The sequence below is a fragment of the Cyprinodon tularosa genome, unplaced genomic scaffold, assembly GCF_016077235.1.
Source record: "Cyprinodon tularosa strain WSP-4 unplaced genomic scaffold, ASM1607723v1 ctg1003, whole genome shotgun sequence".
In the NCBI taxonomy this organism is placed as follows: domain Eukaryota; kingdom Metazoa; phylum Chordata; class Actinopteri; order Cyprinodontiformes; family Cyprinodontidae; genus Cyprinodon; species Cyprinodon tularosa.
The window spans coordinates 66,626-191,259 of record NW_024037787.1 but is presented as its reverse complement, the minus strand read 5'-3'; the positions used below and the strand labels follow the sequence as shown (position 1 = coordinate 191,259).

The following is a 124,634-nucleotide window of genomic DNA, read 5'->3' as shown; positions in this document are numbered from 1 at the left end:
AGGTCTATTAGAACTGTGTCCGTTAGAACTGTGTCTGTTAGAACTGCGTCTGTTAGAACTGCACCCAATAGATGCGATATTTAGGACAGTAGAATAATGAAACATCGTCCCAGGCGACTTTAGCGACTGATTGGTTTAAAGTTTTCTATCTGAATGTCAGAAACTTGCAGTAAGTCACTAACCTGTGGAATGAACTAGAGGAGCATGTAGGGATCTAGTCCGATACTGATACTTATATATCGGCCGATATCCGATACCGATCCGATTCAACTATTGAACGGATCAATCATAGATCTTGCCATTTGTCTGACGGCTTTAGCCTCGACATAAACATTGTTAAAAACTTAACATATTAACACAGATATAAATCTACATTATATTATTTATCAACAGATAAGCAACAAAAGGTTTCAGCTACTTTTCTATCCGCTCACCAACAGTAGAGGTGAGTAGAAGCAAGTAATATTTGAATATACTTTATTAAAAAAAGTACTTTTAGGAGTAGTTTCCCAGTAAAATTATTGCTACTGTTAAGTAATATCATGAAGTATCAATATGATGACTGGAATAAAATGGTTGAATTGTTTACCGACTGAGTAACTTTACTAAATAAAGAACATTTGAAGCTAAAATGCAGATGGCTAAAGTTTTAGTTAATGAGTAAACATTTGATTTTTTATGATACTTTTATCTACTGATGCATCTATAACTGGGAGGTCAAGGTAATAACCAGTAAAACCAGTACAGTGGATCCGCTTATAGTGCTTACATTGGTCCAGAGCCAGTTTGAACACTATAAGCGCTTTATTTACTAAAACCTAATTAACCGTTTTTTCACTCTCATGCAGAATATCATCTAAATGCAATTTGTTTGGTTTTTTAATGAGAAAAATGAAACGGAAAGCTTCCGCATTCAGGGCCGTAACCAGGATCTTTGAAATACCGAGGTCAATAGGTCAAACATTCCCATAAATCTTACTGACAAAAAAAACATCCTAATATGGCGACTTTTTAAAATATATTTTGGAAACATGAATAAGGAGAGTTAAATCACAACCTGATCAAGGAGGTAAATATGAACATGTTTATTATAAATATTCCAAAACTCACTAAATTACAGTATTTGAGTGAGTGAGTGATATTATTATTATCATTATACTATATTATTATTATTGTTATTAATATTGAATTATTATTACTAGTACTGTTATTGTCACCATGCATGTGCATGACCCACTAAACGAATCAAATGACTTCCAACAATATCTCACACTAGAGTGACCAGGTTTGGGTTTCTGAAAAGGAGGACACTTTTTGCCGGGCTGGACCGGGTACTGGAACCAGGTCGGGGGTCCGGGTACCCCGGCGGACGGGGGCAGAGAGCCAGCCGGCGGGGGGAAGCACGGGGCCGCCGGTGTCTAGGCTACCGTTCACACTCGGGTGGGGGCTCATGGACCTGAAAACATCTATTTATTGAATGCTTTGCTATTGTTGAGAACACGGCAGAACCACAGTACTCTGATATTTATAGATCTAGATGTTAGAGAGATGCCCTTTAGTGCAAATTATATATATAGGGCCCAAAAACATCAATGCATGAAAAAAATAATGAGTCGATTCCAATGCCAAACTAGAAGTAGAATTTCAGTTCCATCCAGAAAAAATGGATATGCTGCATTTTAAATATAGAATAGCAGATTTTTTCTTGTAAACTTTCTGTTAAACTTGGAGATATATTTTATTGCATATCCCAGTAAATGTTTCCCTTTTAAATCTGCAGCTCTCCCTGCTTCTCTCTGTTTAAACAGATTAATGAACCTCTTTACTAATAAAATGATGCCAGAAACAACATTTCTAGATGTGTAGCTCTGCAGTCTGATTCTGTCTGTCCAATAAGAAAACATTTTAACCTGGAACTGGGAGTCATGGTCCTCTGAGAAGGAAAACTTTTTTAACTAGTAAAGAACAAACTGTTTTCTCAGCTTCCTGCATTATAACACTAAGTTGTTTAAACTTACAATCTGTTGTCATTTTTAGCTGAAAAAGCTCCGTATGTCTAACCAACAGATTTTTCTCTGGTCATTTTAACCAAACCGTCTCCTAACTTTAGATAAGCATCTATGGAAGCAGCTGCTGGTTAATATTCACTGAGTGCTGCTGTGTTTCTCTCCTCCTCCACGTAGCGACTCTCTATGCAGTGAAATGCGACCAATCAGATGTCTCAGAGCAACCGATCTGATGATGTCACACAGAGAGGCGGGACACAGGAGCAGCGGGAGAGAAGAAAAAATCACGGACTGAAAACGCTCTGAGTGCAGATAGCTGCAGCTGACCTCTGTTACCCCCGCTGCCCCCGTCCTCCGGGGTTCCAGCCCCTGCAGCTCACGGCTGGGTTCTGCTGCGCTGTAGTCGACCAAACCCTTCATGATTTTAAAATTCCCCCGGTCATTTTTTTAGGTATGAAAAGTGTCCGGGAAACAGAGGACGTCTGGTCAGCCTATTTTCATCACATAGTTTGACATTTCTCTGAATTAGGTTTTCCGTATTTACTGAATTTATTCCAGTACCACGCAGGTCAAATGACAGTATCCTGCACTGTGTGCAGACGTAGCTATGGTAGCCTATGTTACTTATTATGTGCGGCTGTGCTGTGCCGCCGGTGCATTTTTTTAACAAGTCTGAAAATAAAGTTTGAAACAAACGGTTTCATAGAACAACAACATAGAAAATAACTGCATAGACTAGAGAAAATGAAAGCTAGCTACGTCTGTTCGTGTTGCGGATCTGCTGCGTCGCATTAAGAAATCACTTCACATATTTATCCCAGGTTCCCTGGATCAGAGCGTCCCTCACTGAGTTCACTTCTTTTTCAAACGATATAAAAGGTCAAAGTTTTTTAAACCAACATGCAGGAGGCCAGTCTTTATAATGCAGACTGCATTCCTCATCTCAGCTCTGGAAGAGACGACAGTCTCCTCCTCTTCATCCTCCCCCTCCTCGCTGCAGCACTGGTACCCGCTCCAAAGCGCTCTTTTACTTCCCAGATGTATACGGAATTTTAAAATTATTTTTGCACATAAATAAAATGTCAAAAAATGAACAATATAAGCAGATTTCTTGATTACTATAAACAGATTATTTAAACAGCATGTGAATAGAAATGATTCTGTCCCAAACCTTTAGATCTAAATAAGCGGTTGATTATTTTGTCCAGGACCACTATAAGCGGATTTCACTGTATATATATATATATATACATATATATATATACGTATATATATACGTATATATATATACGTATATATATACGTATATATATACGTATATATATACGTATATATATATACGTATATATATACGTATATATATATACGTATATATATACGTATATATATATACATATATATATATATATACGTATATATATATATATATATATATACGTATATATATATATATACGTATATATATATATACGTATATATATATATATATATATACGTATATATAATACGTATATATATATATATACTATATATATATATATATATATATATATATATATATATATATATGTAGATATATACGTATATATATATATATATACATATATATATATATATATATATATGTAGATATATATGTATATATATATATATATATATATATATATATATATATATATATATATATATATATATATATATACGTATATATCTACATATATATATATATATATATATATATATATATATATATGTATATATATATATATATATATATATATATATATATATATATATATATATATATATATATATATGTAGATATATACGTATATATATATATATATATATATATATATATATATACATATATATCTACATATATATATATATATATATATATATATATATATATATATATGTATATATCTACATATATATATATATATATATATATATACATATACATGTCTGGATGGCTAACCAACCAGACATCGTGTTGATCGACAAACAGCAGAAGAAGGCAGTAGTGATAGATGTGGCAATCCCAAGCGACAGCAACATCAAGAAGAAAGAACACGAGAAGCTTGAGAAATACCAAGGACTGAAGGAGGAGCCAGAAAAGATGTGGAAAGTAAGAGCAGCAGTGGTGCCAGTGGTAATTGGAGCACTGGGGGCTGTGACCCCCAAACTGGGAGAGTGGCTACAGCAGATTCCAGGTGAAACATCAGAGGTCTCTGTCCAGAAGAGCGCAGTCCTAGGAACAGCTAAGATACTGCGCAGAACCCTCAAACTCCCAGGCCTCTGGTAGAGGACCCGAGCTTGAGGATGACACATACCACCCCACCAGGGGGGAGAAAACAGGTTTTATATATATATATATATATATTTACACTGTGTGCAATTATTAGGCAACTTGTATTTTTGAGGATTATTTTTATTATTGGGCCACAATTTTGTTCTCAATCAACTCAAAAAACTCCTTAATATCAAAGTTTCATATTTTTGGAAGTTGATGTGTTTCTTTTTAGATTTGGTCATTTTATGAGGATGTCTGTGTGCAGGTAAATATTACTTTGCTGAATTATTAGGCAACATAATAAAAAACAAATATATACCCATCTCACTGGTTTATTTTCACCAGCTAAACCAATATAAGAACTTAAACTTCAGAAATAAACATTTGCGACATTCAAAAACAAAAAACCAAATCAGTGACCAATCTATCCTCCTTTCTCCACCATGACGCTCTAAATCCTTCCATCCATAGATCCTGTCAGAGTCTTGATCTGTGTGCGATCCTCATGGCGTGCAGCAGCCTCCACAGCCTACCTGTTTTCCCTCCCTGTAGATCTCACCTTTCATGAAGGACCACAGGTTCTCCATGGGGTTCAGATCAGGTGAACAAGGAGGCCATGTCATTATTTTCTCCTTTTAGCCTTTTCCTGGCCGCCACGCTGTGGTGGATTCTGATGCGTGTGACGGAGCATCGTCCTGCAGGAATATCAGGTGTTTCTGGAATGATGGCGACTTCTTCTTGTTCCACTGATTGAAGAAGGTGTCTTCCAGAAAATGGCAGTAGGTAACCCATGATAGGAGCCCATAGCATTACCCCACCTCCACCTTGCTGGCGTCTGAGTGGATGAGGAACTTGCTGCCCTTTCCTGATCCAGCCTGGTGTCCATCCATCCATCTGGACCATCTAGACTCTCTCTCATTCCATCAGACCCAAACACCTTGGAGGAATCAGTCTGCAGAGATTTCTTGGCCCAATCTTCACGTTTTGTCTCGTGCGTCTTGTTCAAAGGTGGCCATTTTTCAGCGTTCCTTACCTTGGCCAGGTCCCTGAGGATTGAGCACCTTGTGCTTCTCGGCGCTCCAGACACGTAGCAGCTCTGAAATATGGAACAACTGGTGGCTAATGGCTTCCTGGCAGCTTCACGCTTCATCCTTCTACATTCATGGGGAGTTATTTAGCGTCTTCTTCTTTCAACACTCTTCTTGCGCCCCTGTTGGCTATTTGCCAGGAACCGCTTGATTGTGCGATGATCGCGCTTCAAAAGTTTGGATATTTCCAAACTTTCCCTTCTCATTACAGAGATGAACACCAACTGATTTACTTCATTAGTAGTTGGCTTTCAGGCCTATACAGCTTGGAGGACAACATGTATGAAAAGGATGATGTGGTGGAAATACTCACTGCCTAATAATTCTGCACACAGTGTGTATATATATATATACACATGTATATATAGCTATGCTGTAAAATATTGTAAAACACTGTAGAAATGTCCACAGCTGTATATTGGTTATCTGTTCTTCAGGTGTACAGTATTTTATGTTCATTTTTTATATTTATACTTCATATTTTATGTGGATGCTATTTTTACTCATGTTTTAGGTGTTTTTTTTATTATAGTGTTTTATTTATTTACAGCTCTTTGGTCAGCTGTGGTTGTTTTTAAGCGCTTAAATAAAATTTGATTTTTTTTTATTCTCCCTCTTATTCTATTATTTTATGCACTTTTTAAGCTCCATTTCTGTGTGACCACTTTAGCTGTAATCTTAGCTGCTGTAATGCCATTATTTCCCCAGTGTGGGACAACAAAAAGAGTTTCTAATCTATGTAGTGTATATCTGCAGTTTCTTCATTAATGTCTCCAAAGTTCTGATGCCTTCAGGAAGTTCTCCCTCCATCTGTGATGTCATCAGTCTGTGGATCTAAACTAAAACAGGCTGCAGTGCTGAGGCAGCCGCCTTCTGTTCAGCAGGCTAGTGGAGCAGGTCGACCTCCCCAAGATGGCGCCCGTAGTTCCTGCGGCGCTACAGTCAATGCGGGGTCTACTATTATATATAATAAGGCCAGATTTAAAAACTGGAATTAAGAACATGAGGGAGCACGCCGCTGAAGCGGCCTTCAGGCTCTGACTGCTGCATTTATTGGACCAGAGATCAAGATGGCGTCTTTTGGAGGAAAGGCTTTGCTGATGATCCGAATCAGTCGTTCAGCACCGTCAACCTGAGAAACACGGATCTCCAAGCGACTGGAAGAGACCCGACGTTTCTCTGCAGGTCACAATGACCTGTGGTGGAACGTTCCAGATTCCTCCTCCTCTAACGGCTGATGGACGCGACCATCCGCAGCTTCCTGATGCGACTCCAGCCTCTGCAGGAGATACAGCTTCAAAGCAACATGGATCCAATAAGGACCCAGAAGGTAGAGAAGCTGCAGGAGGAGGAGTCCCTCCTCCAGGAAGTGAACCGCATCCATCCGGAGCCAATAGGATCAAAGATCCGTTCCACCCAGACTCTGGTGTTCATTTTCCCAGCAGTTAATGACTGAAATCACCATGACAACAGGAGAGTTAAAAAGCAACAAAGAGCAGCTAGCCTAACCGCTGTTCAGTAACCTTAAAAGTGTGACATCACTTCCATTTAACATCTTATAACTGGACCCTTTCTCCACCTCTTTCCCAGTCGTCCCCCTCTGACCGTTTCAGATTCCCAGTCTGGTTCTGGTCCAGCTCAGGAGGAACGCTGACCGACTGGTTCAGGCCCCCCAGGCTTACAGCCTTAGATCAGCCTGACCAAAGTTAGTCCTGCAGGTTTCAGGTTTCCTTCCTTCAGCTCATCAACAGGCTGTAGCTGACCTACCATCATCAGATGCTGGAGCAGAGAAACCTCTGAAACCTGCAGGACGGCCTTCAGCAGGCTGAGGAACCGGGGCCGGCCGCCGCATCAGAACCGGCGTCTCCACCGACCAGGAAACAGAACCCCTGAAGATCTCATTGAATGAATCAGAACCACACAGGACGGCTGCCATAGAAGGCCTGTTTTTATTGGATCAACACAGACGGGGGCGGGGCTTAGCGGTAGCGGCGCAGCTGCAGGGTGTTGCGCCTCTTCCAGGCGGCGCGGCGGGAGCCTCCGATGGTCAGGTGGAACTTGTGACCCTTGCCCAGGCCGCGGCTCTTCTTGCCGGCGGACGTCAGGCCGCGCATCTCTCTGTGCTTGTGCACGGCCTTGGTGATCCACTGGGTGTCCGGGTTCCGTCTGACGGCCTTGTGGGACGGGTCGATCAGAATCACCTCGAAGAACTTGTAGGTGGAGTCCTCGCCCACCCAGTAAGAGTTGAGGACGCGCAGGGCTCCGCAGTGACGGCCGGCGCGCTCCTGTGGGACAGAGACACGTTAGAGGACATGTCCTTCAGAACCCATGGAGACCATGGACCAGAACACAGCTTCAGCTCCATCAGAACCTCTGGACCCACAGCTCCATCAGAACCTCTGGACCCACAGCTCCATCAGAACCTCTGGACCCACAGCTCCATCAGAACCTCTGGACCCACAGCTCCATCAGAACCTCTGGACCCACAGCTCCATCAGAACCTCTGGACCCACAGCTCCGTCAGAACCTCTGGACCCACAGCTCCGTCAGAACCTCTGGACCCACAGCTCCGTCAGAACCTCTGGACCCACAGCTCCGTCAGAACCTCTGGACCCACAGCTCCATCAGAACCTCTGGACCCACAGCTCCATCAGAACCTCTGGACCCACAGCTTCAGCTCCATCAGAACCTCTGGACCCACAGCTCCATCAGAACCTCTGGACCCACAGCTCCATCAGAACCTCTGGACCCACAGCTCCATCAGAACCTCTGGACCCACAGCTCCATCAGAACCTCTGGACCCACAGCTCCATCAGAACCTCTGGACCCACAGCTCCGTCAGAACCTCTGGACCCACAGCTCCATCAGAACCTCTGGACCCACAGCTCCATCAGAACCTCTGGACCCACAGCTTCAGTTCCATCAGAACCTCTGGACCCACAGCTCCATCAGAACCTCTGGACCCACAGCTCCATCAGAACCTCTGGACCCACAGCTCCATCAGAACCTCTGGACCCACAGCTCCATCAGAACCTCTGGACCCACAGCTCCATCAGAACCTCTGGACCCACAGCTCCATCAGAACCTCTGGACCCACAGCTCCATCAGAACCTCTGGACCCACAGCTCCATCAGAACCTCTGGACCCACAGCTCCATCAGAACCTCTGGACCCACAGCTCCATCAGAACCTCTGGACCCACAGCTTCAGCTCCATCAGAACCTCTGGACCCACAGCTTCATCAGAACCTCTGGACCCACAGCTTCATCAGAACCTCTGGACCCACAGCTTCATCAGAACCTCTGGACCCACAGCTCCATCAGAACCTCTGGACCCACAGCTCCATCAGAACCTCTGGACCCACAGCTCCATCAGAACCTCTGGACTCACAGCTTCAGCTCCATCAGAACCTCTGGACCCACAGCTCCATCAGAACCTCTGGACCCACAGCTCCATCAGAACCTCTGGACCCACAGCTCCATCAGAACCTCTGGACTCACAGCTTCAGCTCCATCAGAACCTCTGGACCCACAGCTTCAGCTCCATCAGAACCTCTGGACCCACAGCTTCAGCTCCATCAGAACCTCTGGACCCACAGCTTCAGCTCCATCAGAACCTCTGGACCCACAGCTTCAGCTCCATCAGAACCTCTGGACCCACAGCTCCATCAGAACCTAGAGACCCACATGTGGGCCGAACCTCCACTGAGCTCTCAGCTCCCCTGGAGCCAAACTGTCCAGAGTGACCCGGTTCAGGAATGATGGAGAACATCTGAGAAAAGGGCCAATCTGAGCAGCACAGTTCTACAGAAGTGCTCTACAGCTGTCTGACCCCACCAGGGAGCGGCAGAGGGGGAGGACAGCTGCAGCAGCACTGCTCCATCTCAGTTGGACCATGATGAAGGTGGATGAACCTCCCAGTAACCCAAACTGGTTAGTTAGAAGAGGCAGACCAGGATCCAAACCTGAACTTCCTGATTCATGCTAAGCTAACCAGTGTCAGGGTTATGATGACGTCCAATCAGACTGAAGTGACTCCAGTTCAGCCAATAGGAGCATGGCTTAGCTCCAAGCCCCTCCCCCTGGAGGGAGGCATCTTCAAACCAACCCTCTGATTTAGCGACCGCTCTACGTCACATGACCTCACCGACCTTCAGTCTCATCCACATCAGTCTGAGCCCGTCTGAGAGCAGCTACGTTAATAAACCAGAGAAGAAGAAAAGCATTCCTGCTGCCTCACTTCAGGAAGGTTTTACTAAAAGCTTTCCTAAAAAGTTAAATCAATCCTCTGGACTTTGTCTCCAAGTTTGAAGACGTTTCTCTTCCATCCAGGAAGCTTCTTCAATCCAAAATGTCAGAAATAGCGTTTAGTTCCAGGTTTTATCCAGCAGCCCAACAAAACCTGGTTTTAGTTTAGAAAACATGCAAATAGAAACGGATGAACGGGTCAACTATCGCTGCATTACAGGTTTATGAAAGCTGAGCAACCCCCCCCCCGATTAAGGTTGTTTTCTCTCCTAACATAGATGCTTCCTTCACGCTCCTCTTAAATAGGGGTGTAAATCACATCCATCATGGCGATTCGATTCAGTATCGATTTCCTGACCCAGCGATTCGATTATTTTCGATACTCAAGAATACACCACAATTCGATTCGATTCGATTAATCGGTTAGTTATTTTTTTATTATTATTATTTTTTTTTTTTTTACACCTTACAGGCTAAACAAAGTTTCAAGTTTGAAATAAATCAATGAAAGCTGTAATATCATTATGCATTTTCTTTAGAAACAACAGCAAATAAGAGAAGTAGAAAAGTTGCATCAAAAAATACTGCAGAATATCAGTGTAATGAGTTCAATGCAATACCTCGGCTCCAGAGAAACTGTCCAACATATTTTTTTAGAATGTAATAAATATATTCAGGAAAGAGAGATGTTGCTTAGAGAGTTAGACAGGAATAAAAATAAACTAGATATAAGGGAATTGTTTCAAAGCTCATCTGGGGATGTAGTTTTTGGGGGTATTTTTAATTTTCTAAGAAGAACGGGTATTTTAGGGAGAATATAATAGTTTGTCTGGTCCATACTCCATTCTGGAAGGTGGCGGTAATGCACCTATAAGTTGTTTGCCAACCGCCATTAAAAAAAAGAAGAAGAAGAAGAAGGCTTCAGAGTGTTGACGTCACCGCCCCCTTGAGAGACGCTCCGCTGCTCCTCTCCCAGATTGTAGCTGACCGCAGACAGCGCCGCAGACAGGAGGCCGGCTAGTTTTGTTTTTATGACCGAAATTGCGGAAAACAACTCGTGAAGTTTGACCCGCTAGAAGAGAGAGGTGCGCGAGAACACTGGAACCCTTTTTCCACCTGGATCTCCGCTCTTTTTGGCCCTGATGTCCCTCCGTCGTCGGACTAAACTCGCCCCCACTTCCTCACCGCCTCGGCCGTATCTAGACCCACAGCGTGTAGCGCAGACCACGCTTCAATATTGAGCATAATTTAAAAATGTCTGCATCAAGCTCACTGCAACACACTGCTGTAAGAGTATAACCAGGAAGCGAGGTAGGAGGGCAAAATAGGTTTAGCGCCACCGCAGCACAGGAGGAGAATTACGCCCAGGAGCAAATGGATAAAAATAGACCGGAGGAAAAAAAAAAAACATGAATCAATTATCTTGTGGACGTATCGATGCATCGATACAAAACCATTATTATTTACACCCCTACTCTTAAACCAGCTTCCTGTATGGGAAGTGAAACGTCTTCAAGTTCAGAAACAAAGTTCAGAGGATTGTTTTTAACTTTTTTGGGATGACTGAGAATCTTCGCCGTTTAGCTTCCAGTTATTTTCACACCATGAAGACTTTTCTTCCTCTCAGAGTGAACAGATTTCTAACAGAAGGAACCAACCGTGTAGCTTCTAGGTAGAAGCGTCTATAATTACCTTCTCTGCTCATTCTACCTCCAGCAATTAACCCAATCAGGTAAAAGGACCAAAAATAAAACCGTTTGTTGATCAAGTGGAAATACTTCACAGAATTCTGACCTTAATCAAAGCTAGTTATTAGTTACTGAGAGTTTAGATTAGGACTGGAACAATTGGTTAAATACATTACTGAAATAATGAACTAATCTAGTAATCAATCCCTAACTGAGCATAGAGGCTGTTAAAGCTGCCTTTAGCTGACAGAGGGACCCGCTTAGAGCAGGAATTATACCGAGATCATAAATGTTATCATTTAAGAACTAAAAGGTTTTAATCAATCTGCTCCATCCTCCTCAGGTGGAAAAGTTTGTTTCAACCGTCTTCTTTAAGGGACCTTTAACTATTCGATTATTCATTGAAAAGTAATCGACAGATAAATCTATTTGCCAGATAATCCGTTAGTTGCAGCCCTAATCTGACCCGTTGTGTCCAACAGGACAGACGTGCTGATCTAGAAGCTCCAGCTCTCTAGAAGATAAACCGTTAGACTGGGTGTGAGCAGAGGTCTGCATAAACAACCCAGGTTGGACAGCTTCACCTAGATCTACTGATGACCAAGCTGCTGCTCCACAGTTAAAGAATCTAGAAGATCCAGATCTATCAACCACCACTGAACTAGCAGGCCCTCAGTGCTGTGACACGGCAGAGTGAGTGCAGGCTGTGGGCCGCCTCTGACTTTAAAAGCATGAGATGATGTGGATCCAGAGGAGCCTGGATCTGCAGACGTTCTCCTACCTCAGCGGTGGACTGCAGACTGCGGGCGAATTTCAGCTGGTTCACGCCGTGATGCACCGGCTTGCCGTAGGTGGCTCCCTTGGGGACGGGGCGTTTGCGGCCTCCGCGGCGCACTCTGACTCTGTAAATGACGTACCCTGCAGACGGAGCACGGTGACAGATTACAGACCTGCTGAGGTGGGGGGGGGCAGAGCGGAGCTCCAGAACAGAACTCACCCTGCTTGGCCTTGTAACCCAGCCGGCGAGCCTTGTCTGGCCTGGTGGGTCTCGGGGCGCGGTGGAGGTTGGACAGCTGTCGGTACTGCCAGCAGCGGACCCGGAGCAGGAAGCGCATCACATCAGACTGCTTCTTGCGCCACAGCTCCTGCATATACCTGTAGGCTCCCATGTTTATTTACCTGCAGAAGAAGAAGTCCCAGTCAGCCTCTGCAGCCTGAACATGGCTGCTGGAGCCAGCCCTGCCGCCGACCCGGAGCCAGCCCTGCCGCCGACCCGGAGCCAGCCCTGCTCTGGAACCAACCCTACTGACCGGACCAGGACCCGGAGAGGCAGAGATGATCTGCTGGATCAGAGAGGAACTCCTCCTCTGAGAGGATCCACGTTTCCCAGCATGCTACAAAACACAGCGGCTAGGCTAACCGCTAAGCTCAACTCGCCTGCCTCCAGCAGCCAACATTACACTTATTAAAGTTATATTACCATAATAAAACAGCGACTCAAACTACAACCCATGAAACATCAGATAAAACTAAAAAATTGTGGATTACTTTAATTTCTGTAGCTTAGCGACAGCAATGCTAACAGCTAGCGGCTAAGAGGCATCAACCTAACAACCACCTAATGCTTATTTTTACAGTATTTATCAAAAATAGAGCAGATGTCTGGATGATGAAGAACCTCTGAACTGATCCTCTAAACTAAAACCAACAGATGAAGCTGAATAAAGGAGGATTTTAATGGATTGAGGTTCCTTCATCAGGACAGAAAAGTCTCGCTTACTTGATGGCGCACCAGCCGGAAAGAAAGAGAGAATTTACCCAGCATGCTTTATGAGCTGCTGTAGTCCACTTCCTCTCGGTGCTCATGGGAAATGTAGTTTTTAATGATTAGATTTATTCTCGTTATCATCTTTAATTTTATATGTTTATTTGCCATCTCTGCTTATTATTACAATAGACATAATATAATAGCAGACCCCGCATTGACTGTAGCGGCGCAGGAATTACGGGCGCCATCTTGGGGAGGTCGACCTGCTCCACTAGCCTGCTGAACAGAAGGCGGCTGCCTCAGCACTGCAGCCTGTTTTAGTTTAGATCAACAGACTGATGACATCACAGGTGGAGGGAGAACTTCCCGAAGGCATCAGAACTTTGGAGACATTACTGAATAAACTGCAGATATACACTACATAGATTAGAAACTCTTTGTTGTCCCACACTGGGGAAATAATGGCATTACAGCAGCTAAGATTACAGCTAAAGTGGTCACACAGAAATGGAGCTTAAAAAGTGCATAAAATAATAGAATAAGTGATCCAGTAGAACTTTTTATTGCCTTCCTGGAATGGGTGACAATAGTTGAAGAAACTTTTGGCACTCAAGATGATATCGATGCTGTATTAGTTGGTACTCGCTGATAACGATACCACCATTTTAGTGCTGGATCAGGGCTCCAGCTGATACTGGTATCAGTATTGGTGCAACACTTATATTTCAATCAATTCAATTCAGTTTATTTCTATAGCACCAATTTACAACACAAGTCATCTCAGGTCACTTTACAGTTTCTCCAGACCATCCACTCAAATTGGTTCAAAGTTTTCTATCTAAGGAAAACCAGCTGATTGCATCGACTCATTGACTCTTCAGCAATCCCTCACACTAAGCATGCTTGTAGCGACAGTGGAGAGGAAAAACTCCCCTTGAACAGGAAGAAACCTCCAGCAGAACCAGGCTCAGTGTGAGTGGCCATCTGCTGAGGCCCACTGGGGTTCAAGGAGACAGAAGCAGACATAGAAAAAGAAGCATAGATACAAAAGGCAACTGTCAACCAGCTCCACAGGCGGCCCCGTCCAGGAAACACACAGCCAGGCAGACGAGCTCCGAGCCAGCTCCCCGTCCAGGAAACACACAGCCAGGCAGACGAGCTCCGAGCCAGCTCCCATGTCAGAGGATGAAGAGAGCACATCCAGTTAGTCACAGTCAGAGAAACAGGACTACACTGGAAAACAGGCCAAGCTCCAACATCTAGAAACAAAGGTGTTGATGGCAGCAGCACAGCTGATATTTCTCTCCAGGATGGAGTCACAGCCAAACAGGAACAGACCAGATGAAGCTACTATGAGAAAAAGCAGAGAGAGCAGAACGTTAGAGATTGAACTAACAGATTCTGCAGAGTGGGAGAATAGAGATAGAATGAAGCAGAATGATGAAAAAGGGGTCCCTATGTCCTCCAGCAGTCTAAGCCTATAGCAGCAGAACTATAGAGATAGATCAGGATAACCTGAGCCACTCTAACTAGAAGCTTTATCAAAAAGGAAAGTTTTAAGTCTAGCCTTAAAAGTAGACAGGGTGTCTGCCTCACGGACTAAAACTGGTAGTTGGTTCCACAGGAGAGGAGCCTGATAACTAAAAGATCTGCCTCCCATTCTACTTTTAGAAATTCTAGGAACCACTAGTAAACCTGCAGATTGAGAGCGAAGTGCTCTGTTAGGAACATAAGGAACAATCAGATCTCTGATATCAGATGGAGCTTGGCCATTTAAGGCTTTATATGTGAGAAGGAGGATTTTAAATTCTATTCTGGATTTAACAGGAAGCCAATGAAGAGAAGCAAGGATAGGAGAGATATGATCTCTCTTTTTCATTTTCATCAGAACTCTGGCTGCAGCATTTTGGATCAGCTGAAGGCTTTTAACTACAGTTTGTGGACTTCCTGATAGTAAAGAATTACAATAGTCCAGCCTTGAAGTAACAAATGCATGGACTAGTTTCTCAGCATCACCCCTGGACAGGATATTTCTAATTTTAGCAATATTCCTCAGATGAAAGAAGGAAATTCTAGAAACCTCTTTGATCTGGGATTTAAATGACAGGTCCTGATCAAAAATAACACCAAGATTTTTTACTTTATTATCTGAAATCAGTTTAATCCCATCCAAATGAAGCGACTGACTAATCAGCTTTTTTTTCAGAGACTCTGGTCCAAAGACTATAACTTCTGTTTTGTCTGCATTCAGAAGCAGAAAGTTAAGAGTCATCCAGGTTTTTCTGTCTTCAGACATGCCTGTAATCTATGTAATGGGTTGGCTTCATCTGGATTATAGACAGATATAGCTGGGTATCATCAGCATAACAGTGGAAATTAATCCCATGCTGTCTAATAACTCTACCGATTGGGAGCATGTATAAAGTAAAGAGAATTGGTCCTAGCACTGATCCCTGTGGTACTCCACAGGTAACCTTGGAGCATGAGGAAGATCTATCATTAACATGAACAAACTGAATTCAATCAGATAGATCAGATTTAAACCAGTCTAGAGCTGTTCCTTTTTAATTCCAACAAAATATTCAAGTCTTTCTAAAAGAATATTATGGTCAACTGTATCAAATGCAGCACTAAGATCCAACAGGACGAGCACAGATACAAGTCCATTATCTGAGGCCATGAGAATATCATTAGTGACTTTCACCAGAGCTGTTTCAGTGCTATGATGAGCTCTAAAGCCAGACTGAAACTCTTCAAAAAGTTCATTATGGTGGAAGTGATCGCAAACTTGTTTGGCAACTACTTTCTCAAGAATTTTAGATCAGAAAGGAAGATTGGATATAGGTCTATAATTGACCAAGTCATCTGGGTCAAGAGACGGTTTCTTAAGCAGAGGTTTAATTACAGCAACCTTAAAAGCTTTAGGTACATATCCCTGTAACAGAGATAGATTAATCACATCTAAAATGGAGGAGGAGATCAAAGGGAATACCTCCTTAACCCTAACCCTAACCCTGGTTGGAACTGGATCTAACATACAAGTTGAAGGCTTAGATGAAGACAATAATTTTGCTAACTCAGAAAGTTCAACTAGATCAAAGCAGTCTAAACCCGGTTCAGATTCCATGACTACCTCAGGTACAATCGCGGATAGAGGAGTGCTTATGATCTTATTTTTAATAAGATCAATCTTATTTATAAAGAATCCCATAAAATCATTGCTGCTAAGAGCAGGTGGAATGGACGGTTCAACAGAGCTATGGCTCTGGGTGAGTTTGGCAACTGTATTAAAAAGAAATCTAGGATTATTCTTATTCTCTCTCTCTCTCTCTCTCTCTCTCTCTCTCTATATATATATATATATAGAGAGAGAGAGAGAGAGAGAGATGTATGTATATTTGTGTACAGCTGTATCAATAGGTTTCTGTATATAGTAATGAAATAATAAATATATCTGGCAATGCATCCATCCTCTCAGAATATTAAATTACTCATAACCTCACTAAGAACATTGATATAAACCGAACCATTTGTTTGTTTCAGCAAAATAACAAAACTGTGAAAATTTGTTCAATATTCAGGGAGTTAAAGTTGATTAAAATTGATTCTGTTTCTGTTCAACTCATCACACTGAGCGGGGCTGTCGACCTCCCCAAGATGGCGGCACCAAATCACGTCAGCGGCCATGGGTGGAAGCGATCGATGCGGATCTCCTTTGATGTTCTTTAATCAAACTGAATGAAAGCCTCGCGATAAACCAGCGGGAAAATAAAAAGTGATCCTGAATGCGCATGCGCGGTGAGCAGCCAATCAGCTGCAGGAAGCGAACAGCTGCTGCCTTCACTGACGGAGAGTTTCCGGGTTTGCTCCGGTTCCTTCTTTGATTTGAACCCGGCGGTCTGTGACGTTGATCAGGTCGCTCACCTGACGCACCTGCTGCCAGAGGACAGGTAAGGCGGCGGCCATGATCCCGCTGTGAGGCAGCAGGTGGACATGGGGAAGGGCTGTAAGGTGGTGGTGTGCGGCCAGGCGGCGGTGGGGAAGACAGCCATCCTGGAGCAGCTGCTCTATGGGAACCACTGTGTAGGTGAGCAGCCAGGGGGCATCAGGGGGGCTCCATGCTGAGGGGGGGGAGGGGGCATCAGGGGGGCTCCATGCTGAGGGGGGGGGAGGGGGCATCAGGGGGGCTCCATGCTGAGGGGGGGAGGGGTCATCAGGGGGGCTCCATGCTGGGGGGGGGCTCCATGCTGAGGAGGGGGGCTCCATGCTGGGGGGGCTGACTGATTGTGTCCCACTGTTGGTGTCCAGGCTCAGAGTCCAGTGAGACCCAGGAGGACGTGTACGTGGCCTCGGTGGAAACGGACCGAGGCGTGAAGGAGCAGCTGAGGCTTTATGACACCAAAGGACTGCAGGACAGCCAGGACCTGCCCAAGCACTACTACTCTGTGGCAGACGGCTTCGTTCTGGTCTACAGCGTGGACAGCCTGGAGTCCTTCCAGAGGGTGGACGTCCTGAAGAAGGAGATCGACAGGTCCAGGGACAAGAAGGAGGTGATGCAGGCCCCTGCTCCTCAGTAGTGGTGACCTCCAGAACCTTCCTCATTGGGTCAGATGACTGCGGCCCAGCAGACGGCTCAGGGAGGAGGTTCTGGTTGGAGGAAGTTAGGCTCTAAAACATGATTACTGTGGAATAGAGCTGAAACAATTCATCGATTACTGAAACAATCGTCAACTAATTTAGTGATCAATAAATCATTAACTGGAGTATAGAGACTGTTTATTTCAGTAAAAAATCTTCTTTGGTCATCCGATTATTAATCGACAGATTAATCGATTTGCAAATTAATCTACTCTGGAAATAAGCTTCTGTCCTGAATGAGGCTTGATTAGTTTCTAATGACAGAAGAAGGTTCTGATTATGTCACATTTCAGACCGATCTGTGATGTCAGCACGGCCTGTGATGTCAGAGCGGTCTGTGATGTCAGCGCGGTCTGTGATGTCAGCGCGACCTGTGAGGTCAGCGCGGTCTGTGATGTCAGCGCGGTCTGTGATGTCAGAGCGGTCTGTGATGTCAGCACGGTCTGTGATGTCAGCGCGGTCTGTGATGTCAACGCGGCCATAATGTCAGAGCGGTCTGTGATGTCAGAGCGGCAATAATGTCAGAGCGGTCTGTGATGTCAGCGCGGTCTGTGATGTCAGAGCGGTCTGTGATGTCAGAGCGGTCTGTGATGTCAGCACGGCCTGTGAGGTCAGCGCGGTCTGTGATGTCAGCGCGGTCTGTGATGTCAGAGCGGTCTGTGATGTCAGCGCGGTCTGTGATGTCAGAGCGGTCTGTGATGTCAACGCGGCCATAATGTCAGAGCGGTCTGTGATGTCAGAGCGGTCTGTGATGTCAGAGCGGTCTGTGATGTCAGCGCGGTCTGTGAGGTCAGAGCGGTCCGTGATGTCAGAGCGGTCTGTGATGTCAGCGCGGTCTGTGAGGTCAGAGCGGTCTGTGAGGTCAGAGCGGTCTGTGAGGTCAGCACGGCCATAATGTCAGAGCGGTCTGTGATGTCAGAGCGGTCTGTGAGGTCAGAGCGGTCTGTGATGTCAACGCGGCCATAATGTCAGAGCGGTCTGTGATGTCAGAGCGGCCATAATGTCAGAGCGGTCTGTGATGTCAGAGCGGTCTGTGATGTCAGAGCGGTCTGTGATGTCAGCACGGCCTGTGAGGTCAGCGCGGTCTGTGATGTCAGCGCGGTCTGTGATGTCAGAGCGGTCTGTGATGTCAGCACGGTCTGTGATGTCAGCGCGGTCTGTGATGTCAGAGCGGTCTGTGATGTCAACGCGGCCATAATGTCAGAGCGGTCTGTGATGTCAGAGCGGTCTGTGATGTCAGAGCGGTCTGTGATGTCAGCGCGGTCTGTGAGGTCAGAGCGGTCCGTGATGTCAGCGCGGTCTGTGATGTCAGCGCGGTCTGTGAGGTCAGAGCGGTCTGTGAGGTCAGAGCGGTCTGTGAGGTCAGCACGGCCATAATGTCAGAGCGGTCTGTGATGTCAGAGCGGTCTGTGATGTCAGAGCGGTCTGTGAGGTCAGAGCGGTCTGTGAGGTCAGCACGGCCATAATGTCAGAGCGGTCTGTGATGTCAGAGCGGTCTGTGAGGTCAGCACGGCCATAATGTCAGAGCGGTCTGTGAGGTCAGCACGGCCATAATGTCAGAGCGGTCTGTGATGTCAGAGCGGTCTCTGATGTCAGAGCGGTCTGTGATGTCAGAGCGGTCTGTGAGGTCAGAGCGGTCTGTGATGTCAGAGCGGTCTGTGAGGTCAGCACGGCCATAATGTCAGAGCGGTCTGTGATGTCAGAGCGGTCTGTGAGGTCAGAGCGGTCTGTGAGGTCAGCACGGCCATAATGTCAGAGCGGTCTGTGATGTCAGAGCGGTCTGTGAGGTCAGAGCGGTCTGTGATGTCAACGCGGCCATAATGTCAGAGCGGTCTGTGATGTCAGCGCGGTCCGTGATGTCAGCACGGTCTGTGATGTCAGCACGGTCCGTGATGTCAGCGCGGCCCGTGAGGTCAGCGCGGTCTGTGAGGTCAGAGCGGTCTGTGAGGTCAGAGCGGTCTGTGATGTCAGCGCGGTCTGTGATGTCAGCGCGGTCCGTGATGTCAGAGCGGTCCGTGATGTCAGCGCGGTCTGTGATGTCAGCGCGGTCCGTGATGTCAGAGCGGTCCGTGATGTCAGCGCGGTCCGTGATGTCAGCGCGGTCCGTGATGTCAGAGCGGTCCGTGATGTCAGCGTGGTCGGTGATGTCAGCGCGGTCTGTGATGTCAGCGCGGTCCGTGATGTCAGCGCGGTCCGTGATGTCAGCGCGGTCTGTGATGTCAGCGCGGTCTGTGATGTCAGAGCGGTCTGTGATGTCAGAGCGGTCCATGATGTCAGCGCGGTCCGTGATGTCAGAGGGAACATGGCCTCCTGTCATCTGTCCCCTCGGGGTCTCGTCCTGCAGCAGTAATGGCCGTCACTCTGACTGTTCGCTCACTGCGTTCTGTCTGCAGGTGACCATCATCGTCCTGGGCAACAAAAGTGACCTGAGCGAGCTGCGGCAAGTGGAGCAGGAGGCGGCGCAGCAGTGGGCGCGTTCTGAGAAGGTGAAGCTGTGGGAGGTGAGCGTCACGGACCGCGGTTTGCTGCTGGAACCCTTCATCCAGCTGACCAGCCGCCTCACCCAGCCGCAGAGCAAGTCCGCCTTCCCTCTGCCGGGACGCAAGAGCAAAGGCACCGCCTCCAATGACATCTGAGCCAGAACCGATCGGACCGGAACGCCTGAGGCTGCTCCTCTGCTGCAACAAGAACCAGTGCAATCTAGAACCCTCCATTAGGTAGAACCCAAAATTAGTGGGTAGAACCCGACATTAGCTGGTAGAACCCGACATTAGCTGGTAGAACCCGTCATTAGCTGGTAGAACCCGACATTAGCTGGTAGAACCCGACATTAGCTGGTAGAACCCGACATTAGCTGGTAGAACCCGACATTAGAGGGTAGAACCCGTCATTAGCTGGTAGAACCCGACCTTAGCGGGTAGAACCCGACATTAGCTGGTAGAACCCGACATTAGCTGGTAGAACCCGACATTAGCGGGTAGAACCCGACATTAGCGGGTAGAACCCGACATTAGCGGGTAGAACCCGACATTAGCTGGTAGAACCCGACATTAGCTGGTAGAACCCGACATTAGAGGGTAGAACCCGTCATTAGCTGGTAGAACCCGACCTTAGCGGGTAGAACCCGACATTAGCTGATAGAACCCGACATTAGCTGGTAGAACCCGACATTAGCTGATAGAACCAGACATTAGAGGGTAGAACTCGACATTAGAGGGTAGAACCCAACGTTAGCTACTAGAACCCGTCATTAGCTGGTAGAACCCGACATTAGAGGGTAGAACCCGTCATTAGCTGGTAGAACCCGACCTTAGCGGGTAGAACCCGACATTAGCTGGTAGAACCCGACATTAGCTGGTAGAACCCGTCATTAGCTGGTAGAACCCGACATTAGCTGGTAGAACCCGACATTAGCTGGTAGAACCCGACATTAGCTGGTAGAACCCGACATTAGCTGGTAGAACCCGACATTAGAGGGTAGAACCCGTCATTAGCTGGTAGAACCCGACCTTAGCGGGTAGAACCCGACATTAGCTGGTAGAACCCGACATTAGCGGGTAGAACCCGACATTAGCGGGTAGAACCCGACATTAGCGGGTAGAACCCGACATTAGCGGGTAGAACCCGACATTAGCTGGTAGAACCCGACATTAGCTGGTAGAACCCGACATTAGAGGGTAGAACCCGTCATTAGCTGGTAGAACCCGACCTTAGCGGGTAGAACCCGACATTAGCTGATAGAACCCGACATTAGCTGGTAGAACCCGACATTAGCTGATAGAACCAGACATTAGAGGGTAGAACTCGACATTAGAGGGTAGAACCCAACGTTAGCTACTAGAACCCGTCATTAGCTGGTAGAACCCGACATTAGAGGGTAGAACCCGTCATTAGCTGGTAGAACCCGACCTTAGCGGGTAGAACCCGACATTAGCTGGTAGAACCCGACATTAGAGGGTAGAACCCGTCATTAGCTGGTAGAACCCGACCTTAGCGGGTAGAACCCGACATTAGCTGGTAGAACCCGACATTAGCTGATAGAACCCGACATTAGCTGGTAGAACCCGACATTAGCTGATAGAACCAGACATTAGAGGGTAGAACTCGACATTAGAGGGTAGAACCCAACGTTAGCTACTAGAACCCGACATTAGCTGGTAGAACCCGACATTAGCTGCAACATTAGAGGGTAGAACCCGACGTTAGCTGCTAGAACCCGACATTAGCTGCTAGAACCCGACATTAGCTGGTAGAACCCAATATTAGGTTATATTGGGTAATATCAGACCTTAGCTGGAAGTGAAGGAGGTTCCTCTGGAACCAGAGTGATGCTGAAGGAGCTGCTTGGTTTGCAACCCAGAGGAGAACCTCAAACCGGGACAAAGAACCGGACAAACTGGAAAAAGTTTCTTTATTTGATGGAACGTTCTGTGGTACATAAACAGAAGAACCTTTCAGCTGTCGGCCCGCTCCAAACCCAGAACCTTCTCTCTAAGCTGCCAATGCCATAGATGATCTATTAGTTTTAGTAATGGGGTCCGTTAGTCTGTCAGCTCACGGGGGGGGCCTCTGAGAAGCTCCCTGTGGTCCTGATGGATGGGTTCTGGGAACCTCCGGGTTCTACGGGTCAGAATGATCAGAGTTTAGTTCTGTTTGTCACTTTAATGATCCACATTCCTGGAGGTGTGAGGACGACGTTCCAGGCTCTGTTAACCTTCACTCTGCTGCTGTCGGTACCGATAATAATAAAGACGAGATCCGACCCAATCCGACTCGGTGTCGTTTAATTCTTCAGAGAACAACCAGAGCAACTCATCGGCACAGAACATAAATCACAAGCATGTCCATCCATCTCTAGAGACATCTACAGGAGTGAAACGGCTCCATCTGGTGGAGAGGAAGCCGACAGCGCCGGGTGGAGAATCTGGACCTGGAGGGGTCCCCTGTAGAACCATGAGGTAACGGAAAGCCACAGCTCCTTTAGAACCAACAGAAGCTGGAGATTAGCCTTTATCTGGAAGGCAGAACCCCTTAGCCCCGCCTCCTGACACAAACCCTGCCCCCCGGGCGTTAGGTGGCGTAGCGTTTGGTCCGCTGCCTGGCTATCATGTCATAGAGCTGCATGGAGCCCATAGAGCTGCATGGGGCCCATAGAGCTGCATGGAGCCCATAGAGCTGCGTGGGGCCCATAGAGCTGCATGAAGCCCATAGAGCTGCATGGAGCCCATAGAGCTGCGTGGGGCCCAAAGAGCTGCATGGAGCCCATAGAGCTGCATGGAGCCCATAGAGCTGCATGGGGCCCATAGAGCTGCATGGAGCCCATAGAGCTGCGTGGGGCCCATAGAGCTGCATGGAGCCCATAGAGCTGCGTGGGGCCCAAAGAGCTGCGTGGGGCCCATAGAGCTGCATGGGGCACGTAGAGCTGCGTGGGGCCCAAAGAGCTGCGTGGGGCCCATAGAGCTGCATGGGGCACGTAGAGCTGCGTGGGGCCCAAAGAGCTGCGTGGGGCCCATAGAGCTGCATGGGGCACGTAGAGCTGCATGGGGCCCATAGAGCTGCATGGAGCCCATAGAGCTGCATGGAGCCCATAGAGCTGCGTGGGGCCCATAGAGCTGCGTGGGGCCCATAGAGCTGCATGGAGCCCATAGAGCTGCATGGAGCCCATAGAGCTGCGTGGGGCCCATAGAGCTGCGTGGGGCCCATAGAGCTGCATGAAGCCCATAGAGCCGCGCGGGGCCCATAGAGCTGCATGGGGCCCATAGAGCTGCATGGGGCCCATAGAGCTGCATGGAGCCCATAGAGCTGCATGGAGCCCATAGAGCTGCATGGAGCCAATAGAGCTGCGTGGGGCCCATAGAGCTGCGTGGGGCCCATAGAGCTGCATGGAGCCCATAGAGCTGCATGGAGCCCATAGAGCTGCGTGGGGCCCATAGAGCTGCGTGGGGCCCATAGAGCTGCATGAAGCCCATAGAGCTGCGCGGGGCCCATAGAGCTGCATGGAGCCCATAGAGCTGCATGGGGCCCATAGAGCTGCGTGGGGCCCATAGAGCTGCGTGGGGCCCATAGAGCTGCATGGGGCCCATAGAGCTGCATGGAGCCCATAGAGCTGCATGGGGCCCATAGAGCTGCATGGGGCCCATAGAGCTGCATGGAGCCCATAGAGCTGCGTGGGGCCCATAGAGCTGCATGAAGCCCATAGAGCCGCGCTGGGCCCATAGAGCTGCATGGGGCCCATAGAGCTGCATGGGGCCCATAGAGCTGCATGGAGCCCATAGAGCTGCATGGAGCCCATAGAGCTGCATGGAGCCAATAGAGCTGCGTGGGGCCCATAGAGCTGCGTGGGGCCCATAGAGCTGCATGGAGCCCATAGAGCTGCATGGAGCCCATAGAGCTGCGTGGGGCCCATAGAGCTGCGTGGGGCCCATAGAGCTGCATGAAGCCCATAGAGCTGCGCGGGGCCCATAGAGCTGCATGGAGCCCATAGAGCTGCATGGGGCCCATAGAGCTGCATGGGGCCCATAGAGCTGCGTGGAGCCCATAGAGCTGCATGGAGCCCATAGAGCAGCATGGAGCCCATAGAGCTGCATGGAGCCCATAGAGCTGCATGGGGCCCATAGAGCAGCATCGGAGCGCGTGTCGTTTCCAGAAAGTCATGTGACCGATCCAGGAGCTGTTTCTAACTGACTAATTCACTAAACTGGGTTTAAAATCATATCTGTCAACATGATGCATCTGCTAAAAATGTTTCATCTTTTGCTGTTTATCATTAAATTGATGCAGAATTTTGGAGCCTAAAAGGAATAGAAACGTTTCACCTGTTTTTATTTTCATCTTCTCCTTGTTTCATCCTTTTCCTCTCAGTTATCACTCATCTTATCTGAATTAAAGTTCATTTCACATTGACTCTTAGTTTATTTACTGTTTTTACTGCACTTATTGTTTTAGAAATCTGATTTAAAATCCTAGTCCACAAGCATCCTCATTCACATTTTACCCTAAATGTTCATGTTACGATTTATGTTTAGATTATTTATTGGCTGCATCGAAAAATATTGAAGATATTTTCTATTTGAACAGATATGAAATAATACAATATAACCTCTAATAACTTAATATCATTGTGCTGGGGGGGGGGATTTACCATTAGGCAAAACTAGGCAACTGCCTAGGGCCCCATGTTCCTGGGGGCCCCATAAAACTCTGTTTTCATGTATGGTTAATACAACTATTCCTTATTTGTGCACATTAATTATGTTTTTAATAAAAATGCCATCAGAACACTGATAAGTGTGTCTCAGCAGAGAACTCTGCTCTCCAGAGCGAGTAGATTGGTAACCCCGCCTCCTGCTCTCCTCTATCTTGTCTGCTGTCATGATTCATGCAGCTATTATTTCATCCAAATGAAAAATGGAGAACAGAGAAGCAGATCATGGCTTGTCTACAGTGAAAAGAAGGACTGAGTTATTTACTTTGGCCTTTTTGGAAACACAGGAAGGAGCAATCAGCTAAGTGAGCTTAGTGCTTGGAAAAAATCTTTCATTCCTTTAGAGACAGCATGAAAAGTCAGCTGAGTACAAAACATAGAGAGGAAAACAAGAAGAAAAGGGACAAGAAGAGAGGGACACAACCTAGAACAGATAATGGATGTCTATTCTATTAACATTTCTACATCTGGAGAATGGGGCTGTTTGATGTCTTCTCCATTCAGAGGGGCCCCCTGCCTGTCTTAGCCTAGGGCCCCATGTTTACTAAATCCGCCCCTGGTAGCAGGTGATCAAATCAATTCAAATATTCTGTCCAATCAGCTGCCTGTAGTGTCTCTAAACGTCCAGCAGGTGTCAGTAATCCATGAGACAGTAATGAATGCAGCATCAATAAGGTTTGACTTGAAGATGCCTCATCATCATCATCATCATCAGGGTAAAGGTGCTGCTGATCCTCTGAGCCGCCCATAAAAACCCAACTCATGCTGAACGTTGAGCTGGCTGTTTCAGGTCACTGGATCTACTGAGTTCTGGTCTCATCTGGGTTGCAGTCGGTGAGCAGGGAGCAGATGGACAGCAGGACTTTGGAGATGGTGAGGGCGGGGCTCCAGGTGTCCTTCAGGATGTCCAGGCAGATGACCCCCTGGCTGTTGATGTTGCCATGGTAGATCCTGGTTCTGAACGTCACCTGAGGACAGAGAGGACGGCCTGCAAAAACAGTCAGGATCAATGCCTCCCCAGGAGCCCCTCTTCTGGAGCCCCTCTCCTCTGGAGCCCCTCTCCTCAGGAGCCCCTCCTCTGGAGCCCCTCTCCTCAGGAGCCCCTCCTCAGGAGCCCCTCTTCTGGAGCCCCTCTCCTCTGGAGCCCCTCTCCTCTGGAGCCCCTCTCCTCAGGAGCCCCTCCTCTGGAGCCCCTCTCCTCAGGAGCCCCTCCCCAGGAGCCCCTCTTCTGGAGCCCCTCTCCTCTGGAGCCCCTCCCCAGGAGCCCCTCCTCTGGAGCCCCTCTCCTCAGGAGCCCCTCCTCTGGAGCCCCTCTCCTCTGGAGCCCCTCTCCTCAGGAGGGCAGCTGCTTCTACAGCAAGTGCTCTTCAAAGGAAATGCTGCCCTCTGGTGGACGACACGAGGAAGACAGACAGCGCTGACTAGTTTACCTTAGGTGGTTTGAAGGGGTAGACTGATTGAAGGCAACGTCTAAGAAGAACACCCCGCCCTCATACACTGAGCCTGGGGGGCCCAAGATGGTGGACCTCCATTCATAGATGATGGCTCTGTTCGAAATCCTGGGCTGCATCCTCCAAGGACGCGGTCTACCTAGACTGGATCCTTCCAAGTTCATGAAAATAAGGAGACAGGAAGAGTTTAGGCTGTGAATTCGAACAGGTCTACCCTTCGGCAGGTTTTACCGCTGTAAGCTCTGTTGCTTAGCAACCGTGAACGTTGACACACAAAGCAGGAAAAGAATGAAAACCGAAGTTTTCAAAACTGTTTATTTCTTTTTTATTGTAAAGTGAACAAAGACTGATGAGAATCGAGAGTGGAATAAAGATTCCAACCACCGGGAGCAGGAACATAAACAATAAAACACTTTACAGTATTTTATTGTTTATATTTTAACTCTTCCCTATTATGTTATGTTATCACACTGAGCCTGGTTCTGCTGGAGGTTTCTTCCTGTTAAAAGGGAGTTTTTCCTCTCCACTGTCGCTACAAGCATGCTTAGTGTGGGGGATTGTATTTGAGTCAATGAGTCAATGCAATCAACTGGTTTTCCTTAGATAGAAAACTTTGTATCGATTTGACTGTATGATCTGGTTGAACTGTAAAGTGCCTTGAGATGACATGTGTTGTGAATTTGGCGCTATATAAATAAACTGAATTGAATTGAAATTATTCTTATACATTTTTCTAAGGTCCACATTTGTGTGACCATTTTCAATAATCTTTCTGTTGCTGTAAATTTGCCCATTGTGGGACAATAAAGGGATTTTCTATTCTATTCTATAAAAGGGTAGAAAGATATAAGTAAATCTAAACAATGTATGTATAAAAAATATATCTGTAAAATCTCTAATATTCAACAACAAACAATACTTAGTTAAGCATATTGTGCAAAATAGCAATAAAAAGATAAAAATCCTATCAGATTTATAGTTCCCACTCTGCAGATCTATTAGAATCTGTCCTTAAATTACAGCCAAACCCATTTACACAGTAACATTATTAGCATCAATTAGAATGTTAGCCGTTTATTAGCATCAATTAGAATGTTAGCCGTTTATTAGCATCAATTAGAATGGTTAGCCGTTTCTTAGCATCAATTAGAATGTTAGCCGTCTATTAGCATCAATTAGAATGGTTAGCCGTTTATTAGCATCAATTAGAATGTTAGCCGTCTATTAGCATCAATTAGAATGGTTAGCCGTTTATTAGTGCTGTCAAAATTATCGCGTTATTAACGCGTTAACGCGAGGCCATTTTAACGGCGATAATTTTTTTAACGTGAGATTAACGCTATGTGGTTTTATGGTACAATTTTTCCAAGTACATCCCGCTGCAGCCTGCGGAAGGCGGGGCTATTTTCCCCCAGTCTATGCATTTCTCATAGGCTTCTAGAGCGGAGCTCCTCAAGGGAAAAAGACGCTCATACACTGGGTGACGCTAGTGCCTTTTCTTTAAGCCCCACCACCAACAAACAAGTTGAGTGTAGTAGCAACCTGAAATACGCTGAGAAAACTGATTACTGAGGTGAAATGGAATCTCGTAGCAGCACTCTTGCCGTCTGTGTACGCAACAGGTCGGTATCGCGTGTGTGTGTGTGTGTGTGTGTGTTCTCATTTTTGTTAAGAGGCTGAAAAGTAACTTTCTAGAGAGCATAGACTACCTTCATCTAGTGATGTCGGTCTATTGATTTTGATGTATTGATTGAAAATTGTTCATTATTACCTTGGTTAATTAACATCTAATGTTAACTCTACTAAATTTTATAGCAGTAGGGTAAAATGCTTGTCTTTGTTCAAAAGACTGTATTAACTGTAAAGACTGTCTTTTACATCAGCCTGTTTTCAGGGCCTTTTTTTTGCCTACATATTTGTTATTTTTTGCTACATGCCTCCCCATCTTCTTGCCATATGTTTCTATGGCATAAATCAGTATCTGTGACCTGTTTTCATTTTAAAAAAAGAACATTGGCACAAACCTAGCCTGTATGTATTTTTTTGTATGTCATCGAGAGTATTTAAATGATTTTCAATCAGGAAAAAAATGTGCGATTAAAATGCGATTAATCGCGAGTTAACTCAGGCATTGATGCGATTAATCGCGATTAAAAAATTTAATCGATTGACAGCACTACCGTTTATTAGCATCAATTAGAATGGTTAGCCGTTTATTAGCATCAATTAGAATGTTAGCCGTCTATTAGCATAAATTAGAATGGTTAGCCGTCTATTAGCATCAATTAGAATGGTTAGCCGTCTATTAGCATCAATTAGAATGGTTAGCCGTCTATTAGCATCAATTAGAATGGTTAGCCGTTTCTTAGCATCAATTAGAATGGTTAGCCGTTTATTAGCATCAATTAGAATGGTTAGCCGTTTATTAGCATCAATTAGAATGTTAGCCGTCTATTAGCATCAATTAGAATGGTTAGCCGTTTATTAGCATCAATTAGAATGTTAGCCGTCTATTAGCATCAATTAGAATGGTTAGCCGTTTATTAGCATCAATTAGAATGTTAGCCGTTTCTTAGCATCAATTAGAATGTTAGCCGTTTATTAGCATCAATTAGAATGGTTAGCCGTTTCTTGGCATCAATTAGAATGTTAGCCGTTTATTAGCATCAATTAGAATGGTTAGCCGTTTCTTGGCATCAATTAGAATGTTAGCCGTTTATTAGCATCAATTAGAATGTTAGCCGTTTATTAGCATCAATTAGAATGGTTAGCCGTTTCTTGGCATCAATTAGAATGTTAGCCGTTTATTAGCATCAATTAGAATGTTAGCCGTTTATTAGCATCAATTAGAATGGTCAGCCGTTTATTAGCATCAATTAGAATGTTAGCCGTCTATTAGCATCAATTAGAATGGTTAGCCGTCTATTAGCATCAATTAGAATGGTTAGCCGTCTATTAGCATCAATTAGAATGGTTAGCCGTCTATTAGCACCAATTAGAATGGTTAGCCGTTTCTTAGCATCAATTGGAATGGTTAGCCGTTTATTAGCATCAATTAGAATGTTAGCCGTTTATTAGCATCAATTAGAATGTTAGCCGTTTATTAGCATCAATTAGAATGGTTAGCCGTTTATTAGCATCAATTAGAATGTTAGCCGTCTATTAGCATCAATTAGAATGGTTAGCCGTCTATTAGCATCAATTAGAATGGTTAGCCGTTTATTAGCATCAATTAGAATGTTAGCCGTTTCTTAGCATCAATTAGAATGTTAGCCGTTTATTAGCATCAATTAGAATGGTTAGCCGTTTCTTGGCATCAATTAGAATGTTAGCCGTTTATTAGCATCAATTAGAATGGTTAGCCGTTTCTTGGCATCAATTAGAATGTTAGCCGTTTATTAGCATCAATTAGAATGTTAGCCGTTTATTAGCATCAATTAGAATGGTTAGCCGTTTCTTGGCATCAATTAGAATGTTAGCCGTTTATTAGCATCAATTAGAATGTTAGCCGTTTATTAGCATCAATTAGAATGGTCAGCCGTTTATTAGCATCAATTAGAATGTTAGCCGTCTATTAGCATCAATTAGAATGGTTAGCCGTCTATTAGCATCAATTAGAATGGTTAGCCGTCTATTAGCATCAATTAGAATGGTTAGCCGTCTATTAGCACCAATTAGAATGGTTAGCCGTTTCTTAGCATCAATTGGAATGGTTAGCCGTTTATTAGCATCAATTAGAATGTTAGCCGTTTATTAGCATCAATTAGAATGTTAGCCGTTTATTAGCATCAATTAGAATGGTTAGCCGTTTATTAGCATCAATTAGAATGTTAGCCGTCTATTAGCATCAATTAGAATGGTTAGCCGTCTATTAGCATCAATTAGAATGGTTAGCCGTCTATTAGCACCAATTAGAATGGTTAGCCGTTTATTAGCATCAATTAGATAATAAAGTAAAAAATCTTGGTGTTATTTTTGATCAGGACCTGTCATTTAAATCCCAGATCAAAGAGGTTTCTAGAATTTCCTTCTTTCATCTGAGGAACATTGCAAAAATTAGAAATATCCTGTCCAGGGGTGATGCTGAGAAACTAGTCCATGCATTTGTTACTTCAAGGCTGGACTATTGTAATTCTTTACTATCAGGAAGTCCACAAACTGTAGTTAAAAGCCTTCAGCTGATCCAAAATGCTGCAGCCAGAGTTCTAATGAAAATGAAAAAGAGAGATCATATCTCTCCTATCCTGGCTTCTCTTCATTGGCTTCCTGTTAAATCAAGAATAGAATTTAAAATCCTCCTTCTCACATATAAAGCCTTAAATGGCCAAGCTCCATCTTATATCAGAGATCTGATTGTTCCTTATGTTCCTAACAGAGCACTTCGCTCTCAATCTGCAGGTTTACTAGTGGTTCCTAGAATTTCTAAAAGTAGAATGGGAGGCAGATCTTTTAGTTCTCAGGCTCCTCTCCTGTGGAACCAACTACCAGTTTTAGTCCGTGAGGCAGACACCCTGTCTACTTTTAAGGCTAGGCTTAAAACTTTCCTTTTTGATAAAGCTTATAGTTAGGGTGGCTCAGGTTATCCTGAGCTATCTCTATAGTTATGCTGCTATAGGCTTAGACTGCTGGAGGACATAGGGACCCCCATTTCATCATTCTGCTTCATTCTCTCTCTGTTCTCCTATTCTGCAGAATCTGTTAGTTCAATCTCTAACCTTCTGCTCTCTCTGCTTTTCCTCAGAGTAGCTTTGCCTCGTCTGTTCCTGTTTGGCTGTGACGTCATCCTGGAAAGAAACATCAGCTGTGCTGCTTCTATCAACACCCTTGTTAATAGATGTTGGAGATCGGCCTGTTTTCCAGTGTGGTCCTGTTTCTCTGACCGTGACTGAGTGGATGTGCTCTCTTCGTCCTCTGGCATGGGAGCTGCCTTGGAGCTCGTCTGCCTGGCTGTGTGTTTCCTGGACGGGGCCGCCTTTTACAGCTGCTTTTTGTATCTCTGCTTCTGTCTCCTTGAACCCCAGTCGGCCTCGGCAGATGGCCGCTCACACTGAGCCTGGTTCTGCTGGAGGTTTCTTCCTGTTAAAAGGGAGTTTTTCCTCTCCACTGTCGCTACAAGCATGCTTAGTGTGGGGGATTGTATTTGAGTCAATGAGTCAATGCAATCAACTGGTTTTCCTTAGATAGAAAACTTTGTATCAATTTGACTGTATGATCTGGTTGAACTGTAAAGTGCCTTGAGATGACATGTGTTGTGAATTTGGCGCTATATAAATAAACTGAATTAGAATGTTAGCCGTTTCTTGGCATCAATTAGAATGGTTAGCCGTTTATTAGCATCAATTAGAATGGTTAGCCGTTTCTTAGCATCAATTAGAATGTTAGCCGTTTATTAGCATCAATTAGAATGGTTAGCCGTTTCTTGGCATCAATTAGAATGTTAGCCGTTTATTAGCATCAATTAGAATGTTAGCCGTTTATTAGCATCAATTAGAATGGTTAGCCGTTTCTTGGCATCAATTAGAATGTTAGCCGTTTATTAGCATCAATTAGAATGTTAGCCGTTTATTAGCATCAATTAGAATGGTCAGCCGTTTATTAGCATCAATTAGAATGTTAGCCGTCTATTAGCATCAATTAGAATGGTTAGCCGTCTATTAGCATCAATTAGAATGGTTAGCCGTCTATTAGCATCAATTAGAATGGTTAGCCGTCTATTAGCACCAATTAGAATGGTTAGCCGTTTCTTAGCATCAATTGGAATGGTTAGCCGTTTATTAGCATCAATTAGAATGTTAGCCGTTTATTAGCATCAATTAGAATGTTAGCCGTTTATTAGCATCAATTAGAATGGTTAGCCGTTTATTAGCATCAATTAGAATGTTAGCCGTCTATTAGCATCAATTAGAATGGTTAGCCGTCTATTAGCATCAATTAGAATGGTTAGCCGTCTATTAGCACCAATTAGAATGGTTAGCCGTTTATTAGCATCAATTAGATAATAAAGTAAAAAATCTTGGTGTTATTTTTGATCAGGACCTGTCATTTAAATCCCATATCAAAGAGGTTTCTAGAATTTCCTTCTTTCATCTGAGGAACATTGCAAAAATTAGAAATATCCTGTCCAGGGGTGATGCTGAGAAACTAGTCCATGCATTTGTTACTTCAAGGCTGGACTATTGTAATTCTTTACTATCAGGAAGTCCACAAACTGTAGTTAAAAGCCTTCAGCTGATCCAAAATGCTGCAGCCAGAGTTCTAATGAAAATTAAAAAGAGAGATCATATCTCTCCTATCCTGGCTTCTCTTCATTGGCTTCCTGTTAAATCAAGAATAGAATTTAAAATCCTCCTTCTCACATATAAAGCCTTAAATGGCCAAGCTCCATCTTATATCAGAGATCTGATTGTTCCTTATGTTCCTAACAGAGCACTTCGCTCTCAATCTGCAGGTTTACTAGTGGTTCCTAGAATTTCTAAAAGTAGAATGGGAGGCAGATCTTTTAGTTCTCAGGCTCCTCTCCTGTGGAACCAACTACCAGTTTTAGTCCGTGAGGCAGACACCCTGTCTACTTTTAAGGCTAGGCTTAAAACTTTCCTTTTTGATAAAGCTTATAGTTAGGGTGGCTCAGGTTATCCTGAGCTATCTCTATAGTTATGCTGCTATAGGCTTAGACTTTTGGAGGACATAGGGACCCCCATTTCATCATTCTGCTTCATTCTCTCTCTGTTCTCCTATTCTGCAGAATCTGTTAGTTCAATCTCTAACCTTCTGCTCTCTCTGCTTTTCCTCAGAGTAGCTTTGCCTCGTCTGTTCCTGTTTGGCTGTGACGTCATCCTGGAAAGAAACATCAGCTGTGCTGCTTCTATCAACACCCTTGTTAATAGATGTTGGAGATCGGCCTGTTTTCCAGTGTGGTCCTGTTTCTCTGACCGTGACTGAGTGGATGTGCTCTCTTCGTCCTCTGGCATGGGAGCTGCCTTGGAGCTCGTCTGCCTGGCTGTGTGTTTCCTGGACGGGGCCGCCTTTTACAGCTGCTTTTTGTATCTCTGCTTCTGTCTCCTTGAACCCCAGTCGGCCTCGGCAGATGGCCGCTCACACTGAGCCTGGTTCTGCTGGAGGTTTCTTCCTGTTAAAAGGGAGTTTTTCCTCTCCACTGTCGCTACAAGCATGCTTAGTGTGGGGGATTGTATTTGAGTCAATGAGTCAATGCAATCAACTGGTTTTCCTTAGATAGAAAACTTTGTATCAATTTGACTGTATGATCTGGTTGAACTGTAAAGTGCCTTGAGATGACATGTGTTGTGAATTTGGCGCTATATAAATAAACTGAATTAGAATGTTAGCCGTTTCTTGGCATCAATTAGAATGGTTAGCCGTTTATTAGCATCAATTAGAATGGTTAGCCGTTTCTTAGCATCAATTATAATGGTTAGCCGTTTCTTAGCATCAATTAGAATGTTAGCCGTTTCTTGGCATCAATTAGAATGTTAGCCGTCTATTAGCATAAATTATAATGGTTAGCCGTTTCTTAGCATCAATTAGAATGGTTAGCCATTAATTAGCATCAATTAGAATGTTAGCCGTTTCTTGGCATCAATTAGAATGGTTAGCCGTTTATTAGCATCAATTAGAATGTTAGCCATTTATTAGCATCAATTAGAATGTTAGCCGTTTCTTAGCATCGATTAGAATGTTAGCCGTTTCTTAGCATCAATTAGAATGGTTAGCCGTTTCTTGGCATCAATTAGAATGGTTAGCCGTTTATTAGCATCAATTAGAATGTTAGCCATTTATTAGCATCAATTAGAATGTTAGCCGTTTCTTAGCATCGATTAGAATGTTAGCCGTCTATTAGCATCAATTAGAATGGTTAGCCGTCTATTAGCATCAATTAGAATGGTTAGCCGTCTATTAGCATCAATTAGAATGGTTAGCCGTCTATTAGCACCAATTAGAATGGTTAGCCGTTTCTTAGCATCAATTAGAATGGTTAGCCGTTTATTAGCATCAATTAGAATGTTAGCCGTTTATTAGCATCAATTAGAATGTTAGCCGTTTATTAGCATCAATTAGAATGGTTAGCCGTTTATTAGCATCAATTAGAATGTTAGCCGTCTATTAGCATCAATTAGAATGGTTAGCCGTCTATTAGCATCAATTAGAATGGTTAGCCGTCTATTAGCACCAATTAGAATGGTTAGCCGTTTATTAGCATCAATTAGAATGTTAGCCGTTTCTTGGCATCAATTAGAATGGTTAGCCGTTTATTAGCATCAATTAGAATGGTTAGCCGTTTCTTAGCATCAATTATAATGGTTAGCCGTTTCTTAGCATCAATTAGAATGTTAGCCGTTTCTTGGCATCAATTAGAATGTTAGCCGTCTATTAGCATAAATTATAATGGTTAGCCGTTTCTTAGCATCAATTAGAATGGTTAGCCATTAATTAGCATCAATTAGAATGTTAGCCGTTTCTTGGCATCAATTAGAATGGTTAGCCGTTTATTAGCATCAATTAGAATGTTAGCCATTTATTAGCATCAATTAGAATGTTAGCCGTTTCTTAGCATCGATTAGAATGTTAGCCGTTTCTTAGCATCAATTAGAATGGTTAGCCGTTTCTTGGCATCAATTAGAATGGTTAGCCGTTTATTAGCATCAATTAGAATGTTAGCCATTTATTAGCATCAATTAGAATGTTAGCCGTTTCTTAGCATCGATTAGAATGTTAGCCGTCTATTAGCATAAATTATAATGGTTAGCCGTTTCTTAGCATCAATTAGAATGGTTAGCCATTAATTAGCATCAATTAGAATGTTAGCCGTTTCTTGGCATCAATTAGAATGGTTAGCCGTTTATTAGCATCAATTAGAATGTTAGCCATTTATTAGCATCAATTAGAATGTTAGCCGTTTCTTAGCATCGATTAGAATGTTAGCCGTTTCTTAGCATCAATTAGATGCCACAGTTTCTAACGGGCTTTATGGTGTTTTGAAGTGTTTGGTTTGTCCTTTTCTCTTTGTTTCATCACATATAAAGCCTTAAATGGCCAAGCTCCATCTGATATCAGAGATCTGATTGTTCCTTATGTTCCTAACAGAGCACTTCGCTCTCAATCTGCAGGTTTACTAGTGGTTCCTAGAATTTCTAAAAGTAGAATGGGAGGCAGATCTCTAACGTTCTGCTCTCTCTGCTTTTTCTCATAGTAGCTTCATCTGGTCTGTTCCTGTTTGGCTGTGACTCCATCCTGGAGAGAAATATCAGCTGTGCTGCTGCCATCAACACCTTTGTTTCTAGATGTTGGAGCTTGGCCTGTTTTCCAGTGTAGTCCTGTTTCTCTGACTGTGACTAACTGGATGTGCTCTCTTCATCCTCTGACATGGGAGCTGGCTCGGAGCTCGTCTGCCTGGCTGTGTGTTTCCTGGACGGGGCCGCCTGTGGAGCTGGTTGACAGTTGCCTTTTGTATCTATGCTTCTTTTTCTATGTCTGCTTCTGTCTCCTTGAACCCCAGTGGGCCTCAGCAGATGGCCACTCACACTGAGCCTGGTTCTGCTGGAGGTTTCTTCCTGTTCAAAGGGAGTTTTTCCTCTCCACTGTCGCTACAAGCATGCTTAGTGTGAGGGATTGCTGAAGAGTCAATGAGTCGATGCAATCAGCTGGTTTTCCTTAGATAGAAAACTTTGAATCAATCTGACTGGATGATCTGGTGAACTGGAAAGTGACCTGAGATGACATGATGGGAATTGGAGCTATAGAAATAAACTGAATAGAAAAATTTAATAGAATTGAATCATCTATAAATCAGACATGGTGACGTTTAAAATAGAGATTCCACCTGAAAAATGTTCCTCACTGCCTTCCTGTCACACAAAGACTGGATTTCCAATTTAATGTTTTAGGGTCTGAACTTGCTTTAATTCACAGATGTCATTTCAGGGACCTTCTGGGCTTAAAGAGAAATAAAAGTTTGGAAGATAAAGTTGTTAAGGTTAACTGTTGGGAGTTTCCATGGCAACAGCCGTTAACCGTTGAAACTCCGCCCCCAGTCATCCAGATGTGAACTGAGAAATGACAGCCTTTGACCAGCAGGGGGCGGTACACCTTTGGACGTGGTCCTCCCTGGTACCGGTACCAGGATGGGTTCTAATCGGGTCAGAGAGGAGAGCGACAGAAGATCTGTGAACTTTTTATTCTTTACTTCCAACTTCATGTTCAAAAAGTTACATTTCATCTGAACAGTTAAAATGTGCTACAGACCGGCGCTCTAAACCCCTAGAAGCTGCTTCAGACACGGAACATCTCAATGAGCGTAAAAAAACAAACCTGTATATGAATATTAATAAAAGTGTAAAACACCTACACGTTAAAAATCATTGAATGCCACCATTAATGAAAAAATAAAACAGGGAAAATGTACAAAAGTCTGAGGGAACAGAGGAGGCGGAGCCTTCCAGGCGGGCGGGGCGGGGCGGGCTCAATCAAACATGTCTTCATCGTCTTCCTCGTTTTCAGACTCGTTGTAGTACTTCACCTCCCTCCTGGCGCGGCCCGGCCGCTCGCGGGACGCCGCCCTCTTGGTTGTTGGTTGAAGTCTGCCGTCTTCGTCGTCTTCTTCATCCTCGTCGTCGGACGGAGGCCTCTGAGGTTTCTGCACAGGAAAACATTTCATCTTTTCCAGCTGTCAAACATTCAGAGCTACGGAGGACCAAACCTGCCATCATCAACAATACAGACAGAGATAAATGAAGGACCTTTGCTTGAAAAAAGTATTTAATAATGAATTTGTGTGCCATTAAACAAAATAATAAAAATAAGATATTTCTTCATCAGCTAAAACATTTTTCATCTAAAAATATAGATTTTAATTCCACTTTTTTTATTTTTTTTATTCTTGCATTTATGCCAACTGCTTTTTAACTAACTTATTTTCTGTTATACATTTCTTGAAGTCTTTATTGTGTGTTTTTATGGAAGCGGGTTTTTAACATTAGCATTTAACATTTTTTAACATTAGCCGCTGCAGTCAGACGACCAAGTTAGAAATAAAAACGGTTAGAGGCAGAAATAAATCATTGCTTCAGAAATAGAAGAATGTCAAAATAAAATGAAAAATAAATATTTATGGTGGATTAAAAATATGTTTTAAAAATAATGTGGCGTAAATCGGTGAAATAAAAATAAAAACATCTTTCAAAAATGATGGTGTGAATAATATTTTTAGATGAATAATTGATCAATTGATGAAGAAATATTTTTATTATTTTGTCTAAGTTAATGGCACACTAATTCATTATTAGTTACTCTTCTAAGCAATTTTATATTAAGTCCTTTTATTTGTGTATGTATTTGTAATTATGGCAGGATTGGTCCTCCATACAGAGCAACATCATGAACTCTGCATTTAACCCTTCTTTTGGGGAGCAGCGGGCCGCCACGGTGCGCAGAGGGCCGCCACGGTGCGGCTCCCGGGGAGCAGTGTGGGGATAAAGGCTGGTTTATCCTCAGAAACCAAGTCGTCTGCGTGTGTCGCAGTTAACGCAGATATGCCCCGCCCCCTTCCACAGACAATCTGCTGCACCTCTCCAAGACTGTAGGTGACCGCAGACAGGAGGCCTCTGATTGGTCAATTCTACATCCCCTCTGCTCTATGCAGCTGGTTTTGTTTGTCTGACCGCCATTTTGGAAAACGACTGGTGAAGAAGGAGCAGCTAGCAGAGCGAGGTGAGAACGCTGGGACACTTTTTCCACCTGGATCTCCGCTCTTTTTGGCCCTCATGTTCCTCCGTTGTCGTACAAACTTGCCCCCCCTCCCTCACCGCCTCAGCCGTATCTAGACCCACAGCTAGTTCCTGTGGCAGGCTGTGGGAGTTGAACTCATAACCTCTGGAGTCCCAGCTCTAACCGCTACGCTGCTCCTCTCCCTGACGCTGCGTTTCAGATGCAGCGTTTCCATCCTGGGCCGCATCATCAAGTAGGAGGAGCTTCAGCGGCGTGAAGCTGACACCCCACCCACCACCAGGGGAAACTCAGCAGATAACGTGAAAGGTTAGAGCTTCATTACAGCAGGTGTGTAAATTTAAATGGTCATTTGTAAAAATGAAATAAATAAAATAAAGACCACAGACGTTAAAGATTATTCTTTAGGTCATCCAAAGGTCAACTGTCCACCATTATGCTCCCACTTTTTCAGAGCTGCTTCATTTGAGCAGGTAAAACTATTATTTATGTTAATTTGGTTTTTAAGATCAATGATTTTTTAATCACGGCCGATGACATCAGCATCCCAGCAGACGTCAGCGCTGCGCTGGTTTCCTGATAGAAAGTTATTGCATCAGACATCTAACATGTTGACCTTATTTAGTGGAATGATTGTTTGATATTTAGTTTATCTCCAGCCTCCCAGATACTCTGCTTTGGACCTACCGTTACCCCTGGCAACCACATAGCATTCACTGTCAAGGTCTGGCTGGCTGTTGGCTTTTCACAATAAAAGCACAGGTAAACAGTAACATCATGGACTGATTCCAAATTGCTCCTTATAAAAACTTTTAAGTCTCCGTGGAGAGGCCACTTAGATTCATCCAGACGCCGCTCTGATTCAGCATGACTTCCTTGTAAATCTCCCCGCTCAGGAAGCCCCGACGCTGGGCAGCGGGCAGCGACAGACCGGGCTCTGGGCTGGAGGTGAGGGAGGATGATGGACGCTCATTCTAGGACTGAACTGAAAAGGCTTATTTTAAATCCAGCTAAAGACGTCTGCAGAGCGTTCCTTCTTTCTGCCTTTTTAAAGTCGTAGGGAAGCGGCTGTGCCTACCGTTTCTCCCGAATTCTCCCAGTGGTGCCCGACTTTACGCGACTGAATAAAGTGAATGTGATTGGTCGTTTATCAAGGGGGCGGGATCATTGTGGCGGAAGGTTCGCAAGCACGATTGGTTGTAGCCGGTTTGTGGGAAGCATCTTGCTAACCAGTTAGCAACTTAGTGCTAGCAGGTTCCCAATGGGAAATTCCATTGGGACCAAGTAGCACTAAATTGGTGACTTAGAAACGACGCTGTCAAGGAACGCTATGGACAGAGGAAACATGCAAGAGGAGGAGAGTTTAGTGTCGGAGGTCGTGGATGAGTCTCCTCCGTCATCCATTTTTTATTTAGAGGAGGAAAGCGGGGACGAAGATGTTGTGGAAGAGGACGCCAGGGCGGCAGAAGCTTGGTTTGGTGTAGAAGGCTTCCAGCCGTACATGTTTGAGCCCTTGCCTCGCAACGCTGCCAGTTCTGTTAGCTCTACGCCTGCTGAAGACACAGACGTCCATCCCCGTGAACACTGGGACGCAACTCAATGGGAAAGGAAAGGATTCTGGTTTCAACCGCTGCGTATATTAGCTGCGACATATGAATCAAGATGCTATGACTGAAAATATTTGATTGACAGATGGCCGTTGATATATGATTGGCCGAATTTAGGTGTTCAGGCTGATGTAGAACTAACTGGCCTGCAGAAGATAACGGGAAAAATAAAACAAGATTTTAAGACAGGATTTTTTTTTTAAATAGAAATGTTCTATCTTTGATAAAGAGAACATTTATATACATGTTTAAGCCAGAATGATTTGACATTTGAATATGATTTCCCTGTTACTTTAACATTCTTTCCTTAAGTTATTTAAGTGAAAAAGCTTTAAAAAAGCTTCTCCTCCACCCTGTCCCTGATTGGCTGCCGTGTGGTGATGCCGTAGAGAAGTTCAGCTGGTTTCATCTTCCTCCTCTCTCCATGCGGTGCTGCTGGTTGACTCCTCAGCTCTACCTAGCAGCAGGTGAGGGAGGGGCAACCACTTCCCTACATGGTTTGGACTTCTATGTTTGGACCTCTATATCTGAACGCACCTTAAAATGCATGAGAAGCAGAACGTGACCAAACTAAAGGCTTCCTGCTGGAGGTCACCCAGAGGTCACCCATACAGCTGACCTTCAGACATTCCTTAAAAATGTTCCTATAGTGGCGTCTAAAACCTCTCAGACGGTGGCGGCTCAGGGCGCAGCCCGCCGATGCTGTGTGGGTCTCTCCTGAACTGGACCGTCCTCATTGGTTCTAATCTAGCTCTTTGTCAGCCTCTGATTGGCTCCACCAGTCTAAACACAGCCAAACATGGCCGCTACCAGAACGCCAGTAGAAGCAACATGAACAGGTGGAGAACGACCTGCGGACACCAGCTCTGAGGCACGGAGGAGGCGGCATCATGTGAGCAGAGGATGGTGCTCTGGTACCTCTGAGGCGGCGCTCTGCAGTCAGAGGGGCGGGGCTTAGCTCATAAAGCGGGCTCACTCACCTTAACAGCAGGTTTGGGAGCTTTTTTCATGGGGCTGTACTCGTCTTCAGACCCGGAGTCCTTCCTCTTCTTTCCTCGGACTTTACCTGTAACCATAGCAACAGGTGACACAGACCGGCTGCCGACCAACGGGGAGCGTTTCCTTAGCTGCAGGCAGGAAGTCGTACCTTTGAGAGCAGCTGCTGGCTTCTTGGCGCCGGTGTCCGAGTCCGAGTCCCAGATGGATTTATCTGGTCTCTTTGCTTTGGGTGCTGCTGGTTTCCTGGGTTTGGGCGCCGCTTCTGGACCTTTCTTAGCTGCAGCTGAACACAGAGAACGGAAGGTCAGCGTGGTTCTGCGGCGCCACGGCGCCCCATGCTGGCCCGGCCCTACGGTACCTTTCTTTGCTGGTGAGATTTTGTCGAACGCCGAGCTGCTGGAGTAGGTGGAGAACTTTGGGGCGGCGTCGCCTTCGCTGTCCGACCCGGAGCCGTCTACAAAGCAAGCAGAGGATCAACGCATCAGAACCTCAGGCGGACTTCAGAGTTCGGATCTGATTGGTCTGAACGGAACCAGAGTGGTTCTGATGCTCACCGCTATCGTTGCTCTTTTCAGAGAAGGCCGACTTGGACGAGAAGATACTGGGTGTCTCCTTCTTCTTGGCTGCAGGTGCAGACCTGCGCAGCAGACAGAGAGCATGATCAGAACCGGATCAGAACCGGATCAGAACCAGATCAGAACCGGATCAGAACCAGATCAGAACCAGATCAGAACCGGATCAGAACCGGATCAGAACCAGATCAGAACCGGATCAGAACCAGATCAGAACCAGATCAGAACCGGATCAGAACCGGATCAGGACCGGATCAGAACCAGATCAGAACCAGATCAGGACCGGATCAGGACCGGATCAGAACCGGATCAGGACCGGATCAGGACCGGATCAGAACCAGATCAGAACCGGATCAGAACCGGATCAGGACCGGATCAGGACCGGATCAGGACCGGATCAGAACCGGATCAGGACCGGATCAGGACCGGATCAGAACCAGATCAGAACCGGATCAGAACCAGATCAGAACCAGATCAGAACCGGATCAGAACCGGATCAGGACCGGATCAGAACCAGATCAGAACCAGATCAGGACCGGATCAGGACCGGATCAGGACCGGATCAGGACCGGATCAGAACCGGATCAGAACCAGATCAGAACCAGATCAGAACCGGATCAGAACCGGATCAGGACCGGATCAGAACCAGATCAGAACCAGATCAGGACCGGATCAGGACCGGATCAGGACCGGATCAGGACCGGATCAGAACCGGATCAGAACCGGATCAGGACCGGATCAGGACCGGATCAGGACCGGATCAGAACCGGATCAGGACCGGATCAGGACCGGATCAGAACCAGATCAGAACCGGATCAGAACCAGATCAGAACCAGATCAGAACCGGATCAGAACCGGATCAGGACCGGATCAGAACCAGATCAGAACCAGATCAGGACCGGATCAGGACCGGATCAGGACCGGATCAGGACCGGATCAGAACCGGATCAGGACCGGATCAGAACCGGATCAGAACCGGATCAGGACCGGATCAGGACCGGATCAGGACCGGATCAGAACCGGATCAGAACCGGATCAGAACCGGATCCAGCAGCCAGGCCTCCTGCTCCTTACGTGGGTTTCTTGGGGGGCGGAGTGTAGGAGTCCTGGTCGTTTTCCTCGTCCTCGTCTTCGTTCTGGTCGCTGTCGCGCTCCTTTTTGTCGGAGAACCCGAAGTCGTCTCGGACCGTCCTCAGCGGGGATGCCGCCGCGTCATCGTCTCCGTTCTCCTCTTCATCCGCCTCCGCCTCCTCCTCCTCAGAGAAGTCGAAGGTGTATTTAGGTTTGGACGCTGGAAGATGGAGGAGGAGTGGGTCAGAACTGGCAGGCGGCCATGTTGGACCTGCTGCTCTACTGGTGCAGAACCGTCTTAGAACACGGCGCTGAGCCTTTACCTGACGCCCTCTGAGACTTGGTCTCTCTGGGAATGACGGGCTCGTTTTCCTCCAGTTCGCTGTCTGACTTGGACTCGTCGTCAGACCAGGGGTTCCTCTTCTTCACCTTCTTGGCTGCAGCTGCTTTGGGCGCCGGAGTCTTCCTGACCCTAGGAGCTCCTGCAGCAGAGGAAGAAGAGGATCAGCTGGACGGAGGAAGCGGCGTTTAAACACCGGAGGTCCCGGTACTCACCCGGTTCTTTCTTCTCTTTCTTGACCCGCGGAGCTTTGGGTTTGGTCACAGAGTTTTCTGCAGGTCCTCCTTCGCCGTCGTCGTCAAACTCCAGCTTTACGGCGAGATCCGAGTCGCCCTGAGAGCGGAAGCAACGTCCTGAGGTCAGACGTTCCCGGAGCGGACCTCCTCTAATGGCCTCACTTACCTTCTTCTTCTTGGTCAGCTTCTTGGCGGCGTCGGACTTGATGGGCTGAGTGGGCGGTTCCACCCTGCGGCCGAAGGGTGAAGGCATCGTCTCCTCCAGGTTCATCTTCTTCACCTTCGGTTTGCCCACCTTCCCCTTCACCAGTTTGATGGCCCGGCCTGCGCTCTGCTCCTCCTTCTCCTGCGCCTCCACGTTCTGCTCCACAGAAAACACACAGATGCTCAGGAAGCAGCCATGATGAGGGAGAACCCGGCAGAACCAAGCTCCGCCCCCCTTCCAGCTGATGCTCCATTACACGACCACAACAAACAGGTTCCTTCCTCTGGTTCACCATCATCATCATCATCATCACCACCATCATCACCATCATCATCACCACCATCATCATCACCATCATCATCACCACCATCATCATCATCACCACCATCATCACCATCACCATCATCATCACCACCATCATCATCACCATCATCATCACCACCATCACCATCATCATCACCACCATCATCATCACCATCATCACCACCATCATCATCATCACCACCATCACCACCATCACCACCATCATCATCACCACCATCATCATCATCATCATCACCACCATCATCACCATCATCATCACCACCATCACCACCATCATCATCATCACCATCATCATCATCATCATCACCACCATCATCATCACACACCACCCCACCATCATCATCACCAACCAATCCCCACACATCACCATCACCATCATCATCCACATCACCACCATCACCATCTCATCACCACCAACATCACCATCACATCATCACCATCAACACATCATCACACCACCATCACATCATCATCACCCCCATCACCACCATCACACCACCACACCACCACACATCATCAAAATCAACCACCATCAACCCACCATCACCACATCCACCCCCATCATCATCACCCCTCCATCACCCCCATCACCCTCATCATCACCACCATCACATATCACCTCATCACCACCATCACCAACCATCACCCATCCACATCACCACCCACATCACCACACATCAACCACCACACATCACCCCCATCATCATCATCACCATCATCACACCATCAACCACCACCATCACACCACACATCATCACCCCATCACCACCATCACTCATACACCACCATCATCATCATCACCACAATCATCACCATCATCACCACCACACCACCCTCAATCACCCCCACCATCATCAATCACCACCATCACCACCCATCACCTCATCATCACCACCATCACTCATCATCACCATCATCATCACCATCATCACCACCATCACCCCCACCTCATCACCCCACTCATCATCCACCACACCACCTCACCATCTCATCATCACCATCACAATCATCACCACCATCACCACCTACCCTCATCACCACCATCACCATCATCACCCCCCATCACACCCTCACCATCATCACCACCATCACCACCATCATCATCACATCACCACCATACCCCCATCACCACCATCACCCCCATCTCATCACCACCCCACCACCCACCATCATAACCATCATCAACATCCATCACCACCATCACCCCCACCTCATCATCACCACCATCACCCATCCCACATCCCACCATCATCACTCACCATCAACCCCATCATCACCCCATCCCACCATACCATCATCACCACCATCACCATCATCACCACCATCACCATCATCACCACCATCACCATCATCATCACCATCACCATCATCATCATCATCACCACCATCATCATCACCATCATCATCATCACCATCATCACCACCATCACCATCATCACCATCATCACCATCATCACCATCATCATCACCACCATCATCATCATCACCATCATCACCACCATCATCATCACCACCATCACCATTATCACCACCATCATCATCATCACCATCATCACCACCATCATCATCATCACCACCATCATCATCACCATCATCACCACCATCACCATCATCATCATCACCACCATCATCATCATCATCACCACCACCATCACCATCATCATCATCACCACCATCACCACCACCATCATCATCATCACCATCATCACCATCATCATCACCACCACCATCATCATCACCATCATCACCACCATCACCATCATCATCACCACCACCATCATCATCATCACCACCATCACCATCATCACCATCATCATCACCACCATCATCATCATCACCATCATCACCACCATCACCATCATCATCACCACCACCATCATCACCATCATCACCACCATCACCATCACCATCATCATCACCACAATCATCACCATCACCATCATCACCACCATCACCATCATCATCACCACCATCATCATCACCACCATCACCATCATCATCACCATCATCATCACCACCATCACCACCATCATCATCATCATCACCACCATCACCATCATCACCACCATCACCATCATCATCACCACCATCATCATCATCACCATCATCACCACCATCACCATCATCATCACCACCACCATCATCACCATCATCACCACCATCACCATCATCATCACCATCATCACCACCACCATCATCACCACCATCACCACCACCATCATCATCATCACCATCATCACCACCATCACCATCATCATCACCACCATCATCATCATCACCACCATCACCATCATCATCACCACCATCACCATCATCATCACCACCATCACCATCATCACCATCATCATCACCACCATCATCACCACCATCATCATCACCATCATCACCACCATCATCATCACCACCATCATCATCACCACCATCACCATCATCATCACCACCATCATCATCATCACCATCATCACCACCATCATCACCATCATCATCACCACCATCACCATCATCATCACCACCACCATCATCATCATCACCACCATCACCATCATCATCACCACCATCATCATCATCATCACCACCATCACCATCATCATCACCACCATCATCATCATCACCATCATCATCACCACCATCATCATCACCATCATCACCACCATCATCATCACCACCATCATCATCACCATCATCATCATCACCACCATCACCATCATCATCACCACCATCATCACCACCATCATCATCACCATCATCATCATCACCACCATCACCACCATCACCATCATCATCACCATCATCACCATCATCATCATCATCACCACCATCGCCATCATCATCATCATCATCATCAGCTGGGTTCTGTAGAACTCACGTCCAGCTCCTCGATGAAGACCGCCAGGTCCTCCTTCCACAGATCCTCGGGGGATTTCCTCTGCAGGTCGTTCAGTTCTGCTCTCTGCACAGACAGACCCACTGGGTTATGATCAGGCACCAGAACCGACACCAGCAGCCCGTCCCGGCCGGACCGGTACCTTCTGGTCCCTCTGCTTCAGCAGCTCTTCCACCTTCTCCTTGGTCAGGCACCACAGAGGCATGTTGAGGATGTAGTTGAAGTTTGGACCCGACGTCGATCCCGAGTCCACGGAACCGTCGCTCTCGTTACCATCGGGGGCGTCTTCTTCCTGAGCCTGTCGGAAAGTCCCACATTCATCAGAAGCTGCTTCCCCAGCCGCCCCGGCGCCGGTTCTGTAGCCAGCGCTGCTGTACCTTTTCCTGGGCTTTGGACCACGCAGCCACAGGATCCGATTCGTAGCCCTTCTGCACCAGCATGCGGATCAGCTCCCGTTTGGACTTGTTTTCTGCAGAGAAAGACTCGGTTAGAGGAGAACGGGACCGGCTCAAAGCGGCGTTTGGGTCGGCGCTCACCGATGGAGATCTTCCCTTCGATCTTCTCCAGAACGAAGCGGGCCTGGTTGGACAGCTTGGCAGCCTCGGCACCCAGGCTCCCCTGGAGCCAGTCCTTCCTCAGCTTGTAGTAGTGCAGCCGCAGCTCGAAGAACTCCTTCAGGATGTCCTGGACCGAGTCGTACCTCTTCAGGCAGCCCATGTGGTCAAACAGAACCTGGAGGGAACAAGCGGAACCGTTGGACACGGCCTACCATCTGGGCTAAAGAAGGTGAGGCTGCGGTCCGTTACCATGGAGTTACAGGTGAGGCTGGACTGCAGCTTGAAGACTTTGTGGAGGCCCACGGCCTCGGCCTGCGCAAGCTTCTCCTCAGACATGCGCACCACAAACTTCACCGTGGAGTCCGTGTGGTACTCCTTGTACTCGGAGATCAGCGCTGGAGTCTTGTCGGTTCCCTGGACCATCGGTTCCAGAACAGACTCCTTATAGGCCTGCAGAACGGACAGAACTGTGAGGAACATGGCGGCCGTGTCCTGAGCTCCATGACAACAAACCCTGACATCATTTAGCTCCTCCCCCATACGAGGCCAGTACCTGAGTCCAGGTCCGGACGGGAAGCTCCGTGATCTCGATGGTGTTTTTGTCTATGACCGACACCTCTCCACTGACCAGGTACTGGTTGTGACCCAGTTCATGGATCACACCTTTGAAGTTCTTGTAACTGGGGAGCTGGAAGAAAGATGCAGATAAAGAACCAGAACCAACCCAGCTGGATTCAAGAAGATACATCAGACGGGTCGCAGCGAAGCGGCGTCGCAGCGAAGCGGCGTCGCAGCGAGGCGGCGTCGCAGCAAGATGGTGTTGCAGTGCTTTGCTTTAAACAGGTTCCTTGTTCACACTAGACATGTAAAACATGGTTCTTCTCCTAATTAAGGTGGAGTTTATAGTTTCAGGCTGAAAGTTAATCAGCATGAACTCCTGATCCAGCAGAAGGAAGGCTGAAGTCGGTCTGCGCCTTGGGGATCAAGGCAAAAACCAAAATAAAATCTAAATCCTGAAATTCTAATTCCTGTCGTTCAGGCAGAAGTTCTTTAAATATTAGATTTTAAATCACGAATCTAAACATGGATTATATGACCTGATTTTTAACAGGAAGCAGACGTTCTCGGCTCCAGAAACCGTTACTGATGGCGTTCTTCGCAACTTCTGCTGTGAACTTCTGTTTTACGTAAAAGCACGCCGCTTACGTCACGCATGTGGCGGTTTAGGAGCAGTGACCCGTAGAGGGACGTACCATGGGGAGTGGGTCCTGGTGGTTCAGCATCCTGTTGATGTTGTTGACGATCTCTCTGGGGTCGTAGTTTGGGATCTTGCATGCCCAGCCTGTCCCGATGCCCTCGGCGCCGTTCACCAGAACCATGGGGATGATGGGAATGTACCACTCTGGCTCCACTTTCTGGTTGTCGTCGTACAGGAACTTGAGCAGGTTGAAGTCCATGGCGGGGAAGAGCAGCTTGGCCAGCGGGCTGGATGGAGGAGAGGATCAGAATTGGTTCTGTTCAGCCCCAAACAGCCGCTGGTTCCGACCCGCCGGTGTTACCTGAGCATAGTGAAGATGTAACGGGGACTGGCGGCGTCTTTGCCTCCGTTGATGCGGGTTCCGAACTGACCCAGCGGCTGCAGGATGTTCACATTGTTGCTGCCCACAAAGTTCTGGGCCAAGTTCACAATGGTCATCATCAGAGCTTGCTGCGAGAGACGGGAAGCAGAACCACGTTAGAACACACACAGAACCGCTTCGGTCCTCAACCCTGAACTGGACAAGTTCTGTTCCTACAGTACCTCTCCGTGGTGGTAGGCGGACATCTCCGCCACAGAACCAGCCAGCTGGGCCACCTTCACTTCCCTCTTGTCGTTCCTCTTCAAGCAGGTGAACAGAACTTTCCTCTGACCCGGTTTCAAGCCTGAAAGACAGACAGATGCGGGTAAACCCCCCGGCCAGTGCGGACCACGCTTCCGGAGGCAGAACGTCTACGAACCGTCCACCAGGGAAGGGATGGACCTCTCGTTGTCGGAGTTGGAGAACAGGATCAGCTCCTTGTTGATGAAGTCATTGTAGGACAGATGTTTGGCCTGAGTCCCGTAGAGGTATTGCTGCAGGGAAACCAGACGGCGGTTAGAACCCGAGCTACAAAACAACATTTTCAGCCAAACGGTTCAGATGCAGCAGAACCTCAGGCAGGCCGTGCATCCTCCTCTGACGCCTGTCCTCCATGAAATTGGTCAGCCACTCCTTCCTGTCGTCCGTCTTCTTCTTGCTGAAGGCCTGGACAGAGAGAAGACGGCGGCTCAGAACCACACGGGCAGCGCCGGCCCTGACAGAACCTGCTCAGAACCCTACCAGAGTGATGGCGGCGTCGTCCTCGGCACCGTTGTATCTGAATGTGATCCGATGCTTCTCCATGTCGGCGAAGTACTCCTTGGCCTCTTTGCTGGTACTGGTACCCAAACCTGGAGCAGGGGGCGGAGTTTGGATCAGGATCAGGCGGATGGGATGGCGTTCTGCCCAGTAAGGAGGGGAACCAACCTTTGTAGTACTTGATGTGCCAGGTCTTAAAGTTCTCCGTGTGCTTCTTCCACTCTTCAAACTCTGGGAGGCTGTAGAAGGCCAGCTCCTGCTTGTTCTTGGTCGCCTGTGGAGAGAATTCGATTATTATGCCTGCCGATGACCGGAATGGACCGGACCGGACCGGACCAGTGTTACCTTGACGATAGGAGTGATGAACTGCTCCAGGAAGGTGTGCTTCAGCAAGGACGGCCAGTTATGGTGGAAGAAGTTGATGAGCAGCCCTTTGATGTGGGAGCCATCTTGGTCCTGAAAGAGACGAGAGGTTTTAGCTCCGGGATCCGGGTCGGTTCCGGCGTGGCCAGCGGCGCCGGGAGTGGCTCACCTGATCCGTCATGATCATGATCCTGCCGTATCGCAGCGTCCTCAGAGACTCCGGGTCGTCGTAGCTCTTCTTGTACTGCAGTCCCACGATTTTGATGATGTTGTTTATCTCGGCATTCTCCATGATCTGTCAGGAGGAGAACACGTCAGATCCACACCGCGCGGTTCTGATCCAGTTAAAACCTCAGAGAAGGTCTGCAGTGGAACCTTGGAAGATCCAGAGGTTTTATCGAAATCGACAATTGACAGAGTTCTGGTTCTGACCCAACGCGAGCGGTGTGTCAGCTCACCTGTTTGTGGGTGGCCTCCCGCACATTCAAGATCTTCCCTCTGAGCGGGAAGACACCGTAGCGGTCTCGCCCGATGACGCCCAGGCCGGACACGGCCAGAGACTTGGCCGAGTCTCCCTCGGTGAGGATCAGCGTGCAGTCAGACGAGTGTTTGCCTCCTGAAACAGACCCACAGAGACACGTCATTAGGACCGGGAGGGGGTTCCATTTAACCGGAGTGGAACCTGCAACTGGGCCCACCTGCATCGTTGGCGTCATCCAGCTTGGGGATGCCTTTGATCTTGCTATATTTGACGGAGGAACACTTCTTGTTCAGCTGCGTCTGGGCCTTGAACTTCACCCAGTTCAGGATGCTCTCCACGATCCCACAGTTGGTGGCCTGTGGGGGACAGAGGACTCGTTTCCGGGTCCAAACACCCGACCGAAGGCGTGTAGAAGGAAAACCTTACCGCTCGGATGAACTTCTCAGACAGGACACACTTGGAGCCGAAGTTCTTGGTCTGCAGCGTCATGTTCTCCTTGGTCTGAGAGTCGAAGGTGGGGTTCTCGATCAGGGCGTTCACAAAGACCCAGATGTGGTTCTTCACCTGCGGCCCAGAAGAGAAACAAGGTTAAACCGTTGGAAAGGCGGGCCCCCGATTCAGGTGGGACGGCCGCCGACTCTACCTGGAAGGGTTTGACCGACACTCCAGCCTTGTTCTTCTTCTTCACCACCTCGATGAGCTTGGCCACGATCTGCTCCACCACGTAGTCGATGTGTCTGCCGCCCTGTGATGCAGAGCCCACGGTCAGTCCCTGCGTCTGGCCCCGCCCCCGCCCCCCCGGCCCGAGCGGCTGCGTACCTTGGTGGTGGCGATGCTGTTGACGAAGCTGATCTGCTGGAAGCCCTTCTCGCTCATGGTGAGGCAGACCTCCCAGCGCTCGTTCACCATCTCATTGATGACCTTCAGGGGGACGCCCGTCTCGTCCAGCTTGTCCTTCACGTACAGATCTACGTAGCTCCGGAAGCCGTTGACCTGTAAGAGAGGAGGTCAAGAAGTAATGGGATTACTTTAGCAGCCAAAGACTTCACTTTCCTGGAGACCAGGCGTACATTGTACTCCCTTAGCTAAAAATATTGCCTTGTTTTGGGATCTATGGCTTTTGTACGCCCTAATAATGCCCGGAATATTGTTGAATATCTAATGTTCCTTGGGGGGAGTCTAGTCTGATTTTTCTCAGGGGGAAACAACATTTTGCCATCATCCTGAGCCGGGGTACAACACACAGCACAACCATACCATACCATACCATACCAACTTTATTTATAAAGCACTTTAAAACAACCACAGTTGATACAAAGTGCTGTACAGTTTAAGAACACAACATAATAAAAATAATTTAAAAACAGTTTAAAAACAAAAAACATACAATTTAAAACTAGATCCCACTGGTGTTGAAAGCCAAGTAAAATAGATGGGTTTTAAGACGAGCTTAAAAAATGGGCAAAGAAGGGGCCTCTCTGACCTGCAAAGGTAAGTCATTCCATAATTTGGGGCCCATAACAGAGAAAGCCTTGTCCCCTCTGAGCTTCCTTTTTGTTCTCGGTTCCTCCAAGAGCAGCTGATTTGCTGACCTGAGAGACCGATGGGGTACGTAGGGATGAAGAAGCTCAGAGAGGTAAGCTGGGGCAAGATTATGCAATGATTTAAAAACAAACATAAGAATTTTAAAATGAATCCTAAAATATACAGGCAGCCAGTGAAGTGAGGCCAGGGCAGGGGTCACATGTTCTCTCTTTCGAGTACCTGTCAAAAGTCGTGCAGCAGCATTTTGTACTAGCTGCAGACGTGAGAGCAGCGACTGACTGACACCCAGATAAAGTGCATTACAGTAGTCCAATCGAGTTGAAACAAAAGCGTGGATCAGTGTTTGAAAATGCTGCCTGGAAAGAAAAGATTTCACTGACGCCAATCGCCTTAAATGATAAAAGCTGGACTTAACCACGGCTCTAATTTGGCTGTCCAATTTAAAATCACTGTCCACCTTAAAACCAAGATCAGTAATAACAGGTTTAAAATATACCTGCAAAGGTCCCAGGTCAACAGAGGAGGACTCACAAGAGCCACTGGGTCCAAACACCATCACGTCTGTTTTGTTTTCATTAAAGTTTAGAAAGTTCAAGGCCAACCAAGCTTTAATATCTCCTAGACATGCCAGGAGATGTTTGATTGAATGTACATCCTGCTGCTGTATGGGCAAATAAATCTGACAATCATCAGCGTAACAATGAAAAGAAATCCCATGTTTCCTAAGGATAGAACCCAGAGGCAGTATATAAAGAGAGAAAAGCAGTGGGCCAAGAATTGAGCCCTGTGGGACACCATAAGACATTGAAGCAACAGATGATTTAGAGCCACTAATATTCACTGAAAAAGTCCTCTCCTCCAGGTAAGACCTGAACCATTTAAGAACAGTGCCATCAATACCAGCAACGTGGTGTAATCGCGATATTAAAATATTGTGGTCTACTGTATCAAAGGCAGCAGTTAGGTCAAGTAACATCAGAACAACATGGTGACCAGAATCACATGCAAGAAGAACGTCATTAAAAACTCTTATTAAAGCAGATTCTGTACTATGAAGAGTTTTAAAGCCTGACTGAAAAACCTCCAGAATGCCATTGTCATCTGAAAACTGTGTCAGCTGACAGTACACAATTTTCTCTAAAACCTTAGAAAGGAAAGGCAGCTTCGAAATAGGCCGATAATTAGCCAGAACAGTCGGATCAAGGCCAGGTTTTTTAAGCAGTGGCTGCACTACTGCATGTTTAAAACTAGCAGGGACCACACCTGAGGACAGACTGCTATTTATAATTGCAAGAACAGGCTGCCCTATGCTAGGTAAAATATCTTTAAAAAGTCGTGGAGGCACAGCATCCTGGGGGGAACCTGATGGCTTAATGTGGCGAACCACATCCTCTAACAGTAAGACAGTCACAGGCTCAAACTGATTGAAAGCAGCCGAGCAAGGGACTGAAATTGAAGGGTCAGAGTCAGGAGCTGTGATAAGAGCCCTGGTACTACCAACCTTTTCAATAAAGAAACGCATAAAATCATCACACACATCAGGAGAAGCTTCCAAACAGGCCTTCTGAGAAATATTAAGCACAAAGTCAATGGTGTTAAATAAAACACGTGGGTTATGACTGTTTGAAGCAATGATATTTGCCAAATATTCCCTTTTTGCCTCTTTAACTGTGCTCTGGTAGAGACGCCAACTGTCTTTTAAAATCTGAAGACAACAACAGTATTTACCTGTGAAAGATTTTTATTCCACAGGCATTACTGGTTTTATTTAGTTTGTCCATTTAGACCAGATCCTGAAGGATGAATCTGTTCGACCGAATGGAAAGAGAACTTCTCTGTGTCTAAATGTCCCGAACGATATTAAGTCAGTCCTCAACTGCAGGAGCTTCAGGCTTTAACTATTTTCCACTGATTGTCTTTTTGCAGCAGTTTTTTGTCCGACATAGTCCAGTTATCAAATGTTCTCCAAGTATAAGGATTAACAATTACATGGGATTCTTTCAGTAAAGATGTTATTTAGGGCGATCAGTACTAAATCCGTAGCAAATGTTGAACAGATGCAAAGATTTTTCAGGGTTCTTCATCGAAAAGATGGATAAATGGATGTTTGTGGATAACTGTGAGCTAATTTTGGCCTTTGGACGTTTCCAGCTGCTAGAACTGGCCTTCAGAACAACACAGCTGCTTGTTCAACACATCAGGTCACATTTACGGAATGATAGAGTCAGATAGATAGAAATGTGACAATCAGGTTTCAGGTTAGTTTCAGTATTTCTAGACTGTTTTTCAGTTTGTCATTGATGTTCAACTTGCTGTTTATGTAAAAATAAAGTTTCAACTTCAGCAGAAAGTTTAAGATTGTTTGAATTTCCACCTCTAGTCAAACATCCTTCCCATAATCAGGACTAAAGGAGTGTAGGGAGTTTTTCCTCTCCACTGTCGCTACCAGCATGCTTAGTGTGAGGGATTGCTGAAGAGTCAATGAGTCGATGCAATCAGCTGGTTTTCCTTAGATAGAAAACTTGGAATCAATCTGACTGGATGATCTGGATCTATAAAGTGACCTGAGATGACATGATGTGAATTGGAGCTATAGAAATAAACTGAATAGAATGGAATTGTTGGAACAAAGAGAAAATGTTTGTAGCAGTCCACCTTAAAATGCAGGAAACAGGGTTTCAGAGAAGTAGTGCTAGCTAGCAGCCTGCTGGAGACTCACCGGTAACTTCTTGCCGTTCAGAGAGACCTTGACGCCCCTGCAGGAGCCCGCCACGTCGTACGCCCTGCGGGTCAGCAGCGCCACGATGTCTCTGTCCAGCTTGTCCATCTTGAACTTGGCCAGGTCCGGCTGGAAGGTCACGCAGGTGAAGTCGTCCCCGTCGAAGAACTTGATCTTGGGCTCAGAAGTCTTGGTCATGTTGTTCTGCCATGTCTGAGGGTCAAACACACAGCATGTTAGAGCCGTTCCCGCTGCAGCCGCTTCACACCCAGGTGCAGTCATTCCTCGTTCCCATGGTGACACCAGCTATGCTGCCGCGGCCCGTCGCTACCAGAACCTTACCTGGAAGAGCAGAGTGCTGGGAGGGCCTGCTCAAAGAAGACTAAAATGAGATGATGGGAGGAATTAAAGGCGACCATGGAGACAGAACACCCCATAATGATACTAGCAACAATAGCTGCCCCCGCTCTGAGCTCACCTGCTTGAAGCTGTGTCTGTACTCTTTGCAGGCCGTTTCCACGGTGAACTTGGTGCTAAAGATGTTGCAGAGCTTAGCGCCGTAGCCGTTCCTCCCACCTGGACACAGATCAGCATTACAGAACTTCCAGAACAATCCGTCAGAGGAAGCTAAAGCTAGGAGCCCTACCCCCCCACTGCTCTTACCCGTCACCTTCTTCTCATCATCATCGTAGTTGCTGGAGGTGAGCAGGTGGCCGAAGATGAGAGCAGGGACGTACATCTTCTCCTCCTTGTGCTCCACCACAGGGATCCCTTTGCCGTTATTCCAGATGGTGATGGTGTTGGACTCCCTGGAAAAACACAGCGGTCCGTCAGCGAGCAGCGCCAGCAGCATGGGACGGAAACGCTAACTGGTCCCATCCTGTCTGCGGCGTGGGACGGAAACGCTAACTGATCCCATCCTGTCTGCGGCGTGGGACGGAAACGCTAACTGATCCCATCCTGTCTGCGGCGTGGGACGGAAACGCTAACTGATCCCATCCTGTCTGCGGCGTGGGACGGAAACGCTAACTGATCCCATCCTGTCTGCGGCGTGGGACGGAAACGCTAACTGATCCCATCCTGTCTGCGGCGTGGGACGGAAACGCTAACTGGTCCCATCCTGTCTGCGGCGTGGGACGGAAACGCTAACTGGTCCCATCCTGTCTGCGGCGTGGGACGGAAACGCTAACTGATCCCATCCTGTCTGCGGCGTGGGACGGAAACGCTAACTGGTCCCATCCTGTCTGCGGCGTGGGACGGAAACGCTAACTGATCCCATCCTGTCTGCGGCGTGGGACGGAAACGCTAACTGATCCCATCCTGTCTGCGGCGTGGGACGGAAACGCTAACTGGTCCCATCCTGTCTGCGGCGTGGGACGGAAACGCTAACTGGTCCCATCCTGTCTGCGGCGTGGGACGGAAACGCTAACTGATCCCATCCTGTCTGCGGCGTGGGACGGAAACGCTAACTGATCCCATCCTGTCTGCGGCGTGGGACGGAAACGCTAACTGATCCCATCCTGTCTGCGGCGTGGGACGGAAACGCTAACTGATCCCATCCTGTCTGCAGCGTGGGACGGAAACGCTAACTGATCCCATCCTGTCTGCGGCGTGGGACGGAAACGCTAACTGATCCCATCCTGTCTGCAGCGTGGGACGGAAACGCTAACTGATCCCATCCTGTCTGCAGCGTGGGACGGAAACGCTAACTGGTCCCATCCTGTCTGCGGCGTGGGACGGAAACGCTAACTGATCCCATCCTGTCTGCGGCGTGGGACGGAAACGCTAACTGGTCCCATCCTGTCTGCGGCGTGGGACGGAAACGCTAACTGATCCCATCCTGTCTGCGGCGTGGGACGGAAACGCTAACTGATCCCATCCTGTCTGCGGCGTGGGACGGAAACGCTAACTGATCCCATCCTGTCTGCGGCGTGGGACGGAAACGCTAACTGGTCCCATCCTGTCTGCGGCGTGGGACGGAAACGCTAACTGATCCCATCCTGTCTGCGGCGTGGGACGGAAACGCTAACTGATCCCATCCTGTCTGCGGCGTGGGACGGAAACGCTAACTGATCCCATCCTGTCTGCGGCGTGGGACGGAAACGCTAACTGGTCCCATCCTGTCTGCGGCGTGGGACGGAAACGCTAACTGGTCCCATCCTGTCTGCGGCGTGGGACGGAAACGCTAACTGATCCCATCCTGTCTGCGGCGTGGGACGGAAACGCTAACTGATCCCATCCTGTCTGCGGCGTGGGACGGAAACGCTAACTGGTCCCATCCTGTCTGCGGCGTGGGACGGAAACGCTAACTGATCCCATCCTGTCTGCGGCGTGGGACGGAAACGCTAACTGATCCCATCCTGTCTGCGGCGTGGGACGGAAACGCTAACTGATCCCATCCTGTCTGCGGCGTGGGACGGAAACGCTAACTGGTCCCATCCTGTCTGCGGCGTGGGACGGAAACGCTAACTGATCCCATCCTGTCTGCGGCGTGGGACGGAAACGCTAACTGATCCCATCCTGTCTGCGGCGTGGGACGGAAACGCTAACTGGTCCCATCCTGTCTGCGGCGTGGGACGGAAACGCTAACTGATCCCATCCTGTCTGCGGCGTGGGACGGAAACGCTAACTGATCCCATCCTGTCTGCGGCGTGGGACGGAAACGCTAACTGATCCCATCCTGTCTGCAGCGTGGGACGGAAACGCTAACTGATCCCATCCTGTCTGCAGCGTGGGACGGAAACGCTAACTGATCCCATCCTGTCTGCAGCGTGGGACGGAAACGCTAACTGATCCCATCCTGTCTGCGGCGTGGGACGGAAACGCTAACTGATCCCATCCTGTCTGCGGCGTGGGACGGAAACGCTAACTGATCCCATCCTGTCTGCAGCGTGGGACGGAAACGCTAACTGATCCCATCCTGTCTGCGGCGTGGGACGGAAACGCTAACTGATCCCATCCTGTCTGCGGCGTGGGACGGAAACGCTAACTGATCCCATCCTGTCTGCAGCGTGGGACGGAAACGCTAACTGGTCCCATCCTGTCTGTGCATAGAGAGGCTCTGACTAGGCAGGGTGAGCAGATTATTTTCCACTTCTGTCTCTGAAATTAAAACTATTTCTTACATTTGATGGACAGACTATAAAAAGTTATAAATAAATAATTTTAACTAGTCTGTGCAGCATCTAGAACCAGAACAGATAGAGAATGTTCATCTATTAAAAACATAATGAGATCTACGAGTAAAAAAAAGAAAAAAGCAGCAATAAACTCTGTGGGACGGTTTCCATGGTGACAGAGAGGCGATTCTCAGAGAGATCTGGGAAGTTTCTCCAAGTTTTTCTTTCTTTTTTCCTAAAGAGGTGAGAGAGATCCGCTTCGCTGACCTGCTCTGTCTGCTCCTCCTGATTCTGGTTTCTGTGAGGCTCAAAGAGGATCACTGCTTTATCCGTTTCCTCTCCTCCTGAACTCCTATCATGGGGAAAGTTTTCTATTTAATGTTTCATTTATCATTTTTTAAAAGCGGATGAGTTTTACTTTGTAACTGCGTCTCTCTTGCTGTCAGACCCATGAAATTGCTGCTGAAATAGACCTGGACTCTATCCACTGATCTCTATTCATTAACTGGATTGCCGGAAAAAGTGAAGCCACCATCCACCATATTGGTACTCCCCACTCCCACGGAGATGTGCATTTAAAATGCCTCCCTGTGCAGCATTTGGCTGCTAAAACCAGCAGTTTTCTGTCTGCAGGAAGACGTTCAGCTGGTAATTTCCCAGTCAGTAAATCCATCTATAGCCGATGGATCCTATAGTTTAGTCTGCAGACTAACATTAGTCTGGCTCTCTCAGACTGACTGGAAGACATTGACTGAGTTAGACACTGACATTGGGTCTAACGTTAGAAAATAGAGCAAATAGAAAGTCATTCACTGGGAAATGTTAATGTAGGAATTATTTATTAAGTGGATGATGCTGTAGTTTTTGTAGCGTTTGTTTATTTCTCATTTGAAAATGTGCTGAAATATATTGCAGGTTATATTGATGGAAAAAAACAACTCAAACATTTTTAAAGGCTAATTTACAGACACAGCTTTAAGTATACAGCATCATTCATTCATAATCTGCAAATAGGAAAATACTAAAACATTAACAGACATTTACTGGTAATTCAGTCTTTATGTAAAATCATCACTTTTGGCTCATCTGTTTTATTCTGCTCCATTAACACATTCATTTTATTGTGATAGATTGTATAATATGTTATATTATATTTATTTATATAGACTTCATAATGACTCTGCAATGTGATGGGCCTATTTGTTTTATTCTAAGTTAAAGTTAATCTGCTGATGCTATGAAACAGTCTGTGTCAAAGTGATCAATTTATCTTTATTTTAAAAGTCTTAATTCTCCCTGAAAATCAGAACATCATGGTTGTTTGATGCTGCAGGACACCGATTGTTTACATCGAGACCAGTCTAAGTAGGGAGTACCAATATGGCTGCCGGTGGCTTCACTACCAATGGACTATCAGCAACCAGGGAACAGAGATCAGAGGCTCTCTCTCAGCTGGAGCTATGCTGCCCCCTGCAGGAAATCCTCCCCTCTGACTTTCAATGAGCTCCAAACGCCACGACCTCGTCTGACATCACATATGTTCTGCATCAGGTTCGCTGTGTTCTGCGCTCCAGCTCTGATCAACCGAACAGAACCCTCAGCCACCTGTTTGGACCACAGGCAGCCAGACAGGATGGAGGCCCGAGTTCAGATCCTATCAGTACTCACGGGTCGATGGTGACCTTGATGGAAGTCATGTTCTTGTCCCGTTGCTTGTTGTCTGCGGCATTGACTGTGAGAGAAACAACATGGAGTCAGAGGATGCAGTGGAACCCGGACCGGGCCAGGAACAGAACCGGGACAGAACAGGGATGCTGGGAGGGTCTGTGATGATGACAGGGATCGCTGCCTGCTGTTAGCCTGGAGGTGGGATCAATCAGAACCATGTGACCCGGCCCCCAGCTGCTCGCTCTGCACCACAGAGAACCTTTATCTGAGGGTTTCCTTTTTGGGTCGGGACCAAACGGAGCCGTTGGTGCTGAGGGGGGGGCCCTCCCTCTGCAGCAGCTGCTCACAGCCTCCTATGAGCGCCAAGAGACTTAGCTTAGAGGCTAAATGACCCGGCGAGGAAGGCTGAATCTATGTGAGATGGATCTATAGCCAAAGAAATGTTTAAATACAGTTTGTCCGAGTGGAGTTGCCGTATGATGATGTCATAAGTAGGGGCGTGGCCCCGGGCAGATCTGGTACCTACAGCGGCTCCCTCCTCCCATGATGCCGACAGTCATCCCCGCATTCAGGACCAGCTGATGTTTCCACTGAACATCAGCGGCCCTGGAGCCCCCCTCCCAGAGAGGCGGCCCATTAAACCCATCACATCCAGCCCATAGCATCACGGGTCCAATCCGTGCTGTGAGGTCAGCCGCTTTCATCTGGATCCTGCTCTCAGAACAAACCCTGCCAGCATCTGCCGTCCCATCACTGAGCAAAGCCTCCAGGAGCTTCAACTCACCCAGGATTTCATCAAAGATTTTGTAGAGGCCGGGAACGTAGGTGATTTCCCGCTGGTTCATTCCCACGTCTTCATCAAACACCCACATTTGCTGAGAAAAAAACGTCAGAGATCATTCACCCCAACATCCCAACATTCAGGAGGTGCTGAAAGACGCCGTGTGGGGGTTACCTGGGTGACAGGCTCCAGGGAGCCCACGTACGTGTCCGGACGCAGCAGGATGTGCTCCAGAGGGGTCTTCTTCTGGTAGACCCGCTCCACCGACAGCTTGGAGGCCGCCTTGTCCTTCTTCCCTCCCTCCATCTTCCCCCCGTCCCCTCTGCCATTAGCAGCGTCCTGTTGGACCAAAATAAAACATTTTTACACATGATGCAAAGTTAAATGTGACGCTGTTACAATTAGTTAGAAAACTAAGAAAATTAAATCTAAGGAAGTTATCATCCAGAATGGTAGAAAAATGTTCATTTAATAGAGTAGAGCAGTAAAGCTTCCGGCCTTAACAGTTTTTCCTACATTAATTTTACTTTTATACTTTAAATAGTTTTAAAAATTGAACTTTTATACTTTTACTGGAGTAAAAGGTGAAGTTGATCCTCTAACTTCTACAGAAGTGTTTTAAACAGCAGGATTTCTACTGCAGTAATAAACCTGAATACTCTGACTGATAAACAGCATTTTGATCAGAATGTGATCAAAACCAAACCTGGATGCAAACAGTCAGAAAGAATCAGTCCTGCAGTGAATCAGACGGTCAGCTGGCTGCTTAAGAGATAACCGAGACGATTGGCTGTTTGCATTTTGGTCATTTTCTATTCTAGATGCTGGTCACAGCGGGTCAGTACTGAGACCAGGTGGATTAACAGTAAAGACCCAGAGTGGCCCTGCTGCATGCCTGGTTCTCTCTGGGTACTCCATCCTACCCCTCACTGTTCACTGCTCTGCCAGGGACCTGCTGCCCTCCTGTTGCTCTCAGACCTCAGCTGGATCATGGTTCCAGCAGTGACTGGGTCACTGGGTCACTGGGTCAGAGGAAGCAGGGCTGCCAGTCCATCACAGTCCTGGACTTTACACCCATTTCCACTCACCTCTGAAACCGACCCGTGCCGAGTTCGCTTCCCTACGACCGTTAACACGCCATGCTAGCACGGTTCCTCGCCTCCTACAGGCGATCTACGGTACTACTGCCCTCTAGAGGTAAACAAGCAAACCAACATGGCGGCACCCGTAACATTCAGGAAGTCTGCAGAGAGTCAGGCAAAGAAGGCAGCCATTGGTGAGTTTACTTGACAGAGTCGGCGTTTGGGAAGTGGATACGACAAACGATCATCTAATCAACGATCGTCTAATCAACGATAGTCTAATCAGGACTTCCAGACGCAGGAAACAACAACAGACGATGAGGTTCATCTCACTGCTGAGCAGAATCATCACTGGAAAGCATGCGGCACATTGGGATCTAGAATTTTAAGGAAAGTCTAAAGTTTCCTGATTCCAGAGGCTGACTGTGAGGAGATGACGCGGTCTGCTGATGCGCTCTTTGTTATCAGAAAACCGAGCCAGAACTGAACCGTGCCGAGCCCTACTGGTGAACTAGCACCATGTTAGCACGTTTTGGTTCAGTTGTGCGTTCCATTTACACTCAACTGTTACCGTGGTTACCGTGCTGGGACTGATCTCTCCATCGTTTCTACAGGGAAGGGAAATGAATGGGCTATTGAAGCCGACAGAACCAGAACGGAACCAAACCTTGTTCTGCTAGCATGCAGCACGCCTCAAATCTACTCATTTCTTATCTAAATTCTATTCAGTTTATTTCTATAGCTTCAATTCCCATCATGTCATCTCAGGTCACTTTATAGATCCAGATGAACCAGATCATTTAGTCAGATTGATTCAAAGTTTTCTATCTAAGGAAAACCAGCTGATTGCATCGACTCATTGACTCTTCAGCAATCCCTCACACTAAGCATGCTTGTAGCGACAGTGGAGAGGAAAAACTCCCTTTGAACAGGAAGAAACCTCCAGCAGAACCAGGCTCAGTGTGAGCGGCCATCTGCTGAGGCCCACTGGGGTTCAAGGAGACAGAAGCAGACATAGAAAAAGAAGCATAGATAATGTTAAATAAATGGTGAAATATCCTGAAGCAGCAGGATGCAGAAAAACCAGGGAAGAAAATCTAAACACAGACACAGAGAGGAGAGCAGGAAGTGTTCATTATTCATTCATTCACCAATCGATTCATTTATTCATTGGTCTAAGAATAAATCAATTCATTATTAAAAACAGAAACATGTTGGATATGAATGTTTTTTAAGACTTAACAGGTGAAGAACCTTCTACAGGTTCCAGTTCAGTCTCTGGCTGCCTGCTGCGTTCAGCCTGCAGCAGCAGCTCAGCAATGTCTCACACCTGATTCATAGCAGATTATCAGGATCATCGTCCTCAGAGAAAAACCCAAAACACGCCGATCAGTGACCATCCGGAAATAAGTCAACATTTATTCAATGAAGTGTATTTATCCTTAATCTGAGCCGGTGAATAGGATGGTCTGCCAATGGAATGAGGATTTTTATTCTTACAGTAAGATAATTAGATAATATGCTCTTGAAAGACGACGATGCAATTCTTTTTCATGTTTTAAATGTTAATTTTCTCATTCCATTGGCAAAGCGTTCTTAATTCAAGTATAAATTCACTTATTTTAATAAAAAATGACTTATTTAGTTTTAGATATTTCTCAGTGTGGAGGAGCAGGGCTGAAAAACAAACTGATTCATGCGATGAAAACTTTATGATGCTTGGATTTTATTATTTATCCATCAGGTGGAGCATAAACTGACTGGAAAAGGTTTGTTTTTGGTCCAATTTGGATTGTTTTTTAATCTCTAAGTTTCAGATGATGATTAATTGATCACATTCAGACATTATTTCAATAATGGATCATCTCATTCAATGTTTCTGCTCTGTTGTAATTAAAACAGAATAACTTAATCTGGTCTGTAGCTGAGCGGATTATTTTAGATTATGATAATTTCATCAGATTAGAAAGAGAACAAAGCTTTAAAGTCTGTTTAAAGGTGATTCTGGGTGAAACCATCAGGAGGAGCTGAACCCCAGAGACATGTCGGTCCATCTGGACCCCTCGGCCCGGGTCCCTGTCCTCCCTGCCAGGCCGTGGCGGTTGTGCTGAGACCCGTCCCCGGCCCGTGGGGTCCAGCTCAGGGCTTTAATCAGACCCAGGAGCCTTTAAAGCGGGGGACTCACCGTCCAGGACAGCCCTCCGTTGGACATCTTCCTTTGTGATGCTTTATTGATGCTGCGGCTCTAAATGTCTTCAGCTCCGGTGGATTTAAAAGTCCTTCAACCTTAAGCGCGTCTTACATGCTAACCGGAACCAGAAAGGCTTTCTCATCCATCTTCTTCTTCTTCTCCAAGAGAACCGCCTGAGAGGCGAGCGGCGCGGCTATTGTTAAAATCGAGCCGGAGGCTCGGAGGGCCTAAACTTTAACAAAGATGCTAACCGAGATCCAGCCTCAGCTATAAATAAATACGAAACTAAACACGCAAATAACTGCTTAATTTCACGGACAAGCAGTAAAATGTTAAGTTAAATGAAACCCCCCTGAAAATAATTCATTAAATATTGTCTTAATTTAATAATAAAAGCGCATTTAAGCTAACAGCAGCGCCTGATGTCCGGCTCCGCCATCTACAACACAGACGGCAAAGCAGCCAATCAGAGGCCAGCTTTTGGAAGGTTCTGACCAATAGGAGCCGCCGGCTCTGAGGGAGCGCTGCTCTCTTCTTAACGCAAGATGGCGGCAGAAAACCCCGCTTCAGCTCCTCAACATTTACCAAACTTCTAACTTTAGGGAAGTAAAACTGTGGGAGGAGAGTTTATCGTTAGATTAAATCGCTTCTGGCAGCTTTAGATTCCTCCTCCTTTAACAGCGGCGGTTAGTATGAACTCAGAGCCCAACACAGGCAGATAAGAGCATTTTATTACTAAAAGGAAACAGGCTGGGACAGTTTGTCTTTGTGCCACAAGCTGTAAATATAGATTTATTTTATTGGAAGGAAATATCTGAAAACCATATGGCTTATGGTTGAAGTTCTACCTCTGAAGATTTAATGCCCCAAGAAAATCCAAGTAAGAGCAAAACACATAATGTCCCCATCCATCCGTCTATCTTTCTGTCCATCCATCCGTCCATCCATTCGTCCGTCCATCCATCCATCCGTCATCAGGGCAATCACCTGTAAATATTGCACCACTCTGCCTCATTAAATCCAAACAGATCAGGACAGGAAAGTGGAAAACAGTCACATTAAAGTAAAAGATGTGGTTAAGCGTCTTGAAGGTGGATGATGACTTCAAACGACGGCTCCTGTTCCTTTAAGGCCTGCCTAAACAGCTGAGAGTGCTGCCATGAGCAGCTCCCCTCTCCCCCGCTGAGCTCCGCCGCCACAATCAGCTCTGAGGATCCAGACAGGCTGGGGAACGACTGCAGCTTCCCATCTGAGGGGTCAGACAGGAGAGGAGGGTCAGACAGGGTCAGGTACCGCTGTACCGTCATTCAGGCGGGGATCATTTACCGGCAGAGAACTCCGTGGTTACGGGCCCCGAGCGCAGACTCCAGCAGACTCTCCCGGAGTGGAAGGTCTGGCTGCTGGCCATGATGGAGACAGAGTCGACCTTCAACCCAGCAGGAGCAAAGTTGAACTTCCAGCTGATCCTTCCCACAGAAGAGCCCTCTGTCCGGGCGATGTACACCTGAGGAGAGAAGCTCCATCAGCTGGGCGACCACCTCCGCCAGGTTTAACCCGCTGCTCTGTCAGACCAGCATACCTACAGTCAATTAGTCAATACGCATGCGTAAGACCTCAGGTTGGAGTTTATCCCTTAGACTTTACCTCAACAGGCGTGTGCCTTTAATCGTGTACAAAAACTAAATAAAATAATGTAATGTTAGATCGCCATACGCTTCAAAAAACATCAGAAATCAAGTTATTCAATTGCTTTTTTTTTTACATGACTAAAGGGATACAGTCTGTTTTCATTCAAAACTAAAGAGATAAACTAGGGATGCAGGATATTGGGATTTTGGCCGATATGCCGATATTTTAAAACTCATGTAGCCGATAACCGATATCGATACCGATGTTAAAGCTGGACAAAAATAAATAGTCATTGAAAATAGCAGTTTTGTTATCCATTTCTGACACTTTGAAAAATAATATACTCAAATATATTTTCATATGCTGATATCAAATAGATTTTTAAAAACGCGGTATTGATCTATTTTACTTTCAAAATCTGGTGAAATTTCATCGTTCTGTTACAAACTCTCGTGATATTTTGCAAATTCTTGTGAGATTTTGTTAGTAAAATAGATCGATACCGTGACAATATATCAACATATAAAAATATGGCAGCATTTGGTGAATTTTCGGGGGATTTCGTAGCATAACGATGACATATAGCAATATTTCATTAGTCAAAGAGATTGATATGGTGTTTTTAAATGGCAATATATCAGCATATGAAGATATTGGGATATTTTAATGGATCAATATTTTTTCCCTCGTCTTTAGAAGTTTTTAAGTCTGTAAAAAAGAAGTTTTTGAGTATAATTTTTTTAATTTTTTTTAGTAGAAACTCAGAAGCTGATCAAATATCGGGTTAAATATCGGGGGGGGGTGGCCGATGTCCGATATTCAGTTTTAAGGCCGATACCGATAGGGGGCCGATTATATCGTGCATCTCTAGGATAAACGGGTATTTACTCTGGGTTTACTGGTCTGACGGAACGCCGGCTGGTTTCTCAGTCCAGACAGGCAAAGTTAAGGAAAGCTGTTTTCAATTTATTACAGTTTAAACCTTAAAACGGTTTAATGTTGGTTCAAATAACCAATAGAGAGCCTGACCCTCCTCTGCCATTAACAGCCTGATGTTTCACTGCAAAAATCAACTAGAAATAAGTAAAAATGTCTTAAATTAAGTGTATTTAGCCTTAAATTGAGCAGGTAAATAAGATGATTTTTCTTCTTAAAATAAGAGAATTAGATAATATGGGCTTGAAATAACACATTGCAATAGTTTTTTCTTATTGTAAGTGTTTCCCTTTCCTCCTCAATTCAAGAAAAAATGTGCTGATTTTTATAAAAACTGACTTTAGATGTTGGCTTTTTGCAGCGTCCCTGTTTAGCCCAAACTTTGATTTATTGGCCATTACAAGATGCAACGCACCATCTTCCAGTCCTTCTCCTCCTTCCTGAAGACAGACTCCCTGGTCCACACACAGCGCTCCCAGTTTAGGAGGGTTTCCGAGGAGCTGGACACCCGGCAGTACTGGTCCTGGGCGGCGCAGTAGCGCACGTGCAGCAGCCTGGACTTCTTCTCTTCCTCCGTCGGAGTAAAAACAAAAGCTTCAGCCTGAAACAAACATGGAGGCAGAAGATGAGAAGGTGTCAGACGTTTCCCAAACTTCCCATCATGGGGTCTCCTACAGCCATGAAGAGTCTCCTCAGCTTAAGGTGAGCAGATTTATGAAATCCTATCATTTCCAGCTTGTAGCTAAAAAAAAAAAAGTACATTTCATCAAGATGATATAAGGAAATGGGGACAGTAATGGTTTCATTTATTTTTACAATAGTATTAATATTCAAACAACAAAACTCCAGTGTAAAAGTGATGATGTGTGAGTTTCTATCAGCTTTCTATCAGCTGCCTGCTGTCAGTCAGAACTGAGGTTTTCCCCCAGTAGTTTATCTGATTAGGACTGTTTCTCTGTCCGGCTATAAACGTTATAATCTTCATTCTAAACGTGGCAAATATTTGGGAATGGAATGAGAGCGGCGTCCTTCAGCTAAGAACAAAGTCTAATAATTTGATAAAGCTGGAGCCATGGATGCCTCCTCATCTGCTAACATGTATGATGTAATGATGAGGTCCTATTGTGCCCTCCTACTTCGCTTCCTGGTTATACTCTTACAGCAGTGTGTCGCAGTGAGCTTGATGCAGACATTTTTGATTTATGCTCAATATTGAAGCGTGGTCTGAGCTACACGCTGTGGGTCTAGATACGGCCGAGGCGGCGAGGAAGTGGGGGCGAGTTTAGTCCGACGACGGAGGGACATGATGGCCAAAAAGAGCGGAGATCCAGGTGGAAAAAGGGTCCCAGCGTTCTCGCGCACCTCGCTCTTCTAGCGGGTCAAACTTCACGAGTTGTTTTCCGACATTTCGGTCATAAAAACAAAACAAGCCGGCCTCCTGTCTGCGGTCAGCTACGATTAGGGAGAGGAGCAGCGGAGCGTCTGTGGAGGGGGCGGGACGTCTGGAGCCGGGGTATTGCATTGCACTCATTGCACTGATTTTCTGCAGTATTTCTGATGTAAAGCCTTTCAGAATCTATAACCCAGGGGGATTATTATTTTTCGGTGAATGAGGTTTTAATAGGAATAGATGGAGTACAACTTTTCTACTTCTGTTATTTGCTGTTGATTCTCAAATAAAATGCATAACGATATTACAGCTTTCATTGATTTATTTCAAACTTGAAACATTGTCTAAGTCTGTAAGGTGAAAAAATAAAAAAATTAACCAATTAATCGAATCGTATTGTGGTATTTTTTTGAGTATCAAAAATAATCAAATCATTGGGTCAGGAAGTCGACGCTGAATCGAATCACCATGATAGATGATATTTACACCCCTACTGCTGCGTCTGAAGCGCCTCAGAGGCTGCTCTAGACGCGCTCCAGGAGTTTTTGATGGGCGTCGACCATATAGTTGGATGTAAAGCAGCTGCTAGTGCTGCTCAGAGCGTGCCGTGTGAACGCATTAAAGGAACGTTCTTATACTATTCTGGATGAGAACATCATTTTATTAGTTGTCTAACTGTCTATAACGCTGTCAAATTTAACTTTGTACTATCTTGAAAAAAAACAATCTTTTTTGGGTAAAGTGAGCAACAAGTTGGGGCAGCACCGAGTCCAACCACAAAGAAATAAATTTCTGGATGAAACTAATTATTTAATTTTTGTTTTTAAATACCAACAGGCCATAATAAAAATGAGTTTAAATGAAACAAAACTAAAGAGTCTATTTTTAAATAAAAGTAACCCCCCCCCCCACCTGTGTGGGCGTCCCAGCCGCCGCCGCTCTGGTTTCTCCTCGCGCTAACCTCCAGGCCAGCGAACCCGAGCTGCGGCCCCCCAGCTCCCCAGCCTTGGGTTTCTTGGGGGAGATGAACTCCACCAGCTCCACCAGCAGCCTCTCCGTCAGCTCCGCCTTCCGCTCGGCGCTCAGGGTCTGCTGCCTCTTCATTGGAGGAGAGAGGTGTCAGGGTTAGAGCGGCGCCGCCATCCAATCACAGAGAGACGCTAGCACTCACAGCAGCATTGAGCCCATTGATGGTGTGCAGCAGCCACGCCTCCTGGACCCGGGTCCTCCTGGATAGAACCTCCGGGTGTTTGCAGGAGTACCTCCATGTTACATCCACCACCTGTAGGAGGAAGAGACGTTTATCTCAGAAGGAGAGGAGACCAGAGCTGCAGGTGGAGCGCCGGGCTGGTCTGATGGTTCCTCTGACCTGATCCTTGGAGAACGCCAGAACATAGGCCAGCTTCTTCCCCCAGCCCACCTCGTACAGCAGCGGCTTATCGCACGCGTTCTCGCAGGAGTCGCAGTGCAGCCAGCGGCGCTGAGACTCCGAGTAGACCTCCGTCCAGACGTGGTCTGAAAGCAGACGGACGCAGCCTGAGCCTCAGCAGGACCCACGCAGACCTGAAGCAGAGCCGTACCTGTGCTGTCCCAGACGTAGCGCGCCTCCAGGCCCAGAGCCCTGCAGCACAGCGTGAAGCAGTTAGCCCACTCTCCACAGCGCCCCCTCCTGGTTTCTAACAGCTTCTCAGGATGATTGTAGCTGCAGGAAACAAAAGCAGCAGGTCAGCGTGCGAGGAGCCATGATGGAGAACAGGAGGATTATGGGAAATGAATCTAGATCAGGGGTCTGCAACCTTTATATCCACAGAGCCTTTGGGCCCCGAGTCCGACGAGTTAAAGTCGTTTAGAGCCACAACATATAAACTGAGTTTATCCAACAACACGTTATATTTTATACTTTTTTCTTCTATTACCTCGTATAGGAAAATAGTTTCCATCTTAAACAACCAACAATTGATGTATTTTTAGCTTTTAAAATATTATTAAAACACATAAATTCAAATCTTATTAAAGGAGAAATGGCTGTATAACATTTTTCTGGTTCTTTTAATTTAATTCTTTTTCATCTTATAAAAACCACTGAAGCGTTTTAGATATTTAGTACATCATTTAATAATAATTGAAATTAATTGATCTCACACTGGAGAAATTCCCTCTCTGCATTTAACCCCTCCCCCCCGGGGAGCAGTGGGCTGTCATTGTGCGGCGCCCGGGGAGCAAGGTGGGGTTACGGGTCTTTGCTCCCACAGAGCTCAGAACTTCAGGATTCCCAGCTCTATGCCCTAACCACTAGGCCGCCGCGCCTTTAGCTCTTCTATAGATGTTAGCCGCTATAAGGAGCAGCAGTAGCGGGTCCACAGAGCCGCAGGTTGCAGAGCCCTGATCTGCTCTAATAATTGAATCCACAGCTCCTCCTCCAGGCGGCGCCACAGACCCACCGTGGGAACCTGGTGGACAACTGGCAGCTCTGACAGTAGTGGTTCTCCACCCGCTGGGCGCCCCAGCGCAGCTCCTCGGCCGTGGGACTGAGCGCCTGTCCGTGTGTGGTGGGACCCCCGCAGCGGCTGCAGGGCAGACGGTCCACCCAGGAGAAGAAGTCCTGCTTGAACCACCGCAGCAGCTCCAGCACCAGGCAGTCCTCCAGTCCGACTTTAGCATCTGCACACAGAGCACAGCAGGATTCCCTCACTGGGAGCACAGCTGGGTTCCTCACTGGGAGCACAGTGGGGTTCCCTCACTGAGAGCACAGCGGGATTCCCTCACTGGGAGCACAGCGGGGTTCCCTCACTGGGAGCACAGCGGGGTTCCCTCACTGAGAGCACAGCGGGATTCCCTCACTGGGAGCACAGCGGGGTTCCTTCACTGGGAGCACAGCAAGGTTCCCTCACTGGGAGCCCAGCGGGGTTCCCTCACTGAGAGCACAGCGGGATTCCCTCACTGGGAGCACAGCGGGGTTCCTTCACTGGGAGCACAGCAAGGTTCCCTCACTGGGAGCCCAGCGGGGTTCCTTCACTGGGAGCACAGCGGGGTTCCCTCACTGGGAGCACAGCGGGGTTCCTTCACTGGGAGCACAGCGGGGTTCCCTCACTGGGAGCCCAGCGGGGTTCCCTCACTGGGAGCACAGCAAGGTTCCCTCACTGGGAGCACAGCAAGGTTCCCTCACTGGGAGCACAGCAAGGTTCCCTCACTGGGAGCACAGCGGGGTTCCCTCACTGGGAGCACAGCAAGGTTCCCTCACTGGGAGCACAGCAAGGTTCCCTCACTGGGAGCACAGCGGGGTTCCTTCACTGGGAGCACAGCGGGGTTCCTTCACTGGGAGCACAGCGGGGTTCCCTCACTGGGAGCCCAGCGGGGTTCCTTCACTGGGAGCACAGCAAGGTTCCCTCACTGGGAGCCCAGCGGGGTTCCTTCACTGGGAGCACAGCAAGGTTCCCTCTCTGGGAGCACAGCAAGGTTCCCTCACTGGGAGCCCAGCGGGGTTCCCTCACTGGGAGCCCAGCGGGGTTCCTTCACTGGGAGCACAGCAAGGTTCCCTCTCTGGGAGCACAGCAAGGTTCCCTCACTGGGAGCCCAGCGGGGTTCCCTCACTGGGAGCCCAGCGGGGTTCCCTCACTGGGAGCACAGCAAGGTTCCCTCACTGGGAGCACAGCGAGGTTCCCTCACTGGGAGCACAGCGGGGTTCCCTCACTGGGAGCACAGCGGGGTTCCCTCACTGGGAGCACAGCGGGGTTCCCTCACTGGGAGCACAGCGGGGTTCCCTCACTGGGAGCACAGCGGGGTTCCCTCACTGGGAGCACAGCGGTGTTCCCCCACTGGGAGCACAGCAAGGTTCCCTCACTGGGAGCCCAGCGGGGTTCCTTCACTGGGAGCACAGCAAGGTTCCCTCACTGGGAGCCCAGCGGGGTTCCTTCACTGGGAGCACAGCGGGATTCCCTCACTGGGAGCACAGCGGGGTTCCTTCACTGGGAGCACAGCAAGGTTCCCTCACTGGGAGCCCAGCGGGGTTCCTTCACTGGGAATACAGCGGGGTTCCCTCACTGGGAGCACAGCGGGGTTCCTTCACTGGGAGCACAGCGGGGTTCCCTCACTGGGAGCCCAGCGGGGTTCCCTCACTGGGAGCACAGCGGGGTTCCTTCACTGGGAGCACAGCGGGGTTCCTTCACTGGGAGCCCAGCGGGGTTCCTTCACTGGGAGCACAGCGGGGTTCCCTCACTGGGAGCCCAGCGGGGTTCCTTCACTGGGAGCCCAGCGGGGTTCCCTCACTGGGAGCCCAGCGGGGTTCCCTCACTGGGAGCCCAGCGGGGTTCCTTCACTGGGAGCCCAGCGGGGTTCCTTCACTGGGAGCACAGCAAGGTTCCCTCTCTGGGAGCACAGCAAGGTTCCCTCACTGGGAGCCCAGCGGGGTTCCCTCACTGGGAGCACAGCAAGGTTCCCTCACTGGGAGCACAGCAAGGTTCCCTCACTGGGAGCACAGCGAGGTTCCCTCACTGGGAGCACAGCGGGGTTCCCTCACTGGGAGCACAGCGGGGTTCCCTCACTGGGAGCACAGCGGGGTTCCCTCACTGGGAGCACAGCGGGGTTCCCCCACTGGGAGCACAGCAAGGTTCCCTCACTGGGAGCCCAGCGGGGTTCCTTCACTGGGAGCACAGCAAGGTTCCCTCACTGGGAGCCCAGCGGGGTTCCTTCACTGGGAGCACAGCGGGGTTCCCTCACTGGGAGCCCAGCGGGGTTCCTTCACTGGGAGCACAGCAAGGTTCCCTCACTGGGAGCCCAGCGGGGTTCCTTCACTGGGAGCACAGCGGGGTTCCCTCACTGGGAGCCCAGCGGGGTTCCTTCACTGGGAGCACAGCGGGGTTCCCTCACTGGGAGCCCAGCGGGGTTCCTTCACTGGGAGCACAGCAAGGTTCCCTCACTGGGAGCCCAGCGGGGTTCCTTCACTGGGAGCACAGCAAGGTTCCCTCTCTGGGAGCACAGCAAGGTTCCCTCACTGGGAGCCCAGCGGGGTTCCCTCACTGGGAGCCCAGCGGGGTTCCTTCACTGGGAGCACAGCAAGGTTCCCTCTCTGGGAGCACAGCAAGGTTCCCTCACTGGGAGCCCAGCGGGGTTCCCTCTCTGGGAGCACAGCGGGGTTCCCTCTCTGGGAGCACAGCAAGGTTCCCTCACTGGGAGCACAGCGGGGTTCCCTCACTGGGAGCACAGCAAGGTTCCCTCACTGGGAGCACAGCGAGGTTCCCTCACTGGGAGCACAGCGGGGTTCCCTCACTTGGAGCACAGCGGGGTTCCCTCACTGGGAGCACAGCGGGGTTCCCTCACTGGGAGCACAGTGAGGTTCCCTCACTGGGAGCACAGCGAGGTTCCCTCACTGGGAGCACAGCGGGGTTCCCTCACTGGGAGCACAGCGAGGTTCCCTCACTGGGAGCACAGCAAGGTTCCCTCACTGGGAGCACAGCGGGGTTCCCTCACTGGGAGCACAGCAAGGTTCCCTCACTGGGAGCACAGCGAGGTTCCCTCACTGGGAGCACAGCGGGGTTCCCTCACTTGGAGCACAGCGGGGTTCCCTCACTGGGAGCACAGCGGGGTTCCCTCACTGGGAGCACAGCGAGGTTCCCTCACTGGGAGCACAGCGAGGTTCCCTCACTGGGAGCACAGCGGGGTTCCCTCACTGGGAGCACAGCTGGGTTCCCTCACTGGGAGCACAGCTGGGTTCCCTCACTGGGAGCACAGCAGGTCCAGCAGGCCCAGCGGGTGGCGGGGGGCTTTCACCTGGGTCGGCCTCCTTCAGCTCCGTCAGCTTGGTCTGAGCAGTGGAGGACAGCTGCTGGTGGGGGATGGCGCTGCGGGCCTTCAGCTGCAGCTCGGCGCTCTCATACTGCATCACATGCTGGAAGTTGGACTGGAGCGTCACAAAGAAACTCATGCTGCTCTCCTGGGGGAGGAAACGGATCAGAACCATAGAGATCAGAACTGCCATCTAGAAGCAGAACATCTAGAAGAGCTGAGTTTGTTCGTCTGAATGAAAAAGTTTCATATGATGCTGGTCTGAAAGCAGCAGTGAACGGATCGGCTCCGCCCAGCAGCGAACATCTGGAAAGCCCAGAAATAAAAACTGGATGAGTGAAACATGGTGGTCCAGATGTACTGATTGGACCGATCCTGAACTTCCAGACCACCAGAACCTTCCCTAACCTGAAATCCACCATCCTCCGTATCCGATCCAGACCGCCTGCGCTAAGCAACGCCTCCAGGCTCCGCTGTTCCTGCCGTCCTGCTCCGCTCACACTTCCTCTGGGTCATGGAGAGCATGCGCCATATTATTATGAAACTCAGGAGGAAAACATGTGGAAACGCTTCATTTAACAGACATATTAAAAAATCCCCATCAGCATCCGGCAGACATGCAGCTTCTGCCCAAATATTCTCTTATAGTTGTGGATTTTGGTAGCAGGGAGAACTAGGATCAAATGAACTGTGTTTGCTCTCTGCTTCCAAACTCAGCATCTCTACATTCCAAGCTCTGAGGTTCACTTTGGATCTGATTAAACTTTTAAGCCTCTCGGTATAAAATAAATATTTAGATGAAGATGAGAAATCTGCTTCCTGGTCTGTTGAAGAACCGAGAGTTTGCATCCAAACATTTAATAATACGGAGGATGTGGGATCTGAGGGTTAGGTTCTGTCATAACTGGACCTTACCTGAGGTTCTGACAGGTTTCAGACCGCCTGTCGATGCTGCTGGATTCTAGAAATGTTTCAGTTTTTATCCTAGAGTTTCTCTTTGGGTTGGGTCCTTTATCTATAGTTCTACAGCTGGCCGTCAGGTTCTGGTGCAGTTGGTCTGAACTCTGCTCTCTGCCTCTGGATCTACGCTGCTTCCTGGTAGACTGGTTTAAACCTCACTGGTCTGACCGGTTCCTCTGTCGCCTGATTGGACGGCTGCTGCCCCTGACAACCAATCAGCTCTTTTTTCTCTCTGCTTGCCTGATCAGCAGCCAAACTATGCAGGAAATGGACCCTTTGCTCTGTAGACGTTGGCTTCAGGCTCCTGCAAACGTTCCTACCAGGAACAGAAGGTTTAGATCCGCTCTGCCTGAGATGATCAGGACTCTGATCTTTACTCTATCTCTACAATTACTTTGCAAATTAATTAATCAGTTGATTATTTCCTCGATTACTAAATGAAACCAAGTGAAACTTAAACTTTTCCACCTGAGGAGTTCTGCATCGAGCAGATAGAAACATTTTTTTTTAATCTTAAAATGCAAAATGTTTCTATATTATTTTATTATATTGGTATAATTCCTGCTCTAAGTGGGTCGCTCTGCCAGCTTAAGGAATGTTTTACCATTAATAACTAAATTAGTTGATGATTATTTCAGTAATTGATCAGTTTCAGCTCATTAGATAAATGGCTCCTTGGATCAGGCTGCCATTAACGTCGCCTGCTCTGCATGAGATGAGCTGAACTCTGATTGGATCAGATCCAAACCCGTGGCAGCAGGTCTGGCTGTGGGCGGAGCTCCTGTCAGAATGCTCCACAGAGTGGTCCCTCATGGCTTCCTTGGAGCGTTCATAAGACTCATCAGGCGAAGCTGCTGATGCATCATTAGTGCATCAAACGTTTCAGTTTGACGGTGAAACACAAAGACAGCAGCAGAACGTAGAGAATAAACTAAAGGACCAACAGACAGAGAGCGTATTTACCAGGGATGATGGCTGCTGGGCCGATGGTGGGCTGGGAGCAGCCGCGGCCCCTTCTGGTGCCGGCGTGGGGGCCTCCACAGGCGGAGCAGCAGGTTGGACGGGACGGCCCCCGCTCATCATCAGGTCCCGCTCTGCAGCTATTGATTCCCTGATGAGCTTCAGCTGATCCACTGACGCCGACTGGGGGAAGACCAGGTGGGTCTCAGCCTGGAGACGGAGAGGTCAGCTGAGGTCACGGACACAGCGGCGGCAGACGGAGGCCAACTTCACCTACCTCCTCAAATCCCATCTCAAAGAGACATTCCACAGCTCCTCTGACGGGCAGCAGCTTGGTGGAGAAAGTGGGATTACCGATCCGGATGGAGCGATACTTCTCCTCACGAGGAAACCTGGTGGGAGGGACAGAGGAGCTCAGACATCAGGTTCTCTGCAGCAAACACCTCTAGAAAAAGGCCAGTTATTAAAATGTTTGGCTGAAACCAGCATGAATCCAGCCAGAGCCTGGAAGGACCCCAGGTTCAAAGGTCATTAAAGCCAGAAAACCCCCACGATCTGAACTCCAACAGACCAGCAGCTTCACCTGCAGGCAGCCCAGTGGTTAACTGCACCGCTTAGGTTCACACCTGATCTGACCCACTGGACCTGGAACTGCCAGGCATGGTAGTGGCAGTATAATCCTGTGGAACCTCCAGCCTTTCAATCAGGCCAAAGTGATCTGGGATTGGCTGACCTGAAGCAGAACTGAGGCCATAGTGGGGGGGTCACCCTACAGACGGGTCAATAATAATAATTTCCCTCCTATGGTTCCACCGTCCTCCCCACTCCGGTCCTTTCCCCGGCCTCAGGCAGGGGAAAGGACCCGAGCATCCGGCCCCGGCTGTCTCTGCGGTACCTGATGATATTGTCGGCGTATGTGAGCAGCAGCTTGGCCGCGTCCAGGAACACCTCGGTGGGGTTCTCAGTCAGAGTGGACACCGCTGGAGACAGAGCCATGGTGGCTGCAGCTGCTGCTAATTTCAAATCAGCTAAAATGCTTCGCCGGGCCTGGGGTCCTTCAGCAAGCTGCCCACACACTGCCTGGCTAAATATAAACACTGTGTGTGTGCGTATGTGTGTGTATATGGTAACAGTTATATTTTGTCAGTGATTAGTAAGTTAAAAAGGCGCAGTTGTTTTTGTTTTTTCTTGCTTATTTAAAAAAAAATTGGACGTTTTTTTATTAGTTTTTCGAAATAGTATTTTATTGTATTATTGTGGACATTCGGAGATGGCGTTCACCACCGGCACCTAAAACAGGCTAAAAACAATCAGCTGTTAGCCTCTCGACTATCTGCTAGCTCCCTCCGGTTAGGCTGCTAGCTTCCTGCGGTTACGCTGCTAGCTTCCTCCGGTTAGGCTGCTAGCTTCCTCCGGTTAGGCTGCTAGCTTCCTCCGGTTAGGCTGCTAGCTTCCTGCGGCTAGGCTGCTAGCTCCCTCCGGTTAGGCTGCTAGCTTCCTGCGGTTAGGCTGCTAGCTCCCTCCGGTTAGGCTGCTAGCTTCCTCCGGTTAGGCTGCTAGCTTCCTGCGGCTAGGCTGCTAGCTCCCTCCGGTTAGGCTGCTAGCTTCCTGCGGTTAGGCTGCTAGCTCCCTCCGGTTAGGCTGCTAGCTTCTAACTTTAAAATGTCTTCTCTCTCCCGGTCGACCTGGAGGAAGCTTCTACTCGGTCAGCATTACAGCCGAGCTCCGCCGCAGAAAGCCGCCTTCAGTTCCTCCCAGTGCGGACAGCAGCCTCTGGGGAGGAGGAGGGTAGTGATTACTGGGATCGGACTGGTGTGTCCCCTTGGGACGGGAACTGCTCTGGTCTGGGACCGCCTCATCAGGGGCCAGAGCGGGCTGGTGGCTCTGGACCCTGAGGAGTACAGAGGGGTCCCTTGTAAGGTGGCTGCCGTGGTGCCCAGAGGGTCTGAGGAGGGACACTTTAGCGAGGAGAGCTTCGCTCCCCGCGGGGAACTGAACAGCATGTCCCCGGCTACCGTGATGGCCCTAGGGGCCGCTCAGCTGGCTCTGGAGGACGCAGGCTGGAGCCCCCAAAGTCCAGAGGAGCACCTCAGCACCGGGGTGGCCGTGGGCATGGGGATGGTGTCCCTGGAGGAGATCGCTCGCACCTCCGCCGCCTTCAGGGAGCGGGGCTACAGAGGGGTGAGCCCCTTCTTCGTTCCCCGCATCCTGGTCAACATGGCGGCGGGACACATCAGCATCAGACACGGCCTGAAGGGCCCCAACCACGCGGTGTCCACAGCCTGCACCACCGGGGCCCACGCCATAGGGGACGCGGCGCGGTTCATCGCGCACGGGGATGCTGTTGCCATGGTTACGGGTGGGACAGAGTCCTGCGTGAGTCCTCTGGCCGTAGCCGGCTTCGCCAGGGCGCGCGCGCTCTCCACCAGATGGAACGATGAGCCCCCCCTGGCCTCCAGACCCTTCCACCCGGACAGGGACGGCTTTGTGATGGGGGAGGGGGCGGCGGTGGTCCTCCTGGAGGAGCTGGAGCACGCGCTGAGGAGGGAGGCCCGGATCTACGCGGAGGTCCTGGGCTACGGCCTGTCGGGGGACGCCAGCCACATCACTGCACCCACTGCGGACGGAGACGGAGCCTTCAGGTCAGCCCTCTAACCAAAGGCTCCCCACAGCACCATGCAGCCCCCACCGTGCTTCAGCGAGGGGAAGATCTGAGTATGTAGAGGAGGGGGAGGATGCTGGGGGGAGTTCACCATGCAGGGCTGCAGCTGTTAGAGCATCAGACAGGTTCTGTTTATGGAGAAACCCTCTGGACCTTATCCCTTTATACGCCTCAATAGTGTTACTGGAATCAGAAAACCTTTGACCTTTGCAACATTATAAGAATATGGATATTTTGATGTTATAAAAAATGTCGCTGTAATAACCAGAAACACCAACTTGCCCGAATATGTTAGGAAAAATAAGTGCTTCTATAAGAAATTCATAACACTCTGAGTGAAAGAAACACTCCATTTGTAATGCGAGTGATCAAAAACGCCACCTTGCTCTATAAAGGGTTAACCAGATTAAGAGAAAACCTCCAGAAATGCATCTATAGAATCTGTAAATCAAAGGACAATGAAGTTGAACTAATTCTGTGTCTAAAGTCTAGATCAGATAGAAGGACTCTGAGCTCTGAGCCGTATCCTAACACCGAGGCTTCATTCCTGATATTTTTGTGCACCTTTCTGAGGTCCACATTGTGTGACCACTTTTGGTATAACCTTCTGCTGCTGCTGCTGTGGTGGGAAGAAAATGAGGATTTTTACATCTGTTCTTCCTTAAAACTGTGCTTCATTTTATACGCCATTTAGTCAACATAAATGCATTAAGCCGCATTATTTTAGCCAACAACCAGCCCCGCTGACAGGAAGGTGATGGAGCTGCTGTAGCCTGGGCAGCTCAGTGTCAATCAGTCAGTGTTTGTCTGAAGGAAGCCAACATGAAAAAGCTTTAAGAGGAAACCAAGCAGCCATGAGCTGCTGATGGATCATCTCTGACCTCATCTATGACATCAATGTTTGATTAAAACAAACTTAACATGTCAGGGAGTTAAAAAGACTTTCTTCTAGAGATGGTTCACATTTTGGACACATTTGCAGTGTTGATGTTGTCTCACAGAATACTGACACCTGCTGGACATTTAAAGACACTACAGACAGATGATTGACTTAAACTGAATAGATCTGATGATTTAGAACAGTGATATCATTAAGTTATTTGAGGTTATATTCTATTATTTCATATCTGTTTAAATTGAAAATATATTTGATATTTTTAGATGCAGCCAATAAATCATGTAACCATAAATCATAACCTAGAAATTTAGGGGAAAAAGTGAATGAGGATGCTTGTGGACTAGGATTTTAAATCAGATTTTTAAAACAATAAGTACAGTAAAAACAGTAAATAAACTAAGAGTCAATTTGAAATGAACTAAAGATGAGTGATAACTGAGAGGAAAAGGATGAAACAACAGGAAGATTAAACAGATATGAGATCAAAATGGTTCCAGTGAGCTGAAACCTTCTGTCTGGGTCTCTGCAGCCTGACTATCGGTTCTCCGCTTCAGTAAATCATTTGATCCTCTGTCTGATGTTCCTACAGGTGCATGGCTGCAGCCCTCAGAGACGCTGCGCTCTCTCCAGATGATGTCACTTACGTCAACGCCCACGCCACCTCCACGCCTTTAGGCGACGCTGCAGAAAACGCAGCCATTAAGAGACTCTTCCAGCGCAGCGCCGACCGCCTGGCGGTTTCTTCTACCAAAGGAGCCACGGGACACCTGCTGGGCGCCGCCGGGGCTCTGGAGGCGGCCTTCACCGCTCTGGCCTGCTACCACGGGGTGCTGCCCCCAACCCTCAACCTGGACCGCACTGAGCCCGAGTTCAACCTAAACTACGTCCCCTGCAGAGCTCAAGCATGGAGGACTGAGGGCCGGCGGGTGGCGCTCACTAACTCCTTCGGGTTTGGAGGCACCAACGCATCGCTGTGTCTCAGCAGTTTCTCAGGCTAGATGGAGTTTAGCTGCATTTTCACCTTCTTTCAATAAAAAACAGGTTTTCTAAAAGAACGACAGAAAGTCGGCCTCCTGGTCCACCTGCTGCTGGTTCTGGATGAAATCTGACTGGGAGGGACCCTAAGGTGGTCTGACATCCATGACATGTTTTAAATCACCAGAAAAGTTTATGTATGAAATTTAAAGTTTAATTTATGAATAAAGCAGGTTGTTTGCAAAACCAAGTAGAGAAGAGAAATATAATTGATTGTCTCCCAATAAGGAAACTCAGGAGCAGCCCAGAGTATGGCTTCACTCACCACCAAAAATATAAATCTGAATCCATCATCCATCAGCACCGAGTCCAACCACAGAGAAATTAATTGTCTGGATGAAACTAATTATTGTGATTGGTTTTATATTCTTAAATACCTTGGGGCCATCATGAAAATGAGCGTAAATTAAATAAAACGAATGAGTTTATTTTTAAAATGTAAGAAGTAGAAGGTGAAATGTTGTCTAAAGAATAATTCCTCCGGTAAAGTAAAGCCAATATTTCTACTTCAGTAATGAAACAAAGTATTTGGTCTTTGTTAGTTGACGCCTCTGGGTGTGAAACAGCTGGAAGCTGCTTCTCCAGCTGCGCTTCAGAACAGACCAATCAACCAGCACAACGAGAACAGGAAACACATGCATGAAATAATGGTTCCATCCATCCTCCTAGAGCAGAGCTCTTCAACAGGGGGTCCGTGACCCCCAGGGGGTCCACAGAGGTACTGCATCGGGGTCGTCAAAGTTTTCGTTGATTAGACTTTTTTTTTTATATTCCTCCTGCAATTTTTTTCTTCTACCCCATGATCCTCTCTGCTGTTCTCACCTTCTTCCAGTCTGAGGCGCTGCAGCCTCCACACCACACAGTGAGACAGCTGCTCAGAACGCTCTCTAGAATAGAACAGAATAGAATAGAATAGAAAATCCCTTTATTACTCCACAGTGGGGAAATTCTGGTAGCAGCAAAAAGATCATAGAAGAAAATGTTGACACAGATGTGGACCTTAGAAAAATGTCTAAGAATGACATAATAGAAAACAGTTCAAAGATAAACAATACTATACTGTAAAGTGTTTAAACAATATAGAACTGGAGAATAAATAACTAATATCCAGCTATGGACATTTTTACAGTGATGGATATTTGAAAATATCAGAGATGTTGCTGCGTGTTATTTAACTGATTAAGGTTGAAACTGTGGAAAATCAGCATGAAAGGAACAACAGTGATGAATGCAGAATAAATGGGAGTCATTGACATTGTCAGTTACTCCATGGCACCACTAGATGGCAGCAGCTTACAGCGAATCCCACCAATGGTCCTGCTCTGTACCAGTGAGATGAAGGTTGGATGGAGATCAGACCCCTGGATCTGGAGTCATTGCTCTCCTCCAACCATATTTCTATTTATGGCACAGATATCGTAAGAAGCAACAGTAATCCAGTTCAACCTTCCTGACTAACAGACTCACACTTCTTTCACTTTTTATCTACGAAGGAGACAAAGCAACAGCAGTGCAGGGCTTCTGAGGGTTTAGTAGTTTCACCTGCGGGTATATATAAAGGAAAAACTGGTCCATTTAGACATGTCCTGATGTCCATTTAGACATGTCTTACCCTTAGCTGAAAAACAAACAGACATTCTGTCCTTCCACAAATTATCTTTCATGGACCATTTCATCCCTACCGGTCTATCATCAAAGCAAAGCTTGAGTTGACCTGAAAGTTGTGATACAGAGCTAATATTCATCATCATCATTGGTACCATCAGTTGTTGCTCTCTTTTAGACCACCTTACACATGTGTTCCTTTTATAGTGAAACTTATTGCCCTAAAGCCTCAGGCTAGGCTGCTATAAAGGTTTCAGGTGGAGATGGAGACATGTGAGATGATCGGATCCACTGAGTTAATACTGACAGTAAGATTCACTTCCTGAAGGTGATCTAAGTGCTGCTGAATAAAAAGTCCACAGATTTCAGGGGAGGAGAAAAAAACAGCAGTAAAGGCAGAATCATCCATCCATCGAACTTTACCTTTAGCTGGAATCCAGAATTAAACCAAAACCAAAGAAAGAAGGAAGGAAGATAACAGGTTCAAAACAGGCCAAGACCAGGACCAGGACCAGGTAGAGGACCAGGTAGAGAACGAGGACCAGGACTAGGACCAGGTAGAGGACTAGGACAAGGACCAGGACCAGAACCAGGACAAGGACCAGGTAGAGGACCAGGTAGAGGACCAGGACAAGGACCAGAACCAGGACAAGGACCAGGTAGAGGACCAGGTAGAGGACCAGGACAAGGACCAGGACCAGAACCAGGACCAGGATTAGGACCAGAACTAGGACTAGGACCAGGACTGTAACTAGATTCATCAGTGAGTTCATCTGGTCTCCAGAAACAGTTTAATTAAGGTTAGAAATGACCATGTGAACGTTTCTGTAAACAGGGACCAAGACTTAACGAGGTTCTGGTTCTAACTTTAATAGGATCTTTAGGATCTGAACTACCTGTAAGATCCCTCCACAAAATCTAGACTTCCTGAGCTCCACATGAAGCCACATATAGATGGACCCTGAACCTGAGATATTGTTTGGCCATCATGAACTTCTTTTTAATTATCTGATGAATGCAGCTACAGCCTCTGACGAATCCACCAACATTATATAAAAGCAGCCAGAGATGATGGATCACTGCACTGGGGGATGTCTTTCCAGACCCATTTTTAGAGATTATTTTCTATTAACTGCTCAGGATGTCAGGATCGCAGCAGCAAATGACTTCATTAATGTTGAAAAGATTCATTTATCTTCCTAAAAACAGACTAAGCTGACACAGATAAATGCACTGAAGCAGTGTAGAAAGGAAAGCCTGGCATTTTATCCGGGAATATTTTTCTACCAGGCCATCCATTCAAACTCTGTCTACCATGTCCAAACCTCTGCGCTGGTTTCCAATTCATCTCTCATCCAGTCAAAGGTTTAAAATATGCTGCAGTTTGAGGGATCTGTGGAAGATAAGCCTCTTACTGTAGCTTTGCTTCAGTGTTTTATTGCATATTTTCCCCCTCAGTGCGTCTTCTGAGGCCAGTAAGTGGCCCCGTCTCACCGTTTCATATCCACGGGGCCCATCTGGGCAGGAACTATTGATTAGAGGAGCTGCAGTGATGACTTTTGTTCTTTTTACTCATCATTTTTTCTTTTGTACACTCCTGCCTCCCTAATTAGGAGAAATCCAAGCTGAATTACAATTGCCATGGCAACAGTCAGGGTGATATCCCTTTGATATCACCCTGTCCCACAGGGAGAACCGCTCATCACCACCTTCTAAAAATAGAGCGTCTCTTCTCACTCCGTGGCACATGCTCGATGGCCTTCATTCCTCTGCTCAGTCCGGTTTATGCAGATGTTGGACATTTTAGCTGCTTACTGGGAAACCTGTAGCGTGGAATGGTTGGTAAACTGGGCGCTCAGAGTTCTAGATGGGGGGCAATAAACAGAGAGAATTCTACTGAGGGACAGATAGAAAACCTCTTTGTATTCTGCTCTGTGTGGCTTGTTAGCAGCATTGAGCCATCCACATGTTTAAAGTGATAAAAGCTCTTTTTTAGTCCGTATTTGATGTGTTTACATGTCTGACCAACAATGATGATCAACTTCCAAAGGAAATTTGTCTTGGCTATAGACTCTGCACACTACATCACACTGTCATGATCTGAGCACTTATGTTTGGTCTGATCACTCATTTCCACCCAGTTCTCATTACCATTCATCTGATCCAGCTGCCTCCGTCTCTATTTAACCAGCCTTCAGACCAGTCATCAGTGCCAGATTAATTCAAGCTGATTGGTGAGACTTATTTACTTACCTTTGTTCCAACTACCTGACCCTGACCCTGACCACGCCTCTGTGCCTGCCTGACCCTGTTCTGACCTGTTAGCCTGACCTGTCTTTGGACTCCTGCTGGATTTCTAACTGTCTGTGTACCGTACCTGGAACTGTTCTGGATTCCTTTTCGCTACCCCTTCTGACCTCTGACCTCCTTGGTCTGACAACCGAGCACGTCTTTGACACCAGCTTTGGCTTCGCCCTCTGGATTATCTCGCCCACCTTCGTCTGCTGCTTATCTAATACAACTGCGGCCTCATTTTACTGATGTAACCTGTATGCAAAGAAAATTTTATTTTGTGTCTAAGTCTAAATCTTCACCCTTAAAGGAAGCTTAAAGGAAGTGAAGCTATTATAGTGAAACTAACTTTACTGAAATTAAAAGCAGCTCTACTTCAAGCATCTCCTGGAAAACCGAGCTCCTCATCCCATCTTTAAGGAGTCCAGCCACTTGTAACCAAGATCTCGTTCTTTCATGACCATAGGTGAGGGTAGGAACATAGACTGACCGTTAAATAAGAGCTTTGCCTTTTCTCTCTGCTCTCTTTTCACTATGACAGCGTTTGCGTTCTAGCAGCAGCCACCGTACCAGTCCGTCTATTCATCTCAACCTCCATACTTCCACTTACGCTTGAACAGGACCTCAAGATACTGGAACTCCCCCACTAGAGGCAGTAACTCTACTCCAACTTGAAGGGAACAAGCCACCGTTTTCTGGTTGAGAACCAGAACCATGGCTCAGGCTTGGAGGAGCTGATTGGCATCCGCCTCACCCTAGGGACCGAACCACCAGCCCCCAGTGCATGCTGTAGCTCTCTGGAGGAGGGAGCCAACAGAATCACATCATCTCCAGTAGCAGCCATTCAAAATGGCCCTTCCCAGTTAAACGCCAGCCGAATGGCAGCCTACTCCACTGCAAATCTCAGCCAAATGCCCTCCAACTTCCAGCCACTGGCCTTTACAGGGTCTGACCAGGAGATGGCACTTCTCTTTAGATCCTAATGTCCACAAATCATGACAGAAAGAATATTTCAGTGCAAAGATTTATGTTTAAAAAAGGAATTGTAGGGGACCAGCCAAGAACCAGCCAATGACCAGCAGAGGGCCCATCAAGTGGGGAAATTTTGAATGGCTACTACTGTACAAAATGCAGGGACAGGACCCGCCAGTCCCCAAACGGGTCCCCCTCTGGTCCTTGGCTGCAGCTAGAAATCCAGTCTATAAAGGAACAGGACGGGTGACGGAGGGCCTTCCTGGAAAAATGTTACCCCTCTAAAGTTGAAAATCACACTCTGGTGCCCCTTGTTTTGGATGTGAACCACTACCCCAATCTACCAGTTCAGGAGCCACTGTCCATGACCTCCATACGATGTTGAAGAGTGCCAGCCACAACACCCAGAGACCTGAGGCACTCAGGATGGATCTCCTCTGCCCATAAGCCCTTTCCACGGTGGAGTCCTTTGACCATCTGGGTGACTTCAGCCTGGGCGATAAACAGATCCAATTTCAAGGACCCAGTGTCTTCATCCGCCACTAAAGGCATGTCAGCTGGGTAAGGGGATTTTAACGCATTCCTTCCACGATCCGACGATGTCCTCCTCGGTGAAGGTTAGGAGGTGAAGCATTGCTTTTAGGTTCACAAACAGTCTTTTTCTATGGTCTCTCCTAACTCTTCCCATGCTCCACTGGCCCTCCATGTCTCTCTGATAAAATACTTTTTTTATACATATTCACACATAAATACACTTAAAAGAAAACACCATTTTCTTTATCTTCTGTTAGTCTGATGAAACTTTATGTAACTAGAACAATGTGGAGACTTTTTTTCCTATGAGAACATTTTGAAGGCAAACCTTATAAAGGATGGTGCAGACTTCTCCATGGCTTAGTTAGTCCAAGCTAAGAGGTTTATCATGTTCTGTTTCCTTTTTCTCTACAGTGACAGTGATGGTATTTTAACTTTTTAATTTTTAATTTTCAGCTTGTTCATGTCAGAGTAAACTGACGATTTAGTGAGATGGCAGCGAGGGGGGGACAGGTCCCCGTACAGCAATACAACTAAAGACCACAACAGAAAGAACACCAACATTAAAAAATGTAATCATTAAAATTATTCAGTTACATAAATAAATAACTCTAAAACTCTTAATGTAACACATAGCTGCTTACATACACTAATATTAACAGGAGGTAAGAGAGGAGATTAGTAACTGCTGCTCCATCATCCTGACTGAGTCTGGGCTTCATTCATCGATACAGAACAATGATGTTAACCCAGAGAGGTCACGCTATACCGCACTGATCGTAAACAGAGAATTCAGCGGTAAGACTAGAGGAGGGGGTCTGTGTTTACATCAACAACAGCTGGTGTAAAAATGCTAGATCGGCTTCAGCTCTCCAGACATCGAAGTTTCTGACTGTTAACTGCAGGCCGTTCTATCTGCGCAGAGAGTTCAGTGTGGTTAGCATCACTGCTGTTTATGTGCCCCCCCCAGCGCTAACACTAAAGAGGCCATGCAGACTCTATATCAGGCTATCTCTGAGCTCCAATCTGCACACAGAGGCTGTTTTCATCATCGCTGGGGATTTTAACCAGGCTAACTTGAAGACTGTTCTCCCTCATTTCTACCAACATGTGGACTTTGCAACTCGGGGTGAAAACACTGTTGATTTAGCCTACTCTAACATCAAAGATGCATTCAGAGCAGCTCCCCCCCCCCCACGGGTCTACAGATCATCTATCTGTCATGCTAATTCCTGCATACAGGCCCCAGCTAATCAGGGCTAAACCGACAGTTCAAGAAGTCAGAGTGTGGTGTGAGGAGGTCATGGAGAAAATCCAGGACTGCTTTGAATGATCTGACAATGTTTACATTTGATCTCTGCTGCACTTTATGGAATAGAAATATTCGGAAAGCTGTAATTTAGTTTTGCATACACTCTGTATATACAAAATGATAATAAAAGTTGTCTAAGTTTTTTAGCGAGCAGAACTTCTAACTCCACTTACAATTACTAACTATCTGAAGATATAATCTAAAGGTCTAAAACCATCTTTGGATGAACCCTTGTTGATCCCTGGAGAACCACTGAACCAGATTAGCTCCTTATTAGGAGTTTTCAATCATTCTGGTTCATTTTATGTGAGTCTATTTCCTCCTGCCACCTGCAGCCAATGGTCTGTCTGACTTTTTGTTGATTATCTTGGTTTATCTTACATTATTGATCTTTGGTAAAACAAAATATATCAAAGCCCTTTTTTATTAAGTTCGCACGAACCAAAGATTTATCAAAAGCCCAATCGAGACCAAATGAACCAACTAAAGGAGGGGTGGGATGCGGGTTATATTCCGTACTGGAATCTGACTCCATTCGGTTGGTTCTGCTCCCCCCCATGGAAACAGTCAGCTCAGCCTACAGGTCTCTCTCCTGTCCACCTTCTTCTGCTTTCAACTAATTTATTGTTAGGAATCCAGTTTGTGTGGGTTGTGTTTTCTTGTGTTTTCCTTTTCCACCACTAGATGGTGCCCTGTCCTCGTTTGGGCCTCCTCACACACCTGCAGCTCGTTGGGTCATCACCAGAGGAGTATTTGAGCAGCGGGCTCTCACTACCTCGACGCCAGAGTGTAGTGAGAGTGTTAATGTTATTCACTATCATTGGTGAAAGCACCAAATTTACTGCTGCGATAAAAGAAATGAGAGTCTTTAACATCTGTTAGGATATAATATCAACTGTATCACCTCAGCTTCTCATTTAGTACATTTCAAATGGAACCAAGTACTAAAGCGATATTATTGATCTGAAATGCTGAGAGAAATGACTTGGAATGCAAATCATTCCTAGCGTTGCTTCTTTAAAAGTAAACCTGATGGGTCTGTTATTTTTAACGTATATTTATTTACCAAAGTGATCTGAATCTGACTCCCTCCCTGACTGATCATTGTCTTCACATCATTGAGGTTTAAACTTTCTCCACAGAGAGCCCAGCTGTGTAAACATTGCCTAATTGACCCTAAACTAGTTTTGCTCCCGTCGATCATGAAAGCTAATATAGACTAATAGCTTTTGTGAAGCACATTATCTCTTGGATGGAGCCAAGCAACATCTTTCGCTGCCTTTCTTTGTGTAATCTGACTAACAGATTGCAATGAGTAAAATGCAGCCATCAGAGGCCTCGTCCATCTGGTTGGCTTTTTATATGGAGGATCTCGTTAGACCACGCAGGGTTGTTTATTGCCAGGCGACTTTCTGTCTAGTGTTCTTTATCTACTCCATTTTTGAATCAGTCACACAGAAAAAAAGCAAAAGCTGTTTTGTTTGCCACTATCTAAAAATAAAAATCCTTTTTGTTTTCCTTCTTTGTGAGGCACTGTTTTAGCACTGTTGAAGCAGCGCCAGTGTTGTGTTTAGACAGCCTCAGCAAGCTGTCCAGAAATCAACACTTCTCACTCTGTGCAGATGGAAAGCTTTTACACCAGTCTTCCACTTTATAATGAACTTGCTGAAAATGCTGTTAAACTTGATTTACCACAATTCATATGCTTGATGTAACTGTTAATACTTATGAAATATAAAAAACATTACAGGTAGGAGATGTAAACAACTGTAAATAAAGGCTGTAGATGATAGAGCTGGGTCTGTTTCTCAGTGTTAAGTCCTGTTTCTCTGCTAGATATAGCTATAGGCTCAGCTTTTACTGTTTCTTTCCCAGGTAGAGCTATTTGTGACGCTACTTTACTCTTAGATTTTCTAACATAGAAAGCATGCTTAAAGGGACTTTTCCTCTCCGCTGTCACTGCATGCATGCTATTGGGTGAAAAGTTAAGCTGTCCAAAATCAGGAGCAATATTTATAAAAGGTGGTTTCTTTTCCCAACTAATTTTTTTCAATATGTCTTACATTCATTTCTAAAAATATAAAAAAGTTCCAAACTTAATATTTAGAATGTCAGTTAAGAATTTGTCAGCAGGCTTAACATTAATATTCCAAAATAAACATTTGTGTAATAAATATTTAGCTACAAACTAAATATTTAATTTCAAACTAAATATTTTGCTAATATGCAATATGATGAAAAGCAGAAGTGAACTACCAAAGTAAAAGCCTGTGAATCTGTATAAAACTCCTACAGCCCTCAGGCTTTTACTTTGGTAGTTCACTTCCGCTTTTAGCCAAGTTAATTTGATTAACTTATTAAAACCTTGAGGGAAACAATATTGCCCATGTTGTAGAACATACAATATAATCCCATATAATATAATATAATATAGGATACAGGGTGTCTTTTTAGATAAAATCCAGTTTCTATGCAATATACTGAAAATTATTTGTTCAATCAAATGGGAGTAATATCAGCATTTGAAACGTCTTGCAGATGTTTTCTGGATGCTAGCATAACCTGCTGCTTCTTTGTACCTAATGATGCCAGATTTAACAAACCTGCATTAAGGCAAACATTACGGGAAAGCTGATTTCGGAGATGCTGCCTCAGAATGTTTCTCAATGTTGACGATAGTGATGGAACATGCTACAGACTAGTAAGACAAACTCCTATGCACCACTGGAACTCTCCTAGTCCACCTCAAACACCCTGGACAAAGCATTAGGTGTCATGATCTGGCCTGTTTGCTCTCCCTTAATTGGTTATTTCTTTCACCTGCTGATTCCCCTCCCTGCCTCAATTATCATTTATTCCTCTCACCTGTTTCTTCTGGGTTATATTCAGTTCAGCCTGAGCATTCGGGGCCAGATCATTACTTGTTTTCCGTTCTGTTCAGTTTTGTTGATTTCAAGGTTCATGTCCTGGATCCTGGCGGCCAGTGGAAAGAGGGTTTTGTGTCTGTTTCGTCTCCTGATCGTCCACTGTTCCTCCCCTGTTGAGCCCTCTGGGTTTTTGGCTCTATACGCGGGGAGGTTCCGTTTTTATCCCAGTAAGCCTGGCTACTAGTTGGAGACCAGTTTAAAGGTCCTGCATCAGCTTCTGGTTCTACGTCCTGTCTCTGCTACCCTCTGCCACTAAGCCTGCTCATCTGTACCAGATCCTGTCTGCTCCTGTCGGTGACTGCCTGGTCACACTTCTGGACTCTGTCAGACTCTGAACCTTCCTGGGAGCTCTAGGATGCCTGGAAGTCTGGATCCTGTCACCTGTCTGTTCCTGCCTGATTTGTAACCCTGTCCAGGATCGGCTTCCTTCGGGTCCTCGGGGACTGCAGACCCGGAGACACTCTGGGTGCCGTGTCGGTCAATAGTCCAGCGGCTGGATTGCGCCCCTTTCCAGGGAGATGGACTGGACTGTTAAACAAGCTAAGTGACCAACTCTGATAATCATCTTCTGTCAGATGATTGTGGTCACATACAGAGTATCTGAGATTGGGCGGTGCCCCACCCCCCACCTGCAGTCGCCGCGTGCCACAGATCCTAGCAGCTCCACTTTAGTTTTGTTTATTTTCTTTTAATAAACGTTTTGAACTTTCCTACTGACTGTCTCGTCTGGAATACTGGATCCATCTGTCCTTTTCATGACATTGGGTTTAACATTCTTGGTTCCAGTTCGGAAAAGCAGAGAAAAGTTAAAGTGTCCAAAAAAAGAGTGCCTACCTTGATTGTCTGGGGTTATTTTTCTTAGCAGACTTCAGATGCTCCAGGATCCTGTGATCAGTCCAAACCAGAAAAGTAGTCTTGGACCCCTCTAACCAATATCTCCATTCTTCCAGAGCCAACTTGACTGCTAGCAGTTCTCGGTCTCCGACATCATAGATCCTCTCTGTGAAAGACTTTGAAAGTCTCTTTGAAAAGAAAGCATAGGGGTGAATTTCCCCATCTCTATCCTTCTGACTGACGACCGCCCCGACTTCGAACTGGATGCATCCACCTCAACAATAAATCGTTTCTCATTGTCGGGAAAAACCAGAACTTGTGCAGAGGTGAACAGAGATTTAAATCTTAGAAGGCTCCATCCGCCTGATCATTCCAAGAAAACCTAAGTTTAGCAGAAGTGAGGGCATGAAGAGAGACAGGTACCTGACTGTAGATTCTGATGAATCTCCTGTAGAAATGAACAAACCGAAGGAACGTCTGCAGTTGTTTCCTATCGTCAGGAACCAGCCAGTCAGTAACTGCACACATCCTCTTAGGGTCCATAGAGATCTGATCAGGAGAAAACACGAAACCCAAGAATGACTTTATGTCCACATGGAATTCACATTCTCTGCCTTAATGAACAGCTGGTTTAGTGACAGGCATAACAGAACAGATGTGACATGTCTCTAATGGGACTCCAAGTCCCGAGAGTAAATAATGATGTCGTCTAAGTAGACAAAAACTAAATGTCCCACCATGTCTCAAAGCAGCTCGTTTACAAGAACAGCCTGGTATAAGTGAGCCAGACATGGGCAATGTGAAGTCTACCCAGCCACTGAAGCAGGTGAGTCCAATCTTCACTGTGAATTAACCTGTGCAGATTGGACTCACCTGGTTAATTGGCTGGGTAGATTAAATACATGACATGGAGATGACTTGTTGACTCCACATTGCCCATGTCTGAAGTGAGCTGAAAGGCACCAACAGGTACGCGTAGTGTCCAGTAGGGGTGTTAAATGCACTGTTCCACTCATCACCCTCTCGGATTCATACCAAGTGGTACGCATTTCGGAGGCTAACTTAGAGAAGACCTTAGCCCCCTTAAACTGATCAAAAGCTGAATTAATCCGAGGGATGGGATAACGATTCTAGACTGTGATTTCATTCAAACCCCTGTGGTCTATGCACGGTCTGAGGGAACCGTCCTTCTTTTCAAAAAGAAAAAAGGATGAAGGGCGAATAATGCCTGCTCTAAGTGAATCTGAGATATATTTGTTCAAGGCCAGAGATTCTGGGGCAGATAAAGAATATACTCTACCTCTTGGGGGTGTAGTACCTGGCAGTAAGTCAATCCTACAGTCATAAAGTCTATGTGGGGGCAGAGCAGTGGCCTTACTCTTATTAAAGACTTCTCTGAGGTCATGATACTCCTCAGGAACCTTTGTCAGATCAGCATAACATTCATCCTCTTCACTATTGGCCGATGTGTCTGACAGGAAGTAGCCCAACCCAAAACCTGAACTTTCTGCCCATCATTGTGTGGGTTATCTTCGTTAATCAGATTACACCTAAGATAACAGGAACCTGAGGTGAATCAATGATTAGGAAGGATAACTATTCAACATGGTTACCACCCACCGCAAGCCCAACCGGTTCAGTCATGAGAGAGGATTGATTCAACTGAGGATCATCCAAGGCTAAAACCTCGTGAGAGTTCAGTGAAGGAAAGAACTTAATGCCAAGTCATCTAGCAAAATCGCCATCCATAAACTCAGTATCAGCTCCAGAGTCCACAAGGCTGACAGGTTATGACTAATAGACTGGACTAATGATGTTACAGAGAGAAGAAATTCAGGGGAGACAGATAGTCTGGCCTTGCTGAGGAGGATTCTCCCCCTCCTACTGTCCTTTTACAGGACAAGATCTCACCAGATGTCCCTCTCCGCCGCAGTAGAGGCACAGCTTCAGCCTGAAGCGTTGATCCCTCTCCTCCCTGGAAAGACGGGTGTGTATCAGCTGCATTGGTTCATGACCAGAAGTTTGAGGCGAGCAGGATGCCGCCACATTATCCACAGGAGGGAACGAGTGAGGATTAGCTGATAGATGGGGTCTCCGGTCTCTGTGCCGTTCGAGGAGGCAAAGATCGATCCGAGTTGCTAACTCCTCTATCTGCTTAAGGGACTGAGGGAAGTCCCGGGTGGAGAGCTCCTCCTTGATCCTTTCATTAAGTCCAGTGTTAAAGATGTCCATGAGAGTTTTCTTGTTCCAAGGACTCTCAGATGCCAGTAGGTGATAGTCGATTACATATTCTCACACACACACAGTCTGGACTCCCTGTGGTAAAGACAGGAGTCCTGTTGAAGCCTCCCTGCTTGGCAGAACTGGACAGAAAACTCAGATTGATTCCTGTGAAAAGTCTCAGAATGAGTTACACAGGCTAGGATTGTTTTGCCACTCTGATGTTCCATACAACTTAGCCTTGCCCGCTAACAGAGAGATTATTTAAGCCACTTTAGCCCTATCAGAGGGAAACGCAGAGGGCTGAAGTTTGAAGTGAATCTCACACTGAGTCAAGAAAGCCAGAGCTTGTTCAGAATCACCCCGAAACAACTCTGGGGAGGTCAGGCTAATGACTGATTGATCTAGCAGCCAGTGATGTAGACACGGACGCTGAAGCAAGCAGGGGAGTGGAAGCAGGAGTAACACGATTCAATTCTATTGTCTTTATTTCTATAGCTCCAATTCACATCCTCATCCTCTGCAGGAAGTCCAAGCGCTTCTGGGTCCTTTGGACCAGTGAGGTGGTGTCATACGATTGGCTCTCTCTTGGATTTATTCAACCATTCTTGCTCTGCTGAATGAATGAAACATTTATTACCAGAAGCAGGGATGAATCTTGGCAACTGTGGTTGCAGCATTTGGTTTTGCTTCTATGCCTCCATTTGGTTCTTTTGGCTACAACTGGTGAAGCAGCTCCCAGCAGGGTCCCATGGTCTGACAGGTGGCATGTTCTTGGATCAATCAAGCTGAAGACGCAAACTGAAAAGCCCAAGAAATGACTTCCAGCAGGAAATATAATCAATGTTGAAATTGCAGCTTAATTACCCCAGTTGCTAACCCAGCTGAAGCTGAAACCCTTTACCTTTTTGTTACCAGTGATAATAAATGAGGATTATTACTGAGCAGAGCTTTTCTGAGAATCTCTAGAAAAAAATGTTTGTGCATAACTGAAATTTGGTGTTTCTAAATGCTTCATCTGGAGGTACCCCCTGTTCCATTAGCATTCATCCAGGGGTGAGACCTTTCCGCCATGCATCTGTGTCATGTATAAAAACCTGTTGTGGACAGTTGAGTTACGGAGGTGATCCGTTTGCCTCCAGAGTGAACCAGACAGGCGTGATCTGAATTATATGTTGAGATGGGAGTTTGAGCTGGACATTGGTGTGACTTATGACATACTCCATTAAAAACAGACATAAGAACCGGTGAGCAAGGTCTTCACTGCAGGCCTCCAGATTAAAATCCTTGAAGGAAAGCCTGAGTCATGATCTCTGCACTGATACAGGTCTCATTCCTCACAAGACACTCCTGCTCAGCGCCGCCATTGTTCCCGTTACTAGTCATCTGATCCACCTGCACCTTTCAGTATATAACCAGCCTTCAGAGCAAACGTCAGGGCCAGGTTATTTCAAGCCTCCCAGTGAGATTTATTCCAGCATTCTGATTCCTGACTTCCTGCCTGTTTGTCTTGGCTACTGGTCGTAGGAAACAGGAGCAGAAAAAAAAACACCCGCTTAAAGAATTCACACCGTCACCACCACCTTAAACTTCAAACTCCAACCATAATATCTAGAAATTATGTCCCGCCGCTATGAGGGAGGATTCAGTCAAAAGGTGTAATGTCCAGGAACACCGATCAAATGGAATATTGATCCTTATTAAACTTTACTGACACCCTCTAGGGTGTAAGTGTGGTCACCCGTCAGTTTGTTGTTTTGTTTTCCGTATAAATTCCTCCACCTTTGATGGCATGTGGGAGAGGAATCGGTTATCTTTGCCGGGTATATCAGACCAATAGATTACGGTGTTGCTGTTTCACCTGCTCGTATTGTTTCCTCCGCCCCAGCGGATAGGTCAGGGAAGAACATCACATGACAGCCGTTGTACATCACCTTTCCTTTCAGACGAGCTGCAGGCATCACCTTCATCTTATCTTGATAGTTTAGAAATGTCATGATGATCGGCTGTGGCGCGCCGCCTGGACCACTCTGGCCCTGCAGCCTGTAAGCACGCTCGATGATCGGGGGTGGATGGAAATACGCCAGGATCTCCATCAGCCAGTAGAAAAGCCGCAATGTCTTCTTGCTCTGTTTTCTCAGGTAGACCCACAAGTCTTAGATTGGATCTTCTGGAATTATTTTCAAGCTCATTCACCTTCAGACAGAGAGACCTCCTGGATTTTCTTTTGTGAGGTTGTCTCTTTACTTGTTAGCGAGGCGAAGCGTCCTCCAGGTCGCTAATGTGGACTTCTGCAGAGGTAAGTCTCTCTAGGAACCCTCCAATTGTGTCTTGAACTTCTTACATCGAGGTTATAATCTCCCTTACCTGCAAGGTAAAGTGTCCCAGGAAGTTTGCTCGTATGAAGTATATGTTAGCGGTGGTCCAGATATCTAAATACTGGGTATATGGTCGGAGCTCAGCAGTTCCTCAGTAAGACACCGTAACTGGAAGTCCTGCAGTGATCAAATGTAAACTTTTGGAGAAAAACAAAACAAAAACAACTCTCACTTGGGTTGTCCTTTGGATTCTCTGTGGAAATCAGATCACCTGGCCTGAACCCTGGACCTGCTCACGGACCTCGCACTTTGGTTTACCTTTTGCTCTTCATGCTTGAGTTTGCTCTCACGGTTCTGAGCCATTGCATTACCCTGGACGAACCTTTAACGAAAAGGAAAGGAATCTCTGGAGATGTCCTGGACGAAGTTCTGAACACAACAAGGATCTGTGACGTCACATTGGCAACTTGTAACAACGGTGATTCTCTATGTTTGGATTCAAAAGCTCGCTGGGACTTTGATCCAGAGCGGTCTGTCTTACTTCATTCCATGTTTCATTTCCTGCTCACTAATATTCCCTCTCTTATTACCGAGGTGGAGAGAAACAGTTCCGTCCTCAGAAGAGTCTTTCTTGTCCTGCTGCAGTTTTCTATACAAAGCTGGTAAAGATTCTCAGTCATCCAGATCATAGTCATTCCATAAAAGTTAAAATCAATCCACTGGACTTTGTTTCCAAGTTTGAAGACATTTTGCTTCCCATCCAGGAAGCTTTTTCAATTCAAAATGTAAAAAAAAACAGAACAGAATATCTCGCCTGTTCAGCCAGGCCAACTATTCCCTTTAACGACCCCCCTTTCAGAGACATAGACAGGTATGGGGACACTTGATTCCTCATGGAATCAAGTGTTTGTATAAATGCTCCTGCTCTCTGATGGCCTCAGAGGTCTGTTTAAAGCTCAGGAAGCATCATGAAGAACAAGGAACACACCAGGCAGGTCAGAAATACTGTGGAGGAGCAGTTTAAAGCCGGATTTGGATACAAAAATATTTTCCAGTCATTAAACATCCCACGGAGCACTGAGCATAGATAATATTGAAATAGATTGAATATCAGACCACTGGGACTCTCTGAAGATCCGGCCGTCCCTCTGAACCTTCATTCTGATCAGAGATGCAGCCCAGAGGCCCATGGTCCCTCTGGAGGAACTGCAGAGATCTACAGCTGAGGATGGAGACTCTGTCCGTAGGACAACATGCTGCACACATCTGGCCTTCATGGAAGGAAGACATTTCTGAAAGATATCATAAAAAGTCTGGTTTAAGGTTTGCCACCTGGGAGAGACAGCAAACATCTGGAAGAAGGAGCTCTGGTCAGATGGAACCAACAATCACACTTTTTGGCAACAATTCAGAGCGTCATCTTTAGCGTAGAAGCAACACAGCTCATCACCTGAACACCCCATCCCCACTGTCAGACATGGTGGTGGCAGCATCATGGTTTGGATCTGCTTTTCTTCAGCAGGGACAGGGAAGATGGATGAAGTTGATGGGAAGATGGACGGAGACAAACTCAGGAGCATTCTGGAAGAAAACCTGCTGGAGTCTGCAGGAGACCAGAGACTGGGACAGAGATTTATCTTCCAACAAGATGATGATCAGAAACAGAAAGCAGCAGCTAAGATGGAACGGTTAACAGAGAAACACATCCAGGTGTTAGAATGGCCTAGTCAAAGTCCAGACCTGAATCTAACCGAGAATCTGTGGAAAGACCTGAAAGCTGCTTTTCACAAACGCTCTACATCCAACCTCACCAAGCTCCAGATGTGCAAAACTGATAGAGACAAACCCCAACGGATCTGCTGCTGTGATCACTGCAGAAGGTGGCGCTACGAAGAATTAACCCCGTCAAGCTGAAGAAGGAGGCCTATCTGGCCATTACGAACAGTTCAGTTTGTGCCTTCAAGTCGTTGCCCATAGGAAGACGTTACTGGATATATACTAACGGAATATCTTCAGAATGGCTCCAAATGACACTAAATTCATATGGGTGAGTAGAACATGATGGAATAACGGAAAATCAAGGACCCAATGGAAAAAAACCCGGCGTTCCCTTTAAATACATAAACTGCAAATACATAATATTTATTATACACAGCTTGATCCATCACATTTCCCCCCCTGTAAGGGTGTTTGTAGACCAACATACCTTCTTCCCAAAACATGCCAGATTATTTGTCAAGGTTTATTCAAAACATGTTACTGTTTAACCAAAGTGTCTAATTTGACTCTGACTACTTTTCCATTGTTGTAAGTAAGGAGGAACGAATGCTGCTCAGGCAGAACAGGCTGAATGCAGAGCAGCAAGGCCAGTTTGATGAACTGTTCTCTCTTTGCAAAGATATTAGAAATAAAGTGCCGACTGATTGAAGTCCACTGATCTCCGTTTATTTAATTAAGGTGAATAGTTGAATACTTTTTTCCCATTACGTGCAACAAACACTACTGCCAGCAGATGTCCCCCCAACGGAACTGAATGAAACTTCAGGTAGTGAATCACTTGAAGTCACAATAGATCAAAATGATTCAATGCTTCAAAAAGTCTCACTTGGTCATCACTACAGGAACGCTGGATAAAACTCACCGATGGCTCTTAATAATCTGGAACCAGTGACTGAGAGCTGTTATATATCCAGGTGAGCAGGTGGATCTGATGAAGGCTGATTGGAAACAGGGTGGAGCTGACAGGTGTGTTGAATGCTGAATCAGACCAGTACTAGTGGCAAGAATAATGACAGCTATCACTTGGTGCTTAATAGTTATGAGACTTTATTAAATGAAAGACTTTAGATAATTTACCTGGTAGATTATATGTATTGTTCACCAATAGATAAAAGAAAAAATATAATAATCAGAATAAAGTTAATTCAGTGAGTGTAAATCCTTAAGATACGACCAACCCTGTATGTTTAGGGCAAAGAATCAGCAGTAGATATGTAAAGTTTATTTTTAAACCTGTTTCCAAGCAAGAAAGAAAATAAAACCGATCTATAAGTGCATTGAAAAAAATTCAATGAAAAGTCTGGAAAGGAACCAAACAATGAATTTAAAACGCCAATAAAAACAGTGAGAGAACATAGATTATGTGTGAGTGCAGGAGAACATTTCACAGAGCAAAGTGACTCTTTCTGAGGTCTTATTTGGTCAAATGATGTCAATTATTATTACATAAACCACCATCTTGACAACGTACTAACCCCCATTATAGGGCCTTCATTCAGAGCCTTACTGGAATGTTGAAAGTGTGCAAGCATTTCAGAGTTATTAATGATGAAGCCAGTATGGGAGGCCACAGCTGCAGCTGTCACTATGGGCCATGTAGCGGCTAATACACCACCTATCAGGGGGGGCAGCCTGATCCAGCCCAGGCCCCCCATTTTTATTCCTAGTTCTGTGATCCAGATTGTTTCAACAGTCAGGGAAGGTTTTATTTATTATGACTGTAAGTTAATTTTAATAAAACATGTTCCCTGGGAACTAACATGGATTTCCAATCAAAGCAAAGCAATCTATATGGGATCTCAGACACCCTGTTTCCTCTGTTGTTTTTCACTGGGTAGTTACTCTTGTTGTTGCTGCTAGAGTGAACCCCCCCCCCCCCCACCTCAGAAGTTCATTTGCATTTCTTTATTTTTAATTGCAGATCCTAATGCAACTCAGGCACTTGACTGCAGCATGTTTCCGCCCTGCAAAGTGTTAATTAACTGTAACACAGAAGGTGTGCCTTTTCCCATCAGTGGGAAATAAGCTGGAAGCAGTGAGGTGAGATCTTTGCCAGAGAGCTGAGATGAGATCAGCAGGTGAAACGGAGGAACAATAATCTCATCTTTTCTTATTTATTAGCTGCCAAAGTAAAATATTCCACTCAGTTTCTATATGAGCAAAATAACTTTAGCTGTAGCTTCTAAATGAATTCCTGATTGTTCCATATAAATATCTAGAACCTTGTTCATAGCTTACAGGTATGCTAGTCTCTGTCTTCATCATGCTAACGAGCTGTGGGAGAAAAAACAGCAAACATTACACACACACACGAATACACACAACTTTGTTTATATATCCGTATTGAGACTCTGCATAATAATAACTGAACTTTATTGATCTCACACTGAGGAAATGTACCTCTCTGCATTTAACCCAATCCTAACAATCCGTTGGTCACCTAACTCCTCCTCTAACCGCGCGGTGCCTGCGCCATCTTTGTTATTAGTCGCCTTTGTTTTCTTCTCATCCACTTGGTTGACACTTTTTCTCTTCTGACTCTCGGCCATTTTCAAAGAACCGCGGTGAGAAAGGCGAGCTTCAATGACTGTCTGAAACCGTAGCTCACCAGAAAATATACGCCTGAAGGTGTGCAAGAAAAGATGGCTAACGGGACGAGCACGTAGGACGGCCTTACGTAAACACATCACCAGAATGATTGACAGTTAGTTAGGAGGAGTTCCTGGGGGCCCCATAAAACTCTGTTTCCATGTATGGTTAATACAACTATTCCTTATTTCTGCACATTAATTCTGTTTTTGATAAAAATCCTTTGGCTAAAATGCCATCAGAACGCTGATAATATTAAGTGTGTCTCAGCCCCCCCCTTCAGTGTCCACCATATTGGATCAGTCCATTTGCTGCACATGTTCAGAAAGGTCCAAACAGACAGCAGCAAACCATTTGAAAACAAACCATGCAAAGAGCAGTGTTGCCAACTTAGCGCTTTAGTCGCTATATTTAGCCACTTTTCAGACCCCTCTAGCACTTTGATTTCTAAAAAGCTCCTAGCGCCAAATCTAGAGACTTTTTTCTGCTACTGGAGACTTTGGAGACAACATCTAAAAGCAGCGAACTCTGCTCTCCAGAGCCAGTAGATTGGTAACCCCGCCTCCTGCTCTCCTCTATCTTGTCTGCTGTCATGATTCATGCAGCTATTATTTCATCCAAATGAAAAATGGAGAACAGATAAGCAGATCATGGCTTGTCTACAGTGAAAAGAAGGACTGGGTTATTTACTTTGGCCTTTTTGGAAACACAGGAAGGAGCAATCAGCTAAGTGAGCTTAGTGCTTGGAAAAAATCTTTCATTCCTTTAGAGACAGCATGAAAAGTCAGCTGAGTACAAAACATAGAGAGGAAAACAAGAAGAAAAGGGACAAGAAGAGAGGGACACAACCTAGAACAGAGAATGGATGTCTATTCTATTAACATTTCTCTATCTGGAGAATGGGGCTGTTTATGTGTTTTCTTCTCCATTCAGAGGGGCCCCTGCCTGTCTTTGCCTAGGGCCCCACATTTGCTAAATCCGCCCCTGTGTCAAACAACACACTATGAGGAAAAAGTGAAAAAATCATCATCTGTACGTAAAACTTCACATGGACACAACATTTCCTTCTGATATATAAACAACTACCTGTTAGAAATACAGCTTCTGTTACGTGAGCATGTCAGAAAAAAATCCTTAAATCGACAAATGGACACTTCACAACACGCTGGAACACATTTGTGGCATAAATGGAACCCCATACAAAGCAGGCCTAACCAAGCCTTTGAATATTGAGATCTTCCTTCCACCAAACTTACCTTTCATCTCTTCCACGGTGTTGGAGATCCTGAAGTGTTTCCTGGTTCCTGATGTCAGTTTGATGTTTGAGAACCGCTTTGATTTCCTAATTAAAGATTCTTTCAATCTGTGTTTGCGACTGGCTTAAGAGTCTAGCAGATCCTTGGAATCATGACAAGGAGAGGCCACGCCTCCTTTCCAGAAAGTATACTGGGTGTTTTATTTAGGTTCAAATTTGATCCTTTAAGTTTGAGAAGTTTTAAGTTACATTACTTCAGGATTAGTATTGGATAACTTAATTAAAAATAACGTTATTTTTGAGTGTTCATAATGAGGCCCTTGTCTTTTACTTGCCTTTATTTAATTAAATAGTTCAATTTGACAAGGAATAATCAATGGATCATTATTTATACCTAAAACTAATATGTTCAAAGTGATTTAATGAATTTAGAGTTAATCAGTAAAAAAATAAAAAAAATAATTTTCGTTGCAATTACTGAATTTGAGAGCGGCCATTTTTGCCCAAATATCATTTATTGAACAGGATGTAATAATTTAATGTTTAAAGGACTTTCAGGAGTTTTAATTCTGAATATGAGCGACTTTTCCTTTAATCGATGTCATTTCTTCAGCTGTTTCTACTGACAGGTTTCTTTGGTGCAGCCTTTTGTTTCTGTTAATTTAGTTAGTTTTGAAATTTGTTGTGTGTAATTGGATGATTCATTTATTATTTGACAAGATTTGTCTGAAATAAATTCCTATTTATTCCTTCATGTTTTTTGTTTTTAACTGTAGGAACAGTGATGGCAGTTCATAGACCTGCAGTTTTTCCATGGGTGGTGGGGGGTTGCCCTGGGCGGCGGTGATGCATGAACCGCCCCTGCTGATTGATCTCAGCCTCTGCAGAATCAATCTGGGCTTTAAGTTCCTTCTTCTTTGGGCTGAACTGGGTCTAACTGGGAGAAGGCGCTGGCTGCTCGGTGGTGAAGGGAAACCTGGAGATCAGGTCGTCTCTGTCACACGGTGCCAACCCCTCCCTGCCTGCCATTTACTCCGCTGCGGTGATTTATAGTGAGAGGAACGGAGTGAAACATGCAGACGCACCGAGGAGGAGCAGAGCAGCTGGAGGACCAGGCTTCCTGCAAAGCTGTGTGAGCTCCTTCCTGTGAAGAGCACCTTCCTCCCCCAGCAGCCGGGCGGCCGGGTGTAGGCTGCCAGCAGGTGAGCTCTGATGTCGCCTGTTGCTTCTGTTTGTCAGTGTGAGCCAGAGCCGTGGCATGGCTGCTGTCTGCGGAGCATTCCAGCCTCTGGTTTGGGCGTTTCGTGCCCGATGCGTGATGGCAGCGCTGGGGAGCAGATTCCTTTTGCAAAAACAGGATTTAAATGTATCTGAGCATTGCAGCATTTTCACTCCTTCCAACTCAGCATCCAGCAGCGCCAGTTAAACCACATCCTCCCGCCTCTCATGCAACTCAGACTCATCTTTTCCTCATTTTAATATCTTTAACTTCGCTCCTCAGCCTGAGCAGCATCCATCCGCTGGGATAGAAATATGTCAGGAAGAAGCTGTTCTGGGTTGGGATTTTATTCTACAAAGAAATTAGAATTAATATTTCAAAAAAAAAAAAAGGATTTAGGTTTATCTCGCTTTAGAGAGGATCTTGATAAACCTGTAATTTTTTAATGAATCTCGCCTCCATCAGAGAGGCTGAGTATCATCAGATGCATCGCATGCATGCGGCAGTTAAAGAGGCATTTGTTTTGTTTCGGCGCGCGCGCAGCTGCATGCTGCCTCTTCCTGCTGCAGCTGCATCCTGCTGGGCAGAGAAGCAGATTTCTATCTAAACCTGGAGGTTTGATCAGGAGCATCTCCGTCAGCAGACCTCCCTGCTGCTGCTGGATGAGGTGAAGCTGCATCACCTGATCTGCCTCTTTTCATTCATGTGTGCAGATCAGCATCAGCAGCTGCTTCTAGGTGCTGAAAATCATTCTGGTTTCATTAAGTTCTATTTGCTTAAACCCCAAAAACAGGATGAAAACAATAATCCATCCGTTTTTGGTATTTACTCAATAATATTTAGTTACTTTAACAGAATTGTTTCATCTAGCAGGGTAGGACATAAAACAATTGCAAAACTCTCCAACTATATTCATTTTTAGGGTTTTCATAAAATAGAAATTATAATCAACACAAAACTATTCAATCCAAATTTATATATAGCCCCCAGAAATGCTAAGATATCAGATTAAAACAAACTTGAGTCAGAAATGAAAACTAATTAGTGGATTTGGTTATAATTCATATACAGCTTTAATGTTTCTGCAGACCTACAGTAAGAATATTAGTCTTTATTTTGATTTAAAAATGGCTGAAATAATCCAGCTGCTTTGAATAAAATCAGATTCCTTCTGCTAAATGTGTGATGATTCAGATTTTTTATCATGTTTTCTGTGACATCTGTGTTTAATAGTTGGTGAGAACAGCACTGATGACAGCAGTCTGCTGGTTTATGGATTTATCTCAAGGTTTTTTTTTACTTTCCAGCTTAAGATTTTTCAAGAGATCAATTTTACGACCGTCCACCTGAGATGATGAAGATGAGCCGTATTTAAATCCAATTTTTCAATTCAGTCATTAAAATATTAAAGAGGAAAGGAGATTTATAACAAATGAATTTAGTAGAAACATATAAATGTGTGTTTATGCTTATATTAAGAAATAATATCACTTCTTGAATATTTTGCTAATATTATAAATGAATTATTGACCAGGTTATTCACTCATGTTTCCATCCTGTTCTCTAACGGGAATGTTACTCCACACTTTTAGCTTTCCACCTTAACTTGCAAATTAACTGAATAAAATAATCTGGTTCATTTCCAAACCAAAGCTTCTTTCCTGTCAAAAGAGAAATGAGTTGGATTGTGTCGGCAGCAGTTCGTCAGACAGACTGAGGAGGCCTGACTGCTTATCCACAACCCTCCTGGCATTTTACCCCATAGAGGTTAGAGTGGTGCTCTGAGAGGGTTGCAAGTACCCGGTTCGATCCCCACTGCCTCCTAGGTTCCCAAGACCCTTAACCCCACACTGCTCCCCGGGAGCTGCACAATGGCAGCCCACTGCTCCCTAAGGGGATGGGTTAAATGCAGAGAGGGAATTTAGAGAGGGCAACAGTGGCATTGGATGCAGGAGTTTGCCCTGAAATCGAAGGATTGGCGGTTGAAGCCAGTGTACGGCAGCCCTGCTTCTGTCAGTGAGCCCCAGGGCGGCTGTGGCTACAATGTAGCCATGAATGTAGTGTAAAGCGCTTTGGTCAAGTCTCCTGACTTGAATAAAGGTGCTATATAAGTACAGGCCATTTACCATTTTATCTATTGTGAGTTCAATAAAGTTAAATTATTTTACTAAAATTATTTAAAATGTTAGAAACAGAATAGAAATCATGTAACGGCCATTTTCTAGCCTTCCTCAACAGTCAGTGATTATTGAGATTAGAGGTAGAGGGGCCTCTATCCGCGTTCCTGTTGCTTTAAAGGAAAAGTCTGCTAATAATCAGAATTCAAACTTCTGAAAGTTCTTTAAATCTGAAATGATTCCATCCTGTTCAATAAATGATCAGTGTTTCTAATTCAGAGTAATTTTCATGTGAATGTGCTTTACTGGAGGCATCCATGTTTGTCAAAGAACACTACTGCCACCTACTGGTTAGTGACATTGTCACGGTGCGGTATCGGCTGTTGATCAAGTCCCAGTGCTGTATCTGGTGTTTGTCACAACGCGCTATTATCCAAGTCATCTTGAAAACATTCTTCTTCCAAATGTTGGCTACATATTACGGGTTTTTTCTCTGGCCAGAAGTTCGATGGCAAATCCTCCCTCTTCAAGTTGGCGATCCAACGACCAACCCGTCCGTGGAGGATCAGGAATCAGAAAGGTGGAATAACTCAGCAAAAATGGCTGCTCCTTTTTATTCTTTCACTGATTAACGCTAAAATCATTATACATTGAACATGTTAGTTTTAGGTATAAATAATGATCCATTGATTATTCCTCACTGACCGGACTTCTCTTTTAAAGCAGCAGGATTTGACATTTTGAACCCGTGCAGTTAGCATTAAGAACCATCCCCACCCCGGGTGCAATCCCTGGAGGAAATCTCTCTCCGATTTCCAAAAGCTTGCTACTATTTCCACATCCTAAATGATCCATGGCAGACAAAGGTTGAAAACTCAAGACAGCTTTGGTCATCTCTCTACTTGAAAAAGCACCATACAATAGAACACGCTGTTTACCATAATCTAACTAAGGAAGACCTAAGGAAGTCATTGACCTGCTGGGTTCTCTCCTCCTGGACCAACATAAAGAGATATTCACTTGCATTGTGTCATTTACTTTACAGCATTCTTCACTCTAAACATGCATATAGTGACAGTGGAGAGGAAAACCACAGTTTTAACAGGAAGAAACCTCCAGCAGAGCCAGAAGCAGGCTCAGGGTGAGCGGCCATCTGCTGAGGCTGAGCGAGTTCAAGGAGACATACAAGAGGGACATATGCCCCATTTACATTAACCCTCTGAAATCGATTCGTTCCGAATTCAGACCGAGCTCCGATCAGTTTGCTGCGCTGAGCTTGGTTCCTTACGACCATTTACACATCACGCTAGCATGGGTCCATGCCTCTTATGGCGGCGCCCGAGAACCTTGGTCTCAGCATCATCCCAGGCCACACCACGCTCTTCTGATGCCATTTATTATTAATAAGCTGAGAAGATGTTTGTGTTGTGAACAAGTGAAAAGATCTATGAATAGCAAAGTCCAACACGCTGGAAAACCAGCGAAATGAGTCAGCTGACTGTAAATAGGAGATGATGCGGTCTGCTGATGCGCTCTGTTATCAGGGAACTGAGTCATAGATGAACCATGCCGAGCCCTACTGAAGAACTAGCACTTGTCAACAGTATCGGACCGTTCTCTGCACGGTTTTAAAAGGGGAATGGAAATGGTTCTATAGAAGCACAAGTTTTAAAAGTAGACAGGCTGTCTGCCTCACAGACTGAAGCTGGTAGAAACTATTGGTTCTATTTGTCATCTCAATCCAACTATTTATTTTTTGCTGAAAGGCTTGAAACTTTGGTCAAATCCAGTAGCAAAACCTACCAAGGGCTAATCTCACAACTTCCAGAGAAACTTCCTATCGCAGGGATGGAGGAAGAGACACTGATGTTGTTAGAAGAACAAACCGAGTTTGTAGGAAGAGGCAATGAAAAGAAATTATTTGGGCTGGAAAGTGTTAGTAATGGTGAGTTTTAATGACATCATTAACTCATATTGTGCTTCTATCAATTAACAAAAACTACTCGAGCTCTGAGGATCTCGGAGTGGAGCAAGACGGGAGGAACCATGTAGGCAGTAGGCGTTGTTTGGCAGAGGGTTACGGAGGATGTCAGGCCACCAGCACCAGTAAGGAGAAAAAAAACACAATATCTAAATCAGCACCACGAAAATTGATTGTATTTATAGTCTTATGCTAAAATTAAAGCAGTTCATTTTACTTCTATAGTTCTATTTTCCATTTCTTTGTCTTTTTGGTTATGAGATTGTTAGTTGAACCATTGGGGGCTGGCCAATAGTGGGTGCCGCCCCACTCACCCATTGACCATCATTAAAAAATTTAAAAACAAATAAAAATAAAATGATAAGAATTTCAATATATATTTATATATTTTTTAGATGTGCAAGATAAATGCTTAATCTTTAATGACAAGTAAAGCTGTTTGGTTGGTCATCAGATTTGTGACATATTTCTATAATTCTTCCCTTATAGACTCAGGTTAAAAGCTGTCCATGTGCAGTAGCTCCTCTTCAATGCTAAAGATAGGAGCAATGGCGTAACGACACAACAATAGGCCCGTAAGCAACATTATCTGGGTGGGCATAGAGGTTAGGGCATAGAGTGGCCTAGTGGTTAGGGCATAGAGTGGCCTAGTGGTTAGGGCATAGAGTGGCCTAGTGGTTAGGGCATAGAGTGGCCTAGTGGTTAGGGCATAGAGTGGCCTAGCGGTTAGGGCATAGAGCGGCCTAGCGGTTAGGGCATAGAGCGGCCTAGTGGTTAGGGCATAGAGCGGCCTAGCGGTTAGGGCATAGAGTGGCCTAGTGGTTAGGGCATAGAGCGGCCTAGCTGTTAGGGCATAGAGTGGCCTAGTGGTTAGGGCATAGAGTGGCCTAGTGGTTAGGGCATAGAGCGGCCTAGCTGTTAGGGCATAGAGTGGCCTAGTGGTTAGGGCATAGAGTGGCCTAGTGGTTAGGGCATAGAGCGGCCTAGCTGTTAGGGCATAGAGTGGCCTAGTGGTTAGGGCATAGAGCGGCCTAGCTGTTAGGGCATAGAGTGGCCTAGTGGTTAGGGCATAGAGCGGCCTAGCTGTTAGGGCATAGAGTGGCCTAGCTGTTAGGGCATAGAGTGGCCTAGCTGTTAGGGCATAGAGTGGCCTAGTGGTTAGGGCATAGAGTGGCCTAGTGGTTAGGGCATAGAGTGGCCTGGAGGTTGGCCGAGCGGTTAGGGCATAGAGTGGCCTAGCGATTAGGGCATAGAGTGGCCTAGTGGTTAGGGCATAGAGTGGCCTAGCTGTTAGGGCATAGAGTGGCCTGGAGGTTGGCCGAGCGGTTAGGGCATAGAGTGGCCTAGCGGTTAGGGCATAGAGTGGCCTAGTGGTTAGGGCATAGAGTGGCCTGGAGGTTGGCCGAGCGGTTAGGGCATAGAGTGGCCTAGCGATTAGGGCATAGAGTGGCCTAGTGGTTAGGGCATAGAGTGGCCTAGCTGTTAGGGCATAGAGTGGCCTGGAGGTTGGCCGAGCGGTTAGGGCATAGAGTGGCCTAGCGATTAGGGCATAGAGTGGCCTAGCTGTTAGGGCATAGAGTGGCCTGGAGGTTGGCCGAGCGATTAGGGCATAGAGTGGCCTAGTGGTTAGGGCATAGAGTGGCCTAGCTGTTAGGGCATAGAGTGGCCTGGAGGTTGGCCGAGCGGTTAGGGCATAGAGTGGCCTAGTGGTTAGGGCATAGAGTGGCCTAGCTGTTAGGGCATAGAGTGGCCTGGAGGTTGGCCGAGCGGTTAGGGCATAGAGTGGCCTAGCGATTAGGGCATAGAGTGGCCTAGCTGTTAGGGCATAGAGTGGCCTGGAGGTTGGCCGAGCGGTTAGGGCATAGAGTGGCCTAGCGATTAGGGCATAGAGTGGCCTAGTGGTTAGGGCATAGAGTGGCCTAGCTGTTAGGGCATAGAGTGGCCTGGAGGTTGGCCGAGCGGTTAGGGCATAGAGTGGCCTAGCGGTTAGGGCATAGAGTGGCCTAGTGGTTAGGGCATAGAGTGGCCTAGCTGTTAGGGCATAGAGTGGCCTGGAGGTTGGCCGAGCGGTTAGGGCATAGAGTGGCCTAGTGGTTAGGGCATAGAGTGGCCTAGTGGTTAGGGCATAGAGTGGCCTAGTGGTTAGGGCATAGAGTGGCCTAGTGGTTAGGGCATAGAGTGGCCTAGTGGTTAGGGCATAGAGTGGCCTAGTGGTTAGGGCATAGAGTGGCCTAGTGGTTAAGGCATAGAGTGGCCTAGCGGTTAGGGCATAGAGTGGCCTAGTGGTTAGGGCATAGAGTGGCCTGGAGGTTAGGGCATAGAGCGGCCTAGTGGTTAGGGCATAGAGCGGCCTAGTGGTTAGGACATAGAGCGGCCTAGTGGTTAGGGCATAGAGTGGCCTAGTGGTTAGGGCATAGAGTGGCCTAGTGGTTAGGGCATAGAGCGGCCTAGTGGTTAGGGCATAGAGCGGCCTAGCGGTTAGGGCATAGAGCGGCCTAGCGGTTAGGGCATAGAGTGGCCTAGCAGTTAGGGCATAGAGCATGAAGAAAGGACTCACGTCGAAAGGAACCCTGGTTTAATTCGGTGCAGGTTTCAAATGCCGGACTTTTGCAATAAAGTCTGTGGTGTTTTGGATGCGGTGTGGAGTGTTTCCAACCAATGGAGCAAAATCTGTTGCCAGATGTTTTGCAATATTGTTTATCCACACTGGTGATGCATTGCTTGACTGTGACTAGAAATGCCCGGAGTCATTATGGAAGCTCATTGGTAGAATTCTCTTATGACAGAAAGAAGGCCACGATTCACACCAACTATTATCCGGAGGGGGGACACATTTAATTACAAAACCGAATTCATCCAGCTTTCTTAAACACTTCATACATCCAGCAACGCGTCGTCAAAAAGTCTGTTATCCCCCAACCTTCAGTCCATCTGAACCAGCCTTTATAGTTTCCACATCGCACTGTGTGGATGCACGTGCACGACTGGACGCTCTTCCTAGAAATCTCTTAGCTTATGACCTGGCGAGTCAGCCAGTAAGCCCCCTGTTTTTGCCAAGATTCGTACGTGACTCCCAGTATGTAGACTCTCTGTTTACATGCTGCATTCTCTGTGTTGGTAAGTTAGCATAAGGTCAGAAACAGGACTACATAACGCAGTACAACTGCTTCCATATTTGGCAAGCCAGCCAGATATTTATATTCTACAGCATTAGAGACTTTATTATTGCTAAGACTCGTTCTTGAACTTCAACATGTACTGTTTTGTTACTAAGTAAGTATAGCGCCATGTTTAAGGATATATTCTGATCTGATCTGATATAAGACAATAAAACTGCTTCTACACCATCAGATGGAGCCGTCCAGCCCTGGCTGAGGACCCAGCTCTCAACATTTTCAATCCTGCTTTGTTTCCTTCGATGGTCGACTGGAGACATGCGCTGCTCAGAAACTTCTTTTATTGTTTTTATTTTATTGTCAACCAGATAACAGGCTTAAATTAGAGGCTAATGGGCATTGTGACAGCCATCCAGGTGTCTTTGTCATTTCAGTCGGCTCCATCAGATCAGTCAGTAGTTGGAGCGCTTTTTTAGCTCAGATGCTAATCAGCTAGCCGCCCCTGGTTCTCCTGGATTGATGGACGTCCGGTTGCCTCTGACCTGTGGTTGCTATGACTGAGAATGTACACAGGCATGCAAAGAGCAGACACATTAGTAAGAGGTGAATTCATTACAGAGTCATCCTAGATTACATTTATACTTTTTGCACCAATTTAATGGTTTGAAATAATTAAAACACTTGATTTAAACTAACAAGAGGAATGATACCTTTTCTAACGTTAAAAATAATAATTGAATCTGAATTAGCCGGAGATTTGATCTTATGTCTGCTGTGAACAATGAAACAACTGAAAGCATGAGACTTTTTTAGTGATCGTTTTCATACCCTTCACCTGCCAAAAAATTAATAAATAATAATAATACATTTAATTCATACTGCAAATTCCATCAAAAGATCTCAAAGCGCTACAGGTAAAAAGAGAAAAGTATAAAAAATAATCTAAAGGGGACCAAAAGCTTTGCTAAAAAGAAATGTTTTTTAGGCCTTTTTTTTAAACACTCAGTGGATTGAGGCGCCCTCCGGGTGTGGGGAGGACATTCCACAGGTGTGGGGCAGCAGCATGAAATGCCCTATCTCCCATTGTCCTGGGTCTGGTTCTGGGAATGTGGAGGAGGGAGGAATGAGTGGAGCGAAGGGAGCTGGTTTTGTTCTGTGGGTTGATCAGAGGTAGGGGGGGCTCTCTATCTCAACCCTGGTGGAGCTAAAGAGCCAGAGTAATGAATGGAGAACGGGGGTAATGTGCTCATGTTTCTTCACTCTCATCAGGATCCCAGCTGCAGAGTTTTAAATGTACTGAAGCCTCTGCAGACTCTTTCTAGGGATCCCAATGAGAAGTGAGCTGCAATAGTCCAGTCTGGAGGATATAAAGGCATGAAGCAGCTGTTCGGCGTCTGGGAAGGAGAGAATGGGGCGGAGTTTGGAAATGTAGAATGGTGGTAGAAAGAAGTTTGGCATAGGTGATTTATATGGACTTCAAAGTGAGTTTGAAGTCCATTTTTACACCAAGATTACTAACGATGATGAGAGCGGGATGTTAGAACCAGAAAAACTGATGCTGGTAATGGATGATGATTGGGTTTGAGGAGGTCCAACCAGGATGGCTTCAGTTTTTGCAGCTGTTGAGTTGAAGAAAGTTTTGCTCCATCAAATGAAAGTCTAAGTAAGTAATTTTTCTTAAAATAAGTTCATTTTGTCTTGAATTGAGGAGGTGAGGCTATTTTTCAATGGAACAAAACTATTTACATTTAAAATCAACTGCAGTTTCTTATTTCAATTCTATTCAGTGTATTTCTATAGCTCCAATTCACATCATGTCATCTCAGGTCACTTTCCAGTTCACCAGATCATCCAGTCAGATTGATTCAAAGTTTTCTATCTAAGAAAAACCAGCTGATTGCATCGACTCATTGACTCTTCAGCGACAGTGGAGAGGAAAAACTCCCTTTGAACAGGAAGAAACCTCCAGCAGAACCAGGCTCAGTGGGAGCCGCCATCTGCTGAGGCCCACTGGGGTTCAAGGAGACAGAAGCAGACATAGAAAAAGAAGCATAGATACATTTCACGTGCAAAGTATCTAATTATCTTATTTTAGGGGTAAAATACTCGTTCTATTAATATACAATCTTATTTTACTGTTCAAATTAAGGGTAAATACACTTATTTTAAGAACTTTGTATTCATTTTAAGATAGTTCCTGCAGTGCACTAAAATGTTGTGAAGGTCATAGTGCATCAGATGAATAAACGGGGATCAAATGCAGCAGCATAATAAAGGACAGGAAGCGCTAATGATTGCCAACTCGTCCCGTCAGAAGATACAAACATTTTGGGTGAAAGCAGCTTAGAGGCAGGAGATAAAAGCAAAGGAGGATTTAGTAGCTGAAAGGTTGGGTGTTGTTTAGAGGTCCAGCTGGTGCTCAGGTTTTATTTTAAGCACGGCCTTATGGTTCCCTGCTCGTTGTTAGAGTTGTGATTCATAGTTTGAAGTGATTACTGATAAGATCAGCTCAGTGGGATGCTGAGGATGGGAGGCGGCCCTGCTGGTCACACTCACTTCTTCAACCTTTTTATTTATATTTAAAAGCAAACTGCTGTGAGGTGGTTACATCTGAACCCAATAAATACTCTGAATAAAACCACATATCAGCATTTTTTACCCACTGTTGGATAATAATCCAGGGCAGTAGAACCGTTCATATTCGGCCACTTTGGAAAACATTTATAAACACTATATTGCTCTGCTTTTATACATTTACTCCCATTTAGTTCACATTTTTAGCCCCTTTATTATATGTTTGCCTTTTTGGCTCCTGTGGGACGGATAAATTGCTCTGACGGGCCGGATGCTCTAGGAACTAAATATCTACTGGACTTTTTGCATTATTTTTGCACCACGTCAAAACACTTTGCCAATGGAACAAAACTATTTATATTTAAAATAAGAAAAACAATTGCACTGTCCATTTTAAAGGTAAAATACTCATTCCATTGAGAAATCCTCTTATTAACCTGCTCAAATAAAGGATAAATGCACTTCATTTAAGACATTTTTTCTTATTTCTAGATGGTTTTTTGCAGTACACTTGTTTCGATCAGTTTGTTGAACGCAGCACTCGGCGTCAGCAGGGGCCGTTTCACAGCTTAGGTTAGAGGATAGCAGGCAGATTATTTACCTTGTGGGCCACATCTGTTGTTCTGTTTATTGGTGAACGAAAGCATCAGCTAAGCTACAGTTTATAACGTGTTTTGATTTTATGTTCAACACCCATCCAGGTTGGATGCTACATTAATGTTGTGGATTTATATTCTATTCTATTCCCAGGGAGCTGGGAGTTTATATTTCTGATACTTTAAGATGTTTATTGCCCTCCCCTCTAGGGGGGGTAAAATATCTTATTTAATCAGTTATTATTTCAGCTGTTATATACTATTTATGACACACATTCCTACTAACTGTGTGTTAGAACAATAGATGAGAGTGATTCGAGCTCTAATCATGGTCAAACAGTTATTTCTGCACATAGAATAAATTCACCACAACTTCTGTTCAAAATATAAGATTTTATTAACAAAAATCATTCAGCTCCAAGTCAAACATATTTCAGTTTAAAACTATTAACTAAAACTAGTGAAACTCAACTAACCTAAACTAACTTCTATGTACAAAGAGGAAGGGGAACATGGTTGAAAACCAGATTACAGCTTAAGATGTATTCTGTGTTTGAAACCAAAGTTTATCTGGAAGAATTTGGGATCTGATCAAATTAGCTTTTCACTAATTTAGAGAAATTGGAATGTTTTCAGACCAATTCACAATGCAAATCCATGAGGTGAATAAAACATTATTTGGCCAAATAATGTTTTATTAAATGATTTGCTTAATCAAGAACCAATAACCTTTAGCTAAATGATTCTTTACCTTCCTTGAAATAGCTAGCAGCGAATAGACATCAGGATTCCACTAAATGACTCTTGGTCAGACTTGGTAATGGAAATGTAATGAGCATCTGAGGAACACGTGAACACTAATGTTATATCAGTGTTTAACCCTGCTTGTTGCCTGTCGCCGTGGTAACTCTAGAATCTACTGATAAGGCCTTTTTTATACTTGTCATGCATGTGTTTAACTCTGAGTGGACATAGTTAGAGTATATTGAAGTTATTCACAGCAGCATTTATGAAAGTTTCCAACCTCAGGATAGATCAACCCAGAGTGGAGAGTTTGAGACTGAGTTTGTTAAACCTGCTTATTGAAGCGGACCTGAGCTCTAAGTGTCTGCAAAGATACACAAATAATTAAAAGGAGAAGGAATGTGATCCAAGTCAAGACAGCTTAGTGAAATATAGGAATGGATGAATGGCAGATAAAACAGGAATTGCTCTTTGCTTTTATTGCTCCTTTTTCCAAGTCCAGGAACTCCACAGAGATTTACTCCACATTTAATCACAGCTTCACACCCTGATGGGGGTGAGCTATGCTAAAGCTTCATCTGCCCTGGGGCTCACTCACAGGAGCAAGGCTGCGTATATAGCGCCACCCTCTGACTGCCAGAGCTGGGATTCACACCAGCAACCCTCCAGTTGCTGGATGAAGTCCTGCATCCTTTGCCTCTGTCATCCACCTTAAAGGAAAAGTCAGATCAGCCAGGAATAATCAATGGATCATTATTTATACCTAAAACTAATACGTTCGCTGTGATTTAATGAATTTAGCGTTAATTAGTAAAAAAATAAAAACAATCATTTTCGTCTCGATCACTGAGTCTGGGAGCGGCCATTTTTGCCCAAATATAGTAGCCCCTCCCCCCTGCCATCTTCCAGCAGTGACGTCACGGTGCGGTAAGCCTAGCGCCATTCTCCCCGCTTTCCAAGCTAAATCAATGGGAACTACTAGACACATCTGCAATCAACAACAATTATTGAAGATTTCCAGAGGACTTCACCATTGAAATTCACCAGAGCTATAGTGAAACTGACAATGCCCACGTGCATGGCAGCTGGATGCTGGAATACATCGGGTAAAAGTGAATAAAAGAGTTATTCCACCTTTCTGATTCCTGATCCTCCACGGACGGGTTGGTCGTTGGATCGCCAACTTGAAGAGGGAGGATTTGCCATCGAACTTCTGGCCAGAGAAAAAACCCGTAATATGTAGCCAACATTTGGACGAAGAATGTTTTCAAGATGACTTGGATAATAGCGCGTTGTGACAAACACCAGATACAGCACTGGGACTTGATCAACAGCCGATACCGCACCGTGACAATGTCACTAACCAGTAGGTGGCAGTAGTGTTCTTTGACAAACATGGATGCCTCCAGTAAAGCACATTCACATGAAAATGACTCTGAATTAAAAACACTGATCATTTATTGAACAGGATGGAATCATTTCACATTTAAAGAACTTTCAGGAGTTTTTATTCTGAATATGAGCGACTTTTTCTTTAAAGAGTTTTGTCATTTAGTGGAGCTTGTGTGTTTATTGTTTTTCATCCGTCAGATTTATTGGAAGTGAACGGTTGCTTTGGGACAGGAGTTGAGTCTGATCTTTTAGTCTCACACGTCTTTATCCGGGTGGAAAACATCAAACAGGAAGAGTCGTTTTTTTTTTGTTATTTTGATCCTGCTGCCTTGTTCTTCCAACAATGCTTTTATTGTTTGTTTTTCTTACAGGATTGAATTAATCTGTAATAATCAAAGATCCTCAGGATGACTGTGTAAGTCAGCTGCAGTCTAAGCTTCATGGCATTTCCTGCCTTACTCTCTAACAGAGCTGTTACTCAGAGGCAGACTCCTGTCAACTTAGATGCTCTTCAAGCTAATGGCTTCAAATTCCCTTTGGCAGAACTTTTTATAGCAGCACTGGTTGTAATGCTGACAGCGTCAGTCACTTCAGTCCACTCTGGAAAATGTCAACATGGATTTTATGGGCTGTCAGAACTTTACACTGAGTGATGTTCTTCAGATTTTAAAATACACATCAGCCAAAGCCACCAGTAGACAGTCATGAGGAACGTTGGTCCCAGATGGTTTCAGGCGGTGGTTGAAGCAACCTGTCATATTCTTCTAAGGCTTCTTGTGGACCTAGAGTGGATCATAATATACAGCTAGCAGCAATCCCTCAGGAGGAGCAGCAGCAACCTGCAGACTGCAGCTCTGCTTTGACCTTATCTCAAACCCATAAAAGTCATGCTAGTTTGGTCAGAGGTGGGCGGGATTATTGTTAGGAGCCCATTTCTGTATTTACTGCGATCATTTTTAGAATTTGAGTAAAACGTCTTGATTAAATGTCATCTTTGAAACAGATGCATTTTCTTAACCAGTTAAAATTGTTTTCCACATTCAAATTCAGAATGATTCAGTCAGTGAACACTAATAATTTACATTGACCATCCATCCGTCCGTCCGTCGGTCTGTCGGTCGGTCCGTCCGTAAGTTGTCCGTTGGGAGAGCTGCAGTGGATCTTTTCTTCACCATGCAGGACCAACTCCTACTCTCCTCTCTTCTTTTCCATAACAAATCAGGATGCTCCACTAGGAGTAGATGCTCTAGCCTATTCATGGCCCAGGGTACTCCTTAATGCATTTCCTCCTTTAGAAATGATATACATATATATATATAATCTTTCAGTCTGACCTCCTGATTACTCCTAAAACAGTTAATACCTACAACTCTTTTGAACATTTAACCCTTAATTTCCCTGATCCAAATTTCAAGGCAAGAAAACCTCTTCTTTTTGTAACTTTGTATCGTCCACCAGGTCCTTACTCTGAATTTGTAGATGAGTTTTCAGAGTTCCTTTCTGATTTGGTATTAAATACTGACAGGGTCATCATAGTGGGAGATTTTAACATCCATGCTGACATTGAAGGCGATAGCTTAAGAGCAGCCTTTAATGCTATCTTAGACACTATTGGCTTTGTTCAAAATGTGAATAGTCCCACGCATTCTCATCTTCATACTTTGGATCTGGGGATGTGAAAATTTAAATAGCTTGAAGGAGTTGCCTCATTTATGCTCACATAATCCTCTTGCTGCAGCCAGGTTTCTGTAAGGCAACACAAGTCAATGTGATTATCACAAATCAAGTCATTAACTAGTAGACTTTTAGAGGAAAGAGATCTCATGTTAAACAGACCGCATTTAATTGTTTTAACTTTTCCCCCAATTGGAGTTATTTTGATTTTAATTAGATTATCATGATTTACTCCTTTGGGAATCTTTTCTAATTAATTAGATTTTGGTCGTGGGCAAGACACTGTCTGGATGGAGTAAAGAGTGGGTAACAGTAGAGAAGCTGCAGAGATGTGTGTTAAACTAAAACTCTGCTTCCTGGTCTGCACCCTGGGGGGTCAGAGTTTTGGAGGACTAATAAATGTGGCCAGATTTCTAGAAAGAAGAGCTGCACCATCCAAAGTGGGATGGATGCCGTCTCTCCGAATCAGACCAGGCTTTCCCCAAAAGGATTGCCAATTATTAATGTAGCCCACGTTGTTTTCAGGACACCACCTAGACAACCAGCGGTTGTATGATTAGCATAGAAACGTGAACGGGTTGGTGGTGACCAGTGTGCAGAGATCCGTGACTACGCTTTCTGCGTACAGTTACCCAATCGCCTGGCTGCTCAGGCACTTTTGGAGGACAGCTACGTGGGGGGCCTACTTTAACTCCTGGATGTTCAACAGCCTGAAGCCTGGATTCTAACTCTGACACCCTCGCCTCCAAAGCTACTAAAATACTACACTTATTACACATCCCATTATCACTAAAGGAGGCAGAGGAATAACTGAACATCTGACACGGAGAGCAGGAGAGAGGAGAGGAAGAAGGAAGAGTTGGAAAAGAGTCAGGGGAGGGAGAGAGAGAAGCCATAGCAATGCTAAGCTAGCGCTAGCCTAGGCTAGCTACTCCTTACTATCAGAAATAAAACCGTGTGAAACTGACAAGTAGAAAAGTAGTAACAGTAGAAAAGTGCAGCAGAATGCGGTATGTTTTAAAGTGGTTCTGGTCAGTTAGAGTTACTGAGATACAGAGATATCACAGAAAAATAAGAAATTAATTCAGACGGAGATAAACTGTACAGCTATAACACTGCTCACTGGTCCAAACAGGAAGTGAACATGATACGTCTCACCAACAGCAGCAGTAGCTCCCTCCAGTGAATTTATATTCCCCTTATAAATTCATATTCATAATTCCTAATGCAGTGAATCCCAACCTGGGGTACTCGTACCCCTAGTGGTCTGCGAGAGCATTGCTAGGGGTACCTGAAAATACATTATTTATTAGGTACTAAATTAAAATAGGGCTGGGATCTCTTCATGGTTTTGAGGGACCAATTAAAAATTAAACAAGCTTTTATAAACCAAACAGTGATTTATTCTTTGAGTTCACCTTAAGCTGTGACAAACATCCAAACCAAGCAGAGGAACAGACTGGATGTAGAGAACAGCCTGGGATCAGCTGGTTTTCACACTGAGCTATCAGAGCTCATTAAAGCAGCTCAGGTGTCTGGATCAAATCAAACTAGTACAATCTATAATGTCCAACTACTCTTCGATACCATGTGCAATAACCTGTTTCATTATATTTGACACCCAGTGCGATGACTATATATATAAATATAAATATCCATCTATGTATATATATATATATATATATATATATATATATACCCATGTTAACACCCTGTGCAGTAACCCTGTTTAATGATCCTACTAAAAAGAAACTATTTGAGCTGATGGAACGAGTACATTTCTCCACTTTGTGGTCAATTAAATTAATCAATCAATCAATCAATCAATCAATCAATCAATCAATCAATCAATCAAAAACTAATTAAGTCATTCTGACTAATTTTTGTTCCCAATCCATCAAGTTTAAATTTGATTAAGAGAGTTACTCAGAGGGGCTCCAGTTTTATAAATACAGGATATGATTTTATTTTGTATTTATTGTGATTCCTTACTAACTTCCAGGCAACATATTTATGTTGTTTTTATTTGAGATAGAAAGAATAAAATGCCTAAGATGAATAAAGATGAAATTAAATTTTATTTCATATTGAGTTGTTGTACGGTCATCACTATTTCTGACTGAGGGGAACTCATGCTAAGAAAGGTCAGAAAACTCAGATCTTAAAGTAAAAGTTTTTGATACTTTAACATGTTTTATTCCACTAAAATAGTTTTTCTACTCTAAAATATATTATATTTCTCTTATGAAATCTATTATTGAATGTATATTCTACTGTCATTGGTTTTAATCCCTTTCATATCTTGTTGAAAAATCAAACACTGATGTCTTTGAGGTTACATGAGGAAATGAATCCTTTTTTCTGTGAGTTGATCGGTTGAAGCATCCAGAGATCATTATTTCCATTCCTGTTTGTTCCTTCATGCCCAGAAACATGGAGTCTCTAGGGGTCCCACAGCTTCACACTCGGCACAGATTCTGCTTTATGTTACGTCTGCTGTCCTTTTCCACCTCAGTCACAGAAAGTTAAACAAAATGCTCATTTTTCCTGTTTTTAGTGTAAAAAGATGAGATTATTAAGAGATAGGAGGCGTTTGTCAAACTCTGGTTTCTATCTGCTTTATTCATCGGTAACCAACATGTTTCTAAAGGCAGTGACGTCTGACGTTTCCAGAACAGGATTGATTTTCTGCTTGTTTCCTTCCAGGTCTCAGCCCAGCATGATCAGATCCCTCCACCCAGCAGCCTCTGTGGTGCGAGGAGCGTGCGGCCCAGCAGCCACCATGTCATGTGTGTAGAGGATCGGTGGCGGCCCCAGGCGGGATGCTGCTGGAAGCTGGTCAGTATGAATCTGCTGGACTTGTGGCTGTCGCGCTCCATCCCCATGTGCCTGCTGCTTCAGAGCCTCGTCCTCATGGCCCTGTGCTTCCCCTCGGCCAGCATGTGTCCCAAAGGCTGCAGCTGTCTGCGCGACCCCCACCTCCACGGCCTCAACGTCACCTGCAGCCAGTCCCGCCTCAAAGAGATTCCCCCCAACCTGCCCATGGACACCGTCCTCCTGCGGCTGGAACACAACCAAATAGGCGCTGTGCCTGACCAAGCCTTCCGGGGGCTGCGTCTGCTGAGGGAGCTTAACCTCTCCTATAATGCGGTGGAAACTTTAGGGGAGGGTTCCTTCAGTGGCATAGAGGGGACCCTGCAGGTGCTGGACCTTTCCCACAACCGCATCACTAGCGTTCACAGGGATGCTTTCGCCCGGCTGAAGGCCCGCATCATCGTGGACGATAACCCCTGGCACTGTGACTGCGCCCTTCAGCAGGCCATCGGCGGAATGGCTCACAACCACGAGGCCGCTGCCAGGCTCCTCTGCAGGAGCTCAGAGCTTCTGGATCAGGAGGGCCGGCCCTTCTTGGCTGTGGACACTGACCTCTGTAACCTGGCCAAAAGGACCACAGACTACGCCATGCTGGTCACCATGTTCGGTTGGTTCGCCATGGTCATATCGTACGTGGTTTACTACGTCCGTCAGAACCAGGAGGACGCCCGCCGTCACCTGGAGTACCTCAAGTCTCTCCCAAGCAAGCCCAAGAAACCCGATGATGCTGATGACATAAGCACTGTTGCCTGACAGCAGCAGCGTTGCCGTGACGCTCCGTCGGACTCCGTGAAATGTTTACGCTACAGGACCCACATTTATATAGACTACTGGTTTAAGTCTTCGCCTCTGTTGGCATCCAGAGGTCTGAACTATCGTTGTACGTCTTTAACAGGCTGAGTTTGTGTTTGAAGTGAAATCAGGCGAGAAATGAAGTACGGACCGCAGCATCTTCAAACCACAGCGTTCTGAAAATCTCAGGTTCAAACAGCGAAACGCTTTTTAAATGATGACTGGAAATATTTGGGAAATGAAAACGTTTAGTTATTAAACCAGAAGAGAAACTTAAAAACAGTTTATGTTTGAGCAACACAGTGTTTTAAAAAGTTTCTATCCTTAATTCACTACTTTTAACTAGTAAAATCCTAAACCTTACCAAGCAGATTCCTGCCAGAGAGAGAAGACGGAATGCTTTAGTTGGTGTTTGTGTTTTTCATGGACAGCGGACGTAGTTCTGATGTGAAACAGATGCTGTGATGCTTTGCCTTCTTACAGATTAGACTTTTTGTGTCACATAATATTTCTGTTCTTCCAGCATTAATACAAAAAGCTTTAAGTTATCATTTAATGCGTTGAAGCTATTTAAACCGGCTTCAACCAGCGATCTAAAATCACTGCAGAGTGGTGAACATCTCTGCTTTGCACCAATCTTTTCATTTGAACATATTTTCGGGATGACCTGCCTGATTAAGATCATCCCACAGCGTCTCAGTTGGGTTTATTTCTGCAATTCGGCAACATTCACACAGATTCACACTGACAGATTCAGTCTCAGGACACCAAAGCAACCTGCAGGGAGAAGCAGACGTCGCAGAGCAGATCCATGTTTAGGGAACTAATCACTGTTAATAGTTGTGTTCGATAAAGATCCCCTGAAATAAACAGCAGTCAACGTGGATGCATGACTGACCGCGTCATAGAACACTGAAGGTAGGACAGAAAAACCAGAGCATCCGCCGTCAGTGGAGCAGCCAGCCATGCTGCAGCAGGGAGTCTGTGGCGTTCAGGGACATGGTGGAAAACGCAGACTTAGTTTTAGCTGAGGTTGTTCAGAGTCAGATTTGGGCTTTTGACTCTGCTTCTCCACGATCTTCATTCAGTCCCCGGGTGATGGTCTGATGTTCTCCTTCAGAAATTCCTCTCAGGGCGGCAGACACTCCTGGGAACGTTCTTCACCTTTCCATACGTTCCCTCATGGGTTCTCTGAAGTTCCCACAGTGTCTGTAACTCTTCCCAGACTGATTCCCATCAGTAAGCCTGTTCATCTGCTCTTGAATTAAACTGAAGCCTGATTTCCAATGTTATACAATGTAATTACAAGGATAACGAAGGGTTTTCCATTCTATGCTCATATTCTATGATATCTGTGAAGATCCTCAGTCATCCAGGTCATGGTCAAGCTTCAGTCTAGGCAACTGGACGTGAAGTTTTCTACAACACGTCTGTCCTCTCATCCAATAGGCTTCTTCGGTTCTAAGTAGTGGTGGGAAGCACTGAGATTAGTATTCTGTAGATTACTGAGATTAATATATTTTAGGTGGAACAAAGAGTTTTAAAACCTGCTGATGAAAAATATTGGATTGTATTTTCTGGTTCTTGCAGTTTTTACCAAACCTTAAAAACTCTATTCACTTCCAGCCGCTACGAGCGGCAGCAGGAAATCCCCCACAGGCTGGCTTTCAGCGGGGATTCCCAGCACTGCCTCCCGGCGGGATGCTGCAGGTCTGGAGCTCCCAGTAAGAACTGCAGATTATAGTGGGATCATAATTCTGATTAACTGATGAAGAGAGGATGTTTAGAGGTGAACTTGCTCTTAAAGTAAATAAAGCCAAGCTGCTCTCTAGCTGGAAGCTACAGAACAGATAAATAACTGGACCACAGTCTGAGTTGTGGACTACGGTTTGTCCATTTTTGCACTAAAAACAAATTTGCTGTGAAAGCAGCATTAACGGTTATAGTGGGTTCTGACGGGTGGTTAACTCCCTCCTCAGAGTGGTTTCAGTCACCTGCCTCATTGAAGGGTGAGTCCGGTGGGGGCAGGTCAGAGGTGAATCTTCTGGGTATTGTTTCTAAAAGGTCTTTGGAAGTAGGTGAAAGGTTCTGTCCCAGACCATCTCCTCTGTTCTCCTCTCCTCTGTTCAATGACGGTTTTTCCAGGTTAACAAAGATGGCCGCCTTAACACCTCTCTCAAACCATCTGTCTTCCTTGGCCAGTGCTTGATTAGCATCCTTTAGCAGCTGTAGGTAAACAGCTGAGTCCTGTCCTGAGGAGTTAGCCCCCCCTGCATTGAGCCATGCTCCTGTGTAGCGGTTGCTTGGTCTCTCCAGTCTACAGGTCTGTGGTCTCTTCACTACACCGAACGGCGTAAACCACGCTGTCGGTCTTGTTTCTGGGCGTCTTGTCTTTGGGGTGAACCAGTTTCTGTCTCTGGTTGTTGAACGTTTGAAGAGTCCAGGGATCCGATGCTGGTTGAAAATCCTCCTGAGTTTTTCAGAGATTCCAGCAACATCTGGAATGACGATGTTCCTTCTTCTCTTCTCGTCCCTCTCAGCAGACCTCTTCTTATAGAAAACCCCATCTGGGATGTCCTGATATCCCCCTGTTCTCTAATCCTCCCTCTGTTAGTGGTGGGAATGGTTTCTGCTGGTGTCTGCAGGGTTTCAATGAGGTCTAGTTTGTGTTCCAGTCGGTGATGTGAGTCAAACGGAGGTACTGGTAGGTGTGTGTGGGTTTCCTGTAGACTTCTATGTGGAGTTTTCTGTCTTCCATGATCTGAACCACATAGTCCAGGAAGGCAAGGCTGACATCTTTTAAATCTTCTCAGGTGAACTGGATGTTTCTGTCCGCTGCATAGATGTTGTCTGTGAACATGTTAATATCCTTGGTCTTTATTTTGACCCATGTGTCATCCACGTATCTGAACCAATCACTGGGTTTTGTTCCCATGTGTGAGTGTAGAACTCTGCTTTCTACTTCTTCCATGTATAAGTTCACCACTATAGCAGACACAGGAGATACATCCATGCTTCTGCCTGTAGAAATTAGGGTTGAATTGGAAGTATGTGGTGGAGAGGCACAAGTCCAAGACAGAGCAGATGTGATCAGTGGTCAGGTTGGTCTGATGTGCTTCTTTTTGAGGTTGGTTAAATTACTTCCTCAGTTTAAATGAAATCTTTGACTTCTAATTAAAATTAAGGCATCATGACAGCCCAGCGCACCTGATGCATCATCACTGGATGTGTTGTCCAGAAAACATCCAGCTCCAGTTGAACCAGTGAACCCACTGCATTGCAATGAGAAAATGTTCATGGTCAGTAACTGAGCGGTTTCATTTTAATGTAGCGGCTCTAAACGGTGGAGGCTTTGGTTGAACTGAATGGGATAGAGAATTATTCCTGCACCACTCTTGTAATAAACCAGGTTGTCTTTCATGAGATGAATCCATGAACTTAGAACTGGAGAATGAATAAACTTCACAATTACTCCATTTGTATTTTTATATGTAAAGCATTATGAAGGACAGTTTAGCATAGAGCTAAGCAGCCTGCAGGACTGGACTGATTTAAGTGGATCTGGTATGCGTGCAGCACAGATATGGGTCCGTTAATGGTTCTTTTGCCAGGGCACCAGAGGGTTCGAGCAATGGAGACAGGAATCTAAGCACAAGGTCGTCTGACACCCCACGGCCGGCGAGTTAGCCTGCTCACTGGGTAGGGTTCAGTGCTGCTTAGGAAACCTCAGGTGAAGGGGCGCTTCCAGAAATTACTGAGAGGAATCAAGGTTTTCGGTTTGAAATATAGTTGAAAAGATCAGCAAATAAAAAATATAAAAACTAGCAAAAATACAAAATGACATGAGAAAAATGGAAAACTGAAACCAGAAAACAGCAGAAATTAACCAGCTGATGAAAGGAGTAGGATCTGGAACTCAGTGAGCTGGTGAACCGGAACTGGAAGTGAGAAGGGAAGTTCAGAAGTCAGTTCAAGGACCGTGGGAATCTTGGATGCTCTTAGAAAGTGCAGAAATGGGACTCACGTTTAAGGGGGGCCTGGTTAGTCCTTGAATCCAGTCTGTGTGTGTGATCCAGTGAAAAGAGCACACGATGGAGGGCGGACAGGTAGACAGGCGTTGGACCCGGAGGAGTAATGGAGCGGACTGTCACTCGGATTCCCGATGGGAACTTGAACGGAACATGTGGAGGTTTTCCCCTGCTCAGTGTGAACTCTGTATTTCCTTCCAGGGGGTGAAGGTCTAGGTATCCAGTAACACAGGAAAGCTTCCTGACGGAGAGCAAAAAGAAAAAACTCATTAGACTCATAGAAACAAAGCTAGGTTAGACTCAGCTAAACTCAGCTTGGCTAGATTACCCAAAACTGGAAAACACTCTGGCGTCGAGGTAGTGACAGCCCACTGCTCAAATACTCCTCCAGATAATGATCCAATGCAGGGAGGTACAGGGAAGACAGGGCACCTCCTGGTGGTGGAAAAAGGAAACACACAAACAGGATTCCTAACATCCATGGCTTTCTGAAGCAGGATGAACCCTCTCTACCCACAGCTGGACGCCACAGCGACCCGGCGCTGGAACCAGAGGCCAAGCTGAGCCGCTCCTGCCTCTGGTGCTGGTTCTGGACTGGTTAGCTGCTTTTCCATGAGGACCAGATCACGTTTAAATCAGCCCATTCCTTCTGAAGGGTTTCAGTCAGTTTCACCTGAGCAGGGATGTTATGGTTCCTGAATGTTCACACTGGGTTACATCATAATGAAGGCTGAGGTCAGAACCATGACGGTCGGATCATATATGTCGCATTTTATTACGTTCACTTGATTTTAGGGTCACACCTAAAAGCCGTCGAGTCTTCATTAATCTGGAACCTTCCAGCAGAGCATCGCCACGCTCCTCTCTGCGCAGAGTAAATGATGCCTCTGAAGATCTTCTAGTCATTCATGTCCTCCACTGTTTTAATGCTGAGGGCTGAGAAACGGACATTTTAACATATAAAGAACTTATTTTGATGAGGAAGCAGATTCTGTGTAAATTATTCCCTCCCTTTGAGGTGTTGCTCCTTCTGACATGAAAAAAAAACAACCTTTAGGGAGATGATGACCCCTGTGGGGAGGCTGGTGGACGTCCTCGTCCAAGATGTCCGTTAATGAAAAATGTAATTCAAAAACGATCAAATTTAATCTCGTTTTTTTTTTTTCTTTTTTTATGCCATAGATCATTAGACCAGTTTAGCAAACATCACCCTGCTATAAACTAAAAGTTTCTAGAAATGTGGTGATTTCAGGATTGAAAATGATAAGAAGCATCTTATCATCTTATGTGGCCAAATTAAGCAGGTTTTCAGCAAAGAATCAAAGAATTTCAGCTCCAATTCACATCATGTCATCTCAAAGCACTTTACAGTTCACCATTCAAAGTTTTCTAT

The 124,634-nt window shown here is 46.0% G+C and overlaps 7 protein-coding genes across 8 annotated transcripts; 3 read left to right on the top strand and 4 right to left on the bottom strand.

Moving 5' to 3' along the window:
* Window positions 1-7,323: 7,323 nt before the first annotated feature.
* On the bottom strand, window positions 7,324-13,176 carry rpl15 (ribosomal protein L15). Its single transcript, XM_038276348.1, has 4 exons — window positions 13,108-13,176; window positions 12,325-12,506; window positions 12,109-12,245; window positions 7,324-7,678 (listed from the first exon to the last, which is right to left on the bottom strand). The coding sequence occupies exons 2-4, from the start codon at window positions 12,494-12,496 to the stop codon at window positions 7,373-7,375; spliced, it is 615 nt and encodes a 204-aa protein (XP_038132276.1). The 5' UTR covers window positions 12,497-12,506; window positions 13,108-13,176; the 3' UTR covers window positions 7,324-7,372.
* A 3,732-nt stretch (window positions 13,177-16,908) lies between these two features.
* On the top strand, window positions 16,909-20,679 carry nkiras1 (NFKB inhibitor interacting Ras-like 1). The gene is made up of 3 exons (XM_038276338.1): window positions 16,909-17,182; window positions 17,404-17,645; window positions 20,127-20,679. The coding sequence occupies exons 1-3, from the start codon at window positions 17,089-17,091 to the stop codon at window positions 20,367-20,369; spliced, it is 579 nt and encodes a 192-aa protein (XP_038132266.1). The 5' UTR covers window positions 16,909-17,088; the 3' UTR covers window positions 20,370-20,679.
* Window positions 20,680-25,639: 4,960 nt separating this feature from the next.
* Window positions 25,640-36,598, bottom strand: ube2e1 (ubiquitin-conjugating enzyme E2E 1). Its single transcript, XM_038276371.1, is given in 4 exon segments — window positions 25,640-25,905; window positions 26,368-26,396; window positions 26,399-26,501; window positions 36,521-36,598. Coding segments are annotated over 4 exon segments (378 nt in total). The 3' UTR covers window positions 25,640-25,737.
* Window positions 36,559-63,712, bottom strand: top2b (DNA topoisomerase II beta). The gene is made up of 36 exons (XM_038276295.1): window positions 63,241-63,712; window positions 60,148-60,312; window positions 59,977-60,067; window positions 59,193-59,256; window positions 55,069-55,214; window positions 54,884-54,981; window positions 54,406-54,618; window positions 50,961-51,134; window positions 50,785-50,886; window positions 50,568-50,705; window positions 50,359-50,497; window positions 50,119-50,276; window positions 49,830-49,955; window positions 49,643-49,753; window positions 49,466-49,571; window positions 49,280-49,389; window positions 49,112-49,204; window positions 48,918-49,032; window positions 48,721-48,842; window positions 48,479-48,627; window positions 48,173-48,404; window positions 47,473-47,607; window positions 47,169-47,369; window positions 46,899-47,094; window positions 46,740-46,831; window positions 46,505-46,660; window positions 46,345-46,428; window positions 43,116-43,310; window positions 42,929-43,046; window positions 42,697-42,855; window positions 42,377-42,593; window positions 41,285-41,367; window positions 41,089-41,184; window positions 40,879-41,013; window positions 40,712-40,797; window positions 36,559-37,036 (listed from the first exon to the last, which is right to left on the bottom strand). The coding sequence occupies exons 1-36, from the start codon at window positions 63,265-63,267 to the stop codon at window positions 36,863-36,865; spliced, it is 4,806 nt and encodes a 1,601-aa protein (XP_038132223.1). The 5' UTR covers window positions 63,268-63,712; the 3' UTR covers window positions 36,559-36,862.
* A 247-nt stretch (window positions 63,713-63,959) lies between these two features.
* On the bottom strand, window positions 63,960-75,998 carry ngly1 (N-glycanase 1). 2 transcript variants are annotated; one of them, XM_038276314.1, is made up of 13 exons: window positions 75,798-75,996; window positions 75,180-75,294; window positions 74,906-75,112; window positions 72,968-73,130; window positions 69,643-69,862; window positions 68,782-68,903; window positions 68,571-68,716; window positions 68,373-68,483; window positions 68,114-68,299; window positions 66,227-66,412; window positions 64,573-64,750; window positions 64,221-64,495; window positions 63,960-64,188 (listed from the first exon to the last, which is right to left on the bottom strand). In XM_038276314.1, the coding sequence occupies exons 1-12, from the start codon at window positions 75,896-75,898 to the stop codon at window positions 64,323-64,325; spliced, it is 1,908 nt and encodes a 635-aa protein (XP_038132242.1). In that variant the 5' UTR covers window positions 75,899-75,996; the 3' UTR covers window positions 63,960-64,188; window positions 64,221-64,322. The 2 variants fall into 2 exon arrangements, with proteins under 2 accessions (XP_038132242.1, XP_038132234.1); XM_038276306.1 differs by lacking the exon at window positions 63,960-64,188 and having other exon boundaries at window positions 64,323-64,495; window positions 75,798-75,998.
* Window positions 75,999-76,238: 240 nt separating this feature from the next.
* On the top strand, window positions 76,239-80,008 carry oxsm (3-oxoacyl-ACP synthase, mitochondrial). Its single transcript, XM_038276326.1, has 2 exons — window positions 76,239-77,544; window positions 79,052-80,008. Exons 1-2 carry the CDS (start codon window positions 76,565-76,567, stop codon window positions 79,458-79,460), a joined length of 1,389 nt encoding a protein of 462 aa, XP_038132254.1. The 5' UTR covers window positions 76,239-76,564; the 3' UTR covers window positions 79,461-80,008.
* Window positions 80,009-100,983: 20,975 nt separating this feature from the next.
* On the top strand, window positions 100,984-120,349 carry lrrc3b (leucine rich repeat containing 3B). The gene is made up of 2 exons (XM_038276287.1): window positions 100,984-101,336; window positions 118,254-120,349. Exon 2 carries the CDS (start codon window positions 118,335-118,337, stop codon window positions 119,172-119,174), a length of 840 nt encoding a protein of 279 aa, XP_038132215.1. The 5' UTR covers window positions 100,984-101,336; window positions 118,254-118,334; the 3' UTR covers window positions 119,175-120,349.
* The last annotated feature ends 4,285 nt before the right edge of the window (window positions 120,350-124,634 follow it).

What these genes read in the sequence shown, in the direction of transcription:
- rpl15 (XM_038276348.1), bottom strand. Translation starts at nt 12,496, where the DNA reads ATGGGAGCCTACAGGTATATGCAGGAGCTGTGGCGCAAGAAGCAGTCT. An exon ending in GGGTTACAAGGCCAAGCAGG is followed by an intron (nt 12,246 to 12,324) that starts GTGAGTTCTGTT and finishes CTCCGTCTGCAG; the next exon opens with GGTACGTCATTTACAGAGTC. An exon ending in GTCTGCAGTCCACCGCTGAG is followed by an intron (nt 7,679 to 12,108) that starts GTAGGAGAACGT and finishes TCTGTCCCACAG; the next exon opens with GAGCGCGCCGGCCGTCACTG.
- nkiras1 (XM_038276338.1), top strand. Translation starts at nt 17,089, where the DNA reads ATGGGGAAGGGCTGTAAGGTGGTGGTGTGCGGCCAGGCGGCGGTGGGG. An exon ending in CTATGGGAACCACTGTGTAG is followed by an intron (nt 17,183 to 17,403) that starts GTGAGCAGCCAG and finishes GTTGGTGTCCAG; the next exon opens with GCTCAGAGTCCAGTGAGACC. An exon ending in GGTCCAGGGACAAGAAGGAG is followed by an intron (nt 17,646 to 20,126) that starts GTGATGCAGGCC and finishes TTCTGTCTGCAG; the next exon opens with GTGACCATCATCGTCCTGGG.
- top2b (XM_038276295.1), bottom strand. Translation starts at nt 63,267, where the DNA reads ATGTCCAACGGAGGGCTGTCCTGGACG. An exon ending in GCACATCAAGTACTACAAAG is followed by an intron (nt 49,390 to 49,465) that starts GTTGGTTCCCCT and finishes CCCCTGCTCCAG; the next exon opens with GTTTGGGTACCAGTACCAGC. An exon ending in TCTTCATCGAGGAGCTGGAC is followed by an intron (nt 43,311 to 46,344) that starts GTGAGTTCTACA and finishes TCTGTGGAGCAG; the next exon opens with AACGTGGAGGCGCAGGAGAA.
- ngly1 (XM_038276306.1), bottom strand. Translation starts at nt 75,898, where the DNA reads ATGGCTCTGTCTCCAGCGGTGTCCACTCTGACTGAGAACCCCACCGAG. An exon ending in GCTGAAGGAGGCCGACCCAG is followed by an intron (nt 69,863 to 72,967) that starts GTGAAAGCCCCC and finishes CTCTGTGTGCAG; the next exon opens with ATGCTAAAGTCGGACTGGAG. An exon ending in TTGTCCACCAGGTTCCCACG is followed by an intron (nt 68,904 to 69,642) that starts GTGGGTCTGTGG and finishes TGTTTCCTGCAG; the next exon opens with CTACAATCATCCTGAGAAGC.
- oxsm (XM_038276326.1), top strand. Translation starts at nt 76,565, where the DNA reads ATGTCTTCTCTCTCCCGGTCGACCTGGAGGAAGCTTCTACTCGGTCAG. An exon ending in GACGGAGACGGAGCCTTCAG is followed by an intron (nt 77,545 to 79,051) that starts GTCAGCCCTCTA and finishes ATGTTCCTACAG; the next exon opens with GTGCATGGCTGCAGCCCTCA.
- lrrc3b (XM_038276287.1), top strand. Translation starts at nt 118,335, where the DNA reads ATGTGTGTAGAGGATCGGTGGCGGCCCCAGGCGGGATGCTGCTGGAAG.